The sequence below is a fragment of the Phocoena phocoena genome, chromosome 7 (assembly GCF_963924675.1).
Source record: "Phocoena phocoena chromosome 7, mPhoPho1.1, whole genome shotgun sequence".
Classification (NCBI taxonomy): domain Eukaryota; kingdom Metazoa; phylum Chordata; class Mammalia; order Artiodactyla; family Phocoenidae; genus Phocoena; species Phocoena phocoena.
Window position 1 is genome coordinate 43,804,834 of NC_089225.1, and position 118,280 is coordinate 43,923,113.

The following is a 118,280-nucleotide window of genomic DNA, read 5'->3' on the forward strand; positions in this document are numbered from 1 at the left end:
TCTTCTCCCTGTGTCTTTATGTGATCTTCCCTTTCTGCATGTCTGTGACCTAATCTCTTCTTATAAGGACACCAATCATACTGGATTAGGGTTACCTCATTGTAACTTAATTACCTCTTTAAATTTCTTATCTCCAAATGCAGTCATATTCTGAGGTGCTAAAGGTTAATACTTCAGAATGTGAATTTTTGGGGTGAGAATCACAGTTCAGCCCAAAACACTTACCCTAAAGAACTTGATTTTACAAAATGTGAGGTAATGTCCAGGCCTGTTTAAAAACCTAGTGATTTCAGTATTGTAAACATGCAGCAAATTACAGCCCATGCCCTGCTGTCTCCTGCCTTTGGTGGCTGCCTCTTTCTGCTCTTCTCCTTGGCCCCAGACTGAGACCAGCAAGGTGGTCAGAGCAGGTCACCCAGGCATCCAGAAATCCAAGAAGAGGGTTTTGTGTCACGTAAATAAAAGGAATTACCATTCATCTAAGGTTCATTGTTTAAATTACCACGTTTATTTATGTCAACACAAAATACAATAAAACAACTTACAAAAAACCCATTTTATCATCACGTAACATAACTCTTCAGTGAACAGAAGTATTACTGTTAATGTTTTGGCCTTTTCAAGGTCCAGCCTTGGGTCAAAACAGTATTCAGAGAAATAGCAGATTCTTTTCTACCTTCCCCAATATATACACAAAGGAAATTTATATATTCTAAAATCCCATTCCAGTAATAATACAAAAATATCACATGTAGAGATGAATACCACTATTGTGTCATTGGTATTGCAACTTCCTTCTTGCTCTAGGTTTCCCACTGACCCTGAGCTTCAGTCAGGAACGTATGGGTACATCAGCTCTTCAGGTTTCCCAAGTGATTAGTAATTCTTTTAGTATAACTGTATACTGTTGGGAGCCAAGAAGTTTTCGCCATTAGAAGATGGCCGACATCCTGCTTCTCTTCCTGCTTAATGAGATAAAAGCCCGCGCCTAAAAATGAAAGCCCGCGCTTCCAACGAAAGCCCGCGCACGCAGCACCAATGATAATTTGCCAAGTACTTCCCTTATTCTGGATCCCGCCCCCCTTTCTCTGTACTGTATAAATACAGCTACTGCAGCAATAAAAGTTTGAGGCTTGATCAGGATTTTGTCTTGCCTCCATTCTTTCGCGTCTCCTGCCCCTTCTTCTCTTTTCAACCCCTACAGGTTCCTCCTCGGACTCACAAGGATTTGTCCTGCTGGTCGGGACTCCCAGGGACGCCCGGGGCCGAGCACAGTATACTACCCAAGTGTCTAATTTACCTGAGTTATTTAGAAGCCTGAAAAAAAAAGTCTCCAAGTGATCAAATGTGTACCAAGCTAACTGATAGAATTGAAGAGACTTACTGTAGATTCATCTGTGCCAGTTCAGTGGATAAATATGAAGGCTCCATTACCTAATGAAGTCCTCACCTAGTAAAAGGCTTCACATTACAATTTACTCAAAGGTAATAAACATTGCACAAAAGCACAAAACCTCACCTACATTCCAGTAGCTTAAGTGCTATTTGCTTAGTCACTACATTATCAAACAAATGGTAGTTATCACTTACTTAACAAAATCTTTCTATCATTTCACTGACAAGAGTCAGTCTCACCCTGTGGGAAGAAGCAATGGCTTGGAGCTAGAAGACCTCAGTTCTGGACCAGTTCTACCCACTCTCTGAGGCTTAGTTTCCTTGTGAGGATCAAATGAGATGAAAGTGTTCTGTAAAACAGTATTAACTATAAAAAAATAATATTCTACAGAGTTCATCTCTTCAATTAACCTATGGACCCCTAATTACCCACATGTATTCTGCAAGTAAAATCTTACTTTTTAAAGTAACATATTCACCATATGCAACTGAAATGTGCAAGCTGTGTTATGCAAATGAGAAAAGAATATAGATTTAAATGAGCCTATTACTCATGAGAGACTTGTGTACTCTTGATGTGTTTGATTTAAAACCACTAACAATTTTATTCTGTTTAACCCATGGTCCTTTTGTATATTATTGGAGCTCTTTTTGAATAAGCTATCTAACCAGTTAAAGTAAATTTTTTGACAAGAAATTAAAACTTTCACATGACATTTACAGGGTTTACATGACTGTAAAACTGAGTAAAATGGGTTGAGAAATACAGAAGGAGTAATAGTTTGAAAACTCAGGGTCAATAGGGAAACTGAGTATAGAAGTTTATTTTCAGGTAATTAAACATAATCTAATGATAGGCTTGTTATTTTTGTTTTTTTACTGGTGACTTCCTAATTTATAAATTACTTCTTCTTCATCTGTAAAACAAAATACTTGACTTTTGGGTACATTCAAATCCGCAGAAATTATTAACACTTCATTTTCATTCTTACACGTGGGACATTTTTGGAAGAATTGCATCCTACGGCTGAAATAAAAGTCAGCATCTCATTTTTTCATAAATTAAAAAAAAATCCTCCTTTAGGAAAGGGCAGATTTACTAAAAGTTTAGAATTCATTGGCAAGTGTGAGTATATAATGTGAGCATATGGACTTTGACTTTGCTGAGACAAAGACGTCAGGTATTCCTGCAAGAAATGAGATTCTAATTTCAAACATTTTTAAAATGCAAATCAGGCCCCCATTAATTATTTTGATGATTTTTTGAGGCATGAATGCAACAGAGTTAGTATTCCTGAAATGATCCCCAAAGTCACCCCTTTTTTAAGGATATTTCTCTTCTTGATTATTTTGAACTTGCCAACATAGTCTCTAACCTTCACACAGAGAATGACTGATCTCCAAATGACCTATTATTATCTTAAACCAACCTCATTTTGAAACAACAAAGAAAGAAAAATTAAATAGTGCATTAACATTTCATATCAGTGAAACAGACTTTTTCCGTGCGTAAAGTAGTTCTATCCATCCGTGGAAAGGTCTACCTTTTGTTTTTCCCTGTGTTTATAGGTTACATTTTTAAAGGTACTGGTGGAGCCTCTGTACAGTGGATTGGTTCCCTAAAAAAAAAAAAGGTCCAAATGAAAGTATGTATATTATGTTATTACATGGTTTTAATATAGCTAAATAATTTCATTGTGTATTACAGATTGGAAGTTGAGAGTCAGGCTCAATCTTGAAAGGCATTTGAATAGTTTTGATTAATTTGATATGTCATAATTTTAGCATTTAAAAATGTATACAACTTTATTTTTTTTATTATGAAGAACCAGTCCCATGCGTGCAACCTAGAAATCTTACCCTTTTTGGAAATGCACTAAATCGTGGATAGAAAACAAGACTTTGGCTGTTTTGGTCACTGCCGTTTTATCAGAGCTGAAAACAGTTCGGCTAGCTCACAGCAGGCACTCGGAATTTATTGAATGAATAGAATGAACCAATAGGGGACCCAAAAATGAAATGTAAAAAATAAAAATGGGAAAAGTGAACTGGTAGAAGCACACAAAGATGAACAACATAGTATCCGCCTTTAAGAAATGTGTTGCTGGTGAGAGGCATCAAACAAGGGCACAAATAATCTTGCTAAAATGAGATCAAAATTCAGGAAGAGTGACAGCTAGCTGCTTGAGAGAAGCAGAGAAAGATCCCCAGGACAGCAAACACCTGATGTGGATAGTAAAAGAATTCAGTGGCTTTTCCTTACTAGAGAATAACAGTGCGGGAAGGAGGGAGTCACAAGAGACTGACATGTGAGACGCTGGGCTCATGAAGGAGTACAGGTCCCAAGGCAGGTTGGGCAAGACAGCTTTGCCCTTGGGGCAATAGAAAGGTTGTGTGTCAAAGCCTGGATAATTCAGTTGTGCTATTTGGCTGTAGATGTGTTTCCAGGTGCCATCACCAGGACCAGAAGGACCAAAGCTCTCTAGGTGTTTGGAGAAATGCCCAGCCTGATCCTCCCACTCCTCTCCTTTGGTTTCGTTGTTCCAGGCAGGAACAATGTCTGGGTAAGGAGCAGTTTCTTCCCTCCCATTTCCCAAGGTTGACGAGGTAACGTACTTCAGCAGGTGCCTGGCACATAGTAAGTGATTAATAAATGTTGCCTCTCCTTATTAGTACTTACTTATAACTCTTCTTCACATTTGGAATTTCCTTTTCTTTTAGGTCCTAGAGAGGGTACTAAAGATATTTCCCCCCAGGGCTTTGGGACTCAACATTTCCAAGCCCATTTCTGAGTATTATGGAGTCTGGGTACCACCTCTAACCTTCCAAATTACTAAATGTTATACATTGGTCTCCTTGTCCCATGAACTGCAGACATGGTAGCAATTTCTAGGCATAGGTTTGAAAAAAACACAACTGTACTTGTCTCCTCAGTACATTTCTCTTGCCTCTCAGAGGAACTGAATGAAACTGAAAACCATTCCCTGGCCTCTCCCCCTTGTTGCCCTTGGATTCACTGCAGTGTCTTCATTGTGAAGAGGAACCATACCTGCACCTGTTTCTACATGGCCCAGAGCCAGTGGCCTGACCTCTAACTGAGTAACACGTTACCTTTGTCCATGTGCCTTTGGAGAGAGATGCTATCTCAGTAATGAAGGCAAAAAGAGAAGAGGTTACCTGGTGGTGGATGATGAGTGAAGGCCAAGTCACCATATTGCTTCTACTCCTGAGGTCAGCCTGGATAATCATAAGGACCCTACAGTCCTTATTTAGTCCTACTACAATAAGAACTTGAGATTTGGAGGGTGTAGGGCAGACTTATGTGGTCTTAGATGCAAGTGGAGTCTTGTTTACAAGCAAAAATCATGAGTAGAATTCTATTAACTTTAAGAGATTGCAAGCTATTAAGTTTAAGTTGGCTACAGAAGAATAAAGGACTCAACTGAAGAGGAAAGATGGAAAAAGTAAAATGTGTAGGCTGGGAATGTTGGGTGGGGTACTGTCCTGGAGGAATAGAGGGACTTAGGAAACAGAAAGGACACTCGGTTAAGAGTAAATAGTCTGTGAGCAGGGTCAGGGAAGATCTTTGTAGGACTAGGAGTTCTGTTGTGGGCCCCATCCCAGATCATGTCAAACATCCCACACTAAAAATAATTTATATGCACGACAAAGGAGGTGCCTTGAGTTGCAATTGGCTGAATACACAATGCTATTTTGCGGACATTTAGTTGAATGTTTAATTTTGATTATGCAGTTTTCATTCTGTGTTTTGAAGCAACTTTGTTTATCAAGGTCTACAATAATAGTGGTGGGGGGAGCATCTCTTAAGAAGCTAGTTATAGGGCCTGGGCATGCTAATAGGGTTGAGGGATGAAGTAGATCCCACCACAGTAGGAGGGTAAGGTGGAAGCTTAAAAGTGGGGAAACAGCAAGTATACATTGTCAGGGGGCAGTAGTGTTTTTTCCTGTCCTCAGCTGATGATCAGAACTTAGGAGAATGAGCTCAAACAGGATTTTGTTGGCAGGTGAAAGTGTGGCAATGTCCCACACAGCCTCCTCTAGTGCCACGTAGGTGGCAACCTCCCTACCTAGGATTTCCAGCTGAAACACAGGTTCAGGTCTGGCTCCATTTCGGGTGGGTCTGCACTCCTGCACTGTTTAGACAAGGTCAGGTTTCCCCCAACCATCTGGGGTGACCAGGCTGATTCCCCCAGGAGTCTGGGGGTTGCTAATTTAGGTTGTGGATTTTACAAAGGCAATGGCACACTTTTAGAGCTTGAAAAGTGGTATTAAGAAAGCTCTCTGTCACGACCCACAGCTCCCTTAATGATTGCCTAACTGCCAAACGCAGACTTGACTTGCTTAGCACAGTACAAATCAATCCATGACTGCAACGAATGTCAGACTGAACATTTTTTGCCTCTAGTTAATGACTTGTCATCCTAGAAAAAATGTCTAATCAAAAATGGATTTAAATATCTTCCCTCTGTGTTTTCATAAAGAATATGGATGGGGGGTGTTATTTCTAAAAGCATAATAAAAGGTAACCTTTCTTCATAGCTACGATGAAGGAAATGTTTCAGGAGGCAAGGACAAAGCTCTTTCTCATCCTGAGCTCTGTCACCTTTAGAGTCTAATGGGGGCCTAGGGGTCAGAGGTCCCACTACTGTCCCCGGAGATCCCCAGGGGTTTGAAGACCAAATTCAGTTCTTCAAGAAGAAATAGGTTTTAGATAAAAACAAAATCAAATCGGGGACCCCAAAATGGATGCACTGAGCAATATTCTTTTTTTTTCCAATCGGACATATTAGTGAAATTTGAATTGAGTTATTTGAATTAAACCTCTTTTGCATCCAAGTGAATAATTATGACCCAGTCATTATCTAGTCCAGAACATCAAACACTTGTTATTCAAAGAAACTCAATTTAACAGGGAATAATATTTTTCTTTTATGCTTTTATCTGTTTAATGCATATTTTTGTTCCATTTTAGGTGAAGAGACAGCAAAAATTCAGCATTTGAATTTCAGTCATGTTCTACATCCTGAGGGAAAACAATTCATGTTTTAGGGGAAATTAACTGTTAATTAAAATGTTATTTTAAAGATATTAATCATTTGTCAGCATTCATGCCTTTGTAGGAGAACATGAAAATATGCTGGTTAGTAGATACACATCACATAATTGCCCAAGCGCTTGTTTGCGAACACCTGCCTCTTCCTTCTAGGAGGGTCAAGGCTGTGCTTGGAAGAAGAGGCTGCAATTAGGATTTTAGCTCCACTATGGACCAACAGTTTGGGAAGTCTCTTAACCTCTCTGAGCCTCAGTTTTCTTACATTCGAAAGTGTCAAGACTACTTCACTGGGCTGGGGGTTGTTGGACTAACTAACTGCTATTGTGTTTTGCGCCAACTTAATCACATCCTTTTTTGTCTGTTTGCTTGCTTCTTTTTCAAATTCTTTTCCCATTTAGGTTATTACAGAATATTGAGCCGAGTTCCCTGTGCTATACAGTAGGTCCTTGTTGGTGATCTGTTTTATCTATAGTAGTGTGTACCTTATGGTTACCAGGGGAAAGGGTGGGGTAGGGGAGGAATAGATTGGGAGTTTGGGATTGACGAGTACACACTAATCAGATTGTTTTGCCTGGTTGCCTTCTGACCTCTGCCAGGCAGTGGATGAGAGTTAATAACAGCATCTGTGGCCAAGGGGTCAGGTGAAGTTAATTGCTCCAACACTTTGGCCTCACAGTACTAGTTTCTAAGTCACCAAACTAACCTGTCAGGTTACATTTTTACCTCGTTAGAGATGGATACGTTATATCCTCACTGAAAATCCTCACTTGACATTCCTAAGGGTTTTGTTTAATTAGGAAAAATCCACACACACAGAAAAGAAGAGGAAAGCTGTATCAAGAACCTCTGTAGACCCAGATTCAATAGTTATGAAGATTTTGCCACACTTGCTTAACTATCCCTCTCTCTCTCCCTTTTGGCTGAATTCTTTAAAAGCAAGCCCGGCCTTCACTCCTTTTTCATTATAAACCTTAATTATTTTCTAGCACAGCCTCATGCCATTATCATACCTAATTGAATTAACCATAATTCCTAGCTATCAGTCTAATAACCAGTCTATATTAACTTTTTTCCAGTTGTCCAAAAATATATATTAGAGTGTTCAAATCAGGATCAAAACAAGATCCATACATTGCATTTGGTTGTTCTGTCTAAAGGCATTTTTAATGGGAAGATAAAGTAGATAAAAATTTTCATTGTCCATTGTCCTGCACCATATATTATAGTTGTTTAAAAATAACTGCACAAGATATAAACATTCCTTATCAAGATAAATTTATCAAAACAGAAAATTCCATTTGCATTAGGTATTGAAGATATTATAGACCTAGAGCAAAAAGTGTTAACATCAATTTACTTGGGGAGATGAACCCAAAGGAGCATTGTATTTGCCTGTATTGCCTCCAGTGATATCGCTGTTTTTAGAATGAGCAATGTAAGATAATTGCTATCAGATAGCTGGACACACCATTAGAGAGAGAGAGATGAAATTAAAACCATGAAATTGTTTCTGTTGGCCTCTAGAAATGGAATTATCTCTCCTGTGGAAAAGAAACACAGAAAATTGGAGTCCTGTTTTGTGTTTGCCTACAGTGAAGAGGAGACACATAAATTACATTTATTGAGTACATGTATTTAAAAGTTAATACTTTGGGGGTTTTTTTTCAGGTAGCTGTTTAAAATTTATGTTTTTCAGAAAAACTAATTGGACGGTATTTCAAAAGTCTTCTTGACTTTGTAATTTATTATGAGTAATAAGTATTTCCACGGAAATTGGCATGAACTGTCATACTACTCATGAACATTATTCCATTAGCTCTAACAACCGATTTATGGAAATACTTAGATAGAGCACCTATACTTTATCAAATGGGACCTGCGGGATCCTCCTGGTGGTAAAGAATAAAATGCACCTTCTTGATGTTTCTAAGTAGCTATACAGTATAAGGAGTTTCACGAGACGCTTCAGAGTAGGGGAAATCCTCATTGCACTGAGAGACAAATGTATGCTGTGAGGGCTATCTGGGTCCCAGATAATGGACAGAGGTCCCTTTGTCCCCAAAGCAGAACAGAAATCAGCTGTTGGGGACGGGGTGAGAGGAGTAGAGAAAGAGCATGACATTCTAGCTCTCCCAGCTCAGAAGAAAGCCGACATCCCATCTCTTACACAGGAAAAGGAGTAGCCCCTAAGTGTGCACATACCGTTTGCCACTTGGCCTTTGACCTTTCTGTTTCAAATTTGGCAACTTCTTTCCGATCATGAAATGACACCAGCAGCTTCCAAATGCACAGTAGGACGACTCCAATGAGAAGAATAGCCAACGAAACCCCCAACATGATCATGGGAATATTCGGAGGTTTTGGACAGTCTGTGGAAGCAAAGAAAATTATATTAAGAAAGTGGTACAATTAATGCTCTGATGTAGCGAAAACACTTCTCATGAAGTTTTCCGACCATACTTTTTCTCCTTTTGTAACACCTTTTGTTTTGCTGAATTAAAAAAAAAAAAAAAAAAAAAGAGTTACTTGTTGAAGGGTAGCCCTATTCATTCAAAGTAGAACAAAAGATAAAGTAAGAGTTTAGTTATTCAAAGCAAATGGATAGATACTTGAATGGCTGACTCAAAAAGAATTCGAATTCAAAACAGTGACAATTAACACACATGGAATATTTAAAGGGTCAATAAAAAGACTATAGTTTACTAAAGATGGTCTCTTCTGGATATATGATAAAGCAGAAATGGAACGTGTTCACACAAACACACACACACACACTTACTTTTTCATGAATTTTCTTGAACCGTATAGGAGATTATACTCAATATTAAATACAACCTACCCCTGGGAAATATACTACTTGCGCTTCCTTTTTTAATATATAGACAGAAGACAATCGTGGCTTTCAGTTTTATTTCAACTCTAATGCAGTGCCCTGGTGTCCTGGAAAATTCCTGGACTGGGTTCAGGAGAGATGGGTTCCATTCCCATCTGATGGACAGTAGCTGCCTGAAACCATCAAGTCCCTCCATCTCCCTGAGCCCCAGTGCCCTCATCTGTAAAACAAAGATGTGGGAGTTTAGTGTTTCCTTAACTTCCTGATAAGTTTACGCCCAGGTGCTCACGCTTATTAAACCCACCCCTGAAATTGCTAGACCGAATCCCTGAGATTCTGATTCGGTGGGTCTAGATGGAGCCATAATTTTTTTATTATTAAAAGTATCCCAAGTGATTCTTATCTTCAGGGAAGTTTGAGGAATTAGGTGTTCTGTATAATCCTCTCTACCTGAACATTCTATGAAATGTTATTTTGACTCTATTGGTGATAGTAATATAATTTTGCAATTACTCAGTACCTTCTCTCATTGACAGCAGAATGACTAATAATACTTGCAATATGCCTGGGAGATGATACATTTCTTAATGAAACATTATAATTAAGCTCCCCCTTTGCTTTCATGGGAGAAAAAAATCCCACACAGAAATTATCATTAAATATCTGTTTCCCTCTGCAAGAAGTGAGGCAAATCCATGGTATCTTGGGAGGAAATGAATCATGCTTAGTTTATCCTAACTCTTATTGCTTTTAGATATTTAAAAAGGAGGGTTTTACACACAGGACTAGTCATGCCGTTTTCAAGGTAAGATCTATAGCTGATCTGAATTTGAGCAGAATTAATGGCCCCCTAACAGCATGATGCCTGGCCTCACACACTTTTGTTCTTTGGCCAAAAAAACCATTTAAGGAGATTATGCAGAAATAAGTAAAGGAGCTAATAAAATAGGTACAACAGTATGAAGATCTAAAGACTGTTTCCAGCATAGCAAATGAACCATGGCTGCTTCTAATAAGTTAGCAACACTCCTGCAAAGAAAGCGGCAGGCCTGTGTCAATGAGAATGTATACTGGCTACATCTTTGACTGAAATGTCTGGGGTGGGGCATAGGATGTTCCTGCTCAAAGCAAGACCCTGCAGTCAGAACATGAATTAGGAGAGCTCTCCAGTAGGGAACAAATAATGGAGAAACAGGCATGGCCTGGTGGAGATAATTATTTTAAGAACTTAGAGTCATTGGGAATTAAACATTTCTCAAGAAAGGATTTTGGCCCAAGCTCCAGAGCATGTATTACACAACAGAAATTTCCACTTTCCGTACTCTCTTTAGTATTTCTTGAGATGCTCAGACTAAAGACATTTGTAGGTGGGGCAAGACGCTTTCTCCATCACTGTGCTCCGTCCGGGGTTGCCTATTGAGTCTGGGTCAGCGCTGCGCTTAATTCTAAGGCGCTGAGTTTCTAACGCTGCCAATCTGGTTGCGCTGCCACGTGTGGCTATTGCTCAATAGTCACTAGAAATGTGACTTTTCAGAATTAGGTTTTGTGTTAAGTGTGAAATACACACAGATGTTGAAGACTTGATATGAAAAAAGTAAAATATCTCATTAATAATTTTATATTGATTGTACACTGAAATAACAATATTTTGGATGCAATGGATTAAAGAAAACATTATTAAAATTATTTTATGTTTTTTTTAATGTGGTTACTAGAAAATTTTAAATTACAACGTGGTTTGCGTAACATTTCTATGGGAGAGGGTGCCGATCTGACCTATTTGGGGGATCCAGATATTTACGATGCTTGTACAGCCAGTGAGAGGCAGTATAGCACAGTAGTTAAGAGCACGGGCTCTGGGCTAAACTGCCGGAGATCCCCAATCAGGGCTGGTACTTAATTGCTGCAGGACCTAGCAAATTATTAACTTCTCAATTTCCTTACCTGCAAAATGGAAATAATAGCAATACCTGCTTTATATGGCTGTTGAGGGTGTTAAATGAATCAATACATGTAAAACATATAGCATAACACCTGATATATGGTATTAGTAAGGGCTCAATAAATGAGAGCTGCTGTTATTATTATTATTATTACAACAAATGCACCCTTCTCGTTTTTCTATCCTCAAGACCTCAAGGGCTTGGAATCTCCAAGTTGGAAACTGTGGGTGTAACATCCACACCCATATCCCTGCTAGGAAGGCTCCCCAACTATCATTCACTGACTGTGGCTCTCAGGAATGTGGCTGAAAGTTCCTCCAAAAGGAAAAAAGATGAGTGAAGCTCTCCCTATGTTCACACACACACTGATGGTGACCCTTCACTGGGTTTTTTTTTTTTCTATTTGTTTGAAGAATACTGGGCATCCTTAATCTTCACATCCTCCTTTGTCATTTTGCCTCTTTTCTCTCCTTGCTTCCAACCGGCTACCCTGGAATTCTCTGGTCTTAAAGCTGTGAGAGGGGACTACAGATTCCTGGGGACGGGCTCTGTCCTCAGGGCCCCTGGAAGCTCCGGGCCTATCAAGGAGCTCGAACATTTACCAGGAAAGAAGCATCCTTGAAGCCGTCAGGTGACTCCTGTTAAACTTCTGGGAGGTCATTTCCCCCTCACTTTTCCCTGCTACAAAAGCATAGGGAGAATAAAAAGCTTTAATAAAAAGATATCAGGGCATCTGAGGGCTCTCGGAAAGATGGCATGTTGATGTACCACTCATATTGTGTGGATGAATAAAGAAGAAAAACCCAACAGTTCAGTAATGAGGAAGCATTTATCAACCAAAAGCATGTTTCACAAGAAAAAAAAAAATCAAAATGAAACCATCTAGATACAAAATCCCCTGTATTAAAAACAGAACCTACTCTGGAAGCTCATTTTTGTTTGAAACTTGCTTCTCCAATGGAATCAATATTATAAGGAATGGCTTTGATTTCAGGAGAACTCACTAAAGCCACTGCCACGGTCACAAACAGAAGATGGGGGTGTAGTTGAAGAATTTGACTTTATAAAATACATAATGTGGAGGCCGGTTTTCGTACTGTAAAGTATTTCCTCCTTGTACAGCAGGATTCACCTTAGATTTTCTGAACTAATGACCTCTACAATACCCTTTACATATGCATTTCAAAGAAGTCAATTTACAGAAGCTCTTCAAGAGCAAGTCTCCTGGTGCACTCTGCCCACCTGAGTGGCAAGGTCACCATCATACACTTGTCTCTTGCATTGTGCCGACCCCTCCCTCCCTGACCCTCAGCACTGCAGTGTGATACTTTTCTAATCGTGTTTGCTTGGTTAGTTCATAACGTCTTGAACTTACTTTTTGGTAATTTTGTCATTGCTTTTCACACTCTTAAGTGATGGCAGCTTGGTACTCTTGGTTTCAAATTCAGGACTTAATACTCTGTCAGCCCACAGATAAACCAGCACACACAACAAAACACATCTGTCTTCAAGCCTGCCCTTGCTGCTATTGTCTGGGCCAGAACTTAGGCCTCAAGCTTTTGAGGGAAGGAGTAGGAGGCTGCTGACAAGATCTGGAGAGGTCTGATTTAATGCAGCTGTCATTTCTGCCAGGAAGGTTTAGGGACACATCATTAACTGAAGACAGAAAAGGCGAGGCACCTGTGCGCATCTAAGAAGGCAGCCAGGGCTTTTAGGGCAGAGTCACTCAGAGGAGGTCTGGAAGCCACCTGTATCAGAGTCGCCTGGAGAAGTGTTAAAATGCAGAGTCCTGGGCCACACATCCAGCCTGCTGACTCAGGAGGCTGGCGGTTTAACAAGCTCCCCCAGTGAAACTTACTAAAAGTTAAGAACTTCTCAACAGAAGTATCAATACCTTCCCCACTAATTTCTTTTCTACCTGCTACAAGTTTCTTTCTCCCCTTCACTGAAGATGAGATTTTTATTTGAGGGTTTCCTGAGTCCCAAGCTGACTCCATGAATTGGTAAGGAGAAAAACTCACAGAAGCAACTCACAGACTCTGACTTCCTTTACAGACCACTTCCTTCCTTCCTTGTCTCTTCACATCTTTCCTGACTCAGCATTATCATTTAAAGACCCATTAGGCAGGTTATGAACTGGTACATATTTTACATGCATTATTTCATTTAATCATTGAATCAACCCTTAGAAGAAAGTACTGTTATTTTTCCCATTTTACAGATGAGGAAATAGAGACTCAGAGAGACAATTATGTTCCAGAATGCCAAGGAAGTGGTGGAGCAGGATTTGAGCCAAGGTTTGCCTGAGTCAAAGCTCATTCTCGGGCTTCCCTGGTGGCTGAGAGTCCGCCTGTCGATGCGGGGGACACGGGTTTGTGTCCTTGTCCGGGAAGATCCCCCATGCCGCGGAGCGGCTGGGCCCGTGAGCCATGGCCGCTGAGCCTGCGCGTCCGGAGTCTATGCTCCGTAGCGGGAGAGGCACAACAGTGAGAGGCCCGTGAACCGCAAAAAAAAAAAAAAAGGCTCCTTCTCTTAGACTGCTATGCTTCTCTTCCCTGTCAGTCTTTCCTAAAAACATACCTTTTGCTTTCATTGCATTTAATTGGTCCACCTTTCTACAATTCATCAGCCAGCTTTCGGGGATTGGTACAAAAACACTTCTCTTGTTCTTTGGTCTTAATAAGAGACATTGGAACATATCAAACCTTTCAACAGGTATCTTTCAGTCATTGGGAAAGTAGAGGCACTCCATCAAAATTTGGAAATGTCTTTCCTGGCAAGCTACCCAGAGCATCTTTCTGGTTGTTTTCTCCTCTCCCATGTAACATCTCTTACCACTGGCAAGGGAAGGCATGTCACCCACCTTTCTCATTAATGCTGTGAATGATGGTTTTCCCTTCATTATCTGTAGTTATTAGGAATGTAATAAGACATTCATTTTCTCCTCGCAGAGAACAGGAAACAGAACTATCCTTTGAGAAATCTGTAGATAAAAGAGTCATTCATTAGGTTAAATGAGATTCCAAAAGAGATTTTTTTTAAAGCAAAGTAGCACTGAGTTTTATTATACAAATAGGAATTTTCAACATTGCAGAATAGGAATAGAAAAGACATAGAATTTTCCCTATCCACTGAGGTTTTAGTTTCTACTCCTGTTCCAGAAGAACAGTTCCAGGTGTGGTCAGTCAGGACTGACCATCGAATGCACCCATCAAAATGATGGTGGTAGGATTTCAGTAGAGTGAAATACTTCAAGGCAGGTACGCTTAGCTGTCTTGGGAATAGGATGGCTCTGATTATGGTAATGAGGAAGCTATAAGTTCTCCTTGGCTGAGAGCATCTGGGAGGAAGCTGAGATTATATTTCAGAAAGGGACTACACAGTCCAAACTGATAGTGGTATTTCTAAAGGGGCCTTTCCCACAATGGCATAGTCAAGATTGCTGGCCACATATTGTCAAAACAGTAAATATAAATTAATATGAGGAAATGGAAATTGAAGTGTTATATGGCTCAGGGACCACCAGGATAAAGGTAAATCCCAGAATAAAAGGAGACCAGGATGACAGTGGGCCTACCACTCAGTATAGCCCTTTTCTCAATTAAAAAAAATTCAGTTTTCCTCAAATCTTTTCCAAGTAGAAGAAAAATTTTGAGCTTAGTCAAGAAGCAGAAAATGAATGTCATGACCGTAATTGATAATATAGTAAAATGGTCAGTCTAAGATGCTAATACTATTTATGAGCCATTTTAGTGATCTGGTACCTATGCCAAAATTAAGTAGGAGTTTTCTAATTAAAAAAACAAAAAACTTGTTTAAAGTTCTCCTATCTTCTAAGTTACAGACTTTTTTAATGATACTGTTACAAACACTTTTTCTCAGAAACCTGTAAATAGAATGACCTTTTGCTCTTATCCTAAAATTTTAAGACATATGATCCAAAATTAGTGTATTATGACACAGTGGGTCAGAATACAAAACTGGGACTGTCCCAGATAATCTTGGACATAGTCTTGTTAGACCTATAACTTTTGTCATTAGCTTCAACATAAAAAGATTTTAATAAAACAGAATCTACATGTGTTCCTCTGATTCTAACAAAGAAAAATTAAGTAATAGTCTATTTTTTGGTTCAACAATGCTATAGCCATAGCAAGATAGAAAATTAAGTTGTCTTTGCGTTTAATTTATAAGTTAAACATCTCATGCCAGAGTCTGTAAGAAGCATGCCTGTATTATCTATCACAACAGGGACTAGTAAAACATTTGGCATTATTAATAAGATTTCAGAGGATAAATTTAAGTGAACAAACTGTCTTTGAATCCATTAGAAGCATCTATTTACATAGGAATATTAAGAAATCTAATTACAAATTATTCTCATCTGGTCCTAAATGTTTACCATCATCCAAATCACCTCAGAGTTCTGCAGTGATGGATTCCAGGGACCCACCCTGGCTCTTCTGATTTGAGAAGTCCGTGGTTTGGACAGGAGCTTGCATTTTAGTGAATTGTTAACAGTATTTTTAATGAGGTGATTCTGATGAAGAGGTTTGGGCAGCACTGATTAGCGAAATTTGTGATATTTCATGTTTGACAGCAACAGAAGTGTATATATAATTCATACTTTGGTCATTTTTAGATGACCTCCACCACACATTCTCCTACCAAACCACCCAGTTAGCAAGGATTCATGAAGTCTCCGGGAATATGCTTTTTTTTTTTTTGTTTTGGAGTGTTCTTTTCCTTCCCTCCTCGTCTCTGCCGTGACAGTGGACACCCGCCCTGTTCCTCTCAAACTTACTTAATGGAACATTTTATTCTCAGGTAGAAAATATGTGGACAGCTCATAATACTCCTTTCAGTAATATTAATCCTGCTTTTTTTATTTTCCCTTAAAGAGCTACACTGAAGCACAGGGAGGCTTAATTTACTTGGCCAGGATTTTTAAAGTTTTAATGGAACCACTAATATGACCTTTGAGTCACGACTCCCTTCTTGCTTTAATTACTTCACCACTCCTTTTCATGACTGTTATGACTCTAGATTTAGCCTGTTTTGTAGTGTTTGGGTATTAAAATGCATTATTGAATGTGCAGTGAAAAGGTCCAGCTTGGGCTGGAGATTTGCATAATTAGCTGCTAAGGTTTTCTTTTGTTGGTTCATTAGAAATGGACCTTTCTTTTTTACCCACTTTTATGAGTGCTAGCAGTGCCGTTCTAGAATAATACGATGAAAATAAGATCTCAGGCAGTCCGTGAAATCATACTTAGAAAAGGAAGAAATGTGAGAATGGAGGTGAAAAGGCTGGGGTCTGGGAAGGTCCAGAAAAGATGTGGAAAATATAAACTGTCTGCACCATTGAATCAAGACAGCCATGTGTTTAAGACCCCGCCTTTGGGGCTGAGGCAGTAGTTCTCAGTGAAAACAGTTTCCCAAGTGGGGGGAAAAAAAAAGAGTTCTATGGTCAAATAAGTTTGAGAATCCCTCCTTACTCTAATTCCTCCCTTTGCTTCTCCTGCAAATTCACAATGCACATTTAATTTAATATACAAGACAACTCTCAGTCTTGCAAAGAAAACAAAAAGCTTAGCTTCCCATTTACAAAATTTATATGACCATGGGTGCTTTTGTCCATTTAACACTTTCAGAACTAGTGTTCCATGGAACACACTTTGAGTAACAATGCTCTGAGTACATGAATATTGGGGTAAATTAAAAACTTCTACTTCAGTAAAATGGAGTGAATAAAGTTAAACCATATGTCCTTAGAAATACTCACACAAGTCACCATAGCACAGGTGAGGAATAATTTATTCAGATTATGAAGTTTATGGTTATCTTACTTTACTCTCCATGTCCTTATCAGGGGAAGAATGGGCTGATAAAAGACCCCATGGAAGAACAAATATGTTGTGATAATTTCAAGATAATATGATCAATAACATAACTGGATGAGTAACTTGAAATAGGACTTATAAAAAGGCCCATTAGAAGAGTGACTTTTTTAATTCACAGGCTGACAAAGATAGTTTTTCTCTCGAATTCATCAAGATTAGTGCTCTAAATGGTACTGGTAATCCAATTATTATTTTTGATTTCTGAGTTAGAAATAGTTGTAGTCCCCTATTTTGAAGGTAATTTAGTCAATTATACAAGAAGAATAATGCAAAAATTTAAAATGCCACTTGAGAATCTTGTCTTCCTCTCAAATCCAAGCATTTATGATAACCTATACTCAGAAAACTGTGTATTTAAATATAGTAATTCCCTGTTCATGATTTACATGTTTCCAAGGTTTACTTCTTTTTTCCCTTCAGCACATTAGATTTCTCACGCTGCTAGTCAATTCAGTTCTAGTCATTTGCAGGGCATTTTCTGCAATTTTTTTTTTTTTTTTTTTTTTTGTACGCGGGCCTCTCACTGTTGTGGCCTCTCCCGTTGCAGAGCACGGGCTCCGGGCACGCAGGCTCAGAGGCCATGGCTCACTGGCCCAGCCGCTCCGCGGCATGTGGGATCTTTCCAGACCGGGGCACGAACCCGTGTCCCCTGCATCAGCAGGTGGACTCTCAACCACTGTGCCACCAGGGAAGCCCCATTTTCTGCAATTTTTAGTCATTTCTTTAAAACACTTGGTAAATATCCCAACTGCGTGCTGTGAAATGAAGCCAGAAGGATATGCTGAGATTTCGTACTAGTTACTAATGTGGACAGGCTACAAATCCCACTTTACTCGGTGCTTTTACTGCATCTTCCCTTCGGTATTAGTGCAAGGTACACACCGTCTTGTCCAATTTATGGTTATTTGGCATATTTATCTGAGGCACCAGAAAAGCACAGGCAAGGGGTTTCACGAGCACTAATCACGCCCCTCCATACAGGGTTATTTAACTGTGCACAGTCAGAAACCTCAATTTTAAAACAATGTTGGTAAGTTTCAAAACAATATAAATATCACTAACTTATTTCACTTTGGAAATGGATTAATTTCTGTATTCTAGCTTCGTCTATTCAAGATACATATCCTAGAGTGTCATAAATTATTGTCTTGGTTATCCCACTCCTCCTGAGATGCACCGTGGCGGTGCCTCTGAGGCGTGCAGAACAACGTCCCTACCTGAGCAGCAGGGGTAAGGCAGGGGGTTTGTGATGATGGAAAAGCAAATCCCCCCAGATGGTCCCTTTGGGAGAAGTCAGTCATCGGCTTTGTTTTAAAGTTCACAAGTTATTTTTTAAATGCATTACCAGCCAAAATACAACCAATTTACAGATTTGAGATAACATCTTGCCATTAGAAAGAATCTGATTTTAAGTAAGGAACTTCAAAAATGGCAGGTGGAAGCAAGAGCAGAGTTTGCTTAGCAGTTAAAGGTAACAGGCCCTTCTTGTAGTTTGGGACCAAGGCAACAGGGAATTAAGGATGACCATGTAATGCCCATGTTTGGGAAGCTGGGAGTAAAAGCATATGCAGGGGAGGGCAGGAAAAATGGCCACTAACCAGAAACTGCCTGGTGACTGAGAGTTGCTGTCAGAAAACCCATATTATACCTTACTTTGTCCTATCGTGAAATAAGGTAATCGGACGATAGAGGATGATTTCAGGTTAGGAGGTTAACATTTAGCTATTTCTTCAATTTTCCACTCTTCTAATTCAAAAAAATATAGCATTCTGGAATTCTCTCCAATTGCATGTGTTAAGGAGAGATGAATTTGCAACAGAGCAAATAGCATAGCCGGGACTTTAAATTGCTTGTCTCCCAAACCATCGAGTCTTTAGCCTTCTGGAATGCATTTACTCTTAGAAATGAATGCGAGTGAATTAACACCCTAGTACAAATGAGGTCGAGCTACTGAAGAGCCCTCCACCGAATTTCTGCCTCTCCAAAACTGTGCAAAGAAAGGAAAGCAATTTCAAACAAGTAGAACCTTCTTCTTCGTTGATGGTCGCACCAGCTAATTTGCATTTGTCAACACAGTCTTCTCCGGCCTGGCCATCTGCAGACAGGTAGCATTCAATGCAGCTCCTGTGAACATTATTCAACAGAGTTGATCAGTTTGTGTTGGTGGAAAATAGATACGCAGCTGGGATATTGCTTTAATGCTGTTACTATGGTTCTGGCTATAGGAGTGTCTCAGAGAGGATATTGTGTTTCGTTACTTTCAGAAAGATGGTTGGGTGATGTCCAAGAGGAAACTCCTTTATTCTGAATTCCATTCAGTAATCAGTGTTCCATGAGCCAGCCTTGATAATAGCTACTATCCTCATTCATCTGTACTGATTGCTTCTGATTGGTTAGATTAAAATTATTTTTCCCCAACAACAACAAAAAACCCAATTATTTTGGTATTTGATTTATCTATATTTTCATTAAACATTTTCCTGGGAAGGGTTTATGGTACTAGACAAAGTGTGACTTTCTTAATAGAAATGGTCTGTGTTTTAACAAGAATTCCAAGAATTCTCATACGTCCTGAATGACTATTTTAAAGATTCACTTTTCTGTAACCCTTTTGAATGCGTCCAAGCCTTGATAGGGGTATTTTCAAAAGCTGAGGATTACAGCCTGGATCCTCATTAATGCAGGTTTTTAAATAAAGGATTGCTACTTATAGAAAAGTGTATTTCCAAGAACATAGCCCAGGAATTAAGCTACTCTAATGATGTCTACACAGGAAAGTAAAGCTTAGACCCTGAATTAATCTCGTGCTGACAATCACTTTACGGATGGATAGTGTTTGGAGTAACCCAAAGCTGCAAGTTTTCTTACTGTGGGCACACATTATGCTGACCCAGGAAAGGTGTGCTCCTCTAAGTGCTGGAAACATTGCCCACGCCCACCATGCCTCGCCAAATCTCAGCTGAAACAGCACGTTCTTAGGCAAGCCTTCCCTGATCCTTATCAGTTAGTTCCCTTGTAGTGGAAGCCTCTGAATTCCTCTGCTGGAAGGGTTTAGGAGCAGCAGTCTGTGTGGAGTAGGGGTAGCAGTCTTACCTAGAAGTGGCCTTTGCACTGCAAGCACACTGCACGTATCTGGGTTATATATTTACTTGGAGTGGTTTTGCAGTGGGGCTGCTTGAGATTACGGAAGCCCTTGAAAGCTCTACACCTTTGTGCATGCCACTGATGGCTGCCCGAGCTAGTCTGGTAGCTTTATCTCCTGCCATATAGTTCCACTGCACCCTCTCTATCCCTTCTTGTAACTGTTAGCCCAGATATCATTATAATTACATTTTTAAACGTTCTGTCTTTCCCAGTAGATGCTCAGCAGCCGTGACAGCAGGAACTGTAACTGTTTCAGTATCACTGTATGTCTATGGCCTAACATGATCCCTGGCCTATAGTAAGTACTTAATACCTATTTGATAAATGAGTGCATGAAAGAATAAATAGAACAGTTTCACCTCAAAACTAACAAACACCAAGGGGATCACTCTACCCGATTTCTCAAATTCAAACTACTTGGACTATTAATTTCATGTCTTATAAACCAGATTTAAGATTGAATTATGTTTGACAAAGAAAACAAACTTCTGGTTACCAAAGGGGAAAGGAGAAGGGGAGAGATACATTAGGAAGTTGGAATTAACATACACACACTACTATATACAAAATAGATAAACAACAAGGATTTACCGTATAGCACATGGAACTATATTCAATATCTAGTAATAACCTATAATGGAAAAGAATCTGAAGCTGAACACCTAAAACTAACACAACATTGTAAATCAACTATAGTTAAATAAAAAAAATTTTCAAAGAAGATTGAATCATGTTTACAGAGAAGATAAAATAGAAAAATAATAGAAGAAATACCTTGAAATGACATTTTATATTAAATTCTATTCAAGTAAGTCTAACCTTGCGCCCGTGCTTCTCTTGGCATATGTCCAGGCACAGTGACTGAGAAGTTCTGACACCTTGGATAGTGAGCAACCACTGAGTGAATATTGATATTGATTTTCTTACTTTGTTTACATTGGAAATGCACACGTCCCCATTTTAGGTACCAGAGTTAATGAAAGTATGAACTGCTTAAGCACGTTTGCTGTATAATACATTATACCTGCAATGTCCTAACACAGCCAGTTTGGAGATTTGCTTCACTTAACCTGCAAATGTTGCCCCGCTTTCATTAAGAAGTTAGCTGCCAAGCAAAGAAACTTTTTTTTTTTGGTACTGGAAAATAAAAGCAACGTGGTTGTTTTGTTGCTGTTGTTGTTCACATTGTATAAAAGAAAGTGTCAGTCACAATAGCTGTGTAGAATGACAACCAAAGAAAGGTGCCAAAGAGCATGAGCGGTAAAGAAGAGGGAAGGAATGGAAAGCCAAGATCATCTTTCTGCCTCTTTGCCTTTATGAGTTTATAGATAGGAATGAATCAGTAAGGTCAGGCTATAAACGTCTAGATAAGAAAGAAGCTTGTCTGTTTCCCTTAAAAAAGTACTGAATGTGAGTGTCCTCAATCTACTCCCAGGGCATTCCTGATGTGTGGTTGGTACTGTAAGGGAGAGACTGTCCATGTTATCAGCGTGGGACATCAGCTCAGCTTCCCAGCTAGGCTCTCTTGCAGAAATGTGACTTTGTGGTCCTGGATCATCAGCGCTGAGAGGCAAGGGAGAGGCTGACGTTCCAGGCTGACGATCGCAGGGGCCCTGCGGGTTTGTGTGTTTTGATGGAGGCTTGCAGACCAAAGCCAGCAAGAACAATCTGAGGTCTGAGTGTATAAAATGTCATTATAACTTTGATCACCATGAACCCTATGGACAGGAAGGACTGGTGAGCGTAGAGACATTACCATTTAGAGTTACAGGGATCGCCACAGGTGGGACAACGTTCGCAGGTGGGTCCCGAGGCTCCGGGGTTCGTGCAAACGCACTTGCCGCACACACAGCCCCCTCGCCCGCTGCAGAGCGCCCCGTCTTCGGAGACGCAGGACTCCGTACTGGTGGTGCAGTTACAGTACTCGCCCGTCCAGCCGCTCCTGCACACGCACTCACCGCAGTCACAGTCGCCGTTATCTGCAAAACAAAGCCCTGGGTTTCTTAGGGCTAAAGCCACTTCCGGTTCCTGGGGGCCATCTTTTCTCTTTGCCTTTGAACACCATCAAAAAGACAAGAAAAAAACGAGAAAAAAAGTGAGTGCGTGTGTGTGGGTCCGGGGGGGAGTGAGCGTAGATAGATTTTATGGAACGTATTTTGCGAACTGTGTACATTCATTGATCTGGTCTCTTAACTGAACCAACTTGATTGCCTGATGTTATATCCAACAGAATTTATAACCAGATGAAATAAGATAGTCCAGAAGCCTATAATAGCTACTTGGTGTGTGTGTGTGCAAGTATGTGTGTGTATGTACAGTTGGCGCTTGAACAACGCATGGGTTGGGGCACTGACACCCCCGCCCCCCGCCCCACTCTCACCCCTCCCCCCAGGCCAAAATCTGAGGATAACTTTGGACTCCCTCAACTCTTAACTACTAACAGCCTCCTGTTGACTGGAAGCCTCACTGATAATGTAAACAGTTGACTAACACATATTTTGTATGTTATATGTATCATATACTGCATACTTACAATAAAGAGAGCTAGAGAAAAGAAAATGTTATTAAGAAAATCATAAGGAAGAGAAAATACATTTACAGTACCGTACTGTATTTAACAATGCCGTAAATTTACAAGACGAATCATCTGGCAGTACCTACATCAATATTGTCTTATAACACTGTAGATATTATACAACTTACCAACATTAGACATCAAAAATGAAAAGATAATGTGAAAAAGAAATTCATATTTATTTACAGATATAGCTATTCATGCCTTGATAACGAAGAAGCAGCAATATGATTGCTTTATGGTAGCCTAGTATAATTGATATAATTGCTTCCCAGTAGCCTAGCCTATACACCAACGAATGAATTGTTAAAAATGTTTATGGCATACAATATTATAGACATATTCATATAGAAGCATGATTACATTTTCTAAAAAACCACTTACCTGTAATGGTAGGCTGATACGCAGTTTCTCCAATTATGAGAAAGGCATACTGTACAGTAATATAATGCTTTGAAAGCAAAGTTATAAAACAGTAAGAAAACTAACACATTATTAATTTTATATTAAATATCACTCACCTTATGCCTATGTAAGAATAGACTAGTATCTATATATACTGTATGCATTCATGACATACCTAAATATTTTTTTGATAATTCTGGCTATGCAGTTCATCTGTGAGTATGTTCAAATTGTTGCAAATCTCCAAAAATTTTTCCAATGTATTTATTGAAAAAAAATCTGCACATAAGTGGACCCACGCACTTCAAACCCGTGTTGTTCAAGGGCCAACTGTGGGGGTGTGTGTGTGTGTGTGTATATATATATATATATATATATGTAGTTTTAAAAATTTTTTGCTTTCAATTAAGGTGCCATAGGATAGACATACAAGATAGACTTTAGTAACCCCACCTCTACATCACTCAAGCTGAGTAATCATGAACGCCTCATCTGTAAAGTAGAGGGAATAAAACCTGCTTCCAGTGGCTGTGGTCAGATGAGATAATGTGTAAATCTCCTAGCTTTGTATTCACCAACTAGATGTCCTACAGGTATACAGTGAGTGCCCAACAAATTCATTTATTTAACAAATTTTAATTGAGCATATATCATGTGCCAAAGATTGTTTTAGGCTTGAGGATACAAAATTAAATAAGACAAGGTGGCTGAGCTTATAGCTTAGTCTAGGAGACAGGCAAATAGATACTACTGCTAATAAGTGCAACGTGGTAAGTGCCATACACACAGAGGAAGTTTCCAAATTAGACAAGAGATCTGGGGAAGTTTCCAGAGGAAGTGATGCTTGAGCTGAATTTGGAAGATAAGGATAGAAGAAGAGGGTTACGTGCATTATAAGCAGAGAAAAAAGCAAAGGTAAATGACAGAAGTGTGTAATCATGTGACCGGCTTAATACCCATAGTAAAGTCACATGAATAAAGCCAAAGGTGTGTATGGGGTGTCTGTGAGGATAGGAGGAAAAGGTCCACAAAAATCAGAAATCACATCATGAAAAGCTTTATGGACTAAAGTAAGAGGTTTTATCTTGAAAGTTATGAAATTTTAAGTAAGGGAGAGACCTGAAGGGATAGATATGTGTCTAGAAATGTCCTGGCATCAGTAGAGAGAGTCAAACTAGACACCGAAAAGCAAGGAGGTTGTCCCAGCAATAGAGGCAAGAAGATATGAGGCCCTGATGAGTGTCCATGGGAATGGAGAGGAAAGGGTTCGGGTGAAATTCACGGCATGGGATGCCCAGGGCGGCGGGGAAGGGGAAGAGAGAGGATGGAATCCTCCCCAGGTCACCCCCCTGGGCTGCTAGCTGGATGGGGCTGCTGTTTACTGCCCTGGAATGGAACTAACTCATGCGGTGCCTTATCCCCAGTGCCTGGCACAGAGAGTGCTTAATTGTTAAATGAATAGATTGTTCTGAGGCAGACGAGGAAGAGCAGCTTAGGATGGGGAAGACGATGAGTTCATTTTTGGTTCTGTTGAGTTTGAGGGACCCATGGGTGGTTGAATACGTATATATAGCCTTGAAGTTTGGGGTTTGGAATCCACCAGGGATAGATGGCAGTTGAAGCTGATGTGGATATGATCATCTAGGGCAAGCAGATAGAGTGAGGAAATCCCTGGAGAGCATCAGCATTTAAGATGTAATCAGAGAAAGGGATCCTCACAGAAGAGGCTGAGAGGCAAGAGCGGCTCCTGAAGAGGTCCTGAAGAACTGGCCACAGAGTACTGTCCGAACTACTATAAAATGTTAAATAAAGTGTTTCAGGTAAATGGGCTTGTGTGTTCTTTCCTAATATTTTTTGGGTGCCTGCCATGCCCAAGATCCTAAATTGGCTTTTGCTGTTCCAAACAAACAGCATTTACTTACAAATTTCGTAACTGACACTTTTCTTCAGAAAAGGAAAAGCGTACCAGCCATCGCCTCCCAAGTTTTGCTCTTTGGCAATATTCCAAAGGCATGTGGGCATGGTGGCGGTGGTTGAGTACGTAATGGGTGAGTGCACACGTGTAGAGCCAGACAGCACGTGTTTGGGTCCTGGCTCTGGTACGGGCTGGGACAAGTTGGGAAAATTACTCAACCTTTCTGTGCCTCAGTTTCCTCATTGGTAAGGAGGGGTTATTAATAGCACTACTTCATCAGACTGTTATGATGGTTACCTGAGATAATATATAACAACGTTTAGAACAGTGCTTGGCCCATAAATAAGCAATATCTAAGTTATTATCATTACTCCTAAACACTATCCAGTAAGAAGAATCTGACAGCAAAATTATCCATCAGTATTGAAACTCCTATAATTATACTGAAAACCAAACAGATGTAAAAGAAATCACAAGTGAGGCAGGTTTCCATTTGTAGGAGACGTTGCCATGTTCATTGTAGAAAGAAGCATTCTGGGTTTTCTCTTGTAAACTTTGGTCTAGAAGGTCATTACTTTTCTATCTTCATGACCTGGCCTTAAGAGACATGGAGTAGGAAATCACAGAACAAAGGATAAACCACAAAGATTTTGAAGCTGGATTCTGACTTCTCCTGGTGTATATGTACCTATATCTATATCTATATTTATATATCTACATCTGTATCTGTATCATCTATATCTATATAGAGAGGGTAATATAGTAATTTGTACATATATATACTAAAAAGACTTACACTTCTCTAATGAAAGATGACTTGAAATTTATCTGGATCCATGACATTAAGACTGCATTTCAAAACCTATTTAATTCATAATTGAACTAATTAATTCAAAGCTAAGAATAGTTAGGTTATTTAGGCCAAAACCATTCATTTAATTTTTATATGTAAGCTGTCCTCTAAAGTACAATTGCTTTTTGTTTCTTCCTCAGCAAGAGGGGAAACTTACTTTCATGATAGGGGGGTGATTTCCACATTGAAGTTTATTCTGAAAAATGTATACGGTATATAAATATTGTCAAATGAAATGTGCACTTGCAAAGGTTTTGAGAATGCCCAAGTGTATCACTGCATATAAGAATTACTTGGCAGAAATTTTAGAAAACCCTTCCAAGAGCTCCTTTCAGAACTTAGAAACCCTCCCTTTCTGTGGGCCTTCCAGAACCATTAACCCAGTCACAAATGTTGTTAATCGATATCCACAAACAGCCAGTTATCTAAGGTACCTGTTCATACAACAATAACAACAACAACAAAACTTCATAGCGGCTTCATGTAGAGGCAAGATGATAACCAAAGATCAAGAAAAAATTATCAGGCTCTTTTGAGAGGGAGATATCTTTCTGGAATGCCACTGACTGATAACTAAGTGCACAATGGCAGGAAGTTTTTTCTGTAGTGCTGTTTGCCTGTTAGAGTTTCCAGTCTCTTAGAATCAAAATTTAAATGACTAATGGAATTTGGGCAAGGGAAAAATCAATGGAGCCCTCTATCTTTGAGTGCTTACAGATGGATGGAAGAAGGTGCATGAAAAGAACATTGTGATAATGGCCCTTCAGAGAAGCAACACATTGCAGAGCATGTTAGTTGTAAAATAAGTGAGATTTACATGAGAAATGAGGCTGTAGCATAGTCAGGCCTCTGTGACAAACAACAGCAACCATAGTTTGTGTGTTCACAAGGCCAGGATCAGTTTTATCCCTACACTAAGCACAATGCCAGGCACATAGTAGGTGCTCCGTTGCTCTTCGTTGAATTTGAATGACTGTACTTTTGTTATACCTTTTAAAAGAGAAAGTTACTAATAATCGAGGAACATCCTTTGAGATGTTACTGAACATAAAAAAGCATTCGAGAAACAGTCATGGTTGAGGATGGGAAAGTACCCCAATGTATGAAGGAAATGGGCATTGGTGAAGTTTTCTGAGTCCAAATGAAAAAAAAATTGTATTTTCTAAATAGAATTTCTTTAGCGATCACTGTATCTGATTCAAAGAGAGGCACTATTGTCAGACCATCTGAACTACAAATGCACAGATCAAATTGACTCTGAATCTATGTCCGTCTGCGTGCGTGACACAAAATAAACTGAAAGACCACCAAAAAATGGGAAGAACTGTGTGGCTGAACATAACCCATCGATTTACACAGCCTTAGACCTCTGACTTCAGATCTAAAGGGTGAAATACAGGTGGGGTCATAATTGCTGTTATACTGTATTTGATTACACTTTGGAGTTTTTTGTTTTTTTTTTTGAAAAGGCAATGTCAAATGTCTTAAGCACACATATTTTATTAAAGATTTCTATTAGAAATGCAATCTGGGGTTCTGCTGAATAGATTCTTTTCGAGACTTGGTGACGGCCTCTGGCTTCAGGCTGTGTTCTGTCTGCATTGTGTGAAAAGAAGACCAATGTGGGTTTGGAAACACACCCATTAGATAAGGAAAAACACCTTTGAATGAAAGGGGAGAGAAATGTGTCTCAATCTGGACAGACCCTAAACTTTTCACTCTTCGGTGGGGAAGAAAGAAGGCAGCCTCAGAGGAGTCTATTGGCAGCAACAGCAAAAGCCAAGAAATGAAACAGAGGCGCACTTCTAAGGGTATCAGATGTTTTTCAAAGGCCTTTTCCCCTGAAAATCAGTCTCTTTTATATGTTCCTGACACTGTGGTTTGAAAACGTAACTTGCTTAGTTTTCTGTAAAGATAATGGCTTTCTGTTTTGAAAAGCTATCTGCTCACACATTGTGAAAAGAAAAAAAAAAGCCATGAGCTTAAATTCAGCAGTCGGTTACGATTTCAATTGTAGCACAAATCTGTATCATTTAAAAGTATAATTAACACATTTGTAATTCTTGTCTGACTAGATTGTACTTAAATACGTATGTGCATCTCTCAGAATGATTTTATAATAGTCATGTTATATGTCATACAGCTTTAAACTAAAGTGATTTTTACATCTACAAAGGATATTAGAACATAAATATTTCTGCTACTTAAAATTTTTCTCAATCTCAAAAAATTCCAAGGATTTTTCATTTTTACCGTTTCCATAGCCTTCTTCACATATGTCCTTATTCATCTTTATTATACCCTGTGCCTAACCTAGTATCTGTTACATAACAGGTGTTTAATAAATATGCATGGCATTTAGAATTTTTGTGTCCCTCGTCCTTTGCAGTATGCTCCTTAAGTAGCCTGGCTTTTTATCTTTCCGAAGTAATAAGCATTTAAGAGTTGAGTCAGATACCAAGAGCCTGATCCAGAATAGTCTGGAAGATAATGGCGTTCGATTACATGCAGTTTTGTGGCATCTGGGTAATAACCAAAGAGAAGGCATCCGTCTTTCACCTACTTACTCCCAGGGAAATAATAATAGAGATGTAAGTTCAGCTGGCAGAGATCTCACCCCTAGGGAATGTCAGAGCCAGAAAAAAACATAAGGGAAGATCAGTTACCTTAGTCTAAAGGTCAACCCACTCAACTGATCAGCAAACATTTATTGAGCACCTGCTGTGCCCAGGTGGCTGTGGAAGGTGCAAAGGATGCACAGCCCTTCCTTGATACGTGCACGGTCGCCCTGTAAGGTGGATTTGGACATGGCCTACCTCCACAGAGCAGCCCTCTGTGTCTCACGCAGGAGAAATTGTCACACTGGCAGTAAGGGCCGTAGATGTCTCCATAGGGGGACAGGTGGCAGATGCACTGCCCGCAGTAGCAGTCGCCTCTTCCGCTGCACGCGGGGAGTTCCGGGGCCTCCTTGCAGGAGTCGGTGCTCAGCGTGTCCTCCCCACACTCACAGTGAGGACCCATGTGGCCAGGGTGGCAGGCGCACACTCCACACTGGAAGGAGCCGTTTCCGTTGCTGCATCTGGAGCTGTTCACCTCCACTTCCTTCTGACAGTCACAGCTGCATTCTGGACTGACAAGGATCTCCAGGGCGTCCCCCAGCCCCACAGGCTTTATGACAATGTGCCTGCTTCTTCTCTCACAGTTTGGTATACTCACAGTCACGTTGAACGAAGCCTGGAAAAAAAGAAAATACTAATTATCTTCTGCTAGCCACCAATATGCATGGGAAGAAACAAAGCTGCTTGGGGATCAGCTTTGCGAAAGCATTTATTAGGAAATCTTTGAAAATCGCTTTTGAGATTCTTGAAAGGAAAAGTCTAGCTTCAGTGCACTAAGGTAACTTCTGACAGATCATCTAGATGTTTTTTCAGATGACCTATGGGCCGTCTACTTACTGTGTCTCCCACCTTCATGTGAGAACATTTCTTCTGGTGTGGAAAGGGAGTCCCAGTATTACAGACAGCTGTGAATGACAGGTTGAGTCCTTCAGTGTCTCCTAACACCTCCAGCTCCACCTCAGACCGGAGTTCCTTTAGATAAGACATAAAGAGTTGAACGAAGTCACAACCAAAAAATAGAGCCAGAAGAGAAGAATCTGTGAATCATGTTCATTAAACAACAAATAAATAAAATTAAATTGGGTCTAAAAGAAATTCACCATATCACCAATCAAGCAAGAAAGCAAGCAATACACACACACACACACACACACACATCATATTTTATCGAATCTAAGATGCCATCAATTATAAGATACACCATTATTTTATGACAATTAAACTATGACAAAATACCTCGAGATCATTTGGCACTACATATGAATCAAACCTGTCCGTCTATCATTGCTTTAAAAATTATTTTATCCATTTTGAGGGTTGGAAAAATTTCTCCAGTCCTGAATTGCATTGCTTGGCATATAAAAGGCAAATCTTTTGCTGTATCTCAGTAACAAAATATAACAATAGCTTGCTTTACTTGTATCCTATGTATCATCATTTTTAGGTCCCATAAAGCAGCTGGTTGTTACTTTATAAGGAATACAGATCATTCCTCCAACAATGAATATTTGCTTCGCTGATATCAGTATTTGTCTCCCTCTTATTCAGTTTTGGTACATTTCTGCGCAAACAGTAACTTTTCATTATCGAGTCATAGTGCAAACCTGGAAGATATTTAAAAATAGCAATTGTACTCGACACTACCAACAGCGTGCGTAACGAATTGAAGTGACAATAACACATACAGTTACTGCCAAGATTATACACGTGCAGACCATGAAAACTACATTGTGACTTCCATTCTGTTGAAAGCATTGGTAAGACATGACTAATTATAAAATGTATCCCAATTTTAGAGATGTTAAAATGTGAGAGAAACTGTGCCTTGAAATCAGTGCTGGAATTTATAGAGCCCCTATTGTACATTTAGTATAGAGCCAGGTCTGGGGGAATGGGTATAAGACAGGATTTCTGCCCCCAAGATGATCATCTTGTTGAAAAAATAAGGTGGAACCAAGTGAAGCAGTTAACGTACAACGTCAGTCAATGTACCATTAAATTAGAAAAAAAAAAAAATTGTGTAATACATAAGGGTTTGGGAGAGTTCAGGAAAGAGGGCGGTCAGCGAAGACTGAAGTATTAGAAGACTAGTCCTTAATGGCTGTGTTGGATTTAGATGTGTGGAGGGGATGACAATGGTATTTCAGGTGAGGGGACCAAAAGAGAGAAAGCTCAGTGCCAGGAGTGGTACAGAATGGAGAAAAGAGAGGCTCAGCCCAAGCCTGCACCCCTACTGTCCGGGGAGACACCAGACCACAAAGAACCCTGAGGTTTGGAGAGATGAGTTAACACCTGCGGGAAATATTCCATGAAGCTTTTAAGCAGGGGCCTGATTTACTGAAAAGGCAGCTGCAGGGAGGTTGTCTGGAAGGCATGTGCAGGACAGGCCAGAGGAGTGGACAGGAAGATTTAAGTCAAGGAGGCTGGCATGTTGCTGCACTCACCACGCCTGAGGCATGAGGAGCAGGGATGCAGTGGCTGGGATATGCGATGACGGGGCTGGAAGAGGGGAAGACTAGATACAGGGCGTGTGGGTGATGGCAGAGGGGTACGTAGAGGCAACGTTTCCCAGGAGGAAGAATGTCAAGGAAGGGGAAGGGAGGGCTGCTGTTTGGGGAAAGCTAGTGTTATTATTCAGACCTTCTTTATTCCTCTTTCTTTTATAGAAGTTTGTATTTGGGGGACTTCAAAACCAAATTAATTTCAATTAATTTCAAAACCAAATTATTTTTAGAAAACAGAATAAAAACAAATTGTAAAATACTATGAAGTAGGTTATACTTCATCGAAAAGGATTTGAGTCCCTATACCCATTTCATTGATAGAATTTTAAAAGCATATTCTGCTTCAAACTTTCCTGAAATATAATTTTGCCAACTGCATGGTACGATAACCCTGCTTTCCTCCTAATTCTAAGGTGCTGACTGTAAATTCTAAGTCACTCCTCTTCTCTGCTTTGTTATTTGCCCCACGTGCTCACTCCTTCCATAGATGGGCACAGGCTGACTTTTCAGAATGTAGTCTTTGTCAGAGATTAAAGTGTCGTTTCGCAGTCCTAAAGATTATTCCCACCATGTCTTAAGATTTCAATTTCTGCCAATTTAGCATTAAAATATACCCTTTAAATCTGTTTTATCTCAACTAGTTACATTACCAGTTTATTCATTCAGAAAATATTTGTTGAGTGTCCACTATGTACCAGACACTGTTCTAGGTGCTTGGGAAACAAAAACGTCTAAAATAGCTTACCCCTGGATTGAGTTTATACTCCAGTGTGGGAAGATAGAAAGGAAACCACACAATAAATAAGAAAATTATGTAGTACCAGGAAGGTGATAAATGCTATGGAAAAAAGTTAGGGTGGGATAATGAAGATTAAGAGAGTGTGGGCAGGGGGTATAGGCTACAATTTTTAAAAAGTGATCAGGGTGGGATTCATTAAGAGGGTCACTTGTTTCTCTGTGACATAAATCACAGCAAGATCCTTTTTGACCCACCTCCTAGAGAAATGGAAATAAAAACAAAAATAAACAAGTGGGACCTAATGAAACTTCAAAGCTTTTGCACAGCAAAGGAAACCATAAACAAGACCAAAAGACAACCCTCAGAATGGGAGAAAATATTTGCAAATGAAGCAACTGACAAAGGATTAATCTCCAAAATTTATAAGCAGCTCATGCAGCTCAATATCAAAAAAACAAACAACCCAATCCAAAAATGGGCAGAAGACCTAAATAGACATTTCTCCTAAGAATATATACAGATTGCCAACAGACACATGAAAGGATGCTCAACATCACTAATCATTAGAGAAACGCAAATCAGACCTACAATGAGGTATCCCCTCACACCAGTCAGAATGGCCATCATCAAAAACTCTACAAACAATAAATGCTGGAGAGGGTGTGGAGAAAAGGGAACCCTCTTGCACTGTGGTGGGAATGTAAATTGATACAGCCACTGTGGAGAACTGTATGGAGGTTCCTTTAAAAACTACAAATAGAACTACCATATAACCCAGCAATCCCACTACTGGACATATACCCTGAGAAAACCATAATTCAAAAAAAGTCATGTACCAAAATGTTCATTGCAGCTCTATTTACAATAGCCCGGAGATGGAAACAACCTAAGTGTCCATCATCGGATGAATGGATAAAGAAGATGTGGCACATATACACAATGGAATATTACTCAGCCATAAAAAGAAACGAAATTGAGCTATTTGTAATGAGGTGGATAGAACTAGAGTCTGTCATACAGAGTGAAGTAAGTCAGAAAGAGAAAGACAAATACCGTATGCTAACACATATATATGGAATTTAAGTAAAAAAAAATGTCATGAAGAACCTAGGGGTAAGACAGGAATAAAGACACAGACCTACTAGAGAATGGACTTGAGGGTATGGGGAGGGGGAAGGGTAAGCTGTGACAAAGCGAGAGAGAGGCATGGACATATATACACTACCAAACGTAAGGTAGATAGCTAGTGGGAAGCAGCCGCATAGCACAGGGAGATCAGCTCGGGGCTTTGTGACCGCCTGGAGGGGTGAGATAGGGAGGGTGGGAGGGAGGGAGACACAAGAGGGAAGAGATATGGGAACATATGTATATGTATAACTGATTCACTTTGTTATAAAGCAGAAACTAACACACCATTGTAAAGCAATTATACTCCAATAAAGATGTAAAAAAAAAAAAAAAAAAAGAGGGTCACATTTCAAGAAAGTGAGAGGAAATTAGCCACACAGATATATGTGAACAGAGTGTTTCAGGAAGAGCATGCAGCCAATGCAAAGGCCCTAAGGGAGGACCATGTCTGCCTTGCTCTGGGAGCAGAAGAGCGAAGAGGGCAGGTTTGCTGCACTGGAGCAGAATTAGAGGAGAGTAACGGGAGGTGAAGTCAGAGGTGATGGGGTGGAGGGGAACAGACCTGATAGGGTTCTCGTAGGCTGTTATAAAGAATTCGGCTTTTACTCTACGTAAAATGAGAAAGCAATTAGGGTTACCAACAAAAGAGTAATAGGAGTTGACTTAACACGTTTAATGAAATTTCTGGCTGTTTTGTTGAAAACGGATTGTAGGAAACCAAAGGTGGAAATGGGAAATATCATTTAGGAGGCTTTTGCAATAATTCAGGTGAATGAGGACGGTGGCTCCAACCAGGATGAGGACAGTAGATGAAGCAATTGGATCAAACTCCAAATAAATTTGAAGGTAGAGTCAACAAGATTTCCTGATGGATTAAATGTACAGTGTGAAAGAAAGAGGGGGGAGTCAAGGATCGTTTCAAGCTTTTTGGTCCTAGCCACATGAAGGATGGAATTACCATGAGTTGAGAAGCAGAAAACTATGGCGAAGTATGTTTGGGAGAGTCCAGGTTACTCTGCTGATGTGCCCACTAACATATCAACTGACTCCTAGATCTCTCCATTTGGATGTTTACTAGAGAAATATAGCATGGTTGCTGGGCAGCATTGAGGGCCAGCTTGAAGTCTGTGATCATGAATTTAAAGTGAGATCCGGTAGCATAATTGTATGTTTTTCCCATTCCCATTCAGCTGTGCAGAGTGGACAGTTGGATTTTACCAGGACCACTATTGGCCAACCACCTCAAAGGAGTTATAAGGTGCAGGGGAATTGAGAGTGTGTCTAAGGAGTGACCACAATGTTTGAATTTAAGCTGAGGGGCCAAGTGAGAGAGGACATCAAGGGGATGAGGAATTGTACACAGAGGACAGGGTCAATTAATTGGAGATCCTGATGGGTTGGAAGAAATATTAGGGGAACTAGCAAGAGTGAGGTGAAAAGATTGGAAATGGTGAGCAGAGAATGGATTGCATGTAACTGAGACTATCAGCAATGATAACGTTTAAGGTATGACAAGAGTGTGAAGGTATGAGGAGGTAATTAAGAGGGAAGGGAACAAGATCGTTTCAGAAGCAGAGTTCAAGAAACTGAGAGTCCAGGGTACGGGAAGGATCATATATACGTATACATATGGGCTGAAATCATCAAGAAATAAGACAGGAGTGGTGTTGGAGACAGTGACACTGTGAACTAAACGAGAAATGAGGGATATGACCTGAACGTTTGTAGGTGACAGCAATTAGGAGTAGTGAGTGACATAATCTAACCAAAATGAAGGAAATCTCAGCAATGATCTAATTGGAATATCATATTGCAAATTTCACCAGGAATATTTTAATGTGAATTTCCCAAAGAAAAGACATAAGTGTTTGCTTGTATATATCATCTTTTCACTCATTCATTTATTGAGCATATACTATGAACCAGGCAAAACAAAACAAGTCACTTCCCTTCTGGAACTTAAATGCCAACAGAGGACCTTACCCTTGGGAGTATGGATATTTCAGCCGCTTTTATTATGTGGTTAGGGAAGGAAGGAAAGTAGTGAATGATGGCCAGGTGAATACACATCTGGTATTTAAGGCTTTTTAAATGTCAATACAGCACTGTAAAATACTGAGCTGAAGTTTATCGTCACTAATCATACACACAAATTGTTTGCCTCTGCCCCAGTACAAGTCAGAAGCGTTTTATGTTTTCTCTCAATATAGTCTCTTTCCTTCTCTCTCTTTTTTATAGGTTGGAAAGAAATCTAGTCTATGGATCCCCATATTTTAAGGTCCTTTTAGGATACATTTAAAAAATAGCACAACAGAAAAATAATTTGAACCAGTGCCAAGATCTGTTGCATACCTCACAGTGACTCATAGAGTTTCAATCATACCTCTAGAGCAAGATGGTTTGATATAAGAATAACAGACACTTCATATTTTTGAGACAGTAAAATGAAGACACAAGATTCACTTCAAATGTTTGATGTCTTGATTTCAACTACTCTGTAAATTATGTGAGTGATTGGAGATGTAAAGTGAGACATAAACTCTGACAGAGCAAGCAGGGGCACAGACAGGGCTGGTCAGACAGGAGGGGAAATATTTTTGACAATTCACTGTTTTCTACTTTGCTTAATTCCTTTGAAAATATTAGTGGCCAGCACTTTTGAGAGTCCTGAGTTAAAGAAAATTGAGCGTGTTCTAATTCAGTGAAGAATTGCCATGTGATTTTACTTGATTCTACACATTAAAACGTTACTGCATAAGAGGGAGGAAGGTTTTTATGGTATTTTGTTGACAAGCTTTCCTGTCTGGAAGAATTTCACGCGTGAACTAGCATGGTGATTAAATTTTTATGTGATCTAAGAAAACTGAAGTTTCTGAGGGTATGAATTTTAAAAAAACCTCTCATCCTATAACTTTAATGGACCATCTGTATTTTCTTCTTTAAGAAAATGTATTCGAGAAAAAATAACTTGCTTTTCCCTATTAAGGTGAGTTTCAAAATTGGTGGGGTGATGTCAAAAACACTGGGGTTTTTTTCTCAAAATACGTGACTCTTCCTTCCCTTAAAATTCTCCCAAGACATCTGTGAGAGGAATCTGGACACACCTATTTTTAAAAAACTTTCCAGATGATTCTGAAATGTCAAGGAACACTGGTTCAGTATATGCTAAGTATTGGCATAGAGTGCATATGGGTCATTTATTTGTCATTTTAAAGGATCAAAATTAGAATTTTATTCATCTGCTATTATGTAACTGTTTAGAGCAAATATTAGAGCTTTACTGCTTTATAAAAGTTTATTTTTTTCATTCCTGTCCTAACTTAGAGCTTCATCTTTGTGTGTGTGTGTGTGTGTGTGTGTGTGTGTGTGTGTGTGTGTGTTTCTTTGTAAGTAAAGGCAAAAAGGGGGAATGATAATGATATTTAGGAACTGAAATAAAAAAGAGTTGGCAACTGGTCATCCACTGTTGATTGAGTTATAAAATGGTGACATAGAGAGAAAACATAGCAACCCTGTAGGTATGGATCTTATTTTAAAGGAAGAATTCTGTCTTCAGGCACTAATTTACAAAGACAAGGCAAAAGAAAAATAAATGTATTTATGTACATATATGACATAAAACCAGTGGAAAATTTCCTTGGTTCTCAAAAGCAGAAAATCTACAAAGTGGTTCCTGGTGTGCTTTGGTGTTTTTTCCCTTGAGTTATGATTTAGTCTCATTAAGCCTGTGGAGTTAGTTCTCGTAGCTCTGTTACTCGTTGGCAATTTAAACTTAATTTTTTTTCAGGCAGAGAAGAGGGAAGCTTAATTGTATGACTCATGAAACCTTTTCAGTAGAATTAAAATTTTGCAGGTGACAGTGCTGTTGTTGGTTATTACTATAAAAACAACCTTTATGATCAGGTTTATGATTTTTCTACATTCTGCCCCACCTTCCGGGAAGAATAACTGCAAATAAGGTGAACAAAATTTATATTTTGGATATAATTTTTTATATCCATTAATGCAGAGAGATTTTCTTTGGATAAGCACTGTCTCTACCAACAAAGGAGAGCGCATTTAACAGCCTAAAACATATCTTAGTTTTTAAATACCAAAGAAATGCAAAAAGAAAACCCAGCAGTGAAATATCATACTTCATAAGCCGAGATGATCAGCTGGAGAATGTTTCCAGAGTCCTTCTGTAGTACCCCTACTGTAGCTCCAGGAATGAGTTTTGCATAATTCTGTAAACGAAAAAGAATAAGTCAATCTTTGCTCACTGTAATTGAGAAGCATTAAGTGTGGGTTCAACCTGCTGGTTGAGATCACCTCTCTTTAACTGGCCAGGAGAAACAGGCTCCAGATAATAAACGGGTGTTTCTCCTGAAACTGTAGCCCTGTCTGGTGCTGCTTCCCGTGCTCAGGTGGAAAAATGAAAAGGCCAGAGCTGCTGCTGGGGAAATCCAGCCCCTGTGGTGGCCTTAGTCTAGGGCTGTGATTTACATCACAATGGGACTCAAGTCTCAAATAGAAATAACACTTATATAACATCTTCCATTCGTGGAGCATCCTTTGTCTAAAAAGTTCTGAGCATACTACCAGGAACTGTCTTCTCTTTTTTGTAGCATTGCAGAAACTAAGGTTTGGGTCACGTGGGTCCTCACTGCTCTCAGGTCGCCCTGCAGGTCATTCAGTCCAGAGGTCTTAATTGTCAATCATTGTCAATCGCTTGGTGGAGCAAAGGAGTGAACTGTTTGGATGCTTGCTGTTAACTCCCCCTTTCCTAGAAGTAATGAGTACACTTTTAGGGATGTCAGCATGGTACTGGGGTTGGTTGGGATCGCTCCCCACACATCATGACCCTGTGAATCAGCACCTACCTTTAAACTGTCTGCATTCTCCACCTACGTTGCTTCCCCTGAGATGTCGTTCCTACCAGAGGAGAACTCACAATATTAGCTCATCCCTTCAGGTACCAAACATGGCCGAGGACTGAAGCGTTTCAAAGAAGGCAACTTTCTAGACAGCTGAAAATTACCCCTTCCTTAAGTTTTATGTTTTAAAACTTTATTTTCAAACAGAAAGTTTTCGAAAATGTACAGGACACATTCTTGTCTTCATAAATAAAGACATTCAAGCATACCTTGACTTTTTTCTTGAAGAAATAGTCATACATATCAATATTAACTGTAACTCTATAATCGTCAAAGGCTTCTATCCGTAGAATTTGCAGATAGATCACATCCTTACCAAGTGGACCCAAACTGCTATGCTTTCGTTTCATTTCTTTGTTTTTAGTTTCTGTCTTCTCCTTGTTAAGCTGTAAGGTATCACTCGCCTACCAACTCACTCATTTATTCATTTGCTGTTGCATTCACCAACATCAATTCAGTAGGCTTAATATGCCGTGCTACATCAAGAAGAAACGATCACTCATTTTGTCAGCTGTTCTCTTCTAAAGTTTCCGTGTATTGTGAAATCCGATGAGTGAATTTATCACAGTTGTAGGCAAAGAAAGAAAACTAAGCTTTGAGTGAAGAATTTAGGGCATCTCCTAAGGTTCAAGCATAATGATATCCTATCTTATTCCAAAGAAGATTTAAGTAGTGTAGAAAATGCACAAAACTAAATCAGAATTAATAATCATGATAGTAAGTAAATAAATCAGGATGAGGGGAACCCAAGGGAGGAACAAATGAAGCCAGGGTGATGTGGGAACACCAACATGTTTTGGGAGGTCCCGGGCACTTGCAAGAGGTGGGCACCCGGCTCAAATCCAAACCTTCTACTCCTCATTTATGGAAAAATGGGCTTTGGTTTTAATTTGTGGGTTTTGCAATGTTCTACTTATTTCACCATTCATAATTGTGTTTAAGTTTGAAGCTGATGGAAAGCTGAACTGTTAAAAAAGTGTCAGTCGTCCATCTGCCTTGACACTGTGTTTTATTATTGAAGGGGCTGTGGATAAGAATCCAGGTAACATCCCTCCCGTTACTTTGGGCCCCTCCATCACTGCCTATTGAGGTGGGTCCCCAAGTCAGATAGAGCTTGTCAAATACGAAGAAGGCACTGGTTCATCGACTCACTTTTCAAATAAACACATGTCAAAAGGGCCATGAAGCGTGAGAGCTGTGGTTAACAGCAAATACCTAAATGGGAACTTGAATTTCACTCAAGTGGAGCTGGAATATGTGTAAATTTGACTGGTTCCAGAAGAGAAGGCAGAGGGAAACTTTAGAGTTTGACAAAGAAAGGTTTAGAGCCTTTTGAAAAGGAATTTCAAGGCCCTTAGCTTTGCATGAAACTGCTATCCTTGAAAAATGTCCTGGTATCCCCCAGGCCAAGACATAATGGGTATTTTCCAGACGCAATAGTTCAAGGGGCCTCCAGATTCTGGGTTAATTCTTGGTTAACAAAGCCAAATCCATCTACTTCCTAAAGCATAATTACGATCCTGCATGTGGTGTGACATTTGGCTTTTGGCTACTAGGACGAGTGGTTTAACATTAATCACATTTGTTGATCGTCACCAGAGTGAGGGTACAAAGGAGTTGGCATCTAGGAGAAGTACCCAGGATGACACTGATCATTGCGGAGAGGAAGACTATTAATTAATTTCTGGATGCTGATTCCCCCCAGAAACATTGCAAATAACTAACTAAGAACATGGACAATTTGGCTTCTTGATCTAACACTGTAAAAACATTACACTTTAAATCTTGTAGTATTATGATTACTGTAAATATCACGTGTCAAATTCAGTCACTAAAGCCCTAAAGTGTTATTATAAATTGCCCTGATTAAACATGTTTAATGTTAGAAAAAGGATGATTTTGCATGCCTGGGTGTGATAAATTATAGCAGTGTGACCGGAAAAGAGAACTCTTGGGTATTAGAAATGATGAACTCTGAAGACGCAACATGGCATGAGCTGAGTAGAAATGCAAACTCCTATGCTTGGACTTGAATTTCTTGGGCTTACGTTCCCTGTTCTCGGTCCATGGATTATCTTAATTATGGATTTTCTCCCTTTCCTCCCCACCATGCCACCCAGGAGTTCCTGAGGTTGCTTTTCTCACTCGTGTTTGCAAGGTCGGCTTTTTCTGTTCACCTTCGTTTCCTTAACTTCTTTCATCAAGCCCTATTTTTTCGTTCACATTGCCCCAACCTCAAAAAAGATTTTGTATTTGTCCAACAGTCTGCATTTGCTCCCTAGAAATCTCCTGTTTGTCAAGGCTAGAGGATCAGAAGTGGACAGGCCGCGATTTAGCGGGCAGGCATCGAAGGCTTCAGGAGATAGTACCTGGATTCACACCTGCACACTTCAGGTTCCTCTCAGAGAGCGTCACTAAGTTCAGGGCCTCTGGGCGTCCGGCTGCCAGAAATCAGGGGTGCACTCCTGCTGGGCTGAGGGCAGGGGAGCCGCAGCCCCACATACCTGCAGCCCCAGGTAGCCGTAGACCGGCTGTTGGTTGGTTTTCTCTTTAAAGAGACTCAGGTTGAGGACCTTGGCAGCCTCTAGGCTGCTCTTGGTGCTATACTGCTGTTCTCCCCATGGAAGACACAGCTGCTGATGGGGCCTTCATTCCTGCTTTGACTGTACTTCCTGTTGGGTTCACTCTCACCTCCAGGTTCAGAGTCTGGCTCTGTTCTGGGGTACAGTTTATAATTGGCTGTATCCTTGCTGGGCATTGTGATTGGGTTTTTGCCTTGGATGGTGACTCGAACGTGCCCTCATGTCCTCCTCTGGTGACATTTCTGCCGTAGCATCATGGGTTCCTCGCCACCTCAGACCTGTCAGCCACCGTTTTACACAGACCGCACTTCTCATGTGCCTCGTCGGAGCGGGGGAAGTCAGAAGTCAACTGGCCGTATATCTGCTAGTAGCATTTCAATAAAGAATTTGTAAAACCAAATATTTAGAGCAAACTGCTGCTTCTCTTTAGACTTTGTGCTTGCTTAACTCTTTCTATGGAGCCTCACCGATGTGGAGGGATTTTATGCTCAGCGCCGTTTATTTTCAACATTATATGATTAACCAACGCCACTGTTCTTGTTCTTTAACTATACTTACTAAATATTTTTTTGCTAAAATTTTTTTTTTTTGCAGTACGCGGGCCTCTCACTGTTGTGGCCTCTCCCGCTGCGGAGCACAGGCTCCAGACGCGCAGGCTCAGCGGCCATGGCTCACGGGCCCAGCCGCTCCGCGGCATATGGGGTCTTCCCAGACCGGGGCACGAACCCGCGTCCCCTGCATCGGCAGGCGGACTCTCAACCACTGCGCCACCAGGGAAGCCCGATATATAGTTTTTGATTTATTTATTCTACTTATTTTTGGCTGCATTGGGTCTTCGTTGCTGCACGCAGGCTTTTCTCTAGTTGTGATGAGCGGAGGCTACTCTTCGTTGCTGTGCGCAGACTTCTCATTGTGGTGGCTTCTCTTGTTACGGAGCACAGGCTCTAGGCTCAGTAGTTGTGGTGCACGGGCTTAGTTGCTCCGCGGCATGTGGGATCTTCCCGGACCAGGGCTCGAACCTGTGTCCCCTGCGTTGGCAGGCGGATTCTTAACCACTGTGCCACCAGGGAAGTCCCTAATCTTTAAAGATTTTAAGCCTTCATTTTACCTGGAAAAGTGAGTGTCTTGCCTGGTCACAGGGCTAATAAGTGGTAAAAACAGGTCTTGACTTTAAAGCAAGCGCTCACTGGGCTCTACGTGCTCACTGTGCAAATGCCAGCAGACATGGTGGGGCGGGGGTTGGTCTCATCGGGAAGTTAAGGTAATAAAGCCTGGTATTTATATATATAGGGGTTTAGAGATTATAGAACACTTTCCTACTCAAAGCAAAAAGAAAGGAAGAAAAAGCTTTGTGTCCGTAATCACTTTCACATTGAAAGGCTACATCTTGAAAGAAACGTAAGAAGTCGTGAAACCATAGAGGCAAAAACATTTTTTTTTTCCTGGGGGACTGTACTGTACTTTTTATCTGGTCAAAGAAAAACAGCTCTTTGCAGGTGAAAGCCCGCTTTTGTCAGGAAGTGTGCTTCTTCCAGAGCTGGGGGCCGGCTGGGTTGGCTGAAATAAGTCCTTCTGAAGGTAATCAGTAGGCTTTCTTCCCGTGAGGTCTTTCATTTTTGTGAGGTTTTATTCTCCTGTTCATTACCGATAAACGCAGGGCTCCCAGTATTATGCAAAAGTTTACCCCCAGGCTCGACTGTGTTACTAGGACTCCCAAGATTCCAAAAAGAATATGTAATTGTTTCTGGCACTAGGTAGCGTGAACGTCTGTCTCTGGGTTGCCTGATATCGGCTTTGCCTTCAGGCTTTTAATTGTCAGCATTCCACAGTCAGACCGGCAGCGATGGGGGTGTGCTAATTAGATCAGGTGCTTGATCTTGAAGTCCGTACCAGCGATGACTAGGTAGTCGGCTTCGGAACTTTTGAGCACTCCCTGTCTTTCTCCCAGTCTGCCCTGGAATGTAATTATCTTGTCAGCCGAGAAGCTGCAGCGCACAGCTGAACGAGTGCTCGGCAGCAGTCACAGTGCGATAAGGGAAGACAAATGGCCCACCGTGCGTGACTGTTCTGAGACAAACAAATGCACAGAGAGGCATTGGAGAATGGAGGCTGAGAGAACAAAGGGCCTACACTGAGTATTTGTTCCTGAAGATACTTCAGATCGTCTCTTAATAAGATTACCCTGCCTTTTTTTTTTTTTTTCTTTTTTTGCCGGTACTCGGGCCTCTCACTGTTGTGGCCTCTCCCGTTGCGGAGCACAGGCTCCGGACGCGCAGGCTCAGTGGCCATGGCTCACAGGCCCAGCCGCTCCTCAGCATGTGGGATCTTCCCGGACCGGGGCACGGGCCCGTGTCCCCTCCATTGGCAGGCAGATTCTCAACCACTGCGCCACCAGGGAAGCCCCCCTGTCCATTTTAAAATCAGATGTTTTAAAAACTATTGAATTGTATGAGTTTTTTATATATTTCGGTTATTAACCCTTTATCGGGTTGCAAATATTTTCTCCTATTCTTTGGTTGCCTTTTCATTTTGTTGATGGTTTCCCTTGCTGTGCAGAGGTGTTTTAGTTTGATGTAGTCCCACTTATTCAGTTTAATTTTTGTTGCCTTTGCCTTTGGAGTCAGATCCAAACAATTACTGCCAAGACTGATGTCAAGAGGAGCTCACCACCTGTGTTATCTTCTAGGAGTTTTATAGTCTTAGGTTTTACATTTTAAGTCCTTAATCCATTCTGAGTTAATTTTTGTATATTGTGGAAGATAGTGGTCTAGTTTCATCCTTTCACACGTGGATGTCCAGTTTTCCCAGCACCGTTTATTGAAGAGATGGTCCTTTTCCCATTGTATATTCTTGCCTCCTTCATTATAGATTGATTGACCACACATGAGTAGGTTTATTTCTATCATATGATCCAGCAATTCCACTTCTGGGTATTTATCCAAAGAAAATGAAAACACTAATTTGAAAAGATACATGCACTCCATGTTCATTGCAGCATTATTACAATAGCCAAGATATGGAAGCAACCTAAGGGCCCATCAATGGCTGAATGGATAAAGAAGATATTGTATACATATACAAGGGAATATTACTCAGTGATGAAAATGAAAGGAATCTTGCCATTTGCTGCAAGAATGGACCTTGAGGGCATTATGCTTGGTTAAACAAGTCAGACAGAGAAAGACAAATACCATATGATTTCACTTACACATGGAATCTAAAAACAAACAAAACTAATCAAATCAGAACAAAATAAACAAACAAAAAAGCCAAGTTCATAGATTCAGGGAACAGATTGGTGGTTGCCAGGGGTGGGGAGGTGAGGGTGGGGGCAGGAAGTGGGAGTGATATGAGTGAAGGAATCCAAAGGTATAAACTTTCAGTTGTAAAATAAGTCATGGGATGTAATGTACAGCATGGTAACTATAGTTAATAATACTGTATTGCATATTTGAAAGTTGCTAAGATAGTAAATCTTAAAAGTTCCCATCACAAGAAAAAAATGTAACAGTGAGATGCCAGGCGGTAACTAGACTTATTGTGGTGACCTCTTTGGGCTGTGTATACAAATATTGAATTGTTATGTTGTACAGACAAAACGAACATAATGTTATATGTCAATTATACCTCAATAAAAAAAAAAAGAAAAGAAAATTGCAAAATCTCAGGCCTCAGCCCAGACCTCCTAAATCAGAGTCTATATTTTAACAGCCTCCCTGGGTGATTGGAGACACCAAGGGAGATTTTTAAAAATACTGATGCCTGGGTCTCAGCCCCTGAGATACTGATTTAATTGGATCAGGGTGTGACCTGGGCCTTGGGTTTTTTAGAAAGCTTCTTAGATGATTCTAATCAGCGCCAAAGTTTAAGAATGTCTGGTCCACACCATTCTTGTTGTCGAGAGGATGCTTCCAGGAATAGCTCTGGCAATTTGGAAAATAAAGGTGTTATGTTTTTAAAACTATACACCTGTAACCCATATGGTGACCTCAGTTTGTCATACACCTGTGACATCTATTTTCTACTCAACAACAAAAGTGGTGGTTTTGAATGCCTTCTATCCATGGAATAGCACTAAGACTGGGGGGTCTTGTTTTAGCCTACCTTTCCCACTCCATCCCCTTCTACCCCAGCTCACATCAGGCTGACAAACCTCTTTGCAGTTTGTCAAACACACTGAGCACTGAGTACTTTGCTACCTCAGGGCCTTTGCACACTCCTTCTCCTCTTGACTGCTCTTAACCTTCAGGTTGCTGCTTTATTCATCACTTCTTAAAAAGGGTCTTCCCTGAAGATCCTATGGAAGTAAGGTCTCACACTCTCCTCTTCCATTATTCCCCATTGCTGTACTCTCTGTTCCATTTTTCTTAGTAATTCTTTCAAAGCTTTTAGTATGTGGCCCAAATATTGCATGAACATACTAAAACATAAAAAATTATTTGCTGTTTAGAAATTCAAATTTAATTGGACATCCTGTATTTTTATGTGCTAAATCTGGCAACCCTATAGAAGTAGTATGCCAAACCCTGAATTAGTGAATAAAATGTGCCCAAATTGTTCAAGCTCAACAAAATTTTCTGTTTCAAAAATTTTCTGATTACTTTGTGAAGATTCAAGACCGTAAGGGCAACAAGATACTGAACAATATTGTAACTAACAGTGGCCCTGTTGTAGCCTAGTTTGAGCTCTTTCAGATAATGAGCCATAAAGTTAAAACATATAATACTCTCAAATTTCTCTTATGTTTGGGAGCTGTCAGTTTAACTTGTCCCTTGTGCCTTGATGTCCTCTGTAATTGTGTGAAAGGCTGTGCCATGTGGAGAATGCATGGGTACAGTTAAACTCTGCATGCTGGTCCAAGAAGGGGTGAGCTTCCTTTAATCATAGCTGTAATTTGGTCCAGCCTCACAGATACAGAGTGGCCACCTGCAGCCATAGGAAAGGCTTCTGGGGATAGATAGGTAACTGAGTCCCCTCACACTGTGGACCCTCCTAGGAAGGGAAGTGTAGGTACACAGCTTTGAGCACTTTGCAGCATGGAGAAGAGCCTTTGAAGGAGCTGAGTTTGTTCACAGATGTCAGAGTCCTCACCAGTAGGGCACTCTCAGGGATAAGAAAAGGGGTACTAGAAATAATTTGTTGGTCCTATTAAAGATGTTGCATGAATGTATGAAAAAGTAACCAAGTATCATTGGAATATGTAAAAAAGTGACCTGGTAGGTAAAAGTGTAGTAATTTTGGATGTTCTGGGGCTGCTAGGGACGGGCAGCAAGTTTGCTTTTATTTTAAAACACACACCCTCTAAGTCTGGCAACCACAGATTCAGAATTCTGTAGAATGACCCTGATTTCATCTAATGCTATTCTTATTATTAAAAGTGGTTGTTCGACATATAACTAAGTGCAACTTAATTTTTATGCCTTTTTGAGACTGTAAATATATAAACACATTCCAAAAATTTGAACATACTTAATATGCACAATCTGATACCAATTATGTTAAAACATGTAAATGCACGTAAAAACAAAAGAGAAGACATTCTAAAATGTCAAGAATGGTTAGCTGTGTCTGAGTAGTGAGTTTATGAGTGATCTTTATTTTCTTCATTGTGCTTTTCTGTATCCCCCTCTTTTTTTTTTTAAATAATGTATTAATTTTATCATCAGAAAAAGAGTAATTTAATGTGTGGTTTTTCTTTTTTCTGTTTTGTCTTTCGGGTTTTTTTTTCAACACTCTCATGTTTTTGGTAGGAGAGTAACTGAGTAAGTGATACAACCACTTTGGAAAGCAACTTGGATACACCCAGGGGGGTTGAGAATGCCACTCCCCTGTGACCCAGGGGCTTCACTTCCAGACATGGATCCTCAACAGAGAACATGCCTGAAAGGATGTGCATGGCTGCAACAATTGTAATGTTGCAGGATTGGAAATGATCTGAAGCCCTCAGGTACAAATGAACATGCTACAGTAAATACACATAATGAAATATGTATAGCAGTGGAACAGAGTAAACAAGAGCTCTAAGTGTTTCCATGGATAAGCCTCAAAAACGTAACTTTGAGCACCACAATGTGAATGTACTTAATGCCACAGAACTATATGCTTAACCTATAAAATGGTAAATTTTATGTTGTGTATATTTTACCATCATTTAAAAAAAAACCCAAAACATAACATTGAGTCCAAAAGCAAGCTATAGAAATAATACATACAGCATGAAATGAAACTTGTGAGCCCAAACTACGTAATTAGTTATGGGTAGACATATGTTTTAATGCTTCACATAATAAACATGGGAATAATAAACACTAAGTTCAGGATACTGGTTACTTCTATGGAAGGAAAGAGGGAGGTGGGCAGTTACACAGCAGGCAACTGGATCTGAAATGTTTTATGTCTGTAAAATATCGGAAGCAAATATAGTGGCAAAGTGTTAAGATTGGAGAAAGCTGGGCAGGAGGTACGTGGGTGTTCATTGTGTTACTCTATTTTTCCATGTGCTTGAATGGTATCATCATAAGAGGCCTACAGCCTGTGTCAGACCATGTGTCCCCTATTCTCCCTTTGGCCGAAACCTCGATAGCGGTCACCTTAGAGACTAGCTATTTTTGGTGGGTTGGCCAATGGCATAAGCTCCCTAACTGTGGGGCCCGTTCTTACCGCTCAGGGCTTAAATATCACACTAGGCAGAATCCAGATGTGTCTCTTTTCAAGTCCACACATATTCAGATTGCTCTATTTGTCTAAGTTAACAGCAAGAGTAAGTAAAATCCAGTGTTTACTGGCCTTGAAGGACTCTGCCGTTTGCAGGGAATGCTCTGCTGCTCCCGTGGGCTCTGTGCTCTTACTGTTCAGTGACTTTCAAAAGCCGGTTACTTTGTGAAAAGGCTGCTTCTCTGCTGGCCTAATGATTAGGAATGGGCCTGCTCTTTCACTGCAGAAACTCAAGTTCAGTTGTGACTCGACTCACTGTTTGGGGCTGTTGATTCAAACTGTCTGGGCTCAAATCCTGACTCTCACATGCAACTTGCTTTTGGATTTTGGGGGGCGCTAAAAAGGAGATTAAAAGATAAAGTGAGTTAAAATAGTTAACCCCAGCTGCCACCTAATAAGCCCTTAGCAAACCTTCCCTATTATTCTCATGGTCATAGTTGCTGATTCTCTCTGGCCCTCAGTTTCCACCTCTATAAAGTGAAGGGCCAGCACTAGGATACCCTCAGCATCGAAGGTAGTTTTAAGATTGCCGATTAATTTGCTGCCCCTTCTAATAAAAATGGTGAATAGAAAAGAGTAAAAACATTAACAGATGTGAAAACTCTGGCCCCTCAGGGAAACTCTGCCTTGGGGTCTCTAGAACATAACCTCTAAAATAACCTCTAACCTTTAGGTAAATCATTGGCTTACAGGTCTGCTAATGCTCTTGAGGCAGACACTGTGTCTTCTTCTCTCTAGTCACCAACCCTGGCCTGGCTCATGGATGTTTGATAAATGAATGAATGAATGAAGACTATGGTCAATAGCACCCTGGTTTTAATGATGTTAGACATTCTGGGTATTATGTAAATCTTGAAATATTTAGGCCTAGTATTGATGAAATCTCATTTTATATTTCTACATGGGTTGGCCTAAGAAGGCATCTCAGTAAGACCCTGACTATAAATCTGTATCTTTTTTTCTGTGTGTTCATTTTCTGGATTATGAGTCCTTGTGTTCTTTAGAAGAAAAGTACTCTGTGTAACCTAGGGGGTAACTACTGATGTTTTTCGTGTTTATGGTTTATTAATTAGTCTGGAAAATACTTCCAACCACTTTGCCCTGATAATCTGAGGACATGAGTTTTTTTTTCTAAAATCTCCCTCTCTGAGAGGTGTTTTTATTAATGAGGAAAGTGCAGGCAGCTGGCTCTCCTTGGTCTTTATTCTCAGATACCAGCAAATAAAGAGAAATCAAAATCCTTTCCCATTACACTTGAATTGAGAGCAATTTATTAACTCCATGGATGTTTCTCCTAATCCAGAAGTTCTCTTTTTAATTCCTACATGATTTTATTTTCATTAAAAGCGTAAATTTGGAATTTCCATAATTACAGGATGGGGTTCATAGATAAAGAACAAGTTTTTAGGGGCTTCCCTGGTGGCGCAGTGGTTGAGAGTCCGCCTGCCGATGCAGGGGACACGGGTTTGTGCCCCGGTCCGGGAGGATCCCACATGCCGCGGAGCGGCTGGGCCCGTGAGCCATGGCCGCTGAGCCCGCGCGTCCGGAGCCTGTGCTCCGCAACGGGAGAGGCCACGGCAGTGAGAGGCCCGCGTACCAAAAAAAAAAGAAAAAAAAAAGAACAAGTTTTTAGACCGTGCCCTAAAATTAGCTATATTACAGCTAGCTATACTTTATCCATGGGTAAATCATCGGAATTTATGGTGATTTGCGCCCCCTCCAGGTCCAGAATCATTGACTACCAAAGCTGGAGGTCATCCACTCCAGTCCTTTTATTCAGTAAAAACCGATCGGAGAGATAAAGGGATTTTCACTGGAAAAAATTGTTTTGGTCTTTTCCAACAGTAAACATTATAAAGCAAAACAATAATAGAACAGGCTGCAAATAGCAAAAGTGTCCAATGATTGTTTTATCTCCCTCCCTAATTTCTCTGCCTCCTTTCAGTTCCCTTGCTATGGTGAAAAGCTGAAAAGATGAGGAGAAAAAGGAAAGAAAGGGTGAAATAAAAACTGGGTTTTTGATTCCTGAAAAATTGAAACTTGTATATGGTAGACAATTTCAGAAGCCACACTTCTGAAACATCAGGCTCATAGCATATTGCAGTAGCCTGTGTGTTTGTTTTTGCATTAATGACCATCAAGTGGTTAATCACTCGGGTTTTCCTTTTACAGACTAGGAAGAAGGCTCTGGAGCTTATCCAACAGGGTGATCCCAAGGCTGATGGCAGAGTGTTCCTTTCCTCTCTAGTGCCAACTGGATTCAAGTGGAGAAGAAACAGCCAAGGCTGCAGGAGACCATAATGGTAGGTCAGGCTCCCCCACCTGCTCTTGGACATGGGCTCCCTTGACCTTGACAGGCATTTGTCACACAAAGCCCATTTGAGAAAAAATGAAGTGCTTGCATTGCAGTTTTTTGTTTTTTAATTCATTCAACAAATATTGACTGAGAATCTACTTTGTATTGAGAATTGGCCTAAACAGAAAGATGAGTGAGACCCACCATGCTCTTTACAGAGTTAATAATAGAAGGTTTTTTACCTCCAGAGGGGAGGGCCTTTTGGTTGGTAGAACAACCTGCTTGGGCCCCTGTCCCCATGCTTTAGACCCATCATTCTGTCCTAATAACCACAGGGTCATCAATTAGTGGCCACAGATGTTAGTGAAGTGTCTTTTACCAATACATCTTGTTTACTTTCTAAGTGGTGTTTCAACATTACATCATAAACACCAGGTCATACAATTATTATTTTATATATATATATATATACAATAACAATTAACGTCATAAAACTCATCTTTTCCAGCCAGAGGTAGACATTTTGAAAGATAATGAGATATTTTAAAGTCTTGCAAATAATCCCAGGTGATTAACAACAGGATTTGACAATGTAGTAAAAGATGCTAATTTAATTGCTTTTCTCTCAGTCTCTCATTAGCAAGGAAAGACTAGTCAAATTAGACAGTTGGGGCTTAGTAGCCTGATACTAAATTGATGTAAATTAACAGTAAATATTTGAAAACAGCAGAGGAGATAAAAAAATTTTTTTAAAGCTTGGGTAATTGAATCCTGATTCAAAATGGTATTTAGCAGTTGAATGTAATATACTACCTACTACTCAGTCTATTATCTATCATTATCTTTTGAACCCTGTAATTGGACAAACAGGAAACTATCCATGATAATAAGTTTGTTCAAAATCATCTCTTTGCTGGAGTCTGGGGCACACACTGCAGTCATAATGAACAGGAGGCAAAACTGCTCACTGTAGCCTTTCCATTGTTCGTTCATCTCTGTTACCACAAAGTACGGCAACATACACACCTGGGCAGTCCAAGGCATCTTACCAAAGTTATTTTAAAAAATAGTCATTTTTTCTTGCATTCCATGAACGGGCAACATAACTCTTTATTTGCTGCAAGATGGGCACCATTGAACCTGACCTGGCTCCTGTGCCGGGTGTGTACACATAACCGTGCTTAACACAGAACTGGGGCAAACAGTTTGCCTCCTGGAATTTCCATTAGATCCAACCACTTAGTTGCTTTATTTATCCTATCACTGGTTTTATTTTTCAGTGATTCTTTGGTCGTTATGCTGCCTCTATCACAGCTATCCAAACATCAGGTCACATAGGGCTCCTGCACACATAGGGCTCCTTCTAAGAGATTTAAATGGAAAGGCAACCCAAGCCATTACTGGTCTATTTTCAGTTTCCATTATCAATAAAACAAGAAACCAGCATTTTCATGCTGTGCAAAACCTTCAGGGAAGTGCAATGCTGCTGTCATTATCTTTAGACCAGGCTGCCGTCTATTCCCACTAATGCAGAGGAAATGATGAGTCCATCAGAATGAAAATAAAATAATGAAAGGATCAGAGTCACAGAGCGGGCTGCTGGCCTGGTCCACTGCATGGCTCCCTGCAAATGTCCCTTTGAATTTAGTGGAGCCTAGATGGTAAAAACCACAGGTCACAACGGAACAGAAATTCACCTCCTGATGAGATTAGTAGGCAGGCAAAATAAATGTCCTGCTGTTACGTTAGAGGCAGGCTCTAATCGGGTGTTTTCCTTGGAAATGATCATTTCCTTTGCAACAGGGAACTGTGGATGCAACCTGTTTAAATCCGACATTCTGTTTTGCCACAGAGCTATTTTTCACCTTGCTCTGTCTTTTTAATAGCAATTTTGAGGAGGCATTTGAATGAGTTGTGTCTTAAAGACTATTACCAAAGTGAGTTATGGGCGTCTCTGTTCGTGATCATCAATCGTGTTTCCCAGATCCCTCTTTTAAGAAAACTTTGTGCAACTTCTCCTCCCCTTTCTGAACAGGAGCCTTGCTTTGGAGGAGGTGTGGTGACCCCCAGGGTCCTCTCACTCTAGCCTTAAGAATCAAAGGCAGAATAGACTCACTATTGTATTTGGGGTACTTTTAAAAAATCTTTACCGCAACTCTACTACTTAAAACCACTGGAAACGAGTATCACATACTAAAAAGCCTTAAGAAAATGCCTAGATCAGGTGAACCCACATGGTCTCTGAGTAGAACAAAGCCCTCGAGTATGTAGCTTGATTGCAAGGGACTTCCTTCGTTTTCAGCAGAAGGCAGTCTCACCTGGAGTACAATACCCTCCTCTCATTAAAAATGCAAGATAGGATCTCCTCCTGGATCCTTTCTACAGAACTTGATGCAAGTTCATGGATTGTACCGTCCTGAGCAGTGAGTGGCATTTAATCAAAGCCTTCTGTGAAATAATCTCAGTGTTTCCTGAGCCCTGTAAATTCACCAAGCGAGTTAAGAGGTCCTTTCAAAAGGAATGGGAGATCCGACTTTGAATTTAGGAGTATTTGAAGCTTCTGCATAGAAGGTACAGACAGTTTAACGGACACATATTTTCTCAACATTTTCTAGGACTCAGGCTAGAGATTCCTCCTCTGTGAAACTGCCCATGAGGAATAATAGATCATTTGCTAGTACCCCAATGCCTGGCATTTTGACATATTGTTTTTCTGAGGCTGGAAAGAAGCCACAGAAAACATTTGCACTTGTAATATGTATTTTACTGTGTATGCGGTGATTTATGAACATTTTTTTCATCTAACAAAACAATTTCCTTTCTGCCATTGGTGCTTCCATTCAAAAACCTGAACTGCAAATCCAACTACTTTAAGGGAGAAATTATCTTTTGGCCCAGGGTTTAACAAATCTTTTTCTTTCAACTTTTCACTTCTCAATAGTTTGAGTTGTATCTCTACTTGTGTATTTTCTATGTATCGAATTTGCAAACGTCAGAGATTTAAGTCAAGTCTCCTCCCATTCTCATAATTTTCTCTGCTCACTGTTAACTCTCCTTATCAGATGAAATAGCTCAAGGGAAGATAGATTGATTTTCCATTAGACAGGTGGTCCTATGTTTATTGGGACTCTCTTCCAACTTTTCATTTCCATAACTCTTTCTTCCTTATCCCACCACATCTGTCCTCCACTCCCTGCTGCACCTCTGTGTTTATAATTTAAATTGCAAACAGTAACTGAATCCACCTTGCCAGTGTCCAGTGTATCTGGTACGTGTTAATGATTACCTATTGGCCTCCCATGTATTAAATTCAGAGTTAAAGTTTCATGTCCAATAATCTCCCTGAAGGAATTTCCTAAATCATGTTTGCTTACCTCATACAAATGAACTTGTTCTTGGGTTACAGCAAAGATCAATAATACGTTATTTTGTACCAGTTTATCAATGAGTTGTCCAATTGTTGGATATTCCTAAAATTGAACACAAAGATTTTAAGTATCTTCTTAACAAAAGTATGTAAAATAAAGGAATATCTCTTTCAAAGATATCTTACTGAGTTTGGCATTTTCAATTCTCACAGGCATTACTGTGTCTATCACTCCAAGTAAACAAATACGCAATTAGCATTATTTTCTTAATTGGCTTAGTAATTGTTTCCTAGATATTGTAAGTCGATTAATTCCTTAGAGTCGGTGCCTGTCAACGTGGTGTATTATGCTCTGTCACCTCCAAGGAGATCACTAGATTTATCTACAGACTTACAGTGTCTCATCTTTTCAAGGGTACAGATACATGTCTTTTTCTAAGTGCCAGTTGCCTGCAGGCAAATATTGGAGGGAATGTTAGAATGGAGAGAGGGACCATGGCTGTGATGAAGGTGACCGAGGTGACACTTGCAGTTCTGAAACTCTGACTGGAATTGGATGGGGCGGGATGAGGGTTGTGGAAGGACCAACCTGCTGAGGAAGCACACACTGCCACTCCTAAATCCCTCTGACTTGAGAGATTCCTGTACCAGTTCTCCAGTTTGGTCTTACTGCCTTTTTGATGTCACGAATTGGTTTTATGGGATGCTGCAATATTTTTACTGGGCAATTGAAAAGCCATTGTATTCAATTTACTTCTGTTCCATTGATACATTCATCCCTGAGTGATACAAGTACTTTAAAATATAAAGTCATTAATTATCATATTTGCAGATGACCTTTACTTTCCAAGCCTGGAAAACCTGGAGCACATTTGCCTGGTGTATGACTCCAAATGTGAATAATGTGTTAAAAAAACCTCAAATGAGGGAGTGGCCTGCAAACAAGGGAACTAAGAATACCGTGTTGCTTATGACTGCAGTCAGCCAAAGTGCAGGAACACTGACGAATAAGCCTTCTTGCGCACGAATGTGGTATGTTCATATATTCTCAGCACTTCTGGAATATTTTTGTTTTCAGCCACAAAATTAAAGTTGAGGGAAAAGTATAGTTTTGCCTAAGATACTCAGGTCAATTACCCAACTGCAAATCTGGCTGTGTAATGCGTGCTTTCTATCCCATTTGGATTTTTATTTGTGGATATTAGCAGAATCCAGATACTATCTATAAAGTTTTCTGAGTCTGACATTCTCAGTCTCTGTGTTTCAATTGCCCAGACATTAAGTATCCTTCAACCTTAAGCCTGAGGTCCTCCAACGCTGGTTCCTACTTATCTCCAGATGTTCTCCGAACTTTCAACTGCTGTGCCTGTGTAGCCAGGATGGCACCATGAAGCCAGGATGGCACCACGTAGCCCTCCATAGGTGGGTGAATATGGTTTTCTATTTGATCCAGATCTATTGGTTTAATTCCCACAACTATATTCTAAATTCCTCAAGGCCAGGGATCATGCCCTGTTATTCTGCGGCCCCAGGAGCCTGGCCCAGTGTTGAGAGCATAGAAAGTGCTCAGAGGACCTGGGGGCTATGTTGCAGGCAGGGAAATAGCCCACAGCTCTGTGCATTGTAGCAACTTAATAAGAATCACTTGAACATATATTACAGGAGAAGGTCATATTAGGCAACAGGCAGTATTTGCTTCTGTGATCTTGCTTTTTTCTGAGATGTCTATTATGGGACATTTGAATAGTTGCAAGAAAAAAGTAACAAAAAAGGGATCCACTTCTCACGGTTTATCACCCCTCATTGGCTAAAAGACAAAATGTGGCTACCCTCACTAATCCTATAATATGGAAGGACAACCGATACAATTAAAAATATATAAATTTGGTGAACACTATTGATCAAAAGTTAGGTAGAAACAGCCATGTTGAAGTTTAGAAATTTAGGTCAATAAATGATAGCAGATAATTCATGAACCGTTAGATTTTTTAAAACTAACTGCCAACACTGTAGTAAGCATTTCTGTACATTATCTCACTAAATTCTTTTCTTTTTAGAGGATAGTTTTTCCAATCTGATATTAGAATCCTGGGTTCTCTTCCCTCTTTCTTTCTCTCCCCTACACACACTTCTACAGCATTGTCATTTTCAAAAGTCACTTAGATTCTCTGTACCATTTTTTCCCCAAGTGTTAAATGGGGATAATATGACCTTTCCAGGTTTCTGCTTCATAATTCAATTCTATTTTTAGTGTGCTCCAGGCACTGTGCTGTCAGCAAATAGAGATAATAACCAGTTCTGGTACTGAGGATGTATGTTAAAGACAGACAGAAACCAACAAGCACATTTCCGTATGGCGATGGCCAAGAAGCCATCTATGTATAAGAGCCAGGGGAGAGATGATCGCTTTGGGGCCCAGTGGAGGTCAGACAGGGTCCTCCCCGTCCCCGGAGCAGTCATGACCGAACTGGGTTTTAAAAGATCAGTAAGAGTTTCTCAGCAGCCTTGGAGGAAAGGGCATTCCAGACAGAGGGAAGGACACATGCACCAGCGTGGCAGCCTCACAGTCTGTTCAAGGGAAACAATTAGACACATAGGGTTCTGGTGAGGATCAAATGAGATCATGTACCTCAAAAGAGCTCTGAAATTTTTACCTTGTTTTACAGAAGTCAAGTGTTTTTTCTTTTTTTTGAATGTCATGAGCATTTTTTAAATGACGAAAATAAGCCAAATTATTAAGCGCCAGCCAAGCAGCACCTGACTAGTGGTTTCCCAGGGAATCCCAGGGTCCATGAAAACACGGAATTATTGAGGCAGCATGACTCTGGGACCATCATTTAAAACAGCTCCTAGGTGACTACTGTTCTGGTCTGAGCCTTCCTTTCCAGGGCTATGGTTCCAACAGAATGAGCTGACTGTATTACATTTTGCTGGCCTCGGGCTCTTTGAAAAATTGGGGAGGTTCTGGGATCATTCGTACTACAGCAAATCTGAACTTATCCCACATCGCCACCGCCCATCTGTGCTCTTGAGGGGACCTCTAAGGGCGATGAGGATGGAGAAAGGCCAATGTGTTAATCTCAAATCAGAAAATGTGCACTGCTTCTACCAAGGGTGGGTTACTCTGCTGTGTATTACAGCAATTGTTGCTCCGTTCGCCTGCTTGTAGCCCTGAAAACAGTGTGGAGTATAGGTTACACACCAAGACTGTTGACATGGAGTATTCATTCTTGCTGTCCAAGTGACAGAGCCCATCGTTAGGAATGACGATGCCTGCCAGTTTGCTGTCCATTCCAAAATGAGAATCGGCGTCGCTCACAAAGACCAGGAGATGGAGGGAGTCGTTACGCCAGCCAATTTTTTCCTACAGTGAGAAAGAAGCATTTAGCTTGTATGGGAGAGGGGCAGACGTTTATTGAGAGTGGATCAGTTATGCTCGGACACATTCAGATTATTAAAATATATATTGCTGCTCAATCTATTTTAGACTGTTTCACCTATTGTGAGTTGGTAATATTAACATATTAAAAACATGAAACTCTGTGACCTTTGTTTTATCCTGGATTACATTTTCAGATGATTTATGCTCCAGAAAAAATGGTTCCACTACAATCAGTATCCAGTTGATCTTGACATTTACACAGTTAATTATTTTTACTGTCCAGTTTTCAATTTACCAGAAAAATGACAGAAGGGAGTGAGGGAGGTCATAGATTATCCCAAATCCAAGCTGAAGCAGAGCTAGTAAGAATGCAATACAGAACGGACCCGAAGTAAGCCTGTTTTATTAAAATTTCACCCAACCTGTAGACACCTATTTCTCTTTCTACTGATATCATCCAAAAATTATAAACGTAATACAAGGATAAAAGCTGCTTATCAAAGTATGACTGCGGAGTACTGTTAATTAAGATGGTCTGTTTTCTGTCTCTTTGCAGAGCTCTCCCCTTTAATTAAGATTAGTCAAGGAACTAGTTGGACAGAAGCTCATCGTAGCTGCCCCATGGTACCTTTATCTTTTTCCTTCCTTCCTTAATTCTTTGGCCCTCCCACGTTCTAGGACCTTCGGCCCTATCTGTTTCCTGATATTTTCCATGAAGACTGTCATCTGAAGACAGGGGAATCGTTCCCATGGATATGGGTCTGACTGTCAAGGCGGAGAGGAATTCTTGCATTGCTGTAGAGACACTGTGGCTTCTGATGCTTATTTTGTCGTTCGAAACAATAGATATCTGATCATATGTAGACGTTTATTCTGAATCAGAGCATTTTTACTTTTTTTCGTTAATTGCTGTCTTTGTTTTTTTCTTTTTTTTTCACCATGGTTAATTCAAAAACTAATGAATATGATTTGGATCTTTGAAAATTAATCATACATGACTATTCTTTTAACCAATTTTTCCCAACTGTACTACAATGTTATTAGACTATTTGAATATTAGGCATAAAAAATTGTCCCCGTTTTGACATGATGGAATTAAAAAAGTACAAAAATTTTAAGTATCTGTTGTAGAAATATGGCGATTAAAGGAAAGATAAAGTTAGCTAAGCTTTTCAAAGGAGATTTGTTCACAAGAGATGAAATTTGTGTCAACAGAATGAAACACTGCTCCCCTCAGCATACCTTACATACAGCAGCTTGCATAATTGCATCAAATCCACCTTCTGGGGTGTCAATATTAGCAGAAATTTTCTGATTCTTCACAATTTCATTGAATCTTTCTGCATCATTTGTCAACGGCAAAATGTGCTTGAATCCAAATGTGGGTAAACAAATGTATGGAATACTACTGCAAAAGGAAGATGTAAAATGTTCTTGAAATATGATACAACACACAATGAATGGGTTTAATAGCCTAACAGCATTTCCTTCAATGAAGATGCATTTTTCTAAAGTGCCCGACTCCGTAACTTGGCTGTGAGTCTCACTGTTAAGGTTGTTTTCATCATCTCCCACCCAGCCCTTCCAAACTGGCCACATTGGCTAACACTTAGAGCTTGCTGTGTGTCTTGCATTGGTTCAAACACAGAAAGCAGATAATCAGGTGATCAGACTCCCCGTGTGTGTGCGTGTGTGTGTGTGTGTGTGTAATCACTACCTTCTATTGCCTCTCAACCAAAATCCACCATTAAGTTTACATGATGACAACAATTCCTTTGTATTTTGATAGCTTAAACTGTCACCAAGGATGAGTCTCCCTGTAGCAAGACTGAGAGAGGAACCTGTCTACTTCGTCCTCTGCTCAGTCCTGCCTGCCCAGGGCCTGAAAATCAGAGCAAGGCTCTTGATTCTAGAGCCCAACTTTATTGTGATAGAACAGACTATTGTGGACAAGCCTGGGGTAAAACCACCACTAAACTAAAAAACAGTTTACCTGTGAGGAAAATGCCATGTTAGGATGAGATCTGCCCTAAAGACATCACAGTAGAACAGAAATTGCTAATCCTGAATCAGCCACATTTTATTCTGAAAACCAGCTAGTAGCTGTGCATGAGACTTTGGCAAGTTACTCAACCCTTCTGAGCTTTAGGTTTTCCTTTGTAAAGTAGAGATAAATAACATAGAGCAGAGATCCTCAAAGTGTTGTCCCTGGACCAGCCACGTGAGCATCACATGGGAACTTGTTATAAATGCAAAATCTGGGGTATGACTCCGGACCTGCTGAATCGGAAATGTTAGGTGTGGACTCAGAGACCTGTGTTGAGCCATGTCTTCCTGATGCATTCCAAAGTTTGAGAAACATAGGTGTAGAAGCACAGAGACAAAAAGGAGTAGCCCCCAGTGAGGCTGTGGTATGCTTCTGAGGAGAGCTGGTTGACTTAGGTGAGCATCTTTGCAAGTTCAACAGCCTGTCTTGTCAGCATACAAGGAGCTGATGCATCTTTGAGGAGTAGGCTCCTTTTCACCATAGTCACCTGCCTGAGGTATACAGTCAATTCTCATTATTTACAGATTCCATATCTTTGAAAATCCATATTGCTAAAATGTATTTGTAACCCCCAAATCAGTCCTTTCAGTACTTTGTCTTTCGTGTACGTGCACAGAGTGACAAAAAAGCTGAGTTGGGCTTCCCTGGTGGCACAGTGGTTAAGAATCTGACTGCCAACGCAGGGAACATGGGTTCGAGCCCTGGTCCAGGACGATCCCACATGTCACGGAGCAACCAAGCCCGTGAGCCACAACTACTGAGCCTGCGCTCTAGAGCCCACAGCGCACAGCTACTGAGGCCCATGCACCTGGAGCCCGTGCTCCGCAAGAGGAGAAGCCACCACAATGAGAAGCCCGCGCACCGTGAGGAAGAGCAGCCCCTGCTCGCCGCAACTAGAAAAAGCCCACGCACAGCAACGAAGACCCAATACAGCCAAAAAAAAAAAAAAGTTGAGTCACCTGATATGATACGTATGTTTCCAGCTGAGGTCAAATAAGACAGCCTTCTTGTTCCAGCTGTCATACTGTAAACAGTATGTGGTCTATTTTGTGGTCTATCTGGTGCCATGGGGTTTTTTTTTTTTTTGCATTTTTGTGATTTTTGGGTAATTTTGCTGTTTAGAGTGGCTCCCAAGTGTAGTGTTGAAGTGCTGTCTGGTATTCCTAAGTGCAGGAAGACTTTGATGTGTCTTATGGGGAAAATACACGTGTTAGTTAAACTTTATTCTGGCATGAGTTACAGTGCTGTTGGCTGTGATTTCAACATTAATAAATCAACAATATGTATTAAATAAGATGTCTTTAAATAGAAACACACAGAAAACAAAGTTATGTATTGCTCAGTTGGTGAAACGTGACCAGAGACTCGTAGGAACCTAACCCTGTGTCTCCCCTAGGAGAAATGCTCAGCATTCTCTAATGCAGTTGTTGAGGAGAATTTACAGAACAAGACTTCTGTAAATGATGAGAATCAACTATATATATATATAAGTCAGAATGACTATGGATTTGTTTACACTGAGAAATGAAGCTCTGCCAGAACCAGAACGCTGGTGTCTGCAAGGATAATCATTTACTTCCTGTCAGTAGACTTTCACAAAAAGTAGGTCATAATCTGATGCGTCCTCAGATTTCAGAACAAGGGGGGGGGTTAAAGGTGGCCAGCACTGAATGGTACAGTCTGTGATGTCCCATTTTCTTAATGGGGTATTTTTTATTTTCTAATGATTTTGAGAACTCTATCTCTAAATAGTATCAAACTTTTGTCTTTGTAGTTTGTTTTTAAATTTTGTTTACAGTGTTTTTGGATATATACCTTAAAATTTTTTATATAGTCGATTTTTTTCCCACCTTCAAAGATGAATGTATTTTGAAATGTGAAATGAGGAATTAAAAAAAAAGTTAACCTATTAAATGATAATAATGTAGCATTTGTCCTAATTGCTCCTGTAGTATTTAAAGCAACTACAGGGTAGAAGAAAATGCCATTAGATTTAGAATAAAAAGACTAAATAGTTGTCTATCTAAAATGAGGGTGATAATAATAATTACTTCACAAAGTTGTTGTAAAAATTACATAAAAGTATTTTATAAAAAGTATATAACTGTGTGAAGTATACCATTGTCCCTGGAGCCCAACTAGTCTTGGAAATGTTTCGTTTAATCTTTTGTTTGGGGGTGTTGGTTCACACTGTACCAAAATGGCATTTGAGAATCTTCTGGAGCCAGAGAACTAGTATTCCTATCTTTCGGTAAGAAATTTGCATTTTTGTTGGTTAGAATTATTTGCTATGTACTTCTTACTAGAACTCTAATCTTTTGGAAAGGGGAATACATTTATTTAATTCAATAAACATATTCATGTGCTGGGAGATGAATGAAGCTAAAACAAAGCAGAATGTCAGAGCTGGGTCACACCAGAAAATTTTGACTGGAGACTGCCTATTTTGGTCAAAGTTCTTCCTCCAACAAATGCTTATATTTGGTTGTTATTTTCTAAGATAGAGATTGAAGGAACCACTCATTGCTGAATAACTTGATTTTGAGTCCCTAGACAACAATAGATTTGCATTTAAAATGCATTCAAATTTAAAATTGTAAAACACAATATAAAAAGTGCTACTTATATTTTTATTGAAACTTTAAATAGAAGTCATAAAATAAGACTATAATGATATATACTAAAAGGTTAACAACATCTTTTTTGAGTGGGATTAGAAATAATTTCCATTTTCTTCTTTTTGTCTGTATTCTCACTTGGACTTGTTATTAAAAATTATATTATATACTCATATATGGTTTTTTGTGTGTTCATATAGGAAATCTAAGCATTTCATGGTTCAGTTATCTCTTTTGCAAAACTACAATGAATTCCTCACTTCAAGTCTTCAAAAATAAAACAAAACACCAAATCAAACGTGAAATGATGTTAAAAAAAAATCCCTCAAAATGTTCGATGGAGAAAATTTTATCTTTGTGCTGTTAAATATTTTTAAATGCATATTACAATTCATTACAAATAGGAAAATGGAGAAAATATGGTTTTTCTTGATGTTTCTTAGACAGCAGCATAAGAGAAAATTCTTTCAAAAACGTAAACCATTCAGGCTTCTTACGTGGTGAAACGAAGTTTTAGTGACTTTCCATCTAACAAAGATAAAGAAAGCAAGCTACTTCAAAAAGCACTGGAGACTAGATTAAAACGGAGGCTTTAAAAGTGTGGTGTGCAGACCCACAGAGGTCCCTGACACCTTTTCAGAGGGTTTTTCAGGTCAAACGTATTTCATAATAATAAGAGATGTTATTTGTCTTTTTCACTGATGATGCAAAGCAATGGTGAATAAAACTGCTGGTGCCTTAGCACAGATCAAGGCAGTGGCACCAAACTGCCTAGTATTCCTTATAATTTTTTTTTAAATGCTAGTTTCACTTGATTGTCCTTGATGAAGCAGTAAAAGAAATTAATTTTATTAAGTCTACACCCTTGGATACGTGTTTTTAAAAAAAATATTTCTGTGTGACCACATGGGGAATATGCATACAGCATTACTGCTGCATAGTGAAATACATGTTTATAGTGGAGAAACACTTGCGATTGTTTGAACTGAACTGGCCTATGTTATGGAACAATCATTTGATCTGAAAGCCACACTATCATTCCAACTTAAGTTTTTGGCAGACATGTTCTTAAAAATGAAGAAAGTAAGCCTGCTACTTCCAGGAAAACGACTGTCAGTATTTGTTGCCAATGATGAAATCTGAAGTAACTAGAAAATTAGAACTTCAGACAATTATCATCTGCCACCCATGGCTTAATGGCTTCCCAATACTTCAAGATCTATCTGATGGGATTAATGATGATATTAACAAATATGATTTTTTTAGATATTATATCATGAAATTTGGAAGATCTACATAACTCACTGTAACTTCATTTTCCAAATGACCAAAGCGTTATATTACAAAAACCACACGCACACACACACACACACACACACACACACACACACACCAGTAAAAGAGTGATTCAAAGTGCAAAACAGACCAATGGTATTTAATGTAACAAAATATGAATTTCATTGATATTTTTTCAGATTCCACATTGAAAATAAATTTACCTCTTGTACAGTTTGAATGTAATATCAAAGAAGAATGTCTACAGTTATTGGGAAAATCTATTAACTGCTTCTCCCTTTTCCAACTATATATCTGTGTGAAGTTTGACTTTCTCCATGGAATTCAACCAAAACAAGGTATTACAACAGATTAAATGGAGAAGCAGGTATGAGAAGCCAGTTGTCTTCTTTTAAATCAGATATTTTAAGAGATTTGTAAAAATGTAAAATAGTGTCACTCATCTTGTTAACTTTTGTTCTGTTTTGGAAAATGTAGTTATTATTCCTAAAGGTGTGTTATTATAGTAATATGCGGTGTATTTTTCATTGTAATTATTAAATAAATTGATAAATAATTATTTTTATATTTTCTTAGTTTTACATTCTAAGACACTGAATATTGATAGATATAAAGCTCTTTTGGATGTCTTAATTTTTAAGAGTGTAAGCGAGTCCTGAGATCTAAAAGTTTGAGGACCATTAGACAAAAATAACTAGAGAAAATAAGTGTTAATGAGAGAAAAAAAATTAAAACTGGTTTTGAATGTCTGTTATGTTCTGAGCCTATTCAACTCTCATGATTAGCCCAGGAAGTGAATATTATTATCCTCATTTATAAATGAAGAGATGGAAGCTCCCAGGTTATGATTTAAGCCCAGGTCTGGAAAACGCCATGCTCTTTTCTCTTACCCCTCATTGCCTTTGTACTAAAGAACATTTTATTCCATAATTATAAGGTTTGGATTGATCAAAGGATTGACTTCTGTGTTTGGTGTTTGGGTTCTTGGTGTGTAAATGTGTGGCGAGTGGAATCTGGACAGAGAAACTGGGAGAATTAAGGGCGTGATTAGAAAGGAAAAAATATAATGTTGCAGCAAAAAAGAACTCATTATTTATAACTTTAGCTAATGGTAAATTTTGCCAACAAGAATAAAAGAAAAACCTCTATGAAATAGGAAGACGCTGACCTTTCAAAAGCTCAAATATGTGATCCTCCTTTGGGTTCCCGTTCACCGAACCCTGGGCAGTGCTCTGGCCTCCCTTTACCCCACTCTGTTGGTGTTGATAGTAGCTACCACCTACTGAGAGCTTCATGGTCAAGCCCAATATCAAATGCTTCCTTTCATTATCTCACCCACTCCTTACAACCCCTCTGTGTGATCGGTATTATTATTCCAAACTAAAGCTCTGAGAAGTGAAGCGGTTTCCCTAAGGTGACATTATGAGTGAGCAGATGAATGGTTACCTGGTAACATGGGTGTATTCAAGGGATCAATGGAACAGAATAGAATGTCCAGAATTAGACACACATACAGTCAATTGCTTTTTAACAAAGGCATCAAGATAATTCAATGGGGAAAGGAAAATCCTGCTTAACAAATGGTGCTGAAACAATTGGATAGTTGCATGTAAACAAAAGATAGACCTAGACATTTTCCTCCTTCCAAACAGAAACACTAATTTGAGATCATAGACCTAAGTGTAAAAGCTTCAACCACAAAGCTTCTAGAAGAAAACAAGAGGAGGAATCTTTGAGACGTTAGGATAGACAAAGATGTCTCAGGACAAAAAAAATACACTAATCATAAAACTAAAAATTGATTGACTGGACTTCATCGAAATTAAACACTTGCTTGACCAAAGACATTGATAGAAAAATAAAAATACAATCCACTGCCTGGGAGGAGATATCTGCAAAATATATCTGACAAAGAACTTTTGTCCAAATATACAAAGAACTTATATAATACAATATTAAGAAGAAAATCTAATTTTTAAAAATAGGAAAAAGATTTGAAAAGATACTTCACAAAATAAGATATGAGAATGGGAAAAAATACATGAAAAGATGTTCAACATCATTTGTCATTAGGGAAATGCAAACTAAAGCTACAATGAGATACACACCTATTAGAATGGTTAAAACTAAAAAGACTGAAATTACCAAGTATTAACAAGGATTTGAAATAAATGGAAGCCTCACCCATTGCTGATGGAAATGCAGAATAGTACATGCACTTTGGAAAACAATTTGATGGTTTCTTAAAAAAATTAAAACTATACCTATCATACTATTCAGCAATTCTAATTCTAGGTATCTATGCAAGAGAAACAAAAACATACATCCACACAAAGACTTATATGCAAATGATCATAGCAGTATTTTTTCATGATCACCAGAAATTGGGAAACAACCCAAATGTCCATCAATAGATGAATAAATAAAGTGTAGTATAATAAATTCATACAAGGGACTATTACTTAAAACAAAAAGGAACAAACTACTGGTGAACACAAAATCAGGGAAGAATCTCGAAAACATTATGTTAAGCAAAAGAGCCAGGCACAAAAGGTATATACCATTTTTTCCATTCATATGAAATCCAAGAATAGGCAAAACCAATCTAACTCATAGAAATCAGAAAGTGGTTGCCTCTGGGGAAGCAGAACTGACTGTAATGGGGCATAAGGAAACTTTGTGTGGTGATGGAAATGTCCTATGTCATGTTTTAAGTGGTGCTTACATTGGTATATTCAACTGTCAAAACTCATGAAACTGAACATTTCTGCTGTGTGTATTTTAGTACCTGTCAATTATACCTCAAGAAGGGGGGTTGGGAACAGATATTATCTCTGATATTTGCAACCAAACACAATTCCTAAGAGTTGCAATCAGTGATGAATTCTTTTCAAGGTCAAAATATTTTTGGGGCTTCCCTGGTGGTGCAGTGGTTGAGAGTCCGCCTGCCAATCCAGGGGACACGGGTTCGTGCCCTGGTCTGGGAAGATCCCACATGCCGCGGAGCGGCTGGGCCCGTGAGCCATGGCCGCTGAGCCTGCGCGTCCGGAGCCTGTGCTCCGCAACGTGAGAGGCCACAACAGTGAGAGGCCCGTGTACCAGGAAAAAAAAAAATATATATATATATATATATATATATATATATATTTTTTTTTTTTTTTTTTCTTTTCGCTGTCAGATTCTAGTTGGGAACCGCATTGAAATGTCTTAAAACGATACTATAAAAACCGTCTTCTATAGAGATTGATTCCTTGGGTGTATACTAGTGTTCAAAGTTAGTGTATGTTTGGAAAGCCATTTCACATATATACTATATTTATAGGAGTAAAAGGCTTGGCTTTGGACGAGCCCAGATCTTGGTACAGATCACTGATTAGTCAGGTGGCCTCAGGCAAATTACTAACCTCTCAGAGCCTCTGTTACTTCCTCTGAGTATAGGGATGATGAAGCCTGCTTTGACCTGAAGTTATTATGAAGATTGAATGAGGTCATCTATGTAAAATCTTTAGCATAGGGTCTGGCACAGAGCAAATGGAAGCTCTTTTTCAATAGAAGGATATCAAATAATTTTATTTTGACCATGTCATTGATATGTACAGGTAAGTCATCTCAAAGCAACTTGCCCTTGACCATCACCTGGATAATACATGGTTTTAGTAGCCGATCAGAGCATATTATAATGGAGTCATTGCCTAATTTCCTAATGAATTTGACAACAGTGAAGGCTACAAAGGGCTTTTCCAAGCAATAAGAGAAATTCACATCTCCCAAAGTATATCAGAGGTAGCTACAAAAGCTGTTATTTTGGCTGCAATCATTGGAGTGGAGACATATACTCTGAGAAAGTGTGGGTTACTGTCAAATAGCCTCAGAGAGTGGTGGTCATTGAGGATAGAAGGCCTCTGAGGGGCTGGGAAGGGCTCAGGCCAGTGGAACCTGCAGTGAAAGACTTGGTCCGCTTGTCTGCAGAGCACAAAGCCAAATTTGTCACAGACTGACCTCCACAGCGAGACAGATGCTGCAGGTGCTGTGAGGACCCAAGCTAGAACCAGCTATTAAGTTGACTTCCCCTTGGCTCTGAAAACCTAGGCAACTGAGAGCTGCAGAGATCCAACCGGATGGGAGGGAACTGCAGCCACTTAGCAAGCTCCTACAGCTCAGAGCAGGGCCAGCTCTACAGGAAATCAGTGTTCAAAGATGCCAGAAAATCATTTACTTACCTGCAAGGGTTGGTGATTTCTTCTGGTGTCGTTTTCATAAAAGGGGAGATGGGTTTTTCTACAAAAGAGCCGAAGCCCAGTCTAAAGTTGCTAGTTAATTTAGACATCTCCTTGGAAAGCAGGGAGCCTAGCTCTTTGATTGTGTTGAGGTCATCATCCATGGAGGCTGAGAGGTCCATGAGGTAATACAAGTCCACCGGGTAATCCTCGGTCTGGCGAACTTGAACTTGCAGAGTCTGTTCACTGCCTGCAACACCCCCGCAAGAAAAGCAAATCATAAAAACGCATGGAGACTTCTTTGTGACTAGGCAATCACTGGCTGTTTCATTTCAATAAGAACTTACTGAAGATACTTACAATTTCATACACTGTGTGGTAAAAGTTTATAAATGAACAAACCCATGAAAATCTTTCAGCAGTGAATTTAGAGTAACTGAAGGAGGTGAAAGTTAGGATATTTTATATCTCCTTGGGAGAACTAGCATCCATTTAGATGGAAGATAAGCTGAATTTGTGTGTGTGTGTGTGTGTGTGTGTGGGTTTAGAAAAGAAGAAAATAAAGAGGAGTTTAAAGCTACATTACAACCCTCGAAGAAACGTGAGGTAAGCCTTAGCAACGTTTGAGTAATTCAGATGGTTACTATTAGATAAGGCTCTTTTTGGTAACACATTTGGAGTGCAAAGTGACCAATGTGAATAAAGAAAAGTGTTAGCCTAGCAACTCTCTATTTCCTTAAGAATGGGAAATCTGAGTCATCACAAACAATGATATGTAATATGGTACAAGGTGTATTAATGGAATAGCAGTATTATTACATGTGATGTTAGATTTATTTACATGAGCCAGTGAGTGTGTAAATCATAACATACCTGGTCTCAGTTTAAGAGCCAAGTTTTGAGGGGCAATCTGAACGATGCTGGAACTATTTTTCTGTCTGCCTACACTGAGAGGCTTATTTATAAGTATTTCTACTTGGGAGACAGGGTTTTCGATGAAGGTTAGTTGACATCCTTTAGCTAAAAGATTTGCTGGAGTATCACACCTTTCTCCAACTCCAGATAGATGGGTAAAATTCTAAAAAAAAAAAAAAAAAACAATAAAGAGAAAAAGATGACAATAAAGACAAGAAAGAAGACATTTCTTATGATAACTTTTTGCTTGCTTTCTAGTTAGGCATCTTGTCATAGTATACCATATCCCCACATGCCTGACATTGATTGTAGGTCTTAAGTTATAGCAGAATAACCAGAGAATTCTGCCAGTAAAATTGGAATTTCCTTTAATTATACTCAGGAGAATTCACTTAACAGCTTTCTTTTTTCTTTTTTCCTTTTCTTTTTTTTTCTTTTCTTTCTTTCTTTCTTTCTTTTTTTTTTTTTTTAATGCTCACTCCTTTACAACGTCTCCTGTGCTGTGACCAGGTCCTTGAAAGAGCTGGGTCATAGAGTTGACATCATCGTGTGAATTATCTGTTCAGGATAACCTGTAGGTTTGTGGAATCCTGGGACTGTCCAGACTCTCAGTGTGTCTATTATCAAATCCAGTGACAAAGAGCTTTTTCTGTGACTTCCTAAAGGGCAAAGATTGTGACATCTCCCTATCTACTCTCTGTCCCAGTTTAATTTATGGATATATTTACCCTTCTATTACAGTATTACTTCACTAAAGTTGACCTCTTGGGGACTTTAAACTCAGGGTCTTAAAGTGTTCCAGTTTAAGGTCTTTTAGAAATTTCTCCAACATTTGGATGTGGGGAAGGGAAGGGAACGAGAAATTGTGTAAAAGACTGCTTTTCTGTGTAGGACTCGGGAGTTTCCCAGTTCCCCTCTGATCCACCTGGGTATCTGGAGGCAGTGAGATGAAGTGCTTTCAGGCAGAAATGTGGCCATCCAACCCTGGAACACCCAGAACAGAGAGATGCAGTTGAGTGATAAACACCTATCTCACCTAATAGCCATGGCTGCTCTAGAGCAGGTGAGCCTCTGGGCAAGGTTGATCTTGGGGCCCGTTGATTCTCATACTTGGAGAGAAGCAAACCAAGCTCATATTGTTTTTCCTCATTCAGAATTCTAAGCCACTCTTGCTGTTTCACCAACTAAGAAAGTTACATTTCTTCGGAAGTTGATTTTTTGAGAATATAATGTGTTATCTATCAGCAAGGCCTGTGTATATTTGAGGCCTTAGAGAGGGGTAGCAAATTCTGTAACTTCTCATGATGCATCCAAAGCAAACCATGGCTTGACAAGACCTCAGAATCCTTCTTAACACAGTGTCACTGCTACCACCTGTAATCACTCTGTCTGCCAAAAGGTCAGAGGCAGTGCTAACCCTGGAACCTATTTTCTATCTGCTCTAAGCAGAAACCTAATTTACTTTTTGCTCCAACTGTCTCTACTGATATCACTACTTCTACTATTAGTTATATCAGTGAGTGACCTCTCAGAATAATCTGGTCTTCAAATTTGATGAAAATTTGACTACGGAGTATTATCCACAAGCAAAGCTATCCATAGTAACTTAAAAGCTTCTCTTCAGTAAGTGCTAAAGAAGCACGTAAGTGAAAATTCTAGAGATGGGCATTTTGTTAGACTGATTTGTTGTTTTATGTCTCTATCATGAAACTAACATTGACTTCTTCAGAGAGTCAATGTCAAAAAATGTGGGGTTTCCGCTCTTTGTATAGTCCCAAACCTTCTTTTGATACGTGGGCTCCGCCCCTCAGCAGAGGCGATAGCGGGGGAGTGAGCTGTGTCTGTGCTCCGGTCTGCGAGCCCCTCCACGGACACATGTAACCGAAATGTGGGTTTTAACAGTGACAGCCTGGACCTGAGTTAGGCGACCAGGTTTGTTTCCCTTGAACATGCTACTCAATTCTTGTTGAACTTGGCATTCGTATGGTTGGATTTGTGTTTAGATTCTCTTTATGAGATTCAGCAGAGAACTGCTTTCATTCCAGAAAGAGCTAAGGCAGCTCCTTCTTACCAGGAATCATTTACAGATTGCCCAGTTGTGTCACAGGAGACACTGATTCTGGATGGCTTGTTATACATTCCCCAATCCCCTTCTGCTACCTTCACGTAGTTTTCAGTTTGATCAGATAAGGAATGTCTGTTTCGGGTTTTGTCATCAGTGTGGTACAGAGTCACCAAGCTCACGTAGTTTTTAAAAGAACTGGATAATGTCTGAACAGTAAAGTTTACCCCAAGCCTAGAACACTTCCCTCAGACCCTAGTAATGATTCAGAAAGGATGCTGGTCCACAGATGGAATACAACTATGATACTGAAATCAAATGTATGTTTGAAAATTATCAACTTCATGATCTCTGGTTACCCAGAGCCTCAGCATTTTACATGTAAGCAATTAGAAATGGCTTTAAAATCAGAGGAGGCATCAGGTTAAATAAAGAATCTTGAGTTACGTATATTTCAGAATAATTTGACATTCACTCTGTCCTCAAATTGCTTTTGAATGTAATCACACGAAGGACACTTGGAATCACAAACGCTTACATTTTCCTTTCCTGATCTGTTTTACTTCTATAACCCTAGAGAAAGCAGGAAGCTATCAGAACACTCAAGGATGGAATTACCGTAAATGTAAGTGCACTTTTTACACACGGGCTGAGGTCATTTGTTTTACCTCCTGAGAACACCAGGCACACTGAGGTCCAATGAGTAAGCAGTCCTCACAGGTCTCTGCATCCCCCATGGCACAGCCACCTGTTTTTAAGCCCAGCAAGACACAAGGGATTCAGCACACTCTCTGCCACTCCATTCATGAGATCTACAGCTCTTAAGGTACTTGAGCAAAACAATACCAAAGTTCATTTCTTAGTCTTCAAAGATCAGTCCTCAAAATGAGAGCAATCCATAGTAAACTTCATATTTTACATCTATCACGTTGAAAACAGGCATGTCTTAGTAGCCAAAAATAATCACTCTCTTTTTTCTTAAAATATGAAAATATCTTAACGTTCACAAATACAGGATCATCATATTTATCGTCCTCATTCAGTATCACCCCCCTTTAACTTTTTAAAAATTATTCGTACCCATTAAAGAATGCTTCTCTCTTAAATGTACTGTATTTTTATTTAAAAACTAAGTCCCTTTTCTCTCTCAAGGTTATCACTCTCAAGTGGAAGGCCCTGTTGTACAATAAGGTAGCTAGAAAAGTTACCAAAATGGTTGTCACAAGAGTATTAAGAAGTCCTCTTGTGCAGTAGTGCTGTTTAATTCTCTCATTAAGGTGCCCATGCAACCTTTGTATTTATTTATCTTAAGCCCGGAGCATTCGCTGTGGGAACAGCCTTGCGGCTGCCTGTAATTTGTTCAAGTGTTCGTTCAATGGCAAAAGAGCAATTGAACAGATCAAATAAAAAATGACTTCTGATCTAGTTTCTGAATCACACGGCAGGTTTGTCAAGCACACTACGAAAGCAATATATTGGAGAACTAAAGTCTTACCTTGTACGTGATCATTCCTTCCTAGAAATAGAAAGAACAGGCAAAGCAGTTCAATCCCCATCCGTTTCAGTTCTCGCTGTGCAGACAGATTAAAAAATGAATTACCTTCAACATTACAAGACTAAAGCTGAACATCGTTAAAAGTCTTTCTTTCTTGAAGTGTAAAATTGTAAATACTACTTACACTGCTTTGAAAAGCAACTTGAGAGGTAAATAAAAAAGTTTTCATTAAGACTGAAATGAAAACAGAAGCTACCTGGACAGGTAAAGAAGAAAAGCTGTGCTTAAGAGCAACTTCAGCATGATTTACTTCCTTGTTCTCCTTATAAGGAAGGCAGGTGTACAATCACCAAGAAGGTGGGGAAAATTCATTCAGTAGAAATTTTTGTGTAAATTCTATTAGTCTCTCTGCATCCTAGAGAAAGTTGACACCTTTAGTAAAATATTGATCGATGAAATGTCAAAAGAACAATTGAAATATGATCTAAAGTTGTTCCTAAAATAATTATAATTCAATGTAAACAATAAAGATGATAAATAAAACACAAATATGTAAGTTATGTATAAGGAGGGTTTAAAAAATGAGCTAAAGGAAAATACCTGAGATTTTTATGTTCCATTGTTAAATCCTTTCAGAGAATTAAGATGAACTCTGAAAAATAAAAATCATTATTTTATAATTTGGAAGGCAGTCTAAGGAAAGCAAAATACTGTGTTCCCTTGTTTTTTAAGTTGGATGAAAGATATTTTTCCATAAGTATAAAATTCCTATTTAAATGCATTATTAGAAAAAATATAATATTTCAAAATTAGTCTCAAACAATAACAGTGGAAACAGAAACAATGGTGCCCAAGATTCTGAATCCCTCTCCTCCGCATAGCGACCAAGTTCTCTTTCTCACGTACGGTCCCTGCTCCCAGCTCACTCCTTGGCACATAGAAGATATTTATTTGTTGAACAGAAAACTGACACATTTAAAATACAACAATCTATGGCTAATTTCAGAAGTTTGATTATGTGTTTTTCCTAATATATTCCAGACAGTGTTTGGGGTTTGCAGATACTGCAAACAAATATTTATTTCGTTGCTCTCCAAACTGCTTGACCTTAGACAGGCTTCTTTGTGGCTTGCTTATGTCCTGGGAGATTATCTTTTAAAGGTATATTTCTAGGCAAGCATGTGAAACTTGTGAAGAGAGAAAACTAATTATAGTCTGCTCAGGTTCTTCTCAGAAAGCTATGTTCAATTTTGAGCTCCATCATACACAGGAATCTGCAAGAACATGGCAAGAATCCTTCAGAGAGAAACCAGAATTATTAAAGACTTGAGAGGATACCTTTTGGGAGAAAAATACGTTATATGAAATCAGTTGATTTAGGCTGAAGAAGAAAGATTAAGGCACAGATATCTGTGTCCCTCATATTACCTCTGGTTAATACTGGTATCCTGTATTAGCTGTCATTCATGTATTCATTCATTCATCCATTATTCAATAAATATTTATTGAGCATCTACTTTGTGTTAAGTATTGTTCTAGAAGCAGAGGATATGTCAGTGAACAAAGCCAAGCTCTTGGCCTGTGAAGTATATATTCTAGGCTGGGGAACAGACAGATTCTTAAAATCAGGCTGTCCTAAGGGCTATGAAAACTGATAAATCTGGGTTCAAGAGGAAAGAGGGGGGCTTCCCTGGTGGCGCAGTGGTTGAGAGTCCGCCTGCCGATGCAGGGATCACGGGTTCGTGCCCCGGTCCGGGAGGATCCCACATGCCGTGGAGCGGCTAGGCCCGTGAGCCATGGCCGCTGGGCCTGCGCGTCCGGAGCCTGTGCTCCGCAACGGGAGAGGCCACAGCAGTGAGAGGCCCGCATACCGCAAAAAAAAAAAAAAAAAAAAAAAAAAAAGAGGAAAGAGGGGTAGGAAGGGTGTGTTGTTTTACTAGCCTACGTACAGACTTCCACCCCAGCCCTAAAATCCTAGTTGTGCTGCTTTGTTTACCATCTGTCCTCAGTCACAGCCCCTGTGATGCGCACTCCCTCCCCTACCTCCAAGGCTGAGCACACACCATTTGTGCTGTCTGGAGGCGTGTGCTTCTTCCTCATTCTTCTCACTTGGCTGACTCAGCTCTTGTCTAGGTCTCAGTACAGACATCAATGCCCTTAGGGAGACCTTTTTGGTCTCGCCAGGCCTCCCTTCCTGTGGACTTTCCCCAGGATGGCCCTTTCCAATTTGCTTGTAGTTGCCAAGATCCTTGCCTCTCTCCCCCAGTAGACTGTGAAGTTCTTTAAGGTACTGATTTATTCAACGAGTATTTATTGAATTCTTTACTATGTCTCAGGCAGGGACAGTGTCTCAGTTATCTTTCTATTCCCAGCAAGTAGCATAATGCCAGACTTTGTAAGTAGTCAATTAATATTCATCAGCTAAATGGATACATTTTATGTCTTGGCTGTCTAGTATTTTACCTGTGCCAAAGCAACTACTCCACGAATATTGAGTAAACAGATGTGTAAATGAATAAATGGTTTTAGAAGACACGCAATGAGTGCAGATAGGAGAGAGGAAAGACGTCCCCTGCTTGCGTTGTGAGGAAGCTGAGTAAAGACTTAAAATGCAGGGTGGAGGACTGAGGCAGAATTGAAGAGAACATACAAAGTAGAACAACGCTACAAGAAAACCTCCATCCACTCTGTTTTTATCTTGGCACCACTGTGGAGAATCCGTACCAGGTTATTCGGCACAGGGGAAGTATTCTGGCTTCCTGAAGATGTGGTGCCTGGTGCCCTCTCCTGGAAAGTACCCATCCATGCCCCGGGGGTGCAGGGAGCCCTACTTGTTCCATAAACTGGCCAGCGCTGCATAAACCCGCCCGAATGAAAACTCTGTCCCCTTAGCCAAGCCAACCAGATTAATTACCTCTGTTTCTGTATATATATGGAATTTAAACTGGGAAATACAGACTAAAACTGGGCTTCAATAATGGGAGCTGAAGCTGGCAGAGAGAGGACCTCAGGTGGAAGGAAAAGTGATGCCTCTGGAGTGAGTCCATACTAGGAAGAATCGGCAGCTACGAGGAGACAGAAGCCCGAGGCAGAGGAAATCTATAATGAGTAGACAAGGGGGTGGGTTGAGCGTATCACTAGTCAAAGCAGCCGAGAAGGGCCCCTGAGTCACATGAATGGAAAACACTAGAGTTAGACCCACAGACTTACTTTGCCGAGGGGAAGGAACACGGCCCAGGCCGACAGCTGCCATGATTCCAAATGCCCTTCCAGATTGGATCTTTCTGAGGCCCGGCCCTTCCTGGGTTTCCCCAGGATCTTGTCTCTTTGAACAATGTGTATTCTTAGAACAAATTCCCATTGCTTATGGGTTGTTGAGGGTGTCTCTGTATTTCTTAAAATCGAGAGATCCTAAGTCACACCATTAAGACTTTCAGACAGGCTGCTTGGGCCCATAGGATAGAATTCTACCATCCCAAATGCTCAGAGCCCCAGCCGGGGACTCTGACTCCATCTGGGGGCCAAGACGTCTGAGCTGAGGCGTGGGTGGAATAGCAGAGCACCACACAGCCCAGGGAAGCCACGTCGCCTGCACTCCTCTCTTCAGCTGCCTTCTGCCTCTGAGATTGTCTTCAGTGGAACCCTGACCTCAGGAACCCATCTGACTCACCGTATTTGGCTTGGGTCTCTCCCGGACCCAGCCTATCATTCACATCAGAGAATAACCATCTAGGGTCAGCTGGGCCAGCCCCAGGGCACCTGAAAACACTCCTGGGAGAGTAAACACTGAGTGAACCTGGCTGGGAGCCAATTTGAACTGTAGTGACCTTAGTGATGACTGCCAGCTCTTGGGATGGCCTTGCTATGTTACCAGCTTTCTTTCAAGTACCAGTGACAAGTCTCCCTCCAGTTGTCTTTCTATGAAGCATTTTATACTGAGTAGCTGAAAGGACACGTAGAAATGAATGCTATCCCTTTGTGTCTGGCACTGCTGTAACTGTGTTTGTGATACACTGCATGGCGGGCTGTTCACAGGATGCTATGGCTGACCTCAGATGTGTGTAACTTGGGGGCACAGAATCTGGAAGTGGACGCCTTCATTTCACATTTCAAGATCTTCAGAAAAATTCTTTTAAAGAAGGATGTGCGGGGCTTCCGTGGTGGCGCAGTGGTTGAGAGTCCGCCTGCTGATGCAGGGGACACGGGTTCGTACCCCAGTCCGGGAAGATCCCACATGCCGCGGAGCGGCTGGGCCCGTGAGCCATGGCCGCTGAGCCTGCGCGTCCGGAGCCTGTGCTCCGCAACCGGAGAGGCCACAACAGTGAGAGGCCCACGTACTGCAAAAATAATAATAATAATAATAAAAATAAAGAAGGATGTGTAACAGTTTCCTGTCACCTTAGTGTGTAATGCCCACAACATGCTAAGTGCTAGAGAAATTTTTTGTGGCCTGGGACTTACATTCTAGTCTGGAGTTTACTTTTTTTAATTTGATAAAATATACATAACATAAAATTTATCATTATACCTGTTTTCAAGTGTATCGTTCATTGGCATCAAGTACATTTACATTGTTGTGCAACCTTCACTGTCCATCTCCGGAAATTTTTCATCATTCCAAACCAAAGCTCTGTATCCATTAAGCAATAACTTCCCATTTCCCCCACCCCCTATCCCCCGGAAACTACCATTCATTCTACTTTCTGTCTCTATGAATTTGAGTGTTCTAAGTACTTCATATAAGTGGAATCATACAATGAAGCCTTTTTTGTTTGTCTTATTTCCCTTAGCATAATGTTTTCAAAGTTTATCTACGTTGTAGCTTGTAGCAGAATTCCATTCCTTTTTAAGGCTGAACAATATTCCATTGTGTGGATATACCACATTTTATTTAACGTTCATCTGTCGCTGGCCATTTGGGGTGTTTTCACCTTTTGACTATCGTGAATAATGCTGCTATGAATATTGGTGTACAGTACCTGAGTCTAGTCCTACTGTATGTCCTTGGGGATAGCATGTATCTCTCGGCACTTTAGTTTCTAGTCTGTGAAATAGTGATAATATCCACTTTTCAGGATTATGGAGAAGATTTAATTATACCATTCTGGAATGAACCCAGATTGGGTAGGGCCTGAAGATTGTATAATTTGGGGGACCCTGTTTAAGAAAAGGAATGCAAATGGGAAATAAATTGGATATAAAAGTGTATATTTATTTAAAGTGAGAAAGAGAGAGGGGAGAAAATAAAACAAAACCATGACAACAAATTACTGAAGGCTTAGAGAGTCCAGGCCCTTTCTTCTTGATATCACATTAGGTAAATTAACCAGAAATGCTTACCCAGAAATGCTTCCTAGTGGTAATCTGGCTTCCCATCCCCACCTGGAGCCACCTGCAGCTCCCAGGCACCTGGGCAAGCTAGGGGCTGGGACTGAGGCTCCATCTGTTTATGGTAAATCCCCATCTGACTTCACTCAGGATTTGTGTTTATCGTAGACAGCTTTATTGGGCACTTCCTTTGTGTCAGGTGTTGTTCAATATTTTCCTAGTGTTGACCTATTTCATTCTCACAATACCCCTCAGAAGTAGGAACTGTTTGACCTCCATTTACCAGATGAGGAAACTGAGGCAGGAGAAGCCGTGGAACCTGCCCACCGTTGCAACGCTGCTCAGCCAGCAGAGCCCTGGAGACGGATTTCTCCCCCGAGTCCGAGCTCCGCATCACCGTGCAAACTGCCTCCTGGTACATAAGAGATGTTTGGAGAATCCTAAAGCAGCTGTCAGCAAGAAATGAAATTCCCCAAGGAACATTTAGGTAAGTCTGTCTCTCCGTCTCTAGACCCCTCGTTCCAGCTCTAGCTCTGTAGCCAGCTGTCTCCTTTTTGGTTTGCTTGTTGTTCATCCTGTGGATCATTCACCACCAAAAATGAGACAGAAATGTGGTCCTGGATTGTACAACGTTTTTCTTATTCCTCCTTTGATTTACATCCCGTTAAATCACTTAAAAGCAAGGGAGACAAAACCTGTTGCCCTTCAGGGCACAGTGACAGCGCTGGGCCTGGCCTTGTGTCCAGGAGAGGGCGGTGGCCAGCATTTCTCGTGGGCCGGCGGTGACTCAGGATTGATTAACTCCTGGGCCTCCGGTGGCAGCCACCCTGCACCTCACTCTGGAGCACAGGAGTCAGTCACCTACTAGGAAAAGGAGGACGGTTCTCCCTCGGCAAGTCTGATGCCAATCTTGTACGTCAGACCTGCTTGGGAAAAGTACTCAAGGAAATTGTTAGGGAACTTATTTTGAAATCCTAAAAGACCTGAGCTCCTTCTGTCTTTGAGCTGTGGAATAAATCCACAGATGAGATTTTCCATAAAATATCAGAGAATCTGAGTTTAATCTGCTTTGACTCTCAGAACGACTCTCTCTTCGTTGCCCGTTTCCCCATCTATGAAGCAAATGGTATGTCATGGCGGAAGTCCATGTGAACAGACGGAAACGTTGATTGCAGAGTAATTCACTCATTCACAGCTTGCAAAACTGCTGAGCACTCTTTTCTCTTTTCCTTTCAAGAGATAACTCTAGCAGTCTAACCCGACGTTAGGATTCCTTCGTTTTAAGCAAAGTTTTTCTTTTTTTTCTGATGAGCACCATCTCTTACGTCTGGGGTTGCCATGGGGTGGACATGATTAGCAAAAGTAAGCTCTGATTCTTCACTCATTCATTCACTCACTCACTCATTCAGGAAGTATCTACTGAGATCCTACTACTTGCCAGGCACTGTTCTGGGAACACAGTGTTGATTAAAACTACCAAGGTCTCTGCCTCGTGGAGCTTGTGTTCCTGTAGGAGAGACAGACGATAGACACCCAAACAAATAAAGATGTCAGATGGTGATCTGTGCTGAACAAAACAAAGAATGGTAAGAGGTCAGAGAGTGACCAGGGTGTGTTGGCCAGGGAAGCCTCTGATAAGGTGACATGAGTACAAGGCCCCCCTGGCAGGAGTGTCTGGGGACAAGCAAGGCAAGGTGGCCGGTGAGACCGGAGAGGAGTGACGGGTGATCACAAGGAGGTAACAGGGGACCAGCCAGAGAGGCACAGGGACAGTGAAGAGCTGTCACCAGAGCCCCGTGGGTCACGGTCAGGACTCTGGATTTGTATTCTGAGTGTGAAGGGAAGTTTTTATGGGGTTTCAGTGGGGGATGATATAGCTTATGTTTTGAAAGGATCCCTCTGAGGAGACTCTAGAAGCAGCAAGGATGAAGCAGGGAGACCTATCAGAGGCCATTTCAACTTTTGAGGCCAAAGATGAAGGCTTGGACGAGGAAGGTTGTGAGAAGTGATTGGTTTCTGGATATACTCCCAGGGCAGACAGGATTTACAAATGGATTGCTTGTAGGGAAGGAGAGAAAGCGGGGGCTCAAGGATGACTCCAAGAGTAATGGAGGCTCCCACGTGGTAACCCCACCATCACCAGCAGGTTTCTCCAGGTGTGTCAGAGACACGTGGTCTAGTGCATGCCCATCAAAAGAGTCACAGTGAGCTCTAGTCAACTCTCATAACCCATGAAATGATAATTGTGCAAAAGGTGTTTTGTGGCAGAACAGCAAAGGCCAGAACTACGCAGGAAGTGCTCTAGGGTGAGACCGTCTACACGCTTGTGTTGTCAGCATTCCTTCAGTCCAGTGAAAGTGTGATTAGCTGGCATCTTCTATTCTGGAATTCACCGTGACTTGGTTTGCGGGAACAAAAGAAAATCTGCAATATCCCTGTGGTCCTGCAGCCCTCTCTGGCTGCACAGGTAGACTACTGGGGTCAGCTTCAGTAGCAAAAGAATCTGTCCTAACAGATTAAAAAAAACCATATTCCTGGGGCTTCCCTGGTGGCTCAGTGGTTGAGAGTCTGCCTGTCGATGCAGGGGACGCGGGTTCGTGCCCCGGTCCGGGAAGATCCCACATGCCGCGGAGCGGCTGGGCCCGTGAGCTATGGCCGCTGAGCCTGCGCGTCCGGAGCCTGTGCTCCGCAACGGGAGAGGCCACAACAGTGAGAGGCCCGCGTAGTGCAAACAAAACAAAACAAAACATATTCCTCATTAGGCCACTGTAGGAAGGCAGGTGAGATGGACATATTTTACATTAAAAAAAGAATCTTGCAAAGTAGGATTTCAGACTTCTTTTCACCTTAAAGAGGCAGTTTATGAAGCCGCAACACTAAAGAAGCTTGTTATTCTTTAAAAAACTGGGGAAAATGGTGACCAATGATTACGTTTGAGGAATATCCTTGAGGAGGTCCATGGATGATTTATTTCAACTGCCAGTTTAGGGACCTCTCTGATTGTGGCTGATGCCCACTCACTGAATCCTATCAGTACGTTTACAAAAATTGGATAGGGAAAAGGACTGAGTGTGATGCAAACACCCTAATCGTTAAAAAGACCAAACAGTAAATTATTCTAAAAAGCTATTCAAAATTAACCGGATTAGAAGAGGTGAAAGAAGAAAAACCTTTAAAAGCAAACTCTGCTGGCATCTAATTAAAAGGTAAGTTGGATTTTTATACAACAGAAGCAATGAATCTATATATTGCTGGGTGTAATTACTTTCAGACAAAAAGTGGCTCCAATGAGCTGTCAGATGTGAGAGGCTAGTTTGAGGGAGTATGACAGCCGCCCGCCTGTCCTGCGACCTGTCGTCTCAGCACCACTCTGGGTGAAGCTGTGTTTGCAGATGGCCCTTCCAGATGTCACTGACGGGAGAGTGACAGGGTTTCAACCCATGCCTGGTGCAGCGAACGACTCAACCGTAGTTTCAACATTCATTAAGAATTTTCTGGGGACTTCCCTGGTGGTCCAGTGGTAAACAATCCGCCTTGCAATGCAGGGGATGGGGGTTCAATCCCTGGTCAGGGAACTAAGATCCCACATGCCTCGGGGTAACTAAGTTCATGTGCCACAACTACTGAGCTCGTGTACATCAACTAGAGATCCCGTGCACCCTGGAGCCTGTGTGCCACAACTAGAGAGAGAAAACCCACACACCACAACTAGAGAGAAGCCCGCAGGCCGCAACAAAGAGCTTGCGCCGCAAGGAAAAGATCCCGCATGCCATAACTGACCCAATGCAGCCAAAAAAAAAAAAAAAGAATTTTCTTCATATCGAGTTCAAAGTTTTAAAGTTCCGACCCAAACACATATAGTGAAAAATTTTTGACAGGAGAAAACTGCTGTTAGTTGCATATATTTTGGGAGGTCTGGGGGGGCAAATATTCCTTACACATGGATGAAGTTATGGTATCTTGGACACCCGTAGAGTCGTGTCCAATAGCATGGAAAATGCAGCTGTGAGCCCTGGTCTCAGTCCAGACCTTGGTGGATTACTGGCCGTTTGCTGCATGGTATAATCTATAGAAATGGTTTGGAGCCTAAACTTCAGGAAATCAAGGGTGAGGAAGACAGGATTTAAATGTTAACCTACAGAATGACTTATTTTTATGTATGTCCCTAGAGGAAGAGCACTGAATAAAGTATGGACTTTAGATAATAATCATGTATCAATATTATTTCCCAAACTGTACTCCTTGCCCTAAAAGTGCAACGTTCTGATAGTTTAGTTACTATAGACTATTAAATCTCCCCTATTAGAAATTGGTGATACACACTCATCTATTAAACACCCTAAGAAGCCCCACAGTGAAGAGAATTGCTTACCTTTGTTTAACAATTAAACAAAAAGTAAGCCTTTTTTCCTCCCTGTACTTATTAGCATTTCTACCTGATATAGTTTCAGGGGTGCTTGAAGAGAGTACAGATGTACTGAAAGTTTTATGAAATTTTATCTATCCTGCTGTCAAGAGGAGACCCAGAATCAATTAAAAAATTGTAAAAAAAAAAATTGTAGCCAGATGTCTTAAGAAAATCCTGATGTGAATTCATTTGTTTCCTGCTGCACTGTGAATGCATTATCCAATTCAAAGACCTTTCAAGATGGATCTTCTTGGAGAAAATTCTTTTTTCTGAGGGAAGTCCAGAGGGCGGTTCCATTTAGATGATAGTTCAGATGAAGTACTTGGAGTAGTGATGACTCATCGCTAAACTCATACCCAGGTCTTGACCTTGATTACTTAAAAGCCCAAACATTACAGTCTTAAGCTAGGCTAGCTTCCCTTGTGAAATGGATTCCAAGCACCGCTGTACGTTGCTGTCCTATGATACACTCTCCCCTGGGCAGAGGGCACCCCGTTGCTGCATGAGTCAATCCTTTGCCTATTCCTTTTTGAGCTGTTGAGCTCAGTTTCAAGCTCTCATCTGTCTATCAACCAACCCATCTTGCTTGCAGAAGGTCTAGAAGAGTAGTTCCCTTAAGACAACAGCATCCTCTCCTTTGGGTAGGAAGCTTCTCTTCAGGTGAGAAAGCGTGTGACAATTTGTTACAAATCTGTTTCTTTCCTGCTTTCTCAGGGTCTTAGGACACATGGCTTCAGGCAAGGTGGGAACAGTCTGCTTGAGTCTGGATCTCTGCTCTTGATGTCATCATTCTCCTGAAAAACCTGTCTTCTTACAATGGTCAGTTTCATGTCCTTCTTTAACAATAAAAGTGCTATTCTTTCATTGAGATGGGAATCTAAGTGAATATATAAGAAACATAATTTGTCTACCTTGTGGGATGTCAAAATAGCAGAGTCGTTGTAACTCATTCTGCTTGATTTGCCAAAAAAGAAGGTAAAGTACAATGTAGGTGTTTAAAAAAATTGAATCTAGTAGCAGATTTTGGACAAACTTACCCTAAAAATATAGCATCAAAATATAGCATCTAGGACTTCCCTGGTGGTGCAGTGGTTAAGAATCAGCCTGCAAATGCATGGGACATGGGTTCGATCCCTGGGCTGGGAATATCCCACATGCTGCAGAGCAACTGAGCCTGTGCACCACAACTACTGAGCCTGCGCTCTAGAGCCCATGAGCCACAACTACTGAGCCCGCATGCCACAACTACTGAGCCCGCATGCCACAACTACTAAGGCCTGTGCGCCTAGAGCCCGTGCTCTGCAACAAGAGAAGCAACGAGAAGTCCGCGCACCACATGGAAGAGTAGCCTCCACTCTCTGCGACTAGAGAAAGCCTGTGCGCAGCAGTGAAGACCCAATGCAGGAAAAATAAATAAATAAAATAAATTTTAAAAAAAGTTTGTTTAATAAAGGTTCTTGATTTATAAAAATATATACATAGCATCTAAAAATATAGCATCATCTTAACTTTAAAAAAAAATGATTTAGCCTATTTCATGGAACACTGCAAATACTAATCCCTCGGTCTTGATACTCGCTGTAAAACAATAATTGCTAACGATGGCTCTTACGATGTGCCACGCACTGTTCTAAATCTTTATCGCACTGTGAGGTACTGAAATTTTCCCCATTTAAAAAATAATATTTACTTTTAATTTAATTTAATTTAATATTTTAGAAGAGTTTTAGATTAGTACGGCGAGTTCCCATATACCTCGCACCAGTCTTCTCTCTTTTTCCCTATTAGTAACATCTCACATTAGTATAGTACATTTGTTACAGTTAATAAACCAATACATTATTATCATCTGAAGTCCAAACTTTATTTAAATTTCCTTAGTTTTTACTTAATGTCCTTTTTTGATTGAAGAATCCAATCCATGAATAAAAAACAGGGACCTACTGTATAGCACAGGGAACTATATTCAATATCTTGTAATAACCTGTAATGAAAAAGAATCTGAAAAAAAAAAAATCCCATCCGGGAAAGCACATTACATCTGTTGTCATGTCTCCTCAGGCTCCTCTTGAATTCTCTCCATCATACGAAAGGAAAAAATGTGGCCCAGAGAGAGGCTGAATAACTTACCCATGGTCTCATAGTTACTAAGTGGAAAAGTTGGCCTCAAATCTAGGCAGTCTGACTCCAGGCATGTGGTTATCCTTTGTCTATTGTTACCCTAGTAGTATTATTTCAGCATGAATTTCTTAAGTTATTTGTCAGCTCAGGCAGCTGAGAGGTGAGCATACCTGATCCAGGTGTCCCTAGTCTGGGACTGGCCATAGTCACGTGGGCAGTTTTCAGTAATAGGACAATAGCTCCCTGATTCTCAGAGCCTTGAGTAGATAGATTCTGGAGGAAGCCAAGTGGCTTAAAACAACTGAAATTTATTCTCTCACAGTTCAAAAGGTCAGAAGTCCAAAATCAAGGTGTTGGCAGGGTTGCTTCCTTCTGGAGGCTCTGAGGGAGAGTCCGTTCCATGCCTCTCTCGTCGCTCCTGGTGGCCGCCAGCAACCCTTGGCATTTCTTGACTTGTAGACTCATCACTCCAATGCCTTCTCTTCACATGACCTTCTCCTCTGTGTGTTCTCCTTCTCCGTGTCTTTTCCTCTTCTTATGAAGACGCTTGTCATTGGATTTAGGGCCCACCCAATAATCCAAGATAATCTCATCTCAAACTCCTTCACTTAATTCTATCTGCAAAGACCCTTTCCCAAATAAGATCACAGATTCTGGGTGGACATATCTTTTGATGGGACCACCATTCATACCGCTATAGGAGCCGGTAATGCACACAGCGTTGTTGTGAGGATGAAATGAGATAAAATTACACTAGATACCTGATGCTGGCTTAGACATGTTTCAAACACAGCCGTCCTTTTTATTATTACTCTTTAGCACAATATGAGGCCCCCATTACAAAAGTGTTAACTTAGGTAAATGTCTCAACTGAAATAACTTCGTTCATCTATGTCTAGTTTATATGACTCTTATTATCCTTAATAATTGCTTCATATTATGGTCTTCTTAGTTTCTAACATATAGCCCTGCCAGGAACTTCACAAGGTTGAATTCAGCCTTTCGTATACGTTTTCTACGTGCTAAGGAGGGAGGGGCATCCTCAGTCAACCCTTTTTAGCTAATGACACTTGTCAGAAACACTGAAGGACTTTAAGCTTATAAATGATCTCCTCTTCAAGAGAATTACGAGCCAGGGTGCTGATGAATGAATTTCCTGTCCGTTGCCCAGGCTGATAAACATGCAGCAGAAAAAACAGCTGGAAAGTCTCAGCTGTTTCTCTGCCCTTTGATTACCCTCTGCAGTCATTGCATGCAGCAACCCCACTTTCTGATCTAGATCTTTATCTTGGGGACAGAGTTACAACTCACTCCAACCCCACTGCATTGCGTTGCTTCTCCACCCCCCCCCACCCCCCCCATCCCCCACCCCCCGCCGCCTGCACTGTCTCCTGCGGTCACTTCTGGCAGCCACAGGGCTCCGAGCTGGCTTCGCTGAATTCCTTCCGCATTTGTCAGAGAGCCACAGTCTCAGAATGTTAGGGCAGCAGGAAGGGCCTTTAGAAAGCCAAGTCCAACCCCACTCCATTGTCTCTCCGACCCTTTCTTCAGTCAGTCACTAGATCTGTACTGAGCATCTACCCTGGGTAAGGCATGATGCTAGGTGCTAGTTACAGAGCAGCTTCCCAGAGCGACAGTGGGTCACCTCCACATTGCTGAGTAAGCATCCAGATGATCTCCCATGAGCACTGATAGCTTATGTTTTACTTAGAAACAATTGTTTAATATATGTGTTCTTCACCTGAGGTCTATCTTTTAACAGCACCTTTGCGGGGGATGGGGGGTGAGGTCCATGACCTTGGAAGGGGAAATAAGTTGTATCATTTGCACTATCACAAACTGAAATTAAACATTTCCTTCATTATAAATGTAGACAAGAAACCACTGTCATTAGCAGTACCTGTAATTCTCACCAAGAGGAATCACATATATTTTTCATATCACTTTATAGTTGTTGCAGGTATCTCAAAATGTTGTCAACACTTATCATTGTGTCCAAATCGCAGTAGTCACTAGACCTGCCACTGGGCTTTGATAAAGTGTTAATAAAGAGGTATGTGTGTTACTATAACAAAAATTTGTTTTTCTGTATTTTGATAGCTATTTTTCAATCTAATTGGCTTTCTTTCTAATTGTATGTATTTTATTTCAGACATTTTTTTTTCTGAAAAGGGGTCCATAGGTTTTATTAGATAGTCAAAGAGGTTCATGTCACACCAAAAAAGTTCAGAACCCCTAAGGAAGGAAAGGAAACTGGTCATGCTGGCTGAAGACCCTTTTTCTAGACCTTCAAAAATCTACTGAAATGTTCTCCATCCCTTTATCCCTGAAATGAGATTGAGACATCAGATATACAGATGCAGGCCACACAGTTGTTCTTGGATCACCCAATTAAATGTATAAGTTGGCCCTGTGAAAGGTGAAACAAGCATGACCTGAATAAGGTATAGTATTTGGGAGTTATGTGGTCAATTTTGACTACCATTGCTGTTGGTTAGGCCAATACTTCCAGATCCTCCTGAGCTCCAAGGTTAAGAGAGACCCTGAGTTTTGAGAGCGGCCAGAGAGGAGTCCCAACAATGATTCCAAGGTGGAAAACAAAAAGCTCTTAAAGAAAGTTTTAAAGAAATGTATGCAAATAATTAATGCATTGATCTATGCGTCTTAAATTCAACATTTATTCAAACTTCATTGTGGGTATGACATCCCTACCCTACCTACTGATTCCCATTCGGGCAACAAATTGAATATTTTGTTAAGTAAATTTGGCTCTTTTATTTTTCAAAGAATTCGATAGAAAAAAATAAAGGTGCTGATAATATCGATAAGAAGAGATACCGTGAATTCAGAAGCCATTAGGTAGAAAGCAGCCCATATTTAGCCTCATGTGGATGCTCGCTGAACTGTAGGTTTACTTATGAAAGAAAAAAGCCAAATTAAAGAGTATGTATTAGAAGCACACCACTGAAGACCATGCAGAGGATAGGTAGAATGGGATTGTGGGTATAAATCTTTTTAACTCTCTGGGAACAGAATCTCCCTCCCCGCCTTTCAAGGAATTATTTTCATTAGCTTTTAGACCCTTAACTTCCATACGTGTTTTCAGGAAAACAGGACTGTCTGTTTTTAAACAAACAACTTAAAATATTTATATTTCACATTGCCAACTCCCACCTCCACAAACAGCAGTAATAACTCCAGTACCAATAATATTATTTCCATCACCCTCCAAACCTGCGCATCCCTATGCCAGGCTTCTCACTTAGAGTAAGCGATTAAAATAATCTTTAATCCACTTCATGATGTCTTTCAGTAGTCTCTTATTTCCCAGTCCTTTTTCCTCCCTTTACCCATTACACAACTGGCTAAAACACTACTTTTGTATGTCAACTATCTTCGGTGATTCCCCATAACCTACAGAATAAATTCCAAATACCTTAACCTGACGTTCAAAGCCTTCCATAACTTTGCCCTGATCTATTGTTATAACTTACTGTGCGTGAGTCTCCTATGAAAACTATGGCTTCTGCCAAACAGGTTTTTCCCTATTTCCAAGCAACCCAGTTTTACCAATTTCTGCTCACTCCCTTACCCTTGTTGCAAATGTCTGCACTCAACCACCACATCTGCTTAGATTAAACGTATCCTGTGCCTTCTTAATTCCCAAGCTCAAGTCCAATCTCTTTCTAAGTATCTTGGCCACAATGCCTGCCTTACATGAATTCCCATAGTCCTAAATACATTACTCATTTAGGATTTGTTATGAACTATATTCAAGTTGTGGCATTTATTTTTTAAGTAAATTGTATTTCTTTTTTTTTTTTTTTTTGAAGTGAGAATGAGCACAATTTCAAGCACACAGTAAGTGTTCAATAAACCCTGGCTTTTTCATTTACTGATTAATTAATCTTGGGTTCATAACTTGACTTATCTAACCCTTAATCTTCTCACTGGTAAAAGAAGAATAATTGCTACCCAGCAACGTTGTTGTTAGAATTAGAGATAATATATCTCAAGGGTCTTTTATAACAGATAATGAATGAGACATTCCCACCCTAAAGCAGGTTATCATCTTTTTGGAGAAATGGATATAAATTTAAAAAGGCAAATTGATAGGGGGAAGAATAGTAGTAAGGAGCTAGATGACTTAATTTTCCTCCAAACTTAGCCTCCCCTTTCCCCTTTGGTAACTGTAAGTTTGTTTTCTACGTCTGTGAGTCTGTTTCTGTTTTGTAAATAATCTGTTTTGTGTTTTAGATGCCACATATAAGGGATATCATATAACATTTGTCTTTCTCTGTTTGACTTACTTCACTTAGTATGATAATCTCTCAATTGGAATTATTTGTTAGCTTATGTTAGCCTTAGCTGACCATGCAGATAACAATAAAAGAAGACTTCATTAAAGAGAACACAGGGAGAAGGGATTTGCTAATTTAATGAGGGAAAGCAGAGCAGCATCTCATGGGCTTCGGGAGTTAGGATGTCATCTCAGCGATGACAAGGAACCTACTAAAGTTGTCCTGCTCTGACATTCTGAATTAGAGCTGACATTAGGGCAACCGGAGGGAGATTCCTCAGGTGTCAGACCAAACCTGACTTCCTTCCCACTCCTCACTTTTCTAATTTGACCCTGACATTGGGAGGGCAGCACCAGATCCAATGGAAAGTAGTATTTCTGGGGCTCCCACCAGATCACTGAGTGTGTTAGATGTCAATCACAGGAATGTGGCTTTTCATCTGCAGGCATTGGGGGTCTACTGAGATGACAACAGTGCTGTAAGAATGACTGTTGGACCCAGAGCCATGATTCAGATGGACTTGAGGTGGGAGAAGGGCATTAATGAGGCTGGGCAAGAGGTGAGGGTATCTGATCTAGTGCAGGGCATTGCGAGTGAAGAGGGATGGACATTTTAGAGATCAAATTCATGTGACTGACTTACAGACTTCCTACTATTTGATGTAACTCTTGTCCTTTATATTACACATGAAATCAGTGAACCTTCCAAAAAGGAATCCAAAATTATCTCCACTCTCAGTATCAACTCATCACAGAGTCTGCTTATCCTCCATCTAATTGCCAAGCCCACTTATCTATCATCATAATAAATGATAATAGTAGTTACTTAGCAACTACTATGCCTGGCATTGTACTAAGCATCTTGTATACAGTAGACCCCCTTATCCATGGCGGATATACTTCAAGACCCCCAGTGGATGCCTGAAACCACGGATAGTACTGACCCCTATATATACTGTGTTTTTTCCTAAACACACATACATATGATAAAGTTTAATTTATAAATTAGGCACAGTAAGAGATTAACAACAACAACTAATAACAAAATAGAACAATTATAACAATATACTGCAGTAAAAGTTATGTGCATGTGGTCTCTCTCTCAAAATATCTTGTACAAATTTAATGCATTTTCTGACTTAACTAAGCACTTATTACACACTGTGGCCATAATTTTTGCAGTTTAAAGTGTGACAATAAAACTAGCACCATGTTTCTTCTTCTCCACAATTTCATGGATAGAAGATTCCTTCTTACCATAGATCCTAACTACCGCAGCATGTGATTTTTTTTTTCTTTCCTTGTTAAGTTGAGAACTTTCACCTTTTCACTTAGAGGAAGGACTTTGCGGCTTCTCCTTGGTGTATCCGAATTGCGTCACTACTCTCGAGTTTGGGGGCCATTATTAAGTAAAAAAAAGGGTTACTTGAACACAAGCACTGTGATACCTCCACAGTTGATCTGATCAGATAACCAAGATGGCTAATAAATGACTAACCGTTGGGATGTGCTGGACAAAGGGATGATTCGCATCCTGGGTGGGACAGAGCAGAACAGAATGAGATTTTATCACACTACCCAGAAGAGCACACACTTTAAAACTGAGGAATGGCTTATTTCTGAAATTTTCCATCTAATGTTTTCAGACTGGGATTGACCGTGGGTAACTGAAACTGTGGAGAGCAAAACTGAGAATAAGGGGGGGATGACTGTACATTTTTTCATTTAATCCTAACTGTGAATGGGCCATTTGTTAAACTAATGTCTCTGAACTCCAGACCCAGCCCTCTAGACCCTGCTTTGCAACGCTGAAACCAGGACTCTGCAAACCACATTTCTGCTTTGCCAGCTGCTTCGTGTTAGGCTCTGCCAACAGGAGCCATGGAGGCAGGCTGCAGGGCCGGGGCAGGGAGAAGGGACCTGCCTCTTCTTGTCTGATTCCTGTTCCAGAGTCTCCCAAGCAGCACCTCCCAGCCCTGGCAGTGGAGTTCATTGCAATGATGAGGGTTGAATCCAGTTTGCTGTTTTTTCAACACTCAGAACCAGGAGGCAGAACCAGCCTTCTCACGCTCACTCAGAGACCCCAGTGCCAGCCCAGCAATGCCCCTCCTCAGAGCTCTGAGTCTTGGCCCTTTGAGAACCCTCCTTAAATTTCTAAATTAATAATCCCAGATCCCTCCTTTTTTTCCTCCCAATCGTAAGGGTGGGAGCTACTTCCTGCAGTTGCTACCTCGGTGATACTGTAGTAACTTTTTACCCTCTCAGATGTCTAGGTAGAAACTTTGTACCCAGTCAACAATTCCTTATAGTGAATTCTTTCTGTTGAAATAACTGGTGTAGTTTCTGTCTCCTGCTGGGACTCCACCTGGTACAGTGAGGTAAATATTCTCCTCCTTTCCTTTCATAAATAAGATAGCTGATGCTTGGTATTAAGAGCCATTAAGTAACTTGCCCAATGTCATGCTGATAATAATTGAATTCAAGTGAGGATTCAGAACCCCCTTTAACTCCAGGGCCCTGGTCATAACTCTCATTTGGGGTCTCATTTTTGCTCACTTTTGCGAGGACTTCTCTCCTTTGTATCCCCCTGTGTCATCACTCAGAAGGCTGCTCTCCCCACCCCCCTCTCCCGCCACCCTGGGATGGCATGAGTGCAGCCTGGTCAGGGGCCAGAGACATGGCCTGTCCAGCTGCTGCTGGTGCCCACACCTGCCATGTCGAGAGTTCAGGACCTGGCATCCCAGGAAGCACTTTGCAGCCCTGCCTGAGAGTTCTCTCTGCTTCACGTGAGCGTGTGCAGTCAGGACAGCCAGGAGCCGGGGGCGGGGGCGGGGGCAGGGGGCACGCCTGGCAGGAGTGAGCAGGTGCTGGCATCTGCTGGGGGCTTCCAAGTGTTTGGCCTGTGTGTTTGAGAAGGAAGCTGAGGCTTTAAATCTTGGTCCTCCATGAATTAAGCCAGCCCAGGGTGATGTGGTTTTGCTTAGCCTCATAGCTGGAAGGCCCTTCTTCAAACCAAACAAGCAGAACAATGCAAAAAGTCCATCCTCCCAGCCACCGTCTCCAGGCCTGGGACTTTCCTGCAGGTCTGACGTGGAGGCCTGTGCTGTGGGTGAGGCTGAGACGGGTGGCATGGGGAAGGAGGTGAGCCCCAGACCTCCTGCTCCCTCCCTGAACCGTCCTTGCCAACTCCTCAGCAGATCCTGGAGGGGAGCGGAAAGATGCTCCGGACCTAACCCGGGCTGCCCTCCGCCTCGAGCCCCTGCTTCCTACCCCACCTGGCTCTAGGTGGGATGACCAGGTTGACACCCGGAAGGTGGCTGGGAGTGGTCTGGGGGCAGGCAGAACCCTCATGTCCCTCACAATGTCCTTGTTCCCATTTCATAGATTGAGAGAGAGAGGCTGGGAGGATCAGTCATCTGCAGACAGCTGAGAATTGTGGGAAGGGCCAGGTTGTTGACTGTGCTCCTGACGTCGATGGACATGATTAACTGAAGAATCCAAAGGTTGCTCACAGTGTTTCAGGCACTGGATGAAGGTGCCTGCTTAATTCAGGTAACTCGCATAGCGGGGCAGCTGGGCAAACAATTCCGTTGTTGACATCGTAGATTTGTCTAATTATTGTGACAATTTCCTAAGAGATAAAAGTAAAGTGTCTTGAGGAAGGGGTAACTTCTTTTCTAATTTTTTTTTTTTTTTTGCGGTACGCAGGCCTCTCACTGTTGTGGCCTCTCCCGTTCCGGAGCACAGGCTCCGGGCGCGCGGGCTCAGCGGCCACGGCTCATGGGCCCAGCCGCTCAGCGGCATGTGGGATCCTCCCGGACCAGGACACAAACCCATGTCCCCTGCATCGACAGGCGGACTCTCAACCACTGCGCCACCTGGGAAGCCCCTTCTCTTCTAATTTCGCATAAAGGTACCACGTGGGTACTATCAGTCTCCTTGGATCACCCCCCTCCTCACACACATGCCCCGCTATTGATTTCTGTTCGCGTCTATTGGTGTCTATATACAGTCGTTGCACAGAGCTCTTTTCTTTCCTCTTGGGGAGGGAAATTGGGGAAGAAGCTGCTGGAGGAGGGAACTGGTGTGTTCTTTATCCTCCTCCTGCTTAGAGGACTCCGAACTCTGGTCATGGGGGTGGTGGGAGGTGTCCAAAGGAGATAAAGGCTGCTCAGGAAGCCTCGGGAGGTGAAGTGTGGTCAGTGAACTGCCTCGGGCCCAGTGACAGCCACTGGGGAAGGAGTCCCTCTCCTCTCTGCCTGGCGCCCGGGACTCTTCTGCCCCCGAGGACTGCGGGCCTCGGGATCGGGTGGCCGTTGTGCCCTTGACAGGAACCCTGCCCACCTCAGGATGGCTGGTGGCAGAGAGGTTGCCTGTAGCTTTGTGAGTGAGGAAGAGGGACCAGGGGGCCCCCGGGATGAGAGATGCTAATTGTCTTTGTGGCCATAACTACACACCTCACAGATTCAGAAGCCAACCCCTGGGCAATATCTGGGAGACCTTTGGGCGATGCTGAGACCCTGCTGTCTTTCAGTCACCAGATTTTCAGGGAGTGTTGGGGAAGTTTATCCAGTGTGGTCAGGGTGGTCTTCTCTAAGGAGGTGACATTTTATCTCAAATGACCCTCGAGGAGGAGTGCACGGGGATAAGGGGCATTTCAGGAGGAAAGAACAAGTTCGAAGGCCTTGAGGCTGGAGCATGCAGGCCGCTCTGTGTGCCAGGACCGTCAGGTGGGCTGGGACCATGGGTTCGGGGAGAGTGATGGAGGTGGGGCAGAGAGCTAGCAGGGGACCAGACCTTGAAGGTCCGAGAGAGCACTTGGGTTTCCCTCTCGATGAGATAGAAAGCGTTAGAGGGTTTTGAGCAGAGGAGTAACGTGAGATTCGATGTATGCAGATAAGGCTTTTAAATCAGCGGCCATTTGAGGTTTGCCGATAGCAACCTTTGGTGGAGACATTTGGGATTTGAACCCAAGCTGAATGAGCCATGCTTTTTATCACCAATGGCTTCTGCCTCTCCACTGCTGAAAAAACTCATTATGCCGCAAGAACCTTTCCCTTCTAGCCTAGTCATAGATGTGACAGCACCTTCCATACCTGCCAAGTCCTTTCTGACCTCCCAGGAATGTATTTCACTGCAATCATCCTTCCCACTTTCTGGAATGCCCACCTGTCTGCATTCTCTAGGGGATGCAAATGTCTCTGGGTTAAGGATCTTATCTCAATTTATTGGGAGATCCTCCAGGTTTCCAGAGATCCAGTCCGATTAAAGCCTGCACATTTATTTAATTAAAAACAAGTCCAAATGCTGAGGCTTGGGAGATTGCCTGCCTGGTAATACAAACCTATAAATCCCTCTTCCTCCTGCTTCCAGGCTGACTGTAAATACCCTGAAAATTCAGCTTCATTGGAAATGTTTTGACCGTTCCGCTTCTGGCTCAATGGGTAGTAATAAATAAAAGTGAACAGTGGTGGGAGAAAAACTGGATTCCATTTATTTTCAAGCTTAACGTGGCTCAGCTCCGAGAGGGTGGCTAAGGACAGCTGGCTTGTTCCTGTCGTGTCTGACTCACTCTTCTCATTCCCCACCCAGGCCCTCAGGGTCTGCATAGCCAGCTCCGGCCTCCGTGATGATTCACCTTCAGCTCCGAAGATGGTGGGGACAGATAAATCACCATCATTTCAGTAGGAAAAGCTGATGGAAAGAAGCTAGTTTTGTGATCTGACTAGGGCAATTATACTTCCCCCCCCAACCCATAGGAAGCGCCGGCATTCACAAAGTCTACCCAGCCTGCAAGGGAGCGGGATATCAGAGGTTGGGGGTATTCTGGGAAACCTGGATGTATGGCTGCCAAAAGTCATATGAGTTTGCAGTCAGGGTCTTGGAGTTGCCTGAACTCTTAAAAGGAGGGCTACCCTACAAGGACTGATATGTTTCCTAGAGCATACATTGCCTTCCTGGTAACAGCAGCTGTAGTGATGCAACAGCAATGACTGCAATGCACCAGATAGCCCCCAGATGCTGAAGTCCAAGGCCTTCGCCTGACAATCCCTGGGAGATCTATTTGTGAAGTCAACTGTGAGACAGGCAGACTTCCCAGAGCTGGTGGCCATGCTGCCTGGATTCCACGTGGGACCAAAGTGACCGGCTGGTCCGCTGAGCGGCCCCAGGGAGGCCTATCTAAGGAGGGGTAGGTGAGGTGTAGCTGTGAGCTCCTTACTCAGCTGTAGCAGACATCTGCCACTCTATGACCATTTTCATCCTCTTTAGTCACAAAAACCAACCCTCCGCTCTACCCCACACTGACCCAGGGCTTTCTTTTCTGACTGTTCAGAGGTCTCTGGGTTACTCAATGATGGCAGTAGCCCATTGCTTTTAGGCTAGCTTTTAAGTGTCCACCCTGCCCACTTAGCAGTGGCGTTCGCAGGGCTCACCACTGTGGCCCTAGGCTGTCTTGATTTCCATCCTGTGGTAACTTAACACACAAACACTCATGGGCGCACACACCTCACTGACCGTATCCACACATACACACTCAGAGGTTCCCCATCAATGGAACAAAACCAAATGTGAGAATCTTTTCTTGAGTGGGGACAGCTAGACCACCATGAAAGGTAGGGTTGTTGCATTAACTTCTTATTGTACTTAGAATTCAGCTCTGTTTAAGTAACATTGTTTTCTTTTTCCTGGGGGTGTTGATGGGAAAGGACCTGGTTCCCTCCATGGCATTAGGGACGTGCCTCCTGCACACCACACTCCAGGGCTTTACCTCTGGAGGTGCACTTCACAGTTAGAAAGAACGCTCCATTCTTGTTAGCTTTCGCTTCTTTCATGCAACAGATGTTCAGCACCTACTATGTGCAAGATCCCCGTGAGGCTTCGGAAGATGTAAAAATGCATAATGCTATTAAGTGAAGTCAGACAGAGAAAGACATATCATATCATATCATGTTGCTTATATGCAGACTCTTAAAAGAAAATGATACAAATGTACTTATTTACAGAACAGAAACACACTCACAGACTTAGAGAACGAATTTATGGTTACGGGGGGGAAGGGTGGGGAGAGGGATAGATTGGGAGTTTGGGTTGACATGTATACACTGCTATATTTAAGATAGATAACCACTTCATCCCAGCTTCCTCCTTCCCCCTCGTGTCCTCAAGTCCATTCTCTATGTCTAGAGTAGCATCGACATATGTACACTACCAAACGTAAGGTAGATAGCTAGTGGGAAGCAGCCGCCTAGCACAGGGAGATCAGCTCGATGCTTCGTGACGACCTAGAGGGGTGGGATAGGGAGGGTGGGAGGGAGGCCCAAGAGGGAGGAGATATGGGGACATGTGTATGCATATGGCTGATTCGCTTTGTTATACAGCAGAAACTAACAAAACATTGTAAAGCAATTATACTCCAGTAAAGATCTATTAAAAAAAAAAAGATAATGAACAAGGACCTACTGTATAGCACAGGGAAACTCTCCTCAATATTCTGTAATAACCTAAATGGAAAAAGAATTTGGAAAAGAACAAGATACATGTATATGTAAACTAAATCACTTTGCTGTACACCTGAAACCAACACAGCATTGTTAATCGACTATGCTCCAATATAAAATAAAAGTTAAAATAAATAAATAAAAACTAAAAATGCATAAGTTCCGGTCTCTGCCCCCTAAGGAAGAAAGCTGAGTTTCTTTGTTAGCAATGTGGAAGGCAATTACATATGTTTATAGTTAACCCCTTAGTAAGTGACTTCACAGACCCAATCTGAATGGAAACCTTTTGGACAATCCGGGGCACTTTCTGTGGGAGTTACCAGTGCCATGGCAGGGCAGGAAACTCTTTTCCATAGTTTGTAAACTTAGTTTGTAAACTTTGTGGCCCTTGGGCAGAAATGATTACAATTAGCTCTTGTTATTAATAATGTCTATTTAAGTGCAGAAGTAGAGCAGCTGGCGGGCTTGGAGCGCCATCCCGGCAGCCCACAGAGGGCTGGGTGCCACAACAGGGCCGTTGTTCTGCCCATCATTGCCTCTGGCTCCCCCTTGGCCTTGGTACTTAATTGCCTGCCAATTGAGTAGGTCTGGACCTGTTTACTAAGCTCCTTGGCAGGGATGTAACCAAATGTCCCCAGGACTCACCAGCCTGTGAGGCCAATTAAATCACATTTTCACTCAAATTTTGCTAGCTGAATGCCAGCCCATAACGCCAGCCCTCCATGCCTCCCCTTTCTCAAAATCTCTTTACTTACTTGGGGAGGGTCCACAGGATGTGTTGAGTGTGCTCAAAAAACAGTTTACAGTTCATGCTTGGTCATGGCTTGTTGGTCACTGGAAACTGCCACTCTGCTGGTACCCTGTGTGCCAACCCCTCTACTGGGGATCCAAGTCTTGGCTTTGGCCCTACCTGTCCCAGGGGACAGCTGCTGGCTGGGGCCTCTGTGAGCTTTCAGTGCCAAGGCCATGCAGACCTCTTCAGTGTCCTTGGGATGCTTTTAGTGGACCTGGGACTCTGTTGCTGCTCAGAGCAGAGTGCCGTGATATTCCCCACGGAAACGCCCTCACCCGGCCTGATTTCCAGTGCCACAAAGCTGCGCCTTGGCCCCTGCACCTCCTGCAAGCGCCCCGGCTCTGTGTCTCCTGTGATCCCTCCTCATGCTGCGACCAGGCCACATTCCTTGCAGAGGTAAGGAAGACGCCCTCACCTGCCCCGTGTCGTTCTCTATATTCTGCATCCCAAAGCCCCTCTGCTTCTGCCTGAGCAACGAAAACTCCCTCTCGTGCCAACAGCTCCTCAGCTTCTGGCTCTGGCCTTGTCCTCCCTCAGGGCTCAAGCCCGGCTAGGCCTCCCTCCCTGTCTTGCGTACCCTTCCGCTTTCCCCCACTTCTCCCTTAGCATCCATCCCTCATTCATTAAACTCTTCCTTGTTCCCTCAGCTGAAAAACAAGATGATGCAGCTCAGCTGTGCAAATAAATACTTGGAAACTATGCGTGGGTCCTGGTCTCATGCGCCTGATCTGCACTTAGGCCCAGTGGGTCCTGCTGAGCCTCTAACAAGCAAAGCACTACACGTCTAACATGCATATTCCTTTCTCTGACATTAGAAAGCAGCTTATAGCTTCTTGGCAGCAAGGTCCTGTGATTCCTTTTCATTAATTTCCCCACAGTTTCCCACGAGGATCAAATGAGACAACGTGGAGAAAGTTATACCTAAATTGCAACTGGCCACGTCATCGTAATATGAGGTTACGCCCCTGCCTACTGTAGATGCTCAATAGATACCATTACAGAATGGCCACTGGCCATGACACTTACTATTTATGTAGTCATTCATTCAGAAAATACATATTAAGCACCTACTGTGTGACAGGCTCTGTTCTAGACACTGGAGATATAAGGGTGAGTAAGAAGAAATATCCTAATGGAGAAAGATGAATGCTAAATACATTTAAGGTGATAAATAAGAAAATATCAGATTATGATAAGTGCTCTCCAGAGAACTGATTTAGGGTGACGTGGAGCTTCTGGTATAGTGGGACACCAGGGAAGGCTTCCATGAGGAGATGGCAGTAAATCGAGATTAGAAAGAAGGATGAACCATCAATGCAGAGATCAGAGGAAAGAGGACTCCAGGCAGAGCAGCAGCAAAGGAAAGTGGGCAGAGGCGAGCTCTGTGGGATCTGGTGATGGAAAGAATCTAGGGTGTCTAGGGAGGGGACAGTGGTGCCAGAAGAGGTCGGTCCTGTCTGCACGAGAGGACCAGATGGCAGATGGCTCTGTAAGGCAGGAGAGACATTCATATTTTGCTTTAGGCATAATGGAAAGAGTTGGAGTTGGAAACAGGGGAGCCACATCATCTGATTATGCTCTAAAAGGATAACTTAGGCTGCTGGGGAAAGAATGGATTTCAGTGGAGCAGGGAGAAGGGGCAGGGTTTGATGTGGGAGGACAGATGGGATCGGACGGTGATTGGGTGACTGAATCAGATCTGGAAAGCCGACAGATTTGGGATCTTTGGAAGTAGAGCTGACATGAGTTGCTGATTATTTAGATCAGCAGCTCATGGAGAGCGAGGAACTGAGGAACATCAGAAGAATTCCTAGACTGGCAAGGGAAGCCCCTCACAGCGTGGAATATGGGTGGACTGGACCTGGGTGATTGTCAACGTATCTAGAGGGCGGCTGATTCTGTAAGAGGAAAAAGGGACACCAGCACACTCTCTCCCTCTCTCATTCTCTCTCTCTCTCTCTGTCTTCTCAGAAGAGAACCTGCTAGAAGAAATCATTTGGTTTCTGAATTTTTTTTTTTTTCTGAAAGCAAACCAAAGCCCCAGTTCCAGAGGCTAGAGAGTCAAATTACTTTAACATAGCCCAAGGCAGGTAGAGTGCGTTAAAGTAGCCAGTGGTTCTGTTTACCTGTTGAAATATCCATGACGGCTGGAGGGAGAGTTCAGGGTTTGGGCTGGGCTTAGGGACTGCTGATAACAGTCTTCGCCTAGGAATTTAATTGTATTACTCAAAGGTAAACCCGTGTGTCTGTTCTCATGAAGGCTGCCAGCCCGGTCTATTCTCCAAGGAACTGAAAACCCAGACCCCAAAGGAACATTTGGCTTTACCTGTGTCCTGGTGTTTGCTGACTTCACAACACAACTCAATGAAAATATGAAAAGCCCCACAAAAGGGTAAATGAAATAAGGGCCCCCTGGACCTCAAGGAATTTACAGATCTCTGAATTTTATCCCTGTACTTATTTTTTAATTAGAGACAATAACTTTTCCTTACAGGTTCTTATTGACAAACAAGAACACTGATGTCCCTAAAGCCCCTGATATGATCATCTTTCCCAGAACTGAAAGTACCCAGTTATCTAGCTAGTCAGGGGAACTTTTTTCTTTCCCAAGGTCCGAGACTTTCTCCTAATCCTGTCTTAGTCACACACAGTTACTCATTACCTGGAAGGGCACTGATAGTTTATTCACGGCCACTGTACATTCTGTGCTGTTTTGTTAAACCAGGAAAAATGCAGGTGGCTGAGTCATAGTTTTCAATTCGTTTTTCCATTTCACCTGGAGCAAAGTTTTTCTATATCCATACCAATTTTATTGCTTTCCATGTTACTCTGATCATATATTTCACAAGATAATTCAGTCTTTTGCTGGAGGATATTAATAACACACATTGTAAGTGGGGAGTAGCATTATCAAAGTACTCTTAAATAGAGGTAAAAAATGGAAATACCACAAGATTTAGTATCTCACCTTCAAGAGATGGGCAGAGAGGGAGGAGGATGAGACAATTAAGAACCTTGATGGGGCTTCCCTGGTGGCACAGTGGTTGAGAGTCCTCCTGCCGATGCAGGGGACACGGGTTCGTGCCCCGGTCCGGGAGGATCCCACATGCCGCGGAGCGGCTGGGCCCGTGAGCCATGGCCGTTGAGGCTGCGCGTCCGGAGCCTGTGCTCCACAACGGGAGAGGCCACAACAGTGAGAGGCCCGCGTATCACACACACACACACAAAAAGAACCTTGACATCATGGCAGAGCTTTGTAACCACTGGAAGAACTCACTATTCTATATGGTTTCCTAATGTAATGTTTATTTAATTCAGCAGATCTTACACACCTCTTATAACCCAGCACCATTATACAGAATAAGTATATTCAGGGGGTCAGTAAATAAAATACTTTGGGTGCTGCTGAAGTGTAAAACACTGTAGATACGAGGGGCCTGTCTTCAAGGAATCTTCATCTCACTGGGTAAAAACGTACACACGAACTACGTCAGTGACAAAACACAGTGGAGCATGAGATGGGCTAAAATGAGAGGTACAGGCAATATGTGCTTGGAAGTAATGACATAGAAACAATGCAACTGGAAATCATCAGATCCCTGACCTCAGCTGCGTGCTCCTTGAAGGACAGACTTATTGGATGAGACAGACTGAGGGACATGGCACTCCAGGCAGTGGGAACAGCGCCTACAAGGGGACCTCACTGGGAAGGATTAGTGTTTGTGCAGGAGAGGGGCCCACCTGGTGAGAAGGTTTGGTGGGGAGGCATTGAAAACAATGTAGACTAACACCAGTCACATCATTTGCTGTGATAAAAACAATATCATTTTAGAGTCAATAATGCCTCAGCTCACACTGAGTCTGCATGCAGTTGTGGAGGAAGTTCAGCACCAGTGATCTTTCTTATCTATATTTGCATAAGTCAGGCTGGAGCTGGAAATGTTGATGATAAATCATCTCATTATAGAAGTGGTAACTCACCTCCCGGGAAGTAGGAAGAATTGGGATGGACTGGTATGATTGAAGTCACTTGAGCAAAGAAGAGGCAGAATCAACAAGAGATAATGAATTTACCTGCCCGGGCTACGCATTCATTTCCTCCACTGAAGAGGTTCGACCTCAAAGGGGTTAACTCTTCGTTTTTGGAATTAAAAATAATCTCAAAGATCAGGAGATTCCTTTGGCTCAGAAGGTTCAGTGGACTTAAAACCAGAACGACAACCCTAGATATTGTTCAATTCTAAATTACCAGGGCCATTAATTTGCTGCGTGTGTGATTTGAATATAATTATAAAGCCCAGTTTCTTCACCTTGAAAACACTTAAGAAAGTGAAAGGTAGGATTCATTCTTTCTCTCTCTCACTGCTCTCTCTCTAACTAGAGTAATACCGTGAGTATAATCCAGCCTATTTTCAAAGCCATGGTTGGCTCTGCCACTCACTACCTGTGTGACTTTGCACAGATACTTAATTTCTACAAACTTCAGTTTCTTCTTTTTAAAGTCTGCATAATAATATCATTTGATAAGGGTATTATAAAGATTACAATGACGTGCAAAGTGTTAGCACAGAGGCTAACACTCAGTAAAATATAGCTATTTTTCTTTTTATTAAACCTGTATAGCTATTTACTGTTTGTAAAGCACTCTCATGAATTTTTCAATAATCTTTTAAGGTAAATACATCTCATCTTTAGAGATGAGAAAACTGAAGGTAAAAAATACTAGGTCCAGGGACATGCAATGGTAGGAGACAGAGTTGGGTACCAGTTGCAATACCGTTTCACTGGTGTTTCCCTAGCTCTAGCTATCTTTTTTAGTGAGACACACAAACTAAAAGAAAGCAAGTCATATCTGTCATATTTGTAGTTTGTATAGTGCACAGTGAACCCTCATACATGAGGTTCCCTTTTGAATCCCATTCGGTAGCTAGCAAGAGCTCTGGGCAACAATTGGAAGGGGGTTCCTTGCCTCAGTGCTGTCCCCTATGGTGGCCACTCCACCATAGGGGAGTGGGATTCAAAAGGGAACCTCATGTATGAGGGTTCACTATGCACTATATGGTTGCTATTTTGGAATCTGGGCCCAATGGACCAGATCTTTTGATTTTTCAAGAGCAACCAGAAATCTAGGTTCTTATAGGAGGTCTCCTGATTTTCAAAGATTTGCAAAAAAATAAAACTTTTAATAAGCATTATAAACGGCCTATAAAATCTGCCTTAGGTCTATTTGGCCCATTCGGCCTCAGTTTCCTACCTCTTGATTTACCCGTATATGTAAAGCCCAGCTGGTGAGATGTGTGGTAAACTGGACAGGTAGTGCTTATAACACTGACTTTGCCTCTTGACATTTGTAGAGCTGGAAGAGTCCTCTCCCTTTATAGATGAGATACTGAAGCACAGAGAGGACAAGGGCCTCATCCACAGTCACACTGTCACTTGCTCAGGACAAGGATGTTGGGCTCCTTATTCTCTGCCCACTGATCCTTTAAGACATCACACAGTATCTTCAGTCTGCACCAAGGTTTGCCTCCGACAAAGGGTCTTGATGAGCTGAAACACTCTGCCAGGTGTGTAAGTGAGTCATAGAGCAAAAGATGCCGTACCCATACTGGTCTCTGGCTGGCTAGGAAATGGTACAAATGGCTTGTGTCCTAATGAAGTGCTCTCATACATCATAGCATTTATTCGACAAGGACACACACTCATCATTTACCCAGAGTGAACTGAAATCCCCAAACAACCCAGTGGAGAAAAATAATCACAAAGCTGAATATTCCTGTTATGTATGAGCAAGTATACATTCTAGACACCTGAGTCAGGCCCCAGGGGAAGAAAGGCTCCTGAGATTCAACTGTAGATTCAGTTGACACAGAAAGATTTTCACCTAGGGCATATTCTAAACGCTTGTGCCTGCTTCCCAATTCTGAAGTGGGAATGGCCCAACCCAGTTAGTAGAAAAAAATGCAGGTATGAAATTAAGCATTCACTCAATATAGCATTTATTCTTCCTGGCCCCTCCTTTTGCAAATACATTTCATGGCACTTAAGGCTTCAACTGCCTGCTTGTGTTATTGATAATGGTTCCAAAACAAATACCAGATCCTGAGTAATTTCTTGCATAAAACCTGGGACTTCCCTGGGTGAGGTAAGAAGGCTGAGACTTTCCAAATTATCCAGGTTATCATAACGTTGCAGGGATAGCCAGAGTTAACTTTTTGATAATTTATAATACCATGACTTCTAGGGTTTTCAAGTCTTAAAGAGCAATTTCATTTCTACTGGGCTATCTGTTCCTCTCAACAGTCTAATGAAATCGGAAGTACAGATTTACTATCCACATTTTAAAGATAAGGAAATGGAGTCCTAGGAAACTGACCCTATGACTCATCTTGATAATGACAGGACCAGGTGTCTCCTGGTCCCCGTAAAAGTTTCTTTCTATGAGAGCAGAAGCAGTGAGGACCTAAGACATCTTTAGCTTTTCTTCCTGAGAAGAGCTGAACCCCATTACAACATAGTACATTATTACATTGCCTTGAACATTATGCAGGCGAAAAGTAGGTATAAACCATCATACTCTTTTGATTCTATCCCCTGACCTAAGTCATGACAATTATTTATAACATGAATTTAAGAAATCAGAAAAGCAAAAAACACCCAAAGTATTGAATTTGCCACAGTTTTTTTTTTGTTTTTTTGTTTTTTTGCGGTACACGGGCCTCTCACTGTTGTGGCCTCTCCCGCTGCGGAGCACAGGCTCCGGACGCGCAGGCTCAGCGGCCATGGCTTGTGGGCCCAGCCGCTCCGCGGCATGTGGGATCCTCACAGACCGGGGCACGAACCCGTGTCCCCTGCATCGGGGAAGCCCTGACACAGTTTTTGAAGGACCTGGGGAACGTTTCTCTCTCTCTCTCCCTCTCTCCCTCTCTCTCTCTCTCTCTCTCTCTCTCTCTCTCTCTCTCTCTGAATCCATATGAAAGACCACATCCTTCCAAACGGGTGACCTTGATAGGTTTTCTTCCCGTGGCCCTTTTTCTATTGTAAGGGGAAAAAAAGGGAGGAGATTTTACTAAGGCTGTATGCTCAGTAAAGAGATGGGAAAGGCATCAACCTTCAGAGAAAGAAGACAAAGATAAATAAACATGTACACAGCCAGCCAAAGGGGAAGGGAAAGAAAAGAGCGAGGAAAAGCCAAGAGAGGGGAGGAATGGGGGAAAAGGGCACTGACTGAGGATGAGACATCCAGTGTGAGGTCACCAAATTAAAATCCAGAATTCAGCTTCCCTTGAGGAAGCCAAAGATTTTCTTCAACATCTTCGAGTGCTTTTCTCAAGGGTGGCCACCCAACATACATAACAACAGAGTTTCGAACTCAAGTTATAGTTTGTTTAGTAATCCAACAATATTCTTTTATACAGCTTTTCATCTTGAATTTATGATATGTCAATTGCATTATTCTTAAATGCGATTTTGTAGCCCAGCCTGTGAAACTCTCTTCCATTGATCATGCAGGTTCTATAAGACAATCTGTCCCAAGTTCTATCAGTTGAATTAAAAGTGAGTCTTAAGAACGCAACCTGTTTGTCAGTTGGAGGCTGTCTGTGAGTACACTGACCCTGCGGGAGTGAGTTGCAGACGTAGGTTATGCATCTTAGAACTTCCTCAAGAAATTGAATGTTTAACCAAATTCACTCATCACTGCACCCCAGTGCCTAGCACAATACTGGCCACTGGGTATTTCTGCGGAAATGTTTGTCAAAAGAAGTCTCACATCCTCAAGTGGACTAACATACCCCTTGTTTAGCATATGTTTTGTATTTTTAACAAATCAGGGAATAAAATAATGATTTTCTGATCACCACATGGCCCACAATAAATGTGTTTTGCCGCCTTAAAAAATATATAAGTAACAAGTCCTTTGTATTAAATTATTTAACTGGTTCCAGACCCTGTGACAGTTACTCATGCAAGGAAAAATCCTTCCTTCACTCCATAAGTCTCTATGAAACTTCCATTATGCGAAACACTACTGCTGGCCTTGGGGACGTTAAATAGGCAGAGGTCCCTGCTCTCAGAGAGCTTAGATCCTAAATAAGAGGAGAGAGACAATAAATGATATTGAAAAATGAACTATAGAGTTCATTAGACACTAAAAAGTGCTAAGTGAATAAAGGAAACAAAGCAGGGAAAGGAGCTAGGAATTGTCAAGGAGGTAGAGTGGACATGAAAGCCCTCATTGAGATGTGACATTTGAGTGAAACCTGAAGGCAGTGAAGGCTCAGCCAATCGGATTTCTGAAGTGGAGCCTCCAAGGCAGAAAGGACAATAGATGCAAAGGGCCTGAGGCAGGAGCATGTCTGATGTAGTCAAGAAGGATGGAGGAGGTCAACCAAGCTGGCAAAAATGACGGGGAAATGGAAGATAATAAAACCCAAGAGGCAATTTTTTTTTTAATATTTGAATTTTATTTTATTTTATTTTTTTATACCGCAGGTTCTTATTAGTTATCAATTTTATACATATTGGTGTCTATTTGTCAGTCCCAATCTCCCAGTTCATCCCACCACCACCTCCACTGTTCATACGTTTGTTCTCTACATTTGTGTCTCTATTTCTGCCCTGCAAACCAGTTCATCTGTACCATTTTTCTAGATTCCACATACATGCGTTAATATACGATATTTGTTTTTCTCTTTCTGACTTACTTCACTTTGTGTGACAGTCTCTAGGTCCTCCACGTCTCTACAAATGACCCAATTTCTTTCCTTTTTATGGCTGAGTAATATTCCATTGTATATATGTACCACATCTTGTTTATCCATTCATCTGTCGATGGACACTTAGGTTGCTTCCATGACCTGGCTATTGTAAATAGTGCTGCAATGAACATTGGGGTGCATGTGTCTTTTGAATTATGGTTTTCTCTGGGTATATGCCCAGTAGTGGGATTGCTGGGTCATATGGTAATTCTATTTTTAGTTTTTTAAGGAACTTCCATACTGTTCTCCATAGTGGCTGTATCAGTTTACAGTCCCACCAACAGTGCAAGAGGGTTCCCTTTTCTCCACACCCTCTCCAGCATTTGTTGTTTGTAGATTTTCTGATGATGCCCATTCTAACTGGTGTGAGGTGATACCTCATTGTAGTTTTGATTTGCATTCCTCTAATAATTAGTGATGTTGAGCAGATTTTTATGTGCCCCTTGGTCATCTGTATTTCTTCTTTGGAGAAATGTCTATTTAGGTCTTCTGCCCATTTTTTTTAAAATTAATTAATTAATTTTATTTTTGGCTGTGTTGGGTCTTCATTGCTGTGTGTGGGCTTTCTCTAGTTGCGGTGAGCAGGGGCTACTCTTCGTTGCAGTGCGCGGGCTTCTCATTGTCGTGGCTTCTCTTGTTGCTGAGCACGGGCTCTAGGCGCACAGGCTTCAGTAGTTGTGGTGCATGGGCTCAGTAGTTGTGGCTTGTGGGCTCTAGAGCTCAGGTTCAGTAGTTGTGGCACATGGGCTTAGTTGCTCCTCAGCATGTGGATCTTCCCAGACCAGGGATCGAACCCATGTCCCCTGCATTGGCAGGTGGATTCTTAACCACTGTGCCAACCGGGAAGCCCTTCTGCCCATTTTTTGATTGGGTTGTTTGTTTTTTAAATATTGAGCTACATGAGCTGTTTATATATTTTGGAGATTAATTCTTTGTCTGTTGATTCGTTTGCAAATATTTTCTCCCATTCTGAGGGTTGTCTTTTCACCTTGTTTACAGTTTCCTCTGCTGTGCAAAAGCTTTTAAGTTTCATTAGGTCCCATTTGTTAATTTTTGTTTTTATTTCCATTACTCTAGGAGGCGGGTCAGAAAAGATCTTGCTGTGATTTATGTCAAAGAGTGTTCTTCCTATGTTTTCCTCTAAGAGTTTTATGGTCCCTGGTCTTCTTTAATTCATTTTGAGTTTATTTTTGTGTATGGTGTTAGGGAGTGTTCTAATTTCATTCATTTACATGTAGCTGTCCAGTTTTCCAGCACCACTTATTGAAGAGGCTGTCTTTTCTCCATTGTATATCCTTGCCTCCTTTGTCATAGATTAGTTGACCATAGGTGCTTGGGCTTATCTCTGGGCTTTCTATCTTGTTCTGTTGATCTATATTTCTGTTTTTGTGCCAGTACCATATTGTCTTGATTACTGTGGCTTTGCAATGTAGTCTGAAGTCAAGGTGTCTGATTCCTCCAGCTCTGTTTTTTTCCCTCAAGACTGGTTTGGCTATTCGGGGTCTTTTGTGTCTCCATACAAATTTTTAAGACTTTTTGTTCTAGTTCTGTAAAAAATGCCAGTGGTAGTTTGATAAGGATTGCATTGAATCTCTGCATTGCTTTGGGTAGTTAGAGTCATTTTCACAATGTTGATTCTTCCAATCCAAGAACATGGTATATCTCTCCATCTGTTTGTGTCATCTTTGACTTCTCCAAGAGGCAATATTTAATATTTGCCTTATATGGGGAGAGGGGAGAGGAGACCATTCCAACCGTCTGATAGTATCCTCCCAACGAGTAGAAATTACTCTGCAGCTTCCCTCATCTCTGTGCAGACCACTCATCCAGTAAAAAACCATCCCTGCTAAATCCTAGAGATGGTCACTCCTTGGCGTGGATATGCTTATTTCTTACCTGTGCACAGCATGCACAGCACATTAGCTGAGAGGGGTAAGCAGAATAGACCAGATTCACTCCATCAACTCTGCTCCATTTCTACTCCCTTTACCCCAGCCTAAGACACCAGCATCTCTCCTCTGGGTTATTGCAGAAGCCTCAATCTCTTGTCCTGCCTCCAGTGTCTGTAGCTCATAGGCATTCCACACACCTAGCCCAGCCACCCCACTGACACCAAGTTCTGAGGGTCCCAAGGGGTCCCTGGGGAAGGTAAGAGAAGTAGGCAGTAGCTGGGGCTCTGGACTCCCATCCCCACTTCAGCCGGAGTGTCCCTTGATTTCAGACTGAAGTATGACGTCTCTGTGTGAGATTTCTTCTTGCCCTTCAAACTGGAAAACCACTTACCTAAAACAGCTCACATCATATCACTCTGTCACCCTTTTGCTCCAAGACCTTCAACACCCCGATTACCAAAAAATAAAGTCCAAGATCCCGTTACACCTTGAATAAAATGCAGGGTTCTTGCAGTGACCCATCTGGCCTCAGTGATGTCCTTCCCTCCTGTCCCCTCACACAGCCCACTCCAGCCACCCATGGGACTTGCTCCAGGACCCTCCATGTACCCGCTGCCTCAGACCTCTGTGTTGACTGTGTCCTCTGCTGGGAACATAATTCCTCTGTTTTGCTTGGCTGACCCCCTCTTTTCATTCAGGAATTCAGTCAGGTTTCTGTTCAAGTATCATCTCCTTTTAGCCACCCCTGGCCACCCCGTCGAAAATAGCACCTCATTCACTCTCTATTTTCCAGTCTTGCTTTATTTTGCTTTATAGCACCTATTGCTACCTGATGTTGTGTTATATGTTTATTTGTTTACTATTTTTCTCCACACCAGGATTATAAGTTCTAGGAGAACAGGAGCTTTGTTGTGTCACTGTTCTATCCCTAAGCACTTAGGATGGTGCCTGGCCCATAGTAGGTGCTCAATAAATATTTGCTGAACGAATGAATGAATGAGGCATGTAAGCGTGGCCTTCATGGCACTCCACAATCTTGTCTGGACAATATTTTTCAGCCTGAACTTGTGGCTGTCCCTGCCCTGTCCCCACACACCCTAACCAAGTTCACGGTGCATCTGTCGCCGAATCCCACCAGTATTGTTTCATTTTTGCTCAAGGGACCTCTTATACCTGAAACACCCCTCTTATCATTTCTGCCTGACATAATAAGCATTTTTCTAGACTCAGCTCAAAGAACATCCTTTTGGAGGCCTTTCTCCACCCCCCCACCTGGAGCACGTTCCCCTCCCAAGCTCCCAGAGCTCTTTATCCTTTGCTCTTTCCATAGAGCCTATCTCCCTCCCTGCTGGCTCCATTCATGAGTGTGCCGTCCTCCTAGGCACGCAGGGCATTCTGCTTCAAGGACAGTGTGTGGGGTACAGTATATGCTCGATAAAAAGTTGATTTCGGAATTAGGAGAAAGAATGAAGTGATAGCTCACACAACCTTCTTGTCCCCCTTACTTTTAGTTTTTACTTGTTCTGAGATACAGCCTGCTTTATCTTTGGGTGTTGCTAACTCCCAGCATCCTTCCCAGGCTAGTTCTGCCAAGTTCTTCCCAGCCTGGCTTTTCCTGACGCTTCGACTCTCTGCTGTTTCCAACAGCACCTTTCGTATGTCCCTACCTGCTATACTTACAGCCAGAGAAGCTTATTGACTTTTTTTTTTTTTTTTTTTTGCGGTACTCGGGCCTCTCACTGCTGTGGCCTCTCCCGTTGTGGAGCACAGGCTCCGGACGCGCAGGCTCAGCGGCCACGGCTCATGGGCCCAGCCGCTCCGCAGCATGTGGGATCTTCCCGGACCAGGGCACAAACCCGTGTCCCCTGCATCGGCAGGCGGACTCTCAACCACTGCGCCACCAGGGAAGCCCCTTATTGACTTATTTTTAACCTGATCCTAGGCCAGCACTTCTCAAAGTGTGTTCTGGTGACACCAGACCTGGGAGGGACTGTGGGAGAAAAGGTTTCTGCTTGGAGTGTGTTCAGCATGTTAAGTGTTCTGTGAATCCTGCAGTAAAAATACCTGTTTAGCATCATTAAGCCAAAGGATCACATATTTATTTGCCGAACTACTTTTTTTCCCACAAAGCACCTATTAATATCCTGAAAAATTCAATCCTGAAGCACATAATTTTACAATGTTATCTTGGATGCGTGCAAGAATATTTGTGAAATAAGGAATGAACTGCGATGACCTGGCAACTCATGCACACACAGAAATGGAATAATCATCAGTAGCGTAATAACACAGTCAAATAGCCACCAACGTATGTATATGCTTCCTTCCGTACCTGGCACTGCTCTAGGATTCACTTAATCCTCACAAAAATTCTTGTGAGGAAAGCACTATCACCATCGGTCCCATTTCACAGATGGAGAAACAAAATGCAGAGTGATTGGGCTTCCCTGGTGGCGCAGTGGTTGAGAGTCCGCCTGCCGATGCAGGGGACACGGGTTCGTACCCCGGTCTGGGAAGATCCCACATGCCGCGGAGCGGCTGGGCCCGTAAGCCATGGCCGCTGAGCCTGCGCGTCCGGAGCCTGTGCTTCGCAACGGGAGAGGCCACAACAGTGAGAGGCCCGCGTACCGAAAAAAATATATATATATGCAGAGAGGTTAAGAGATCTACACAGTCCACACCACTATGAAGTGGCAGACGAGGGCTTTGAGCTCAGGGTCCTGTCCCCAGGAACCCTGCTTTTAGCCCACCCCCCCACTCTAGTGACGCATGCCACACGGGCCTCTCTGTCGCTTGGCTTTATACGAAACTTGGCTAAGAGTGAAATCAGTGCTCATTTTGTACCCACTGTGCACCAAGCACTTCAAGTACCTCATCTCATTTAAAGTTCTCAAGAAACTTTATGAAGCAGGAATTCTGATTGACATCTCAAATCACCCAGTTAGTGAGCAATTCACCTCGCTGTTGCCTTTCCATTCCTGATGGTGCTCAAAAATCGTACCGGGACCCATTAGTGCTCTCCCAGCCACTTGGTAAAGCTTTCATGTGGCTACTCCTTTGCAGCAATTCCTTCCGGAAGCCTGGGGGAAAGGCCCCTCCTGGGAATGAGTTTAAAGCACAGAAAACAGCTTTGCGTATTTGGAGAGAGAAGGCGGCAGCATTTTGCCAAGGGCACACACGCATCCAGGTAGCTTTTCTTTTCCTGTTACTGAGAAGCCTGTCAGGCCAGGAATAGAAGACAATACAGGGGAGAACTGTGGATAATCAAAGACTCAGCCGGAAAGAGAGGAAGTTTGGTGGTGACCTGCCTGCAGAACTCGCAGAAAGGGGCCCCCTTAACACTGAGTGGGGTCTTTCTGGAGCTATGATAGGCATCCTCCCCCACCTCACATCACATAAATGGGCATCGGTAACAGAGTGTGGGCTGAAGACCAGGTGAGCGCCCTTTTTCTCTCTCAGAAGGAGAACGGTGACAGGGTCCAGGCTGATCAAGTCAAAACTGAGAGGAAGGTATCTCTGGGTCTGTGTCCTCCGCACTGAGGCCGCTGGAGGCCAGTGGAGTCCACAGCCACAGCCTTTGTCCGGAGCGTGACTCACCCACCATTTGCATCCCCAGGATGAGCCCCTGAAGAGGGAGCGGAACGGGGACACCCGGTCTGCCTGTCACCGTTCTGGGCTTCACCTTGGGCTGACATGACTCCATCAAAATTAGCAGCATCTTTTTCAGCCGAGGAAGTATTACGTCTTTTGAGATTCTTAGGTAAATAACTATGCTGGGAAGATAGAAGAAGCACTTTCAAGCAAGAGTGAGATGATTGTGGGAAACTGGAAAATTCTACCACGGGTTGCCAGGTGGGTAGCACCGACGTCCTCAGCCTCAGGGAAAGCCGTGGAGGATTGAGTCCCCTTTAGGGAGAGATCTGGGCTTGTGGATGTCTCTTAGTTAAATCAGGCAAGTCCCCAAATACAGCAGCTCCCTGAGGTAAAGGAAACCACAATGGCTCGAGGCTAGAGCTCCCAAGAAGAAGCCTAGATGGTCCCAGGGCCAGGTGAATGGTTGTGCCTTGCAGAACTCCAGAGATGATCTTTCAGTCCTCTGCATCGGAGATTTGTATATTGATGGAGACCATTTTATGGCCGACAACAGTCATGTGTCTTGAGGAAGGTGTCATTTTTTTCTCATTCATAAACAATGCTATGCGGGCTCACTCAGTACTGCCTGAACCCTGAACTGCTCACAGGAGCAGTGATACCTAATCTGAGCCTTGCTTTCGCTTCTTGCTACTAGCCCCTAGGAGGAGGAGGAAAAATGTGCCATGTTCTCCCTGTGGAGAGAGACCTGGGGCTTGCAGGGCATACACCTGGTCAGAGCAAGACCTGGCTCATCGAAAGGCTAACACACCTCTGAACATCTTTTCTCTGAACTTTCTGGCTGGTCTTGTGCTCACTCTGCTTTCTCCTACATCTTCTAACTGAGACTCATAAACATCAGGCTTGCATATTCTTTCCAAGGTTCATTTAAAAGGTGCCACTTTTGGAGAAGCTGCAAAGAGCTGAGGCTCTTTCTGCTCCCCCCGCCAGCCGTTCCTCTGGGCCAAAGGTGTAATGACAGAGCCCAAAGCCAGCCCTTCCCGGAAGCTTCTGGGCTGATGAGAAATCCCTGGGGCTCCTGGAAAGGAAGTGAGGTCATCGCATCGCGGCAGGAAGGGAAATTCTTGGGAATTGGTGCTTGTAGGGAGGAAGGTTTTTTCAGCCTCAAGGTTGCCTGTTGAAAGAAAAGCCACCCAGAACATCTCTCCCTCCCCCTGGCTTGGTGTCTTTTCTTTTTCCCTTTTTGGCACCACAAAACCAGGTGTCGGGGCTTCCCTGGTGGTGCAGTGGTTGGGAGTCCGCCTGCCGATGCAGGGGACACGGGTTCGTGCCCCGGTCCGGGAAGATCCCACATGCCACGGAGCAGCTGGGCCCGTGAGCCATGGCCGCTGAGCCTGCGCGTCCAGAGCCTGTGCTCCACAACGGGAGAGGCCACAACAGTGAGAGGCCCGCATACCGCAAAAAAAAAAAACAAACAAACAAAAAAAAACAAAAAAACCAGGTGCCCTGGATGCCTGGGCAAATGTGTTTTGTTCGCTCTTGGCTCTGTGCCAGTCCAGGCTGGCCCTGCCCCAGGCCAAGGCAGCTGCAGGTGACTCACTGAGTCCAGTTCCTGCAGATTCTAGGCTGGGTTTGTTTCTTTAGGAAACCTCCAGCACAGCCCTGGACTTGCCTTAAATCAAACCATTTTTTGAGTTCAGGGACGGTCTCTTCCTACCATTATTCTTAGGGCTGAGTACAATACCTGAAGCATGGCAAGTACTCAAAAAATATTTGTCGAGTGGCCCAAATAAATAGATAGATAGATAGATAAATGCTGTGTTTTACATGAACTTGTGTATATTATATGTATCAGTCAGGGTTCTCCGGAGAAACAGAACCAATAGGAGATTTTATTTATTTATATAAAGATACTTATATTAAGGAATTGGCTCACACAATTGTGGAGGCTGGCTAGTCCAAATCCACAGCGCAGGCTGGTGGCTTGGAAACGCAAGCAGGACTGGATACTGCCGTCCTAAGTCAGAATTTCTTTTCCAGGAAACCTCAGTTTTTACCCTTAAGGCTGGTTGGCTAGGTCTACCCACATTATTGAGAGCAATTCTTTTATTTAAAGTCAACTGGCTGTAGATGATAATTCCGTCTACAAAATATCTTCATAGAAACTCCTACATTAGTGTCTGATTAAATCACTGGGTACTATAGTCTAGCAAGTTGACACACGAAACTAACCATTACATCCTGTGTCAAATTATGTTCATTGAAACCAACAGCCACCACCACTACCACCAAAAAACCTGCCACCAAACAAACAAATACTGTATAATAAAAGCCCATTAAAACAGAGTTATCCTGAAACCTGTACCCCATGTCCAGCTAAGAGCTGGCAGCACCAAGTTGCTTAAAACACATTCATTGCCCTCAGGAGGTAACTCTCTAGTTGGGGAGAGAGTCGGGTAGACAGATAGTTTACAAAGGAGTGTAATAAATGCTGTAATCAAGATGTGGACAAAACTTGCTACTGCTATTTAAAGTTGGATAACCTCTAAGTGTTCAGAATATCCTTGGTAACCCGAGAGGGTCTGATGTCAGCCAGGCTAATATTATAACCTTAGCTGCTCTGCAGAGAGAGTTCCAAATACCTTAAATAAATGGACTGTGAAATGGCCAAAGGGTCTTAATGCCAGTAAATATCAAACCACTCAAAGCAAACTGGGTATTTGGGGAAAGGCCTGCCAGGAAGCCACTTTCATCCCGCAGCCCATGGCTCTTCCTGAATGCCAATCAGATACCCAAGGCCCTCCACAGCTTGAGATCTGAAATCATCTGGATAAAACCCCCCAAGAAATTGATGCCTGAAAGGGCAGGTTAGAGACGAGGCTCTGCCTGCTGCCTTACCTAGGGTACCAGAGGCCCCGGGCTAACTTCACTGCATTTCTATTTCTGGAAGACCAGCACTGCGTCCTGTTTCCCCTCCCCCAGTGGATGTGAGCAGACCGCTGGCGTCTGTTCCCATCAACAGGGCTGACAGTTTTTATAATGCATATGCTCTTCTACTTTCTTTCCAACAGTATCTGTGGTCAAATTAAAGACTGGGCTCAACAGACTGAGTTGGGATGCCTTGCTAACACCGCAGTGGGGTTGTCTCCTGCGTGGAAACACTAAGATCATACAAATAAGAACCAAAGTCTCTGCATTCTTAGACGGTCCATGCAGTCAAATCCAATGGCAAGACTCCCAAACCGGGATTCCCTTATGTTAAATCTGCCACTGAGTCTTGTGGAAGCAGAGAAACTGAGGACAAAAAGGAGTCTTGGGGGTACAGGAGAAGCAGCGGAGGTGCTAAGATGTCATATCCAGTCGTTGGGATCTGGCTCATCAGAAGAGGATTCAAAGGCTGCAACCTGAAGCCTAGGAAAAGTCTGGAAGAAAATGTCTCAAACCTCATTGGGGTTCTCTCGGAGGGTGGGGTGGGAAGGGGGCAGAGAGGAGCCCTCCGTTTTTTGTTTTTGGTTTTTTTTTGCTGTACGCGGGCCTCTCACTGCTGTGGCCTCTCCCGTTGCGAAGCACAGGCTCCGGACGCGCAGGCTCAGCGGCCATGGCTCACGGGCCCAGCCGCTCCGCGGCACGTGGGATCCTCCCGGACCGGGGCACGAACCCGTGTCCCCTGCATCGGCAGGCGGACCCTCAACCACTGCGCCACCAGAGAAGCCCGAGCCCTCTGTTTTTACGTGTACACTTCTACAATGCTTGAGTTTGATATGAAGGATGTATACTTTTAATTACTTTTGTAATTAAGAACAATTCAAGTTGGTTGTGTTTTTGTTGTTGTTGTTGTTTTTGTGGTACGCGGGCCTCTCACTGTTGCGGCCTCTCCCGTTGCGGAGCACAGGCTCCAGACGCGCAGACTCAGCGGCCATGGCTCATGGGCCCAGCCGCTCTGCGGCATGTGGGATTTTCCCGGACCGGGGCACGAACCCGTGTCCCCTGCATCGGCAGGCGGACTCTCAATCACTGTGCCACCAGGGAAGCCCTGAAGTTCCTTTTTAAAACAATTGATTACTCAACCCTGTAACAACAATGGTAACAGCAGCAACAACCCAAGTGCACCAGCTGACCTTGACCTGAACTTTCCTGGACGCCCCCCCACCGCCCCGCCAAACATATACTTTGTAAGAGCAGATTGTATGTAACTTTGATCTTACCGTTTCCTCTCTTTTTTTTGGAATTTTTTTTTTAATATCTTTATTGGAGTATAATTGCTTTACAATGGTGTGTTAGTTTCTGCTTTATAACAAAGTGAATCAGATATACAGGTACCTATATCTCCATGTCTCCTCCCTCTTGCATCTCCCTCCCTCCCACCCTCCCTATCCCACCCCTCTAGGTGGTCACAAAGCACCGAGTTGATCTCCCTGTGCTATGCAGCTGCTTCCCACTAGCTATCTATTTTACGTTTGGTAGTGTATATATGTCCATGCCATTCTCTCACTTTGTCCCAGCTTGCCCTTCCCCCTGCCTGTGTCTTCAAGTCCATTCTCTACGTCTGCGTCTTTATTCCTGTCCTGCCCCTAGGTTCTTCATGACCTTTTTTTTTTTTTAGATTCCGTATATATGTGTTAGCATACGGTATTTGCTTTTCTCTTTCTGACTTACTTCACTCTGTATGACAGACTCTAAGTCCATCCACCTCACTACAAATAACTCAATTTCATTTCTTTTCATGGCTGAGTAATATTCCATTGTATACATGTGCCACATCTTCTTTATCCATTCATCTGTGGATGGACACTTAGGTTGCTTCCATGACCTGGGTATTGTAAATAGAGCTGCAATGAATATTTTGGTACATGACTCTTTTTCAATTATGGTTTTCTCAGGGTATATGCCTGAGTAGTGAGATTGCTGTGTCATGCGGTAGTTCCATTTGTAGTTTTTTAAGGAACCTCCATACTGTTCTCCATAGTGGCTGTACCAATTCACATTCCCACCAGCAGTGCAAGAGGGTTCCCTTTTCTCCACACCCTCTCCAGCATTTATTGTTTGTAGATTTTTTTGATGATGGCCATTCTGACCGGTGTGAGGTGATACCTCATTGCAGTTTCGATTTGTATTTCTCTAATGATTAATGATGTTGAGCATTCTTTCATGTGTTTGTTGGCAGTCTGTATATCTTCTTTGGAGAAATGTCTATTTAGGTCTTCTGTCCATTTTTCGATTGGGTTGTTTGTTTTTTTGATATTGAGTTGCATGAGCTGCTTGTAAATTTTGGAGATTAATCCTTTGTCAGTTGTTTCATTTGCAAATATTTTCTCCCATTCTGAGGGTTGTCTTTTCGCCTTGTTTATGGTTTCCTTTGCTGATCTTATGTTTCTTGATGTGGATTTAAAAGCACTACTTATCCAGGGCAATCCATTCAGAACAGTGTCAGCCTCCTGGGGCCCCTGTGCCAGGAAGTCCCATGACTCCCACTAAACCTGAGGGGTGGGGGATGGCAGTGGCTATCCCAGGGTTTATTTGCCAGCCCAGATAGAGCTTAGGACTGACACGCGGTTTAATTATGCAGAGCTGCAGCTGGAAGTGGCTGAAGTGAGTTGGCATCTGCTTTTGCAGAGCACAAGTTCTGCAAATAACCACCAGTACTCTTGATTCTCTCTAATTAATGAAGAGGAAGCCTGGAATCTTCAAAGTCCACGAATGTCATGCTGCCACTGTGTCCGGATTGATCTCCTTTGTTCCAAACCGAAGAGCATGCCTCTCCTGCCTCTCCTAATTCTTTATAAATCGAATTTTTCTATTACTGGTTGTGACAGCTAAGTAACATGGCTTCAGAAATTCACCCGCAGTTCATGCCAATATTGGAAGCCTGAATAATAATAATTTTTTTAAAAAGAACTATAATGGAACAAGCTTTCTGTCTCTGACCCAGAATTAATCATCATGAAGGGACACCTCCTGAAAGGAGGGTCGTTAATTAGCTCTAATGGATCTTGCTAGGTGGAGCTGGAATTATTGAGAAGTCGGCAAACAGAGGGGAAGGGAAGATTCTTCCCTTTCTTTGTCCATCTCCATGTGATGCTGGGATGTAATACGCTGGGACTGTGCTTCCAGGGGGCAGGCAGTCATGGTGGAGGCCACATAAAAGCTCAGTTCACGGGGGATGCTGATGTGTCAGCGTGGAAATCCACCAACTTGGAACATCTTTGAGAAAAAGAGGTAAAAGTGGGCAAAGGCCCTACCCCTGGCCTTAACTGAGCATTTAATGAAGACACCACACAGGAGCCAGAGTGGGATCCTATTAAAACCCGAAGCAGGCAGTGTTACGCCTCTTCTCCAAAGGCCCCAGTGGCTCCATCTCTCTATAGGAAAGCAAAGTTTATATATGAGCCTACGGGGTTCCACTTATCTGGCCACTATTTCCTCTGTGACTTCATTTCCTCTATTCTATTCCTCACCCACTTCATTCCAGACAAACCAGCTTCTTTGATGTTCTGCCAACACTTCAGCTTCTACCTCAGGACCTTTGCCCTGGCTACTCTTATCTGTCTATAGCACTGCTTTCCAGATATCCACTTGGCTGCCTTCTTCTTTTCCTTTAGGTCTTTGTTAAAATTTCACCCTCTTATTAAGGCCAACATTGACCACCCCATGTAAAATAGGACTCCTCACCCCCAACACTCCTTATTCCTCTTATCCTACGATATTTTTCTCTTGCCTCCTAACATACTATATAATTTCCTTATTTGTTGTGTTGTTATATGTTTGCCCTCTCTCCAGCATATGTTATTTGTAGACTTTTTGATAATGGCCATTCTGACTGGTGTGAGGTGATACCTCGTTGTAGTTTTGATTTGCATTTCTCTAATAATTAGCGATGTCAAGCATCTTTTCATGTGCCTATTGGCCATATGTATGTCTACAAATAATACATTTTGGACCTGGTGTAGAGAAAAGGGAACCCTCCTACACTGTTGGTGCAAATGTAAATTGGTGCAGCCACTAAGGGAAACAATATGGAGGTTCTTTAAAAAACTAAAAATAGAGCTACCATTTGATCCAGCGATCCCACTCCTGGGCATATATCCAGAAAAGACAAAAACTCTAATTTGAAAAGATACATGCGCCCCAATGTTCATAGCAGCACTATTTACAATAGCCAAGACAAGGAAGCAACCTAAATGTCCATCGACAGATGAATGGATAAAGAAGATGTGGTACGTACACACAATGGAATACTACTCAACCATAAAAAAGAATGAAATAATGCCATTTGCAGCAACATGGATGGACCTAGAGGTTATCATACTAAGTGAAGTAAGTCAGACACAGAAAGACAAATATTATATGATATCACTTACATGTGGAATCTAAAAAGTAATACAAATGAATCTATATACAAAACAGAAATAGCCTCACAGACATAGAAAACAAAACTACGGTTACCGAAGGGGAAAGGGGGATAGGGATAAATTAGGGGTATGGGATTAACAGATACACACAATCATATATAAAATAGATAAGCAACAAGAATTTACTGTAGAGCATATGGAACTATATTCAATATCTTGTAATAACCTATAATGGAAAAGAATCTGAAAAAGAATAGATATATATTACTCACTTTGCTTTACATCTGAAATTAACACAATATTGTAAATCAACTATACTTCCAGAAAAAAATGAGCCTCCTCTACCTCTCACTAGAATATAAGCTCCACAAGAACAGGGATTCTTGTCTGTTTTGTTCTCTGATATATTCCCGGCACCTAGAACAGTGCCAGTTCAATAATTATTTGCAGAGTGAATGAATCAGTCTTCCCACTTTGGAGCATTTGCTGATATGTATGAAGACTGCACGTGCCCATTCAAAGCGATTGCTCAAACATAAAGACCAGGATATGAGCTGTTCCTTTTTCTTTCTTAAGTGTCTGGATGAAGTGCTGTTGTTTGTCTCCTTTGGCTGCCAAATGTTAATAATTAAAACAAACAGTGTGATCAGAGTTAAATATTACTTGAGGTCTTTCTTTCTTTCCCAGTGGCTTCTGTAAGAAGCAGCGAGGGTAGAGCTAGCCAAGAATGATGCTTTTATGGAAGGGGGTTGTTTTTTGTCTCCAGGGATCTCAGTTTTTCCTCTTTAACTCCACAGAGAGTGAGAAATATTGTGCGATAGCAGTGGTGGTGGGGGAGAGATGTCTCTTGTGTAATTCAGTAGTGACCCTGCTGAGGGGAAGCATTCATAGCATACAGGGCCGGGGCCAGAGCAGGAGCTTCAGGCAGGGAGTTGCAGTGGAGTCCACATCTATGGATTGTATCTATTTGTGTGGATTGTCTCCAAATCCCCCAGTCCCCTCCTCACTCATGCTTCCCAACCACGGGGCCATAATAAATTCCTGCATTAGATTCTTTCCATCAAGGAATGCCTACGAAATCATGCATTGGTCTGTGACTTGCCAGGGGTTAGATAAATCTGGCAGTAGTTGCAGTCTACACATGAGGGCCCTCGGAAGTGAGTTGACCCATCCTTCTATGCTCTACTTAATTTGTGCCTCTTACCAATCCCTCCTTAGCTTAGAGGGACTGACCTCAGAGGGAGACATGTTTGCATTTAGTTAACAAACCAGCTGCTGCAATAAGGCTGAAGCTGATGGGTCATGAA

The 118,280-nt window shown here is 41.7% G+C and overlaps 1 protein-coding gene across 2 annotated transcripts; it reads right to left on the reverse strand.

Moving 5' to 3' along the window:
- Positions 1-2,899: 2,899 nt before the first annotated feature.
- Positions 2,900-71,241, reverse strand: ITGB6 (integrin subunit beta 6). 2 transcript variants are annotated; one of them, XM_065880498.1, is made up of 16 exons: positions 71,118-71,241; positions 70,934-71,009; positions 70,107-70,186; positions 67,335-67,539; positions 66,465-66,711; positions 57,526-57,691; positions 56,104-56,265; positions 52,909-53,004; positions 37,163-37,252; positions 29,493-29,627; positions 28,854-29,271; positions 22,046-22,268; positions 19,172-19,269; positions 14,109-14,228; positions 8,672-8,838; positions 2,900-3,014 (listed from the first exon to the last, which is right to left on the reverse strand). In XM_065880498.1, the coding sequence occupies exons 1-16, from the start codon at positions 71,160-71,162 to the stop codon at positions 2,916-2,918; spliced, it is 2,427 nt and encodes an 808-aa protein (XP_065736570.1). In that variant the 5' UTR covers positions 71,163-71,241; the 3' UTR covers positions 2,900-2,915. The 2 variants fall into 2 exon arrangements, with proteins under 2 accessions (XP_065736570.1, XP_065736571.1); XM_065880499.1 differs by lacking the exon at positions 71,118-71,241 and having other exon boundaries at positions 66,465-66,707; positions 67,331-67,539; positions 70,934-70,994.
- Positions 71,242-118,280: the final 47,039 nt, after the last annotated feature.

Bases quoted from the DNA above. Each gene is read 5' to 3' on its own strand.
- ITGB6 (XM_065880498.1), bottom strand. From the start codon at position 71,162: ATGAAAACTTTTTTATTTACCTCTCAAGTTGCTTTTCAAAGCAGT. The intron at 70,187-70,933 runs GTAAGACTTTAG...GCTTAAAAACAG, and splicing joins AAGGAATGATCACGTACAAG to GTGGCTGTGCCATGGGGGAT. The intron at 8,839-14,108 runs GTGGGTGACATG...TTGCTTCCACAG, and splicing joins TCACAGCATTAATGAGAAAG to ACTGTCCAAAACCTCCGAAT.